Raw genomic sequence first — 144,179 nt, 5'->3', positions numbered from 1 at the left:
CTGACCTTCCCACGTACGGCCGGGGAGGAAGCCACAAAAAACAATAACTTATTAAGATGTTTTCCTTGAAATGAAATAATTTGCTTACAAATACACCATTTATAAACCGGAGAGGTAGAAAGAAAAGGAAGGTTACTAAACACATGGAGGACAGTTGAGCTAATCTGCATTAAAATCATTGTTACAAGACGTACATGTACATCTGTTAAAAAGGAGTAAACGCAGCACGATCAGCGAGAAACCGATGTATTTAAAAGAGAAATAGAGAATCAATTATGTGGGTTATTCGTTACGCAGCGTCAGGATAAATTTGTCCTAAATTGTCTAGATATGCGTAAGACCCTGAGCCAAACTGTGTCTCTGCTAGATTACTCAGAGAGTGTTCTTCGTTGTGAATGCCGTTTTATTTATATTTTTAATTAAGTCTCTCGGTTCAGTGTTTTCCCTTGGCTCATTAAAAGGTTATCCAAGCACTTTATCATTTTTGTAATTTAAAGCAGGTTTGAATACAGAACACCGATGGGCTTATTCCGACTTTAATCGTCTACTGGCATAGGCCATGTCCATGTATAGTGATTTAAAAATGGGTAAACCATTTTGCACCGTTTTCTAACCTACAAAGCAATCCTAATCATCGAATTTGAAACAATAGCCTTATAAAGGTGTGGCTTTGACATTAAATTTCTTTCTTGCAATTTGCAGAGGTTAAAAATGATTAACACTGAAATATAAATACGATGGGTCTAAATAGCTACAAAGTGGAGGGGGGGGGGGGTTCAGAAAGCACAAGGAAAGGAAGAAAGAAGCAGCTTCGCAAAGGCCACTTTCACAAAAGTTTGCATGTCAGATCTCTCGTAGTTATTTTCGAAAATGACCTCGTTTGGGTCTAAACGTTATAAAGTGTCTTGTCCTGCTGGAATGTACCAGCTGTTAGCCTATATCCAGCTAATTACCACTTCATCTGCTGCGGCTGCTAATGAATTAATCGATCCCTGTCACATTTACTGCTGATACAAAGAGGATGTCCTCACGCTCACGTTATCTAACGGAAAACCTCCCCGTCCTTGATGCCAGCTCAAGATTCTTTCTTCCTTCAAATATCACACAGCAGCATTTAGCACCCGTATCAAGAGCAAGTCAGTTTTGTGTGTGAAAATCATTTTGCGGGGAGACAAGAGACAGTTCCGAATTTTGAACTGGTGCTGGTTTTTATATCGACCAGACGTGTAAGACAGACGACCATGACTTTTTGTTAAAGCCAGTTCCACAGTCACATGATCACTTAGGTACACTGACGTTCTTCAGAACAGATCCGTCATTTTTCCAGGTTCACAACAATTATTACCGAGAATAGTCAGGTACAAATGTCTGTTTTGACACGTTGGCACATTGTAACGTTATGCAGACACACACAATTGTCCAAACTTTTCCAAAGCTTAACGCGATTTGTTGATTCACAGAAATTCCCTCAGATAGGCCTATAAATTTGACTGATCGCTGAATTCGCAATAAACAATAATTAATCTAGTATCAAATTAGAGATATTTGCTTACTTGTTTCGTTGATTTCTTTGATTTCTAAACAAGTATTCCATTAGTAATGTGCCGGTTATGCATATATGACTTCGAAATTTGCAAATTGGCTATTTTAAGAAATAAATAGGCTTTTCTTCGAGACAATTAGAGCTTTGGTTCCATGGTTTATACATCACTGACCTATCGATCAAGTTATTAAAGATTAAGCCACACACTGATGATGAAGATGGAGTACGTGTTGTTGGGATCAAAATAATTCAGCAAAGTAATTGTGATACTCATCTCCTTTCGAAAAATGGATTTATTGATTTGTTGGCTGTACAACGTGGAGAACTATTCGACATCTCACATCTTTCGGAGACTGATATAGCCCGCATCTCGCGCGGGTATCTGTGATAGAATTCGTCTAATGTTACTGGAAATAAAATCCCTGCGATGACGCAGTTAGGACAGCCATTACTAAACACAGCCCGATAACTAACTTTAAAGATTCTTGGATTCCACTGGTCAATACACGGTCACATGATATTCGTGATGTAGAACGATCACAAGCTCAAACATAGCAACGCCACGCGCACGCGCACAAGAATACACTTCCCGTAACTAAGCGAAATTAGATTATCAATCATGACGTTTACCGGCGACCAGTTAAGACTGAGAAGTTCAACCACCTATCAAATAAACACATAAATCAATCCTCTTTTGCTTTTCTGGCAACGTGATTCTCCGTACAAATGACTCGTGGTAAAGATATACACGGAAACTTATTCCTGGGGCGATATCCTTCAGGGGTGTTACATTTTCCTTTCAGGATTGGCGGTATCCAAAAAAAAAAAATCAAACTTCCAGTGAAATGGAGAAACAAAAAATTTGTTATTCAAAAAATAAAAACTCTTTGTAAAAGGATTGTAAAAAGAAAAACTGTTTAATCGATATTAATTCTAGGAGATCTTGAAAAAACTTCCCACTGAAAACATGCACCAGCTATCGAGGGTTGAATATGAAGACAAACCCATGTCAAAACAAGGAAATGAGGATAGATTTATATTTTCCCACATAATCTAGAAAGATAAATCACATCTTTATCTCGCGTGAATTCAAAAAGCGTTGTGAAAAAGCAAGAATTATTAAATATGTAAAACAGGGGCTACGAAGACGTCGTCAAGGCTTTCGTATATTTGATCACATTCCACGGTCTTTGTTCATTGGTATAAAGTGAGAATTTTAACATAAACAACCCTTTTTGTTGGCACTATTCCCTCTTCCTTTAATGATTTACCAAGCATTGTCACTATCATTGTCACTTACAATTGCCCGAAGGCTGCTTCCGAATCGTGGTCGATGTAAATGTAATTACGCCTTTGCTTTGTTTCAAATGATATTGCATTTCTTTTGCATTATTCGAGTTAAATTTATTTGCACATGATTTCTTACATATTCCTTTCGGACTTTGCGTCGCCTAGATATCGGAGTGTCCGGAATAAAGCGTTGACTTTTGTGGAGTTACTCCCCTAAAATGTCAATTATAACAAATGCAATTGGTACATTTATAACCCCGTTATTGTCAGCGCGCCCACCCCTTGTCCAAAGGTTTATTTATTTATTTATTTATTTGATTGCCGTTTTACGCCGTACTCAAGAATATTTCACTTATACGACGGCGGTCAGCATTATGGTGGGAGGAAACCGGGCAGAGCCCGGGAGAAACCCACGACCATGCGCAGATTGCTGCCACACCTTCCCACGTACGGCCGGAGAGGAAGCCAGCATGAGCTGGACTTGAACTCACAGCGACCGCATTGGTGAGAGGCTCCTGGGTCATTACGCTGCGCTAGTGCGCTAACCAACTGAGCCACGGAGGCCCCTCCAAAGGTTTATGTAATCACCAATGCTTTATTGGACAGAATAATCCAACATCAGGGCCGCCTGACACGCCAGCGATTTGAACCGGCGCCAAGAGCCTCTGTATATTAACACAGGCTATGGCTTAAGTGGATATAAATTCGGCGAGCTTTATACCAATAAACAAAGTTCCCCGTCTATACACACCATATCTGCTAATGGATATGCACAGAAATGAGATGATATGCTTACCTATAGAAGATCATACGGTACGAGTTTATTACAGTTCACAATTATAACAGATTACAATGCTCATCTCGTCAAGATATTGGTTAGAAAGTAAAGAAAGAAATCTCCGTTGCTAATCAAAACCTGTGGATTGGAAGGTTGAATAGAGAATGGAGCATGAATTTGTAGCTATTATTTCGTTGTAAACTGTGGAATTAAGTTTGCATTGTTCATTCAGTTTAATTTTATAACATATTATTATTATATATGTTGTTATAGGTCGCTGTAAAACTATTCGTAATGTCAAAGGCCTCAGTTCTCAGAACAAGTCATGTTCAATATACCCCTGTTTCCTTTTTATCAGGGCCAATGGTGTTCGCTCAAGTAGTCTCACATGACATTTTCTGGAGACGACTTACAAACACGATTTGTAATATATACATCACTCGTGGACAGTTTGTAGTATTACTTCCGAAAGGCCGGTGGTTTTACTTTCCAGGAAATATATTTATCTTCAGTGTGCTGGTAGGAACAACAAATTATATATGATACAAATGTGTGTGTAAACACACCAGTTAAATGGAGTGACCACCACGCTTTGTGTTTTTTCTCTGGAGACAAAGCAAAAAGGATACATGTAGAAGCGAACTAATCCAAATGGTTACCGCATTTGTGAGAATATATATACATGTACGTGGTATACTGGGCTGGAGGTTTAATAATACTCTGTGCAAACCTATGAGAAATGCTGACGCCAGGGCCAGCCGCCACAAATTCATCAATTCAGGAAGATTGCTATAATATTACATATACATTATATAGTGATGTGTAAAGTGCAGATAAATCAATAAGCTCGTTGATGGATTTGGTAATGCAGTAACCGTGCCTCTCCCTAGGCAAAAATGGGTTTTCAGATTTCACGACCAGACAAAACTGCTTAAAACCTTCTATTCCATCCACGTGGGTATGCATTGGAGCACGAATTCGAAAAATGGAGGGTCAGTTGTTCACGGCATTTTTTTTAGATTAACCATGCTTTCATATCGAGCCATTGAAGAAATGGGGAATTTTTTTTTAAATATTAGCCCGACGTTAACACAAGCAAAAGTTAAGATTTTAATGTGAAAATCCCCTCGTAATTGACTGTTGTCATCGGATAAGTTTTGCCACAAGGACTCGTTAAAATATGCTGTTATGATCGCAGCCTAAATTTCATTGTATCTCATGTGACACCTTGAAACACTCTGCCATGTTTTTCCACTGTTTCTGATGTCGGGTTTAGCAGATTTAGTGCCAAGTAATAGCACTATACATTTCCAAACTGCGATTATAAATGACAATTAATGGCTGGAGGGGTTTAATGGCAAAGCTACATACTTAAAAAGTAATAGCACCATACATTTCTAAACTGCGATTATAAATGACAATTAATGGCTGGAGGGTTTAATGGCAAAGCTACATACTTAAAAAGTAATAGCACCATACATTTCTAAACTGCGATTATAAATGATAATTAATGGCTTGAGGGGTTTGATGGCAAAACCTTGAAGTTTCCGCACCAGTGTTATGAATACAGGACTAAAGGGGATAGTGCCATCCAGAACTGGATAGTTAACAGTACCGAAATTAAAACCCTCATATAGTCGACTCGAGAGGAATACGTTGTCGTTTTTATAAAAACGCCAATTCAGATAGGATATGCCATCAGGAGAATCAGTGGTCAAATTTAGTTCCAGTGAATTGGGATTGAAGTTGTTGTAATGTTATTGTATGTGAAATGTGATGACAACACAGCATTTGGAATAATTCTAGGGCAGTGACGTCTAATATATTGCCATTAACATCATTGTATGTTTTAACCTAAATCTGCTTAGGTCATGGTGCCAGGGAGCGTGTAATTTGCTACTGTTTAAGCACTTATATGAACAGGTAGAATAAAAGCTTAACTGAGGCTAATTGACAAGAGGACGTATTTTACCGCTTAGGTGTGACAGCTATTTGACAGTTATTACAATGCCGTTGCTACTTTGGTTTTCCACTCTCTGCTGTATGTCTTTGGTTATAATTGGTGTTTTGTGTTATACGTCGCTTTTGGAACTGGCCTCGTGATTAATGACATGTATGGTCATTTTGGTTGAGAGCTTACATACAAACGTCTGTTTAGACACGTAGACTCTTTACTTAGGAACCTTTATTAATAATGATTTATTATATTTTTCACAGTGTACAAGTTGCTTGTTCAAACATGTTCACATGACTTGAAGACGGAGGCCAAAATCACAACCAAACAGTATTCCTGATATGAATCAAGGTAAGTCGAGTTTCAGTTTCCAAACTGAAAAAACAGGTCATCGTTTACGTCTAACAAAATCATAGACCTCGCCAAATCTTAATGCAGTCCTTGACGGGTTAGCGATGAATCTTGAAGAGAAAACTGACTTTTGACTCAAACTGGTGTTTGAGGTGATATAGCGGCTGTCTGGTACATCACGTCTAATCTAGATGTGTTTCTAGCCACGTGACTTCTGGGGTATGTGATAGGCTTTTTCGAGGGAGTGTGTACCCTTGTGAGTATGAGTATATATATTCACTGACACCTAGGCTTATTACAAGCGTATCAAAATATTTACATATACATCTTATTAACCATGCAATAAATAACGGCTACAGCATTTAGTAAAAACAGAACACTGTAATACTTGGCAAATGGTAACATATATCACTAGTGAAATCCGGTCACTTGTCAATTTATCCCAACATTTGGAGTGTATAGGATACTGGTAAGAGCCGGAAATAATTGATAAATCTTTCGTTAAGTTTTTCTAACCTGTAAAAGGAATCCTGACTACTTAAGTGGAAATGACATTTCTTTTTAGAAATAATTCCCCTTGATATGAACTTTCAGCCTTGCACGTAGACTATCTCTTTGCCGCAGAGGTTAAAAAAGAGCTAAGACTAAACATAAATACAGTGTTCCTCAAATTCAAGTACATATTCGGCGTATATTTCAGTGAACGTATATAGAGGGTTGTCGGAAAGCACAAAAAATCACTAACATATCTCGTCCTGTCGAAATGCGTCCATCTTAAGCCTACATATATATCCAACTAATTATCACCTCATCAATGATGTTCTTAACCAATTAATCGATCCCTGGTACACTTAATGCTGATCTACATGGCGTGTCCTCACGCTTGATGTCAGCTCAAGAGTCCGTCCTAACTTAGACATCACACGGTTGCATTTAGCTCCCGTCTCAGACAAATCTGTGTGTGAAAATCGTTTCCAACTAGACGAAGACTGTAGTCCGTTCTGCACCTTGGACAGGTGCTTGTTTTGCATCGATCAGACGTGCAGGACGTCTTGAACTTCTGAAGGACGTTGTCGGTGCAAAGCTAGCTTAGCGGGGTCAGTCAATCAATTCTTCACATCACGGGTTATTTAACGGCGCGACAATCTTTGGCGGGCTTCACTTGAGATGTCGCCTCAGAACTCTAGTACAACCATGGCACTAGGGCCTGTATAGGTTTAAACTATTTAAGCATTCACACGAACAGTTAGAATAAGGCGTTAAAAATTGAGTTAATCAAACAAGTGTCCGGATTTCATCGGCTAGGTGTAAGAATTGGCCAACTATCACACTGCGTCGCTAGGCTGGGTTTATCCTCTATGCTGTAGTTTTTTATTTATTTAGTTGATTAGTGTTTTACGCTGTACTCAAGAACATTTCACTTATACGACGGCGGCAAACATTATGGTGGGAGGAAACCGGACAGAGCCCGAAAGAAAACCACGACCATCCGAAGGTTGCTGTCAGACCACCCCACTTACGCTGTAGTCTTTTAATATCATACTGGTAGGCGGTTAAGCACAAAACATTGTCCAAATCTTAATGGAATTTGTTGATTCACGGAAAATCTGACAAGTTACTATTTTTAATTCGTAGGGATTTTTTTGCTTCTTTAAAGAACAATATCATACCCATATACAATAAATGCTTTCTTCTATGTTAAGAACTCAATTTCCATAAAGTTAAAGGGGTATATTTGACAAATCACATATATGTGTGAAAACTTTTGTGCTATTAAAGCGGGATTCCCTTCATTACCAGCTAGCTTATTGACAATCATAATAACATTTACACCTTCGTACTTGGATTTAGATAAATCTGAACAGCGTAAACTACATTTATCCGCCCTGGCGGAAAACTCAGTTCCTGCTTTTTTGGTGTTAAGTCCAAGTTTTTGTCCGCTAAACTGAAGATTATAAAATGAAACGGATAAAATTGCTGATGGCTTCAAAGTATTCCGTGTTCGCTTTTAAAACACTACTTTTATCTCCTGTGTCCCTTCTTCATGGAATAGGGACTACTTTTTAATAGCGATTGCACTGCCGAGTTCCTATTCATCTTGTGGTCATTGTTCGACTTCAGAGAATAAGGTCTGGGTGGTGACTCCGATGCTTGCGGTAAACTTAACACAACACGAACATTTAAAGATGAGCCTAGTACCGAAAATTGCCTCCGTCGTTGCAGACTGACCTATGACGAAAACCTACTTTTGCGTAATTGTGCAAGCCTATCCAAAAGTATACGAGGAACCTGTGCCGCATGGATTTAAGTCAGTGTTAAGAAGCGAGACTATGGGTGAGTATAGGCATGTTTATAAAATCAAGGCAGTCGATAACAAAAGCAATATCACGCGTACCTATTTTATTAATAAACTTAGCATTAGAAGACTTTAAATGTGTACATATTTCTAACAAATATTAGGTGATACTTAATACAGAAGAAGTCACCAATCTTCAGAATAAGTCATCATTTAGAATGAACCCCTGATAGGTAAATTGACAAGAGGTCGTATTTCAACAGCTGCGTGTGACCATTTGCCAGCTATCACACTGTCGTTGCAGTTCTGGTTTTAGTCTGTGCTTTCGTCATTTATTCAATGGTGTCGCCAAGACAAAATGTATAATACATACACTGTTTGATAACCATTTGGTGAATTGAGAGAAAATGCCTTTATAATACATACACTATGTAACAGCCATATGGTGAACTGAGAGAAAAGCCTTTATAATACATATGCTGTGTAATAGCTATTTGGTGAATTGAGAGAAAAGGCCTTTATAATACATATATTATGTAATAGCTATTTGGTGAATTGAGAGAAAGGGCCTTTATAATACATATATTATGTAATAGCTATATGGTGAATCGAGGGGAAAAGCCTCTGTAAGACATATACTATGTAATAACCAAATAGTGAATTGAGAGAAAAGGCATTTGTAATATATATATATACTATGTAAGAGCCATATGGTGAATTGAGAGAAAAGGCCTTTTTATACATATACTTTGTAATAGCCATAAGGTGAACTGGGAGAAAAAGCCTCTATAAGACATATACTATGTAATAACAATATAGTGAATGGAGAGAAAATGCCTTTATAATACATATACGATGTAATAGCCATTTGGTGAATTGAGAGAAAAGGCGTTAGGATGGACCGCACATTAGCTTTCTGACTGGCCTGTTTCCTGCTAAACCAAGACGATTTTAGGGACGAGTGGACAAGATCGTACCCACCGTAACACGTTTTCCAGTGACTAGCAAGAGTTTTCTCTTATTAAAGAACAGATCTCATATATTTCGTTTCAACACGAACGACAGGCCAGCCATGTCAGACTTGGTAAACGTTTTCTTAATCGTTAATTGCTTTTTTGGGGCCTGATATTTATCTTCGCTGTGCCATTTACTCCAAACTTCGCAGTGGTGGAACAACCGATATATACTCGCCAAGAACCTGGCAAACTTCCCAGTTAAAACCCACACAAACAATCGACAGCTGAATTTGAAGACGAGACACTGTCAGACCAAGAACGTGGGAAACAATCGAACAGCCCTTTACTGAATTCCCCAACCAGGTTTCTATTTCGAATTTGGTATAGAATCTCAAATGAATTTTTTACCTGACATTGATTCAAAGACTGCACAAAAAGCGTTGACAATCAAGACATAGCCAGCGCAAGAGAAAAAACTCTCGTTTATTTCACAATCCTACACAAAGGCGACAAAGAACGTTGTGCGATATTTGGTAATTTTGTCCTATCTCACTGTCTTTTGATCATTGAGTTTAAAAAAAAAGATGTTACAGAAGGAAACCTATTTTTTAAGCTTTTTTCCCCGACTCCTTAAGTACTTTTATACTACTGTTGCCCGAAGGCCTTATTCCAAACACTGTCGTAGTAACCTGCGGAAATTTATTTATTTGATTGGTGTTTTAGGCCGTACTCAAGAATATGTCACTTATACGAAGGCGGCAGGATTACGGTGGGAGGAACCGGGCAAAGCTCGGGGGAAGCCCACGATCAACCGTAGGTTGTTGACAGACCTTCCCAGGTAGGGCCGGAGAGGAAGCCAGCATGGGCTGGACTTGAACTCACAGCGACCCCATTGGTGAAAGACTCCTGGGTCATTATGTTGCGCTAGCGCGCTAACCAACTGAGCCACGGAGGCCCCACCTGCGGATATACATTTAAAGTTATCTTTTTGTACTTATTCTGTATTTCTTATTTATTATTCGAAAATTTAATCCCTTTGATAAAGAAAGTCTTTTCTTATGGTGATTTCCTCGATTATTCTTATGGAATATTGTTTATTTATTTATTTATTTGATTCAAGACTATTTCACTTATACGACGGCGGCCAGCATTTCTGTGGGAGGAAACCGGACAGAGCCCCGGGGGACACCACGAAGAGAATATTGTGTATATTGTATCACATATCTGAACACACTATGTGATAAATTCCGGTAATCACATGTTCATTGTACTCAAAAGCAATTATGAGTCTTCGATGTAATGGAGAGAAGGCATTGTTGTTGTCGTTGTTTTCCAGATGCACGGCTATCTTGCTCTAATAATTATTCATTTCTCCTTACTCCTTAATTTGGGTTTAGCGTTTGGCATCGGCTGGTGGTGATGTTATCATTATCATGTTAGATAGAGCTGGAAACATTTTTCATGTGAAATTAAATTCCATTTAAAATATATTAATCTGAAAAATACCAAGTGTATACCACTAGTGACTTCGGAGCAAATTTCTATTGTAAGTCTAGTTTCACTTTATAAGTAGTGATACGGAGTATACAGCATTCAGCATAGAAACTGAAACCAGAGCAGCGACGACAGTGTGGTAGCCAGCAAATGGTCATACCAGTGAAGTACGGCCTCTTGCCAATTTACCTCAGGGTTTTATTCTAACTGTTCATGTAAATGCTTAAATAGTATCAAATTACACGCCCCCTGTCACCATGGCTTAAGCAAAATATATTTTTTCCAATCAACAAGTTACGTTTATGAATACAAAGTACGATGGGCATATCTAACTTTAAAGGAGTGATAGATAAGGTACGTGATAGATTCCTATAATGTGATATTGCATTATTACAGATACATATTTTATTATGGACAACTGATAGTCTACATGGCACACGGTTTGAATATTGATTTAACCCAGTCGCCTAGAACGTACCTTGCTTCTTTTTAGCATGTCTTATATCATTGAAAACTGTGGACTGAATCTCTTTATACGATTCCGTGCTATTTTCGTGCTTTACGTACTGTCTTAGTTCTTTGGGAGTTTGTGTTAAACGTCGTTTGGTCATTGGCCTAGGGATTATTGACTGGGAACGTCCATCTTGTTGACGGCGGGTATTCGAATGTCTGTTTTGACGCATAGATGCAAAGAAGTTCGTATATTTTGGACAGAAAGATTGTTTTTCAGAATTAGGAGGACGAGAGTTAAGTTCACAGAGGTGCAATTCATTTTTGTTTAACCCTGTCCTCAATTAAGAATTTCTATATTACACGATGGCGACCATTTGTATTTGAAACAGATACCTGTAGTAAATAAAACCACCGACGTTCGGTGAATAACTTGCAGTATGTCATATTAGTGGCAGGCACGTGGTCTTCAGCGAATTTGGTGTAAGTTTACGCTACAGGAATCGATAACGTCAACCACTTAATGTCATTAAAGCTCCAATAACAGTGAGAGCCGCGAAAGCGAGAAAAACGTGTACCAAGCAGACTCCACGAATGGTTTCCAGCTTCTTCTCCAGTACAGAGGAGTTTGCCGCATAATAATATCAGCAACACGGCGATGCTGATATATTAGGATACAAAGCCCTTTTGAAGAAAACATGGACAGTTGAGAAGGCAGTTAACGAGCATATAATTGCCTAGTTACCCTATATGTCTAGGTTAAATGTATAGGCTTAAATTTCTTTTTCTGAAATAGGTTGATATTATTTAAACACTGGTATCGAGAAACTGTTGATGGTAACTTAAAGTGGCTCAACCATCACGAAAAACGGTTATCTGAATTACATTTTATGACGCCATATATTCGAGCAATGGCGATCTTTTTAAATCTTAAAAGTATTTTATTCTGTTTTCAGTCTTTATGTATCTACAATCGCTTTATTATAGTATGAAATTTTAGACGGATATATCCGTACATTATTTCTTCAGAAAAAGGACATTTAGTTCTTTTGCACGAAATCCAATATTGCTGCCAAACGAAGTGGACTAGAAGAACAAACTTTAAAACCGTTAACGGTAACATCTGTGAAAATTAGCTGCCTCTCTGGTTTGCAGTTTTTTAGGAAAGACGATAAAAAGCACCATCCGAAAAGAATCTTTTAATCGAAAGCAATAGATTTCCAGCATTCAACTTGGGAGCCTAACAAGTAATCATTTTAAGGAGCCGAGAGAGTTACTTGGTATCTCCGACAGAAAGATATTCGCTCCAGACCTATGTGTGAGTTGGAGAATATGCGTGAAATGAATCTTCAATGGCTGCCGTGGTTAAAAGATCTATTACTAACACCGAAATTTATTTATTTATTTGACTGGTGTTACGCCGTACTCAAGAATATTCCACTTAAACGACTGCGGCCAGCAGTGTGGTGGGAGGAAATTGGGCAGAGCACTGGGGACAGACCTTCCCACGTATACTAACACAGAAAAACATTACAGATATTACTATAGGCTGGCATGTGTTCGTCTGCCTCCAAACCTTTTGGCGAATGCCCCTTCAAAGTACAAACTACACACGCTTTAAAATGGCTCGAGCGACGTCCTATTCCGTCTAACGCTAAGGGGTCTTTGTAATCACCCATACTTTATTGGACAGAATAATCTCACACCCGGCGTCTGTGATCAGAACCGCTTGGCACGGCTGGGATTTGCACCGGCGCCAAGAGCCTCTGTTCATGAACACAAGCTGTGGCTTACGTGGATATCAATTCGAAGAGCGTTATACCGTTGAACAATGCCAGCCATCTGAACAAACCAAATCGGGAGCAGAGTTCCGGACAGAAATGACATATACGTCAAATGGTACGCAAACTCAACAATATACAAATCCGCTTTTCATATAAATGAGTCCTGTGTGTCTTTCTCTTCGGTTGATAATGCCATGTGCCAGTAAACTCCCTCCCCCATGGTATGAGAGCAACATTTTTAATTTAGTACAAACACCAGCCATTCCAAATTCCGAGTCAAGTCATACTTGAAGGCAAAGAAAACACTTAAATGAAGTATATGTCAGATAAAAGACTCAGACTTAAATCTATGCGTCGAAGCAGACATTCGTACACCAGCCGTCAACCAACAAGGGCGTTCCGGGTCAATAATCGCAAGGTCAATTCCCAAAATGACGTTTAACCCAAATTACCAAAGAGCCAAGAAAGAATATAAAGTACGATAAAAGGACGCAATCATACAAAGGGAAACGGTCAACGGTTTTCAGTGATGCAGGAAAGACGCAAGGTATGTTCAAGGCGACTGAGTGAAATCAGTATTCAAATCGTATACCAGCCGTCAACCAACAAGGACGTTCCGGGTCAATAATCGCAAGGCCATTTCCCAAAACGACGTTTAGCACATATTACCAACGAGCTAAGAAAGTATATAAAGTACGACAAAAGGACGGAGTCATACAAAGAGAAGCGGTCAACAGTTTTAAATGATGTAGGAAACACGCAAGGTATGTTCTAGGCGACTGAGTGAAATCAGTATCAAATCGTGTGCCATGCTTAAACATCGCCCAGAAGAATAGTTCGATTTCTTGGCTGTAGAACTTTTCCAACATAATAAAAAATACTTTCCAAACATCGGATTCTACGGTGGTCTGGTGGGACCCAGATTGTATTAATGACGTCACATCCATATTCCTTGCTTTAAATTGTTCGTTTCAGGGTAGAATCCAACATTTTAAATGCAATTTACTAGATTGAAGAAATTCTCATACAATAACTGCTGGAGAGTGTTTAATGGTCTTTTATCTGATATGTACTTCCTCTTAGTGTTTTCCTTGCATTTAAGATTTTAACGTCGGTAACCTTTGTACTAACTAGCAATCAGCCACCAGGACTAGCTATAGCAAGTACTTGGTCGGTCCGGTGTCAGTAGACCTGAAATGTGACGTGGTGAGGCGTCGTGTCTGGTGCCTTCGAATTGGCGTTCCAGTGAAGACTATGATTACGTCGGGATTGGATCTAGGTTGCTCCAAATGACGGAAATAATATGAGAGCGACATTCAGTCCAAATCGAAAACACCAATCGATCTTATGTCAACATTTTGAAGGAAGGGTAACATGTTCATGATTGCCTATCTGTTTCTCTTGATCAGTCTTTCATTTACTAGTATTTATCTATTTCATTTGAGTTTAACGTTATGCTGAAAATTTTTCATTTATACGTCGGTAGTCAGAACTCAAAACCATTCAGATATCCCAATACACAACAGCACAAATAAGACCTTAATTTCTGGGTCTGAAAACTAATGTTTGCTACTTGTATATCCCAGCCACAATTGAGGGTTGTTTATGATACACGATGTAATAATGCCCCCTCACAAAAACCTTATCTCAACCTGGGGACCAGGGGACATCACCACACCTCCTACGGCACCTGACAAATGTCATAACTAGAGTCGGATTTGAACCCGCGACCTCATGTTTCCAGATCTCTGTCAGAGAGGAAGTGCACCCTACATCACTGAATATGACATTTCTTTGTGGAATTCTTTAGGCTGCAGTTGGCAAATGAAATTTTTGGGCCGTGGAGTATTTATGCTATATTTTGAATGAGCTAACCACAGGTAAGTTACTTGGGATCTTTTCTGTCTTTGGTGTCTGTCTTTAAACAAATATTTGTGTGTATTAATATCATCGTCGATAACCATCACTCACTCCGTTCGTGGTACATCCTGATCCCTGGTATTAAAACTCAATAATGTGGACGTTACCGCTATATTAAGCCTATGCTGGCATAAATAGGCCGTTCGCCTTCAATACCACTGGGCTAAATAAAGACGTCTTGTCTTGTATGTCTTTGGAAATTGCACGTCTTAAAGGTTGTATAAAAATAACATATCCTCAATCTTGCTGGATATTTCTCTACCCGACTTCTAAAACACTGTACTTCAACAGGATCGCCAGTACATTTTTAGCTACAAATACTTGGACTCAGGTCTATCACTTTGCTTTTTTTTGTGTCAAGTCTAATCCGATTGACATAAGATCTACACCTATATTTTAGCAAAGTAAACTTGAAAACATATCTTCAGGGTTCGACAGAACATTGATATTTTCTGTGTGCAAAATCTATGTTCGCCATAAGCATGCATGAGTATTAGTAACATACATGCTCGTATAACTGTCTACCTTGACAGGTTGAGATATTCTAATAGCAGATGGTAACAGATTTCATAACATATGCCATTTAATTAAATACTTCAGCCACCAACTTCAAGCTAAGAACGAGTTGAGACCCGCACATCGAGTGTCCTATAACTTGTGTATCTATATATGCTTGGGGTTTTACATCGCACTTAACAATTTTTCAGTCATATTACGACGAGGAGTCATTATGTGTGTGTACATATACTGTGACTTCTTGTGGCAGGGCGAGTCCATGCCGCCACAGTGTGCCACCAATGAAGTATCACGTCGAAGACACCAGACATGACACCCCCACCCAGTCACGTTATACTGGCATTGGGCCAACCAGTCATGTTTCCTTGCTCTAACCTCTCAGTGATGAGCGCCGAACGAGGTAGCACTTTTAAAGTTTTTGGTTTAACTCGACTCGGGTTTGATTCCGACTTCGAAACTGACGCTCTAACAATTCAGTTGTGTGTCTTATAGCAAGAACCTTGACCACTCACCGACGACCAGCATAGTTTTATTGTAGAGCTGTGTGCATGTACTTTTACTGCTATACTGGCTCATGAGAGCTGATCTTTCAACAGACCATTGGTTATCGACGGAGACCAGGGCTCTATTTGAAGAGTGAAATGGTCAGTTATACAGGATATCTGATCGCAGACTTGACATATCGAATTACGTTTTGTTGTGATCAGCTCGGATTACCAGTGTCCTTCGGTTGGAAAAAAAAACTGTTTGCCTGGACCGAGCTCATACAGCAGTAAAATTGATCAGTTCCGTGTGATATCGCATCTGGGATGGTCTGTCCATTTCCCGAACAAACAGAAACTCGATAAGTCTCCCCGTGGTAACCGGCATCTCCTAAATCTCATGATGTCTCCATTCAAGGCTTCTTCAAGCCGTTTATTTAAAAAAAAAAAGAAAGAAAAACCCGGGCCTACGTGGTCGAGCTGGTTAGCGTGCCAGCGCGGCCCAGTGAAAGTAAAAGTTGAAAAGCGTCTATCTTGATTTGGAAAGTCCTCATATGAATAAAAACGATTTTGTTTCTACAGAGTGCATAAATATTATATAAAAGACTTTCAACACAGGGATTAAAACTAGAGCCCTGACTACAGTGTGCCTGTAAAATCAGTCAAAGTAGTTACCAAAATTACCTTTAGTCAATGAGACGTAACAACTAAAGTTCTACACATCGGTATGTTGAAAGTCCATATTCTTGCACAGAAAATGAAGTTAGAACAGTTTTTTGTATATTGGTGGTAGAGCTTGTGGTAGTACGTGTTGCTAAGGAAAGGCAATTTTGGTAGAGAGTATGACCTATTTTACAGACAGCTAATTATAGGCGACTGGCAAACAGAAATTGATTATAACTATTTGTGTAAATGCTTAAAGGCCTTTTATCTGTTGTATACTGTATTTATTGACGTGTAAACCGAATAGGCCTATTAGAGTTATCTTCCCTGAATTCTAGGATTTAACCCAGACCTGAACATGCTGTTATCTTCTGAACCAACTGCGCTGTGAAAACTTCAGTAAAAGCCCACGGAAACATACGAGAAATTGATCTGTTTCACGATATGAAATCTTGGTCTGTTACACACACACTGATTTCTATCACGATTTGCAAAAATGTTAACATTTATAGCATTATAATTGTAAATTCATAAACCAGCGCGGCGCAATGACCGGGAGCCTCTCACCAGTGCGGTCGCTGTGAGTTCAAGTCCAGCTCATGCTGGCTTCCTCTCCGGCCGAATGTGGAAAGGTCTGCCAGCGACCTGCCGAAGGACATGGGTTATTCCCACCATATTGCTGGCTGCCGTCGTGTAAGTGAAATATTCTTGAGTGCGGCGTAAAGCACCAATTAAATAAATGAATAAATAAATTCAGAAAATCCAAGCGAAAACATGTATATATATGATCGATTAGACGAAAATGCTTTTATTTTGGGGGGCATGTGGTATATTTTGTGAACCTGTTCTGTCTATTCACACTCTCATGTGAACTCGTCAGCAGGGCCCATACATCATTTATGTATGCATTATTCGTGCAGTATGAACCACAATACCGTATCATATACAGTGACAGCTTATACGTACTCTCCAATGCTTTCATACGTTGTTTTTTTTCTTTTTTTCATTGTCTCCAGAAATTCGTGGATTGAATACTATAAATATTTCAATTCTTAATTAATGCAGAATTTTATTGAGGCCTTTAAAAAATATCATCGCATATGCATATTTACGTGCTTTAGCCATAGAATATTTTGTGCTCCTGTATATACGTAGAAATGTGTTAAATGACATATAGAGCCCTTCCAGAGCCTGCATGTAGATATGGACACATCTATGTATTCACTCCTACGGAACATAGACTGTATTATAGGTCACTGACAGCTTACAATGCTGTTATTACTGAGCTTTAAGTCGAGAATTAAATATCAAAGTCAAATGCTGGTCGTTATTCATCTGTACATGTGAGGTAAATGCTAAATGGTTATTTAGCATAGTATGTATGCTTGGGGTTTAACGTTTTTAGCATAGCGAACAACTTCAAACTAGGGGTCACTAATAGATATGTTTGGTATGTCACTCACTCAGGCTTTCGCTCCTGGACGGTCATACCTATAGCGGTCCTAAGTAAAGCCGTGACTCAAATAGATTGGGCCTAGTTTTCCAAAGGGATGAAATCGTGGGTTCGAATCCAGCTCTCATTGTGATCAGATTTTGTTGTTTTCAACATAGCGGAATTAGGAGTTTCCGAAACTTTACCATGTTTCCACATTCAAACCAGACTCCGTGGGCTTAGCATAGATGTATTGACGCGCAAAACAAAGTATACGTGGTAAATTCGATCATACTTTTTTCTGCGTGGAGAACATATTTCGTGATGAATGACATGGGAGAATTTTACTGTGTTTTCTTTGTAACTTAGATGAAGTAAGACTGTTACATCTAACTTTTGAGAATGGTGATAGTTCAGATTTAGTTTGTGACATATCAATTTATAGAGCGACTACTAGGTCAAACGTTTGTCCTTTGTCCGGAAAGTTCCAGCGAAACTCCTAGACGGGCCGAGGCTGCATGTTGTTATATAAACCTGTTGTACATTATCATATCAAAATTTGCGCGAAATTTATCCATTTATTTATTTCATTGGGTCATTGGGTGTTTTAGGTCCAGTGAACAGAATAGGTTCACATCGTTTAAAATATATTGTAATTATTTGACAATGTTGTTATGTTATGTTATGTTATTGTTGCTATGGTTAAATAGTTAAAAGATAATTTCAACAAACATGAATATTGTATAAAGACTATGTTTTCAGTGATTTTTGAATTTTAACTAATTTTTTTTTGAGCGAATTTTAACAGAATTTGCTATTTCGTGTGATTTTGAATGTTAACATTCTCACTTCGCTGAAGACAACTGTTTACTGGCTAAAACATGTTCTGCCAAAGTGGTGTTTAACACTAACCAAGATAATTAAAGACGTACAGCAAAGAGGCCAGAAGAACGACAGTGTGATATCTTGACAAATGGTCACACGTCACCGGTGAAATACGGACTATTGTTAATTTACCTCAGGGTTTCACTCTAACTGTTCATGTAAATGCATAAATAGTAGCAATTTATACGCCCTCCTAGCACCATGGCTTAAGCAGAATAAGGTTTAAAAATATGCAGTGATGTTAACTGCGATTTATTATTCGTTACTGGTGTAGAATTACTAAAAACGTTGTGTCGCCATCACATTTAACATAAAATCACATTAAAACAATGCAAAGGGACCAGACCTCAAGGATGCTTAGTACACCAGCAGAATCCTGGTTTATGTAGGAATACAATATAATTAAGGACGTACAGACTCTGACAACGACAACAGTGTGACAGCTGGCAAATGGTCACACGTAAGCGGTTAAATGCGACCTCTTGTCAATTTACCTCAGTCAAGGTTTCATTCTAATTCTTCATGTCAATGCATAAATAGTACCAATTTCCTTGCCCCCTCCAATTTATTAGACGTCACTGGCCTAATGTAACATTTGCAGCTGTCGGAATCTTTCTACTTGATTAATGCAATTAACTAACAACTAATGTTATTTCTCCTGGGGTTATTGGAGGATATCGATTTGAATGGCACAACAAATATGCTCCTATGTGAACTGTTAAAAGCTTAAATAAGCCTGATTAAAATAAGTGCTTTTCATTTTTATCTTGATAAAATAGTAGTGTCGAACAATGAAAGGCTTATAACACACTATCGAAACATTAACTGTGATGTACAGATTTAGGCCTTTGCCATTCGGAACCAATAAAAGTACATACTATTTCTTTGATTCTCAGCAACTACCAATTTCTGTTTTTGCCTATAAAGAGAGGGAAGGCTATGTGACAGGGAAGACTATGTGATAGGGAAAACTATGTGATATGGAAGGTTTTATGTCATAGGGAAGGCTAGGTAATAGGGCATGTTATGTAATAGGGAAAGGTATGTGATAGGGAAGGTTATGTGACAGGGAAGCTATGTGAAAGGAAAGGCTATGTGATAGCGAAGCCATGCGATAGGAAAGGCTATGTGACAGGAAATGTTATGTGATAGGGAAGGCTATGTGATAGCCCAGGCTATGTGATAGGAACAACTATGTGATAGGAAATTTTATGCGACAGGGAAGGCCATGTGATAGGGAGGGCTATGTGACAGTGCAGGCTATGTGATAAGGAAGTTATGTGATAGGAAAGACTATGTGATAGGAAATTTTATGTGACAGGGAATGCTATGTGATAGGGAGGCTAATGACTGGGAATGTCATGTGACAGGAAATGTTATGTGATAGGAATGTCATTTGATAGGGCAGATTATGCGATAGAGAAGGCTATGTGACAGGGAATGATACCGGATATGGAATGTTATATGATAGGAAAGGCCATGTGAGAGGGAATGTTATGTGGTAGAGAAATATATGTGATAAGGAATGCTATCTGATAGGGAAGACTGTGACAGAGAAGGATATGCGCAACGCGGTTTCCTTTTAAGAAACAATGGCATAGATTTGCATGCCAAAGAGGTAACAATAGGGGAGTTCTGAGCTCGATCTCTTTTATTGCTGGGGATACCGTGGACGAGGGGGTAAGCACGCCAGCGCGGTACAATGACACTGGAGCCTCCCACCAATGCTTAGCTGTGAGTTCAAATCCAGCTCATGCTGGCTTTATCTCCGGTCGCACGTGGAACGGTCTTGCAGCAATCTGCGGATGGTCGTGGGTTTCCCCCGGCCTCTGCCGGATTGCCCCCCCCCCCCCACCATAATGCTAGCCGTGAACTATTCTTGAGTTCATCAATCAAATAAATAAACAAATAAATCGTGATCGTAAATCGTAAATCGTAAAACGTGATCTGTCGGAAATGTTCGGCAGCTATTTTTGATCTACATTTACTATAACATCGTCGTCTGAAAAAAACTTTCACAAAAAGTTATTTAGTATAGATCAATGATCACAAAATTAAGGAGCTGAGCGTTTATGAACTTCTGAAGTTTTTAAAGGAAAGAATAGCCATCTGTACCTCTGGAACACGGCAAGTCAGATATGATCAGTAAATTAATGTCAACAAGAGTGGATCAATATTTTTCCCAACTAACATGATATGGTAGGACTGTTTTTTACCTTGAACGACAAAGGAGTTTCAACTCGAAACTCTCCTATCGGTCTTCAATGAATCAGCAAACACCAGTCTCACGAGCACGGTTTAGCGACTATTGTCACCAACGGCTACAAGAGCATCGAATGCGATTTCGCTTTAGGGTCACAATTGTAGGTCAACGGGTCTCAGTACAAAGGGTCAGCTCGAAGTATACACCATTCTCAATGGCCACAAACATGTGGGGAAAGACGATAATCCGCTGAAGAAGCATAACTCTGTTGATATTTACATTCAAGCAATGTAATTAAAATGGGGGCTTCCGTGGACAAGGGATCATTTCGATGGCCTACCGGTTGAACATCCGCCCAGAAGTCGGGAGACCCCGGGATTAAACACGGGTCGGGTCACACCGAAGATTTTTATAATGGTACTTGCTGCTGCCTTGCTTCGCGCTCAGCAGTGAGAGATTAGAGCAAGGAAACATGACTGGTTGGCCCGGTGTCAGTACAATGTGACTGGGTGGGGTGTCATGTCTGCTGTCTTCTGCATGATAGTTCAGTGGCGGAAGCATTTGGCGGCATGGACTCACGCTGCCAGAAGAAAACACATTATGTGTGCACACAACTATGACTCCTCGACGTCACCTGACTGAAAAAAATTGTTAAGTACGCCATTAGACTCCAAGTATACATGTACATACATATATTTCGTGGACTCCAAACCACATTGTTTACTTATTGATTAATTCTGGATGACAGTGTTGGGTAATTGGTTAATTCTTGATCTGGTTGTTGGGTAATGGGTTAATTCCTAATCACGGTGTTCCGTAATTGGTTAATTTCTAACTGTGTTTGGTAATAATTTATTTATTAACCAGTGTTAATTGGTTAATTCCTAGCCACAGTGCTCGGTAATTGGTTAATTCCTCAACACAGTGTTCAGTAATTGGTTAATTTCTAACCACTATGTTCGGTAATTATTTATTTATTAACCAGTGTTTAGTAATTGGTTAATTTCTAACCACAGTGTTCAGCAATTGGTTAATTCCTAACCACAGTGTTCAGTTATTGGTTAATTCTTAATTACATTCTTGAGTAGTTGGCCGATTCATAACCACAATTTTGAATCATTGGTTAATTTCTAACCACAGTGTTCGCTAAATGGTTAATTTCTAACCAGTGTTCGCTAATTGGTTAATTTCTAACCACAGTGTTCGCTAATTATTTATTTCTTAACCACAGTGTTAACTAATTGTTTAATTCCTAACCACGGTGGTCAGTAGTTGGTTAATTCCTAATTACATTTTGGGGTAATTGGCTGATGTATAACCACAATTTTGGGTAATTGGTTAATTTTCAAAGATCAAATTCGTAGTCCATGAATGAGTTCCAGGTCAAATAACAATTAAACATGGTATCTCAGTCGCGCTTTGACTATTCGTTAAGGCAGCCATGCTCATTACATCTGCATGATGACCCTACCCCAGGTTAAGCGGCATGAGATACAGTTCGAAAATGAAGAGCGTTACAGACCTTAACCGAACAGATAGTGATTCAAAAGTAACGGGCGATTACGTCTTTCAATATTATTTCATATTACGTCGTTAATATGCAAGGATCTCATACTACAAGAGGCGCCATCTGTGATGTTACACATGACAGGCTGGTCTGTATAAAAACTGTCTACAAGATAAACGGTTACACTCGGCAACCAGCGCCATCTATGTTGTTGAATACCATGTATGCGATGGATATGTACACAAGGATAGCAGCACCGTCCATGTGGTTGATCACAATGCAGATCGCCAGAGATCCTGAACGCTCTGTCCATACCTGCCAATAGAAGTGTTATACTCATTGTAAAATTTGAGAAACATAGAATGAAGACGTTTGATGGAGTATCCTTGACAAACTAGTTTGTGAACTAACAACTTGTGACGCAGATGGTCATCACGATTTACGCAAGATCTGACAAATGCTACAAGGCGGGATATGTATATGCCATATGCAGTACCCTTTGGTATATTGCTATCCAAAATTTACAATATCAATATTGAAATCATCCCTTTTGTCGTAAAGGCGGCGTGAAAGGAGACCTTGTTCGTCTTTGTACAGATATAGATCCAAATAAGATGTACCATCAGGACTATCTGTTGTCTGCTCTAAATCCAATGAAGGCGGATAGATTTCCTTCACCGCTTCAGCAATATAGGGGTTTTTTAACGCAAGTAGATCATCAACATGCCGCTTGGTAAATGAAAAGGAAATGAAGATATAGATCCAAATAAGATGTACCATCAGGACGCAAGTAGATCATCAATATGCCGTTTGGTAAATGAAAAGGATCGATCTTTAAAGATATTACTTTTAAGTAATTTCTGTATATAGTCGTATTCATATGAAAACATGTATAGGTCTGCCAAAAGAAGCGCACAATTGGTACCCCTTGGAATACCTATGCACTGTTGGTAAATGATATCCCCGAATTTCACATAGATGTTATTAATGAGAAAGTCAAGTTATTCAATAAATAATGTAACATCCTATGAGTGGTAAGCTTTATAAGTAGTAGAACCAAAGAAGGCCTTATTGTTTCTGACGTTAATGTAACGGTGACGTGTTTTAGTAAATACAGAGACAATTAACGACCATATTCTTGCAACATGATCTTTGTGAGGAATTGTAGCATAGAGAGTAGAGAAATCCAATGTGGATACGTCTTTGTACGATATATGCATATGAACATCAAGTTCTTCTGTAAGACGTTTGGAGTTGTTAAGAATCCACATGCATTTGACACCTGTATTTTTTATTATGGCACAACAATACTCATTCCAAAATGATTTTACTTCTTGTAACGCTCTCGTAAGTAGGGTTGACAAGAGTTTGGTGATACAACCTCTGGAACCCGCAATAAATCGAGCCTTGTACGGGGATTTTTTAGGAATCCAGTAAGGTTGTGGTATATCTGTATGACGGCTAGGTATATTTAGGCGCCTTTTGTTTAAGAAAGGTTTTGTGTTCATTAAATAGTTCCTGCGGAGTAAATGTAGGAGCAGAATATGTTGATGTTGTTGTAGATGTACATAGCTCTTGAACAAGAATTTGATAATAATAATTCTTGCAATTAAAGATGACATTATCAGGAGCCTTGTCTGCGACAGTGATTACAAATTTACTATGAAGGTCAGCGAGTGTTTCTTGCACAGTGGTATCCTTCAGAACCTTTTTGACAATCTCAAGTCACTCGTTAAATACCGAAGAATCCACTTTCTCCCGTTTTGACCATTTTTAACATATTCCTCAAGCGCCGAGATGATATTTTTTATGTTAGATCTAATGCTGACATTTCTTTTTTCTATATACTTAGGACCTCTCACAAAGAGATTCCTTAGATCATGATTCTTAATAATATTAAGGTCACCAGTCATTTGTCGTAGGTAAAAGCTGAGGATTCACAATCACAGTTATAGCCGCTAGAAGTATACGTCGCCAAATCGAACCCCCTGATGGCCTGGGAATAATTGAAAATTTTGGAAGCGATAGGCTTTGTATACTCATAGGATATGCAAGGGGGCTCATGGATATTAAAATAATTAGGCATAGCACTACGAACATCAGCTTCGTTAAAAATGCGTGGTAGTTTACCACGTATCTTGGTCCCAAAATGGTCCCAGTTATGGTCGGAGGCAGAGAAATTCTTGAGCACGGACTAACGATGCCCGTTCACCCGTAGATGTACTGATACACTATACATTTCTGCACTGTTGAATATTTTGTATATCTAATTAGGAACTATAAGATTTTTTCAGTTTTGGATAGAACTGGAAACTGTGTGCCTAGTGTTAATGTCCAAATCTACAGTGAACAAAAAGACTAGGATTCTCACCGACGACAGCTTAAAAAATTATGGCAATGGTAGTTACGTTTTTGGGCATGTTACAGAGAAAAGTACAAGAATCCTATGGAATGGCATGGTATGGCACGAAGACTGAGGCCGAGAAATTTATTACATCAATAGCAAGAAAAAGCATTGCGCTAATATGACCTATAGAACAGAACCAGTGCTATTGAAAGAGGTTTGTTATACCAGTACAGTACTTGGTGATGAAACAGAATTAAACAGTGATAAATATTAGGTAACGAGCATGAGTACCTCCTACGCACTGTTTCCATGGCGACTTAATGCTATAGCTCCCGGATCCCATCTGATTTATTTTGAGAAAATGGCGGGCTTGATAACATTATTATCATTATTAGAGACTACACTTTCTGGATATAGCATATATGATGTATTTTTAGTGAGACAATCATGTAGCTATGTGACTAGATTTGGCCAATGAAAATTATGGAATGTATTTTTGGGAGGGTGTGATCTGTAAAACTACTACTTAATTTACCAGGATTTATCTTCATGTTTTTGTTTAGCTAAAGTTGTAGATATTCATTTTAATTTGATTCAAAGACGGTATATAAGCTTTCATAGAACTTTTCTTTTTAGATTCATACCGGCTTATATACACAGAATACATAAAAGTCGAAAATTTTATTAAAAGCCTGTACGTATATATGCTTGTGTCCACGTAGCAAATATATGTATCCCAGCATTTGCGGTTTGACAAATCCCTACTGTGGAAACGTAAAGGAGCCGTGTGTAAACTACCACAAACCTCGTATCTCAATCCATGGCCGCATTCTCTGGCGTTGCTATGGTCAGCGGTAATGTTGTATTGACCGCAGATGGTATTTATTAAGGTTTGCACCTGATAAGTTGATCCTTAGATAAGATGCTACGACCATACCCGAATATGTGCTAACGGGCTTAAGCAGCGCGGTCCTAGAATACGCACAGCGAAACTGGTCAACCAAGTTTAACTACAGTGTGAAGGCCTATAGGTCTGAGGTAAGGCAACATTCGGCCGTTTTACACACTCGCTCCAATAACCGATTTTTTCTCAAGCCCGCATACATACCGCCTTGCCACAGCTCTCCAGCCTGCTACCATATACATGATATAAACCTGGCTCGTATCGGGCGGCCGCCTATCGAAAAGTGAAACCAGATCCGACAGCGAACTTACCCAGCCCTGGAAGATCCGCGGGGATTGCCGTCGGCTCACGAACTCCTCCGCCGAAACTGTTCTGACGTCACGCTAGGCGAAAAACGGAGACGGGACTTACCAACAGTGTAGCTCAGGCGCTGCATAGTTAGGTGAGTCCACACGAGAAGACAACTTTGTCTAATGGAGTTCAAGCCAGCTAAATAGTCGCTGGACCCCCGGGTAAAAACTTCACGGGGATTTGTATAAGAAGTGGGATACAGCGTGAGATTAGCAGTGCCTCGGGCTTCGACCCAAGACACGCTTTCTTCCTAACTTTTTTTTCTTTTTCATTTTCTTCTCTGAGATTGAATGGGATAGCAAAGCTGGTGAGCTGTTTTACTGAATAGACCGACCTACGTCTATGTGTTAACTTGCATAGGTCGATATACTACTGCTATCTAGACCATAATATCTGTAATTGCAGCTCAGCAAACTTTCATAGGGGGATTTTGTGACGGATTCGTCTACAAGGACTTTGTGATTCAACGTTCACGGCAGTCTTTATTTAGTGTCTTGACGGAGCTTATCCATACGGAGGCTATTATACGGGGGGGCTTGAGAGCGCTGTCTGTAAGGCGCGCTCTGCTCTACAGGGCTGTGTTTACACGGGGAGCATGGGATGTACCTTCGACTGGCCGGCTGCAGAAAGCGTTCATCTTTCCCTGTGTAGTCAGCGTTGTAGTAGTACAGAGATGTCGACCAGGCTGTGTTGTTAAAGCTTTTAGCGCCGGTGTACGCAATGGAGCCGGGTACGGCCGAAGAAGGGCTGGCTGCCACCCCAGCTGAGGAGACCGCGTCACCTCAACGCACCCAGGGGACCATGTGGAAGCTTGCCCACCCGTACCAATTCGAGTCTATCGAGTTGGAGCGGCTGTACAAAAGATACGTGTACAAACTCCAACAGACATCTATAGCTTACCTACTGCTATTGTTTATCTTGCTGACCCTGAGTCTGGCAATCCTTCACTTCGTCCACCAGCCCCGCCCTACCGTCCGGGGACTGTACCAGGCCGGGCAGTGCATCGTCCTCATCGCTATCTTCATCTACATCTTCACACCGCTGATGCACGAATCACACTTTTCTATTTTGTGTTATATCTTATTGGTGTTCCTACTACTATTCAGTGCAATCGCTTTCCCCGTCAGTTTTGGTGAGCCCGGGGGTCAGGATTTATTCAGCCCCGCCGACGGGGTATGGGAGATAATGTTTGTGATATTTATGATATATTCGATGATGCCTTTACGGACATACGTGGCCCTTATGTTTGGCTTGCTCATACCTGTGTGTCACCTGGCCATATCACCTGTAATTGCTAACACATTTCCGGAGTTACTTTGGCGACAGGTAAGTCACGGGCTAATTGCTTTCATCAAATGTTTTAATATATCAACAACACACACTACACCTATAGACAGGAGGGGTCAGAAGATATAGTTATGAACGTTTATACGTCCATGTTTAACGCGTCCATCTTTCTGTATAATCTATGCGTCGAAACACACATTTATGCACCAGCTGTCAACCAGAATGGACGTTACAGGTAAATAATGGGCAGGCCAATTTCCAAAACGACGGTTAACAAGGCTGAAAATACTAAGAAAGCATATAAAATGTGACATTAGGACGGAATCAGGCAAAAATAAATAATCATCAGTTTTCAGTGATTTTGGAAAGATGCAAAGAATGTTCTAAGCGATTGAGTGAAATCAGTATGCAAATTGTGTCGTTCGTATATAAGTTGTCCATAATTGATATGTCCCAATTGAACACGATGAATATACTGCCTCTAGCCCCGGATTAGCGTTTTAATGATATTTAATATATACATACCTAGTTGCGGACAGAATAGTGCGCAAATTACACCCAGTTTGATTGTGGTCACTTCGCCTACGGCTTCCGGTGGCAATACAGCGTGATATGAACTTAAATTGCGCTGATTCATGGGGTGGCTGTATTAACAGATGGTTCTACTCACATTACTACTACACGTCTTATAAATTGCAGTTAACATCACTGCTTTATTTTTATTATTATTACCTACTTCTGCCTAAGCCATGTTGGTAGGGGGCGTCTAAATTGCTATTATTTATTATTTAGAATAAAACCCTAACTGAGGTGAATTGAATAGAGGCCGTTTTTCACCGCTTACGTGTGACCCATTTGCCAGACATCACACTGTCGTCGCTGCTCTGGTTTTACTCTCTATGCTGTACGTCTTTAATTATATTACACTTAAACAGGCATGGGTATATTTATTTCTTAATTATGACTCAATAATTCACCAAAAAAAAAAAAAAAACATGTTGCTCTACTCTGCAACACTTTAGAAATCGTCCATATCGGTGGTCCCACACTCTCTACTTTTTGATTCCTCAATTAAATCCGGGATGTGCAGCGCCGCGAGAATTTGATAGTCTTTGAGGTTGCGGAAGTTGTTTTTTTTTCAAAGTGAGCACTTATTTGAGGAGACATACGTTGTGAAGTGTTAGTGGAGGTCGTCTTCTCAATCTAAACCCACGCGACCTGACAGATGTAGAACCTATATGTAGAACATACAAGTGTTGACGGCGCAATGTGTCTTCCGTATCAATCGGTTCCGAAAATTTAACGGTGATTTACTAAATTACAGCAAATTTCCGCTCATATGGTGCAATATGCATAGTTCTATGAAAGATAGGACGAACTCTTTCAACTAATGCCTGAAGACAATGTATACGTTATGATTTTGTTCTGTTGCACTGTTTGAATTTTGATGTTGGACTGCTCTTGTTTTGAACAGCAACTTGTCTTATTTTCTGGCTACGTTTTCAATTATATTTTTATTATTTTATAAGGGGCCTCCGTGGCTCAGTCGGTTAGCGCGCTAGTGCAGCGTAATGACCCAGAAACCTCTCACCAATGTGGTCGCTGTGAGTTAAAGTCCAGCTCATGCTGGCTTCCTCTCCGGCCGTAAGTGGGAAGGTCTGCCAGCAACCTGCGGATGGTCGTGGGTTTTCACCGGGGCTCTGCCCGGTTTCCTCCCACCATAATGCTGGCCGCCGTCGTATAAGTGAAATATTCTTGAGTACGGCGTAAAACACCAATCAAATAAATGAAATAAATAAATTATTTTATAATTAATTGAATCATGAACCCATCTCAGTCTTATGTTATTCCTTTACTACATGTGTCATTATGTAACAATACTTTTCAGTTTGCTGTACCGTCAAGTAAGACCAAGTACTACTGCTCTGCTCATAAGCGTAAACTTGAACACTATTAGGGTGACTCCGGAAAACACTCGGCAGTTCCACGTCCGCTCTAAATACACAACCCCCCAACCCCACCCTTACTCCGACCCCAGTGCTGGTCTGCTTGTGGACTAGTAAGCTGTAGCGTGGAAAGCCCTTTTTTCCAAGTCAAACTGCCAAGCTGTTAACTGATGTTGTTGAAAGATATTACCAGACAAGTCATTTTACCATGCCAAGCGTGTGTTTCCAGTGGTTAAGAGATATTACATAGAAAAGCAATTTGCTATTACAATCTGACCTGCGTATGTACGAGTGTTATAAAACGGCATTTAGCTATATTGCTCGTCTTCAAGGTACCCGGGTAAAATCGTGTTATTGGAAACATTTTTGTCATCCCGTGAAGCTACTCTACATGTGCACCAGTAAAACTGAGGTAATGGAAATGTATTCCACGAAGAGGCAAAGCGCCCATATGTGATTGCAGATATATCATTCACAACGTGATTTCGAGTATGCCAAATTCATGTCCTTTTACATGGATGATATATGGACATTATGACTTGAGGCAAACGCAGAGGGCTTATCCGCGATGAACTTTGGAATTTTACTTTGCGTGTTTTTGTATTGAACAAAAACGAGGTGTTGTGAAGGGTACTGTGTAAATATGTATGTCGGAGTATCGCAAACATCATTATACCACAGAAGGTTTTCTTCCACGTTCATGTCATTTTTTGGCCGAAATTGGAAACGTGGGAAGTAAGTTTTATGGAGTATATACGGACGCTATGGTGAAGATAATCATATAAGTACAGGCCTATTAATACACATGACTGATTGTGCTGCAGCTTGATACCACTTACCCGAGTACAATGGTGGAATATAACAGGGCATTCAAGCTCGGCATCATGTTTTAAAGGATTGTCTCATTTTGCATAATCATATTATCGTGTACCGTGATCAGTTCGAGATAGACTTAACTCCACTACCGCTTATGCGTGACCAGACACCAATGATTCAATAATAACGTTGTTGTTAGTCATTCATATTTGACTGTTTGGCGGTGTGTATTTACTGAGAAAAAAAAACCCAGACATGGAAAAATTGTGTGTAGTATACATAGGCCTATGTGTGTGTATGCATATGCTTATTATAGTACATACATGTACCTACTGGTACTAATGGCTGAGCTATAGCACAAATCATTCGTTAGAATGGGGCTGCCATTAAACCAATATATATATATATATATATATATATATATATATATATATATATATATATATATATATATATATATATATAATAACGTTGTTGTTGTTGTTGCTCGGTTCGTTACAGGTTTTTGTTACAAGCCGGCAGACTATAGTGTCAGCTTGCTAAGTGCATACAAAAAGTATTTTATTGGTATTCTCCCTGGAGATTTTATCTATGTAGTCACCAGTCACGTGAGGGAATGTTTTGAACGTATTTGGTTTGAATGTATTTATTTGTTTATATCATTGATGTTTTATGCCGTACTCAAGAATATTTCACTTATACGACGGCCATCAGCATTATTGTGGGAGAGAACCCGCAACTCAGTTCGTCACACATTTTATCACAGGCATACATACTACAATGTCATCACACAAGGCGTGTGTTATTGGTATTTTGTTTAGAGATTTTATATATGTAGTGATCATGCGGTCACGTGAGTAGACGTCCGATTTGAATTGAAGAGCATGGGAACGTTGAATTCACCAGCCCATTTATAAAGGGGCTTCCCCTAAGATGATCACTTGACATTGTTTACTTAACATCGTGGCGATTATTTGTCTTCCTTTGAAAGGCGGAATGAGGCCCTAAGTAGCACTCAAACAATGTATGTGCTCACAAGATGTTATCAGTGCGCATTTAGAAAATGTACCCCTACAACAAGAATATGTCAAGAGAAAGGTCTGTGAATTTGTGGCGTATCAAGTCAAGACAAATCTACATGTATAGTTTGTTGCATTGAAAGTTACCACCAACCAAAAAAAATCTCTCCAACGTGGCAACTAAATCTATGCATTCGTATATCTGCCGTCAACTAAGATGGACGTTCCACGTCAATAATCGCAAGGTCAGTTGAGAAATCATGCAAAGATAAGCAGAACGAAATCACATCAAACATCTTCCATAGTTGTCTAAGTGCTTTGCAGATGATTTAGTGGTGTTAAAGAAGTTCTCTGTGAGAAGTAATGTCACACGTCAGTTGTGTCCGATCTTCCACGGTTTTATATTTTCACAAACCACAAGTTCTCAGGTGCCTGTCGTAATCACATTACGTGACCTGTGCGCCACGATCTTATACGCTGACATCACCGCTAATCGTGATGATATATTTACCAAATAATTCTGAAATCTCTCGTCCCTTTAGGATGCAAAATCTCCGTGAACCACATGTAAGATTTATGAGATAGTAAGAATGCCATCAGCAAATAATAATGATGAAAAATAATAATGATTATAATGCAGTCAGCAAATAATGTAATAATGACTAATAATAATGATGATAATGCAGTCAGCAAACCGTCCGGCAGCTTCTCTCCTTTATTATTCCCCTCCTTCCCCATGCACTGTTATTACCATCCCGTGCCGGTTTGTTGTGCCAGTCGATAACTGTATTAACTATACAATAACTATATCAAGTTATTATCTCGTTTATGTAGATTGTCTTCAAGCTATCGCTTTTATTGGATTACTTTTATGTTAATCAGTTAGTATTTAACATATGTCTATAGGGTAAACAGCAGACAGATGTCACGCTCTGATACCCCTCAGTTCCCCGCCCCAGGGGGTCTTCCGGTTCTTCTCCCTTATTCCAGACCCTGGTAGGTTGTACTACAGGTATTAAACATTCATGTCAAGAAAAAACTTGACATCACAAACCCATTCATGAGTCTTTATATATAGTCTGCAGGCATGTTGTTTTCCACCTTGTTAGATGATGACTCTAGTAGTATAATATCATCACAGCGTGTGCTCCTCTCTATAATCATGCTCGGGGACAATACAGAGTAGATTTTTTTTATTTATCAGTGTATTTGTTGATCTAGAATAGCGTCTGTTTTTTCTTTGTTGTTTTGTGTCTCCCTCATGTGATGTAGCATTGTGATTTGCAGCGTCGCGTAAGTGATTGTGTAAATAGCCATTTGTAAGCTGTGACAATACTCGAGGCTTTTTTTATCATGTTGTCTTGGTCGAAACCGGGAAGTCGATCTGTCCGTGAGTCAATCAGTCAATGACCTTGTCAGGTGGGCTAGTGAGTCTGTCCATTTCTCGATCTGCTCAGCTAGTCAGTCGATCAATCCACCTTGCCAGTCAAAAATCCATCACTCTGAGTGTCAGTCAGTCTGCACGAGAGTCAGTTAGTTAGTCAGAGTCATTGAGTGCGTCATTCCGTTAGTCTGTAAATAAGTCAATCATTCAATCAGTCCGCCAGTCTATCAGTCACTCAGCCTACCAGTCTGTCAGTCACTCAGTCAGTGAACCCTCCACTCTGTAAATTTCTTCAAGTTTGTTGTACCTGGACCTCTGTTAATCATGAATCCTGACTTGGCCACGTGACACACTTTGTAATGATGAAACACAAAGGCTTAATGAGATGTACCTATTTTCATACAGTATCATGCAACCATTCATTCTGTGAGGGAATCTTGTCGTTCAGTAGCTAATGGCGACAAGTGTGAGTCGAGACGGCATTTGAGAAACCAGTCAACTTCTGTTTACTTGTGGAATGTGAAGTATTTGAACAATGTAAGCACTATTTCTATACGAAGTTCGTGTATACATGTCTATACACTCTTCAGTACCATAGGGAAGTCAACAACGAGGTATATTATACTTCAGAGTTGTTGGATCTAAGTATTGACGGTGTCCTCTTTTTTTTTTATCCCGCTGTAGACAAGAAGTAGGATTCATCGCGAACAAAATGAAGCTAATTGATGTCTTCAGGCAAAGTTGTAAAACAAATAGCCTCAGGCTATGCCATTCGGGTACATTCTGTGCGTTGTCAGGGAAACTCGTGTTTTATCGTGTAGCCGCACGAGATTATCATCATATGTAGACAGCTGGATTTGAAACCCACTGCGATGTGCGCATGCCGTCAGTAATTTCTCCGCTGACTGAGAAGTTCTCCAACAGCAGAAAAAACTATTTGGACAAGTTTATAACTGGGATAACCTGTCTTTCTCTCTTACTTTCGTACACAACGTGTGATGGTTAATGAACAGGGAGCGCTTAAAACTCCACGGTGCAACTGATGTAGAATAGAGAGGACGTGATGAGTCAAGAAAAGCTGCACATAGAGTTGGTTGGGTTAACAAGGGCTTGATACAAAAGGATATTTTATTACATGCACGACTCATGAGGTGCCGAGTATGTCAAATACGTGAGAAAGGTGAACGACATTAAAACTCATGCATTTAAACATGCATTACACTTCTAAAATATATAGATGCAGGATGTCGTAAAACCGAACTTTTATCTGATAATGTTAAGTCTAACGCTTATGGCAGTGGTGGAGGTGAGATAGCGTTTATGGTGTTAGAATAACACTTTTTACAGTGTTGGAAATTTCACACTTTAACACAAAGTGTTTACAATGTAACATTATCTTATGTCAAATTAACATTTTTATTGATGTTGTGTAACATTATGTTATTCTTTGCCAGGACTCAACACGCGGCGTAACTTTGTTTATTTATTTATTTGATTGGCGTTTCCCACGTACGGCTGCGGAGGAATCCAGTATGGGCTGGACTTGAACTCAAAGCGACCTCATTGGTGAGGGGCTTCTGGGTCATTACGTTGCTCTGGTAGGCCAACTACTTAGGCAACCGAGACTTCGGTGTAACTTTTGAGGTGCTGATAGCCACATTCTACGGTATTTAACATGTTGTATCATTTCAAGACTTTAAAAATGTTGATATCTTAAAATTTACGTTTTAAGAGTGTGTATTACGATTGCATTTGAGCGGAGAACGGTACTGATGGGCTACATGGCAGCATTCATGCATTTATGTATGTATAGTCTCTTAGGTTGGCGTACCTAGCCATGGATCTATGCGTGGAAACAGACATTCGTATACCAACAGTCAATCAAAATGGACGTTCCCGGTCCAGCAGTCAACCAAAATGACATTCTCGGTCCAGCAGTCAACCAAAATGGACGTTCTCGGTCCAGCAGTCAACCAAAATGGACATTCTCAGTCCAGCAGTCAACCAAAATGGACATTCTCGGTCCAGCAGTCAACCAAAATGGACTTTCTCGGTCCAGCAGTCAACCAAAATGGACATTCTCAGTCCAGCAGTCAACCAAAATGGACATTCTCTGTCCAGCAGTCAACCAAGATGGACGTTCTCGGTCCAGCAGTCAACCAAAATGGACATTCTCAGTCCAGCAATCAACCAAGATGGACGTTCCCGGTCCAGCAGTCAACCAAAATGGACATTCTCGGTCCAGCAGTCAACCAAAATGGACGTTCTCGGTCAGTATTCGCAAGGTAAATTTCCCAAATGACGTTTAACACAAACCACATGTAACAAAGAACTAAGAAAGTTCATGTACATGAAGTACGAGATTTTGGCGGCATCATGCAAAGAGAAGCAGTCAAGAATTATCCGCGATGCTGAAAAGACGCAAGGCATGTTTAAGGCGAATGAGTGAAATCAGTTCTTAAATCGTGTACTATGCTGGTATATAAATTGTTCATGATAAAATTTGTGTATTAGTTACGCTTTACTGGCTGCTGTACATACATCCAGCGCGGCGTTCTAATTCAAGACGATGGATATACTGCCTTAAGGCTGACTCGAAATGAGCAGGTGAAAACCTGAGAAAAGAAGTTGTGATCCGGCAGTTTAGCATGTTGCACGCATCTGGGAACAGTATCACTAAGCTACAGCATCTAAAGGGAAAAAAATGCAAGAACGTCTGTACTGCGCTGTTATTCACTGCACGTGCAAGGGAACAGGGTGGCATCTTTTCACAGGCCCATTAACTAGTTTTATACATAAAGGCAAAAAGTGCCTGCGTTTTCTAGCAGAAAAATAAATATTACATATCCTGCTTAATAGACAGAGCTTGTTCGAGGCGAAGTGTTTCCGTTTATTTAAAGAAAAAAAGACAAAACATCAAAATTGTTAGATGGCACCAGACAAATTTTTACAGGAAAACGATAATTTTAGAAACAGGATGACAGACAGCCTGTAGAACTGTACAATAAACGTGTGATCAGCGTTATTTCATGAAGTAAATGTACGTTGTAAAACGTAATCAAGCGTATGTCTATTTATTGTCCAGAATGAATAAATGAATAGACCTTGACACGGCCATATTGTAACCGTATCGTGGCTTGCCCATAGAATTCGATGATACAATGATATCACCGCCTTTTCTTAGAAGGTGGTGACCGCTTCAGCCAACTTAAAGTTGGGAGACATGGGGTAAAATTTTAAAATGATTCTCGTTGCTGCCTCAGTTGTTGATCAGCATAACGAGACTGGGTGGAGTATCATGGTGTCTCGCCAGGGACTCGCCCTGCCACAAGAAAACACAGTGTATGAATGCACATGTATTACCCATAGACACACATACCTACGTTCTTAGAAGGGTGCAGCACTTAGATGTACACCAGGTCCATTTTTTTGTGAGATACCAAGTTAATAGATAGTCAGTTCGAAATGGTACCATGCCCCTTTGTGATGAGTAATATTTTTTGATAACTTTGCCGCCTGCCCCTTTCAATTCTAGCTTACAGAGTGTGAAGGGTCGGTACATCGCAAAGCGTGTCTGCTGTTACGTATGCCTGGTGAGCATGGTTCTATCATAGCAAAGCATATACATTGGTTGCTAGGGTACGGCTACGAGAACACAGTCTGACATAAGACTACATGTTCATTTTGTCTGCATCTGGAAATCAGAACGATTGTCGTTACTGCGATGAAGGCTGACGAAAAATACATTTAGTGCTTAGTTTCATGTGGTTGTTGCTTAATGCTATGCTGATTAATTATATGATGGGAGTGCCGCGAGTAAACCATCGACCGTTGGCTAGTTACTGGCGGACGTTTCCACATGTGACGTGTGAAATACTGTGTGCACATCCAGTTTCTAACAGAAGTCTTGTACGAACTTAAGACTGCGCAAGCGGCCACACGAGCCTCGTCGACCATTTATTGTCAGCAAGTCCCCACAAGCAGTGAGAGAGGACATCTACACATTCCGCGTCCAAGGGGACGGATTTGAACCTCGTGGGTCCTAGCGATTGAAAACCAACTGCTTTTACGCGCTAGACCATGTCTCGACTTCAACAGATTTATAAAGTTGAATGAAAATGGAATAAAAGTCTGATTTCATAATTAGCAATTCAACGGTTAAATGTCTTGCATCCCCGTATATCTGCACTGCATTAGGAACTGTCGAGACAGCAAAACCACATTGTAAAACCACTTCGGGAAACCGGGAAGTGTGTGTTGTGGACACAGTTTTCCTGATTGTGTATAGCCTTAAGGCTTAATATATCGTCTAGGGGGATGTGAGGGTATGTGTTTTTTGCATGGGTTCATGTACCCAGTTATATGCGGGTACATGGAAATACCACGGAAATACCAGCGGTGACTTCGTGCCATAACGTCTGTCTATGGAATTAGGAACTGGACATCGACCGACGTTCGGGCCTGCAAGGGATTATGTGCACAGCACAGAATGTATTTCAGTATAAAGTCTTACATGTACAGGCGATATTATACTGTTTTGTAATATCAGGATAGCGTGGTACGTCGGCGAGAGGCACAGAGGAATGTTAAATTAGTCTTCGCCAGCATGATTGGGGCGATTTGTCCGTCGATGGTGTGTTATGGTATTCTGTAACCAGGCATTCGCAGGGTAAAAACCATTAAAGGTACATATTGTGGGTTTACACAATCTGTATAATTCGTTAAAACAAAAAGGAAAAGTACAAATCCCCTTTAATCCCTTGTGAGTGCCAACAGTAAACCGCCGACCTTTGGAGAGTCGAGGGCGAAATTTAGCACCTGTGATGTACACATTTGAAGTTTGCACATCGACCCATTCACCCGTCCTCTAATTGGATGAGCAACTGTTGCAGGCAGTCGGAGGGAATCTGAATTGCTGCTCATACGGTACAACGGACATCGTATAGCACGTATCTTTTATCATCATGGCCCCACAAAAGCTGACAAGTGTGGGCTGGATCTACGGACCCTCTATTTCCGTGTAAACCATTGCTTGTGTTAAACATTATTGTATAACATGCTACTTCTGCTCGGCCTCTGAGCAAAAAGTGGCATGGAAGCTATTACTTTTTTACGTCTTTATCCCCAAGAAGGTACCATGTGCCTGCATTTACACCAAACGGTGTTACGCCTGCTGTGTGTAACGGATTATCGAATGCTCGCCTACGCAGTGATATACACACACGTGCTTAATTAATTGTTGACATTCCAGGTGCTAATTACCTGTCGTAATGCCTTGGTGGTTGATGGCGAAAATCGATGCTGGGGTTCGTTATTAACGCCATATACAGCGGAAACATTTGATTAAGAGAGAACGCCCGGTCTGGAAGGCCGCCATGATCGATTGATTATGCTGTGATCACAGGGGACATTAGGGACGTGTTGATCAAACTCTAACTATTTGTTCGACGAGGATGCAGAATGATTTCTAGCAAGAGCTCCGTTTGCTATTCCCTTAAAAGAAATGATTGACACCATGTGCTGTTTGTATTGTACTTTTCACTTGACATAATGGATAATGTACGTGGAACGCTTGAAGGGTCACTTCAGCAAACAAGTCGCTGTAAATTCCCTGGTACAATTATTACAGCGATATATTCAGCTGTAATTAATTGGAATGGTAAACAGTTTGATGGAATTGATCTTCCGCATGTTATCATCTGCGTGTGATACTTTTTTATATCCTAATTGTGTTGAATATAGCATATTTTTAGTCGCACTGTTTGACATAGTTAGGCTTACTGACATTATATATAAAAAGACATCATTTGTTCGCGTTGACGTGGATTATTTTGCGTAGACCTAGATGTGTTTTGCGTAGAGGTGGATTTGTTTTCCATGGTACTTACTCTGTTTGGCGTAGACCTAGATGTGTTTTTCGCCACGCTGGATTTGTTCTGCATAGGCCAAGGTTATTTTTATACACTGCCGGACGGGTTAGAGACCTAGGTGTTTTAGGCCCAGACTTTTTGTATAGGTGTTGATTTGTTTTCTTTAGGCCTAGATTTCTTCTGCATTCGGATAGTTTTGCCCTGTCAAAAACAATGGTATCAATCAATAATTTGGTTCATAGCTGAAATACCGTACGCTACAAGGTATGATGCATGGAGGTGCAGGCATTCATACATCTAATGCAGATAAAACTAATTTCCCGCGAAGGGTGTTTTTGAAAACAAATTAGCCACCACTGTATGATAATGGGCATCTGAACACATACACTGGAGTTCTTACATACTAAATCAAGCAATTCGTCCCTTGGCCAATGAGATCGCGTCTTCGAGTCTATTTGTTGTTGATTCGAGTGAGACATTAAATCATGATTTTTTTCAGGTTTTTCGGTGTTTTTTCCTGGCTGTAGAACTGTTCCTTTACCCATTAAGCTGAGTGCTGTATAGACTTTTGGGCCCTACGTTTGTGATAAGAATTGATTTTTAACGGCCTTCATTTACGTGTGATTTTAATCTAATTCCCTCTTTCTGCGCTTTGACTTTCATTACACATGGTCTTTTACTCTTGTTGCGTAATCACTCTTTTTGTACATTTGTTCTCATTGCGCTTTCACTCTGCCTTGCAAACGTTTAAAATGATAAGACTATATACTTTAATCGTTTCCCGCCCTGCCCAGCACTATAACGCGATTCCTGATTGGACAGATTCTCAAGGTGTTTACCTGGAAGACACCGGTATAAATAACAATGTATTCATTAATATCGATCTTTAACGACTTAAGGTCGAATAACGGAAGGGATCGCGCGGGTAGTGTACATGTCGAAACCTTCATCCTCATGGATACCGAAACCTTCATCCTCATGGATACCGAAACCTCTATCCTCATAATATATTCAGTACTGCCCACGCCTACCCAGAGTGGGCACAGGGGTGGCGGAGGACTCCCTGTGGCAAACGGGAAGTGTTCTTTTCATTAATCAATACACCCGTGATCCACTTCGTCTCAAGTGCAGGCTATATTACGTGACTTCTCGGGCATCCAAACGTAATCCACTCTCTTCAAGAGTTTTTCTGGGCGTTCATTTTTTCGCCGTAGCCAATTCTGGATTCATTCCATTTGATGTTCCACACGAAACTAGCATCTTCTGTGATTACTGCCTACTTCCTATTTGGGTTATTGATTTACAATCGTGATTGTGTTGCACCACTTCTGGTCACCGGTGAAGCATATGAGGCGTAAAGGTTACTGGTACTTATGTTGTAAAGCAGTCAACAGCTGGCTTGTGTTGCGTTGGGTAACCTCAACGCCATTGAGTCTGTACTGTGAGTTTTCAACATTCGTGAATGACTTACATGCAGCTCGGAACCATTGCCAACAACGGCCACGCACTGTGGTGGCAGAGAGTCTATACAGAATTGTCCGCATCTTAAACTGAAGGTCCGAGGTTCAGTCCAGTATTTGGGCATGGTGCTATAACAAGTCAAATAAATAAAACAAACCTATGTGATACTGAACCAGTGATCATTGGATGGTGCCAACACGAACGCCGTATCTCTGCAGCATGCAAGTGATTCGCGCAGCGAAGGAGTACTGTTTGAAACTAAAGGAGGGGAATCACCTCTATGCCATTTTAGGAGCTAATATCCCGATATGACAGTAAATATCTGAAGGCAGTGCGTAATACCAGATAATCCCTTAACCCCATAAGCCTACCGTTATCCCGTGTGGTACCTTATTCTCCACAAAGACCCTTCCAGCTTGATTATGTATAAAAAGCTTACATATACATAGCCCACATCACCATAAAGCTTACCGCGCTGAATAGCTTGGCCGTCATGATGTAAACCTACTCCGAAGTTTGATTTGGTTGAATGATTGACTTGGTTGGTTGGTTGGTTGATTGATTGATTGATTGACTGACTGATTGATTTGTTTATTTGATTGTCGCTCAACAATAAACTCCAAATAAAAAATAGTTCACGTATACGATGACGGTGAGTTTTATTGTTAGAGGAAATAAGGGTGCATGGGATAAACCACCGACATTTGACAAGTTACTGACCAACTTTGTCATGTGGACGCCGCCCACATATGAACACTTTATTAGTGGAAGACAAGTAAACTGCGTAAAAGGCACGACAAGCGTCGTCGATCGTTGCTTGTCATTAAGGCCCCACAGGCAGTGAGAGCAGGCGAATCTTTAAATTCTATGTCCAAGGCCGTACGCCGGTATCAAAACAGAATGGGCTAAAATGTTTATTTTCAATTAACGAGCCCCTTTTTTTTAGCTAGTGGCAAATCATCGATGACTGTTAAACGATTCTCTCTAAACGATTTTACACGACACAACAGACCGGTCGGGTTTGCCTATGTGAAGCTTCCAAGAAGCTGAAGTTGAATTTGTGTGTGAAAGCGATGGGCTATTTGTGCAGTTGATTTATTGCATCAGGCCTTTACCACTATGCCCGGAGAGGCCCATAGTAGATAGGTTGGCGCAGAACGTTTTGTTTAAGTTGCGTTAAATGTTATGGTTTTATGTGTGTCCGTGCTCTGTAATAGTAGACTGTTCAAATGCACCTATCTGTTGAAGGTTGTGTCAGCGAAGATCCAGCCGTTACAAGTAGCGTATATTCATCGTGTTGAAGTAGATCGCCTCGTTGGATATATGAACAGTTGCAATCATACCTCAACTGAGATACATATTTTATTATTGAGAACTTATCTACAAGCGTGGTGCACTTTTTAAGTACTGATTTCACTCTTTCGCCTAGAACATATAATTATACCTTCGGCATTTCCAACATCACTGAAAACAGTTGGCTGCTTCTCTTTGCACAATTCCGCCCTAATTTCGTATTTTATGTATTTTCTTTGTTCTTTGACGGTTTGTGTCAAACATGGTTTTGAAAGTCGGCTTTGCGATTATTGACTTGAAACGTCCGTTTTGGTTGAAGGCTGGTATACGAATGTCTGTGTCGATGCATAGGTTTATTGTTTCATTGATTGATGGGTTTAATGCTACTTTCAGTATTATTAAGATAATATCAAGCCAGTATCTCCTTGCAACAGGCTGTCCCATTGTTGTCATAGTATAGTGCTGCTTCAGTAGATTACCATTCCGATTTTAAAGTTCCAGGTCTAAGACGACTAGAGTTTGATCTTGGTCCGTTGCTGGTGATGCCAATGCTCTCACTGCTCGGTCACTCGAAAGTCTGTGAAATATTGCACCAATATTTCCTGATAAATAGACCGTGATGAGTGTTACTTAATTAGCTATTTTTATTACCAAATACGCATGTATTCTGTCGTTAAAGTGTGCATTTGGCTGCATTACGTCAACTCATGACCCCTGACCCCTCTTTATTAATTTAAAAAATGATCATTCAAAAAGGCTTCGAGTTTGCTCAAATATTTTTGTGCACTAGATACGTCCGCTACTTTGATTGAATATCGATCTGTTAATATTATCAATTGTGCTTAGACGGTTTAAGGAGAAATACCCTCCGGGTGATATCCAAAATGAATCGAGCTCGAAGTCGAAATGAGATCGATTTTTCTGCAATATATTGAAGAAAAATGATACCTTTTTCCCTGTGGATGATCGATAATTTTATGTGAAAGAGGCCATGGCTTCTCAAGCCTTTTAAGCACTCCCTCCGTTGGATTGTCATTTGACCGTAACAACCAAGAAGTTCGAGGGTATCTGACACAAGATCCCTTCCGGTTATATTTTGGTATTTGAAGCCGGATTTCATCGGTTACATGTAACCATTTGCCAACTACCACACTGTTGAAACCGCTGCTGTTAACTCTAACTGAGGTAAATTGACAAGAGATCGTATTTCACCGGTTAGGTGTAACCATTTGCCAGCTAGCACGTTGTCGTCGGTGCTCCGGTTTTTCTCTCTGTGCTGTACATCTTAATTATATTACCCTGTATACTGTAGTCGCTTGTATTGGATACCTGTAAAAACCAGAATTCTAGTGGTGGATTGAAAGTTCCAAAGGATTAGTCTCTTGGCATTGATTTCACAGCATTTTGAGTAATTCCAAACCAATGACATCTGATAATTTGCAGTTAACACCATTGCATTTTTACCTAATTTTGCTTAAGCCAACGGGCGGCCTAAAGTGTTACTTTCTAAGAATATAAGTGAACAGTTAGAATAAAACCCTGAGGTAAAATGATAAGTGGCCAAGTAGTTCTTAGTATCATGTACAACGGTTGAGGAGATTTCTGTGTTCATTCCGTGCACAGAGGGGATCTGTGTTTAGAGTTCATCTCACTCGTTCCCATGGAGGAAGTCTCCGTTTGTCAGTGCGCCCTACATGAACTTCCCCTCAAGATTTAAGACTTGTTGACATCCAGATGACTATTAACCATTCACCGTCGCCTTTGTTTTCACCACCCGAGTCACATATCTCTTCAACGCCTGCATGCATTTCACAGCCGATGTAAATTTTTTCCAGCGTATTTTCCGACACGACGGTAGATTCTTGAACCAGAACCCATTGCTCTCTTAGTGTTCTTGAAGTGCAGTGTGTGCAACCAAAAATGCCTGGCCATTTTCAACCGAGAACTTCAGCGACATTTATTCTTCTGCTGAGAGTGAAGCCTCTCTGCATATGAAGTGCTGCACTTGATGCCTGCCCGCTCGCCATGTCAAGTGTTGGGATAACGCACCCAATGCTCGAAGGTGAACCTAGCATTTTTATACGGACAGAACTAATGTATTACTGCTGTGTAAACATCTCCGTTTTACAAATTCTTTTGCTAAAACGAGTCATGGCGTTTTGTATCGATTAATAAATATAATAAGCAATTGTTATCGTTCTCCAAGCGATTAAGAGCCTGCAGAAAAAATCTGTTGGTCAAAAGTGTTTGTGACCTTTGACCCAAAAGAAAAAATGGCGTGTCAGTGATCGCTAAGTGGCTCTGATATTTCCAAGGCCACTAAGTCTGGGCTAGAAATCTTCACCAGAAACATTGATACTCAGAAAACATTTGGTTCCGAGATTATCCCAGGATTTGACAGTTTCCTATGAAGTTAAAGAAAATACAGAAATACTAGTTTAAGATGGTAGGGTTGAGCCTTGCGTGACCTTTAGTCTTAGTTCGGGTTATTTTTGGATCCATAGTTTAGTAACCGCCTTAGCGGTGTTGGGAAGTCTGTGTATACATCCATGTGAATCGTTGATGGTAGCCATATGTTCCTTGTATTTAAGGTGCGCAGGTTCTCTCAAAGAGCCAACCGTGTTCCAGTGGAACAGCTCAGTACACCGATTACATTTACTATCGCTGCTGTAGCCGAAGACACAGGTCTGGTTATCTTATACCAAGACAAGCTACACATCTAAAACGCTCCAGGGTGTTCTCTCGAAGCTTCGGGTCCCTGTTATGTCCCAGCTTGTACCGACCTACGTTCCCATCACATAAACCTTGTATATGTGTTTTCTTTTTATCTTGGGGCCTGGCTGACTCACATGTTTAAAGCGGTGCCTCGCTGCGACTGTCAGGGCCTTTATCAGAGAGGTCGTGTGTTCGAACCCAGCTCTCGCTGTTTCGACAACGGTTTTTAGTGTAGGGGATTGTCAGGTTTACTCTGAACACTACGGTTTAATCAACCAATAACTCATATAAGTAAAATAAACGCCTTGAGTACGGTTGTTAAAGGGCAACCATTCTACAGGATGTATTACGAAAGTTACACAGATTGGTTACACTGACATTGTATTCTAGTATAAAAGCCTATATTTTGAGTTTCATTCCCTCCCTCATGACAGTGTGTTTTGCGCTATTCAGTAAGTACTTTAAATCGGAATGTGTTTCGAAAATATAACAGATGGTTAGAAACTTTATATCGTCTTTCGATTCTTAGTGTCCGGCGGAAAGCCTCGTCACAGAACAGTTAAACAATTCAAAAGTACAATAAACCAACAACTTATTACGACAGTGAATCCTGATTGGCGCTTGGCTGAATAACATGCGCATTGACACTTTTCCTGCTCTCCAATGAAGACAGCTTCACGTTCGCAAACGAATAAACCAGTCATAATTTAGAACATCGGAAGGATTTCTACGACTGTGAGGTAACGCGAGACACTGTGTCCTGCGAGACTATATTCAAGGCGGTAACAGACAGTTCGATAAATTGGATTTGTAAAGTAGACATCAGATTGAGGTATAGCTATAGGCTGGTTCAGGTTTAGTGTCCATATTAATCGGGTTTTACATGCGCATGACAACATAAACTCGAAAGCTCTTAAACGTCTACGGTTTTGATTCTCACAGGTTACAGAATCATATAAATTCCTTTTTGTACAATGTGGAACGCGCGAAATCTACGTTGAAAGTAAGAAAAGCAAAACACCTAAATGTATTTCCTCATATATACGATGTGTTCAAGTTTCAACCGACCAACAAATTACGTGCTATTTGAATTTAAAAATATGAAGTTGATGACGTCAACTTTAACATAGACGCCGTATATTTATAAATGTAAGGGTCGCATTTACAAGACAGTGTGATCGGAGATGGGATAATTCTGTCAGCAGCCCCATTACGGTCTTGAAGCAGCACAGACAGTTAACTGCAACATCTGTCTTCCGCTATGCTGTGGGCACGGTGTATGCCCAGTGGTCAGTCCAGGGCTGAAAATAAAAGGGGAAGAGGCATCGTGTATGAACTATTAAGAATTCCTGCCTAGTGTGTATAATAAAAAGCCCCTCGGGCTGGTTTAATCAGTGCATACCGACCCATACATCTTACTGAATTCGTCCCTATACTGTCTGATGGATTAATCGCAAATATCTTTTTTGTAACATATAATAATATATTCTATACATACTAATTATTTCCTGCAGTGTTATATAAAAAGTCGATCTAATTTGGATCAGACACGACCGTGTTACTGGGCTTAAATTTGCATGATTGCCACCTGGGGACATATACATCTGCAATCTGATGGATCTCAGGTATATCATTGAAAGCAATGTTGTATGGACAGTTTTAATTGTGTATGTCTCCAGGTGAAAGAGTTCCTAGTAATCAACCAATTTATTTCCGCACTGAGTATGGTTGATATAGTACATTTTTGAATTCCACCGCACGCCAAGAAGTTTTAATTCGTTATTTCAGTAGAATTCAACTGAGTAGGCCAGAACTCCTGTAGGTATCAACCGACATTTTATTTCTTTGATAAACTGAGTGATCCGTTTGGACAACACGAAATTAGAAAATTTAAAGAGAAAAACAAAAGCATATTTTCAGAGAAATACTATAATTTTGTTGGTATGTTTATAAGTCTTATGTTATTAGTATAATAGTATGCAATGGATAAGTATTGATCTGTTCTGAGACATCTATATTTCCATTTATTTCTTTACTTATTGGTGTTTTACGCAGTACTCGAAAATATTTCTCTTATACTATGGCGGACAGCTTTATTCTGGGAGGCAACCGGACAGAGCGTGGTGGAATTCCACGACCATCTACAGGTTGCTGCTAGGCAGACTTTCCCACATGAGCTGGCATAGCTTACATAATAATTTACATGCTGATTACGTGTCCTGGTGATGAAATAATTATGACCGATGTTGAATTAATGCATATCGGGTAGCAGATTATACAATAACCAGTCTTCTTTTCTGAGCATCCAGCAGCGAGTTAGATCAGCCCCCGCTTTGAGATGTTTTAATTACATGTAAATTTTATTGAGGTTTACGATTCAGGCCAAGTCAGAATTTATTTCATTGACTCGCTCTGAGGTAAACCACGTCCTCAACAGGTACCTGGTATTTCTCTTCTCCGCCATAATGCTGGCCGCTGTGGTATAAACGAAATGTTTTTGAGCACGGCGTAAAACACCAATCAAATAAACACCAATCAAACAAACACCAATCAAACAAATAAATAAATAAGATAATTCTCCCCACTTATTGCGGACACTGGATTTGAATCTCTTTGAGATCATTGCTGAAAGGCTATATTGTCGCCTTTGATGAAAAACTGTCATTAGACCTCTCGGCAAATGAATGAATATCCATTGTATGCGTATAACAGGTGAAATCTGGCCTCTTTTCAGTTTATCTCAGAGTATTAATCTAACTGATCAAGAAATGCTTATAATTGGTTACAACTGATACGACCTCATATCACCGTATAGCACAGACATATTTTGGTAAAAAAAAATGACTTGATGTTTATAGTCATTCTCGTGGTGTGGAATTACTGAATATGTCACACTTGACACGGAATAGCATGAAAAGAATGCAAAGGCACCACATTCTGAATGGAACATTGGACTACCTTATTTTACGGAAAGAAAACACAAAATTTTACTTCACCGTATTATGTTTATTTTCTGTCATTTGAAAACTCTGTCATCGTTAAACTGAAGCGACTCCTTTTCCCGAGAATACTACGCTTAAGTTTTTCTTTGGTTGCTTGGTTCTTGGCGCTCAAATAGTGTCGTATGCTCTGCCCGACCCCCCCAACTCTGACACCTCCACGCGCTAACGCCGGAATGTTGCGGGGTGCTTTCTCCCGCCATGTCTTCCGGAAGTAGGGTCGGTCGGAACCTGGTAATGCCAAACTCTGCTGTTTACAGTCCCAACTGACTGATTGCACCATCTGGGAGCCAGACCTGACTGTTCCTTGAGAAACTGCGTCGCTGGGATATAAATAAAACGTGTCATGAACAGCGGGGGTGCATTTATTGAGCCCCGGCCAGATCATATGATAGATGACATGCGCGGCACATTGATGCACCGGATACGACCATATCATTGCATTCACCCACAATTGCATGGCTCGCTGCTATATTTAGTGCTTTGACCTATAAGGTCTTGTGTTCGAATCCAGTATCGCTATTTCGTCTTCGAATTGATGTGGTGAGGTAGTTTAACTCCAGGTTTCTTAATCCCTTAACCTAGCCACTGAAGTCCTAGTGAAAACTAAATTTTCTGACACTCTAATGAAATGCAAAATACATTTTCTCTGACACAGCGTCAAGTTAATACACATTCTCTAACGCAATGTGATATAGATATATAATACGTATTCTCCGACATGGCGTTACACAAATACACAATTTACCTTCCTCTTATACTTCCATTAGGACGTTCAGCCCAGGTTTGTGTTTGGTATAAGATAACGGCTCGTACCTTTATTTTCTGTCCGCGGAATCTCCATGAGAGAGTGAGAAAAAAGAATGCGTCATTTAGAGTCAGTTTACCTAATATGGTATGTCTTTAGCTATGGAATGACATGTGCGCAAGGGCCGCCGTAATACTAAAACGTGTACCCCTACTTTGATATGAAATATGTAGCGTAAGAGCAGAATATAATGAAAGACATACAGCATATATTTAATATAACTGTTACGTAATAATTTGGGGCTAAGCACAAAATTGAAAACTTGGCGTAAACTTGAATCCGGTATTAGTCTCAAGACAGTTTTAGAACAACCGGGTCCTGATGTTATTGACTCGTGAGAACCTAGTGTTAGATCAATACGTTAGCTCACAGCCAACAAACATTGTATTCATATCTGGGAGGTCATCAGATGAAAGAGCACAGCGTCTTTCATCAACGTAGTAAAACGGGCAAGACGTGCACTTATCAATTAGAAGTATATATTGGACAATTCGAGGGACATGGCTCCTTGATGGTTGCCTAATAAAGTCATAAATAAAACAGTAATTCGTGGGACGAGAATGTTTGATATAAATCAATGCCTAGAGCAGAATCAATCATCTTTGTACCAAATGAAGTTCCTGTCCAGCCCCAATTTTAAGACCATATCACCGTCTAGCAGCATCTGGTAAAGGGCCGCGGCACTCGACCGTCTCAAGCCGTCAGCGCGGCTGTGTTGTTATAGCTCCTGGTAAGGACGTTATCAAAGCTTGCATGTGTTATTTTAGACAGGGCACATGCATATACGGGCGTGCCAATAGCAAAGAGACTCGTTCTGAGTTAGTTCAGAATAGTAGTAACGAGAGACTGTAGCAGATATAAAGGCCGGGCCAGAATACCAAATTACTATTCCCAGATGTTTTTGTTTGCAGTGGGTGCAATATAATAAAGGGACATTTGCTTGGAAGCATTGGATATTTTGGAACCTGGGTGAATGCAGAATGGCACATTTTATTCTTTCATAGAATGTCCGTGAATACAAGCGTGTGTTACTTATTGAACCTAGTTCATTGGCGCATTGAACAGAAGCGCTTTCCTAGAACATTCCTAGCGTCTTCCCATCATCATTGAAAACTACTGAGTGCTTCCCTTTGAATGATCTCCTCCTAATTTTTTACTTCATAAACTTTTGAAGTTTTTAGATGATTTGTGTAGTTTTGCGAATTTTCCTTGCTATTATTGAACCGAAGCGTCCATTTTGGTTCACGGATGGTGTACAGATGTCTTGTGTTAATGCATACATTCTTGTCGTCTTACCTTAGCATTGAATCCATAAATAATATGAAGTCTCAAATGATAAAAATCTATTAGATACCGTTTTTTCACTTGTCCAAAAAGAAATAGATTAAATGCAGTGCCAAAGGTAACAAGAACATTTAACGCGGTTGATGATTTGATGTGCCAGACATACACGAAGATGAAACCGGAAATATTTAGGGCTCCCAATAGTCCGAAGTAGCAGTAAGCTGGGCTTGCAATAAGCATGGTTTGTAACAATCTGAGTTTGTAATTATACATGAGCTTGCAATGACCATGGCTGGCAACAGTGTGAGTTTGCAATTTTACATGGGCTCGCAATAATCGGCGTTCGCATTAACCTAAGCTCCTTTCACAGTCCAGTGAACCTGAATATTTGGCGGAACTTTTTCGATATATGTAAAATACTTCTGAAAAAATTTCGTCGATTTGATATTGGATGTCTTTGCAATATCAAGTAATGGGAAGTCCGTAAGCCAGCTTGTTTTAAAAAGACCAGTCTCCATGGTATTGGTATTTTTTTTTCTTTTTTTGCACGCGCAATGTGACCATCGGTACTGCTCTTGGGAGCCAACAGTGGAACGTTATTCATTTATATATATTGACCTGTGAATGTATGTATGTATACTCGGGGTTTAACGTCGTACATAACAATTTTTCAGTCATATGACGACGAGGAATCATTAGGTGTGTGTACATATAATGTGCCTTCTTGTAGGAAGACATGACAGGACACCTCACTCAGTCACATTATACTGACACTGGGCCAACCAGTCCTGTTTCCTTGCTGTAACTTCTCAAGTACCATTTTTGAAGTCTTTGGTATGACCCCACCCGGGTTTGATCCTTGGTCTCCTGACTTCGAGATTTAGGATCTAACCATTAGACCACCGACGTAGCCCTAAGTTTGAGAATTAAATTACTGACGAACTTTCCCCAGTTATGCACACCGTGTTAGTGGAAGATTAGTTGCCCTAAATGAACGTTATGCTGCGCAAATAGTTCGACGAGCTTCGTCGATCGTTTAATGTCACCAAGGATGCACAAGCAGGCAAATCTACAGGTTCCTTGTCCAAGGCGGGATTTGAACCCTCAGGCCTTCTAGAACGAGCAATAAACCCGTAGCCTCTATATTAGACATGCTAGTGAACTGATGGACTCACCTCATCCTAGGCATAATGTTTAATGACATAAATAAACTGCGGTGAACATTAAAGACACTCCTAATGTGTGTACATGAAACAGCTAGAATTAGCAAAACTCGATCCGATATGATGTGTTTCGTGCTATGTGACGGTCAAAGTAACTTACAGGACGTTAACCCCAACTAACTTCCGGAAATTGGATGTGGTGGTGTCATTTTGCTTCTAGCTACAAGGTCGTGATGTTGTGAAGACCTTCCGACTATACGTCCGGTAAAGCTTTTTGATCACATTTTTTGTCAGTAGATTTTGTATATAGAGCTTACCCTGACCTTGAAGGGGAGTTTCAAGACGATAATCGCAAGACTCATTTCCAAAATCTAAAACACCCCAAATCAATATGTAATAAATATAACAAAAAAATGACATATTGTAAATAAAGCCTGACATTTATAAAAGCGAATTGACAACATTGCAATATTTTTTTACCTAATTCTGTTTAAGCCATTGTGTTAGGAGGGCACATGTATTTATTTATTTCATTGGCATTTTACGCCGTTCTCACTGAAGAATGTCGCTGGAGTTTTTTTTTGTATCTGGTTCAAATTTCAAAGTCGTATCCCTTCCACAATTACTAGGTCGAATACAAATGTAGGTATCGCCGTCCTTTCTAGTCATTCTTGTCTTCCTATCTCTTTTCCCACCCACACCAAGCCCCCCCCCCACCCCCCCAGAATGGAACAGCATGTCCTAATGAGGGCGGATCGATTCGTTTGGATTAAAAGTAAGCAACTATTGCTACTTCGGTTCCGAGTTGCAAAAAATGGCTCCCCCTGGCCTTGTAGTGTGCACTGTTTAATTTTATTTTGGAATCGACGAATGAGTTAACCGCTCTCTTGGGGCATAGTTACATGAGAAGGTTTGTCATTAACCTTGACGTATCTACATCCTTCAGGTGAGAATCACCTCTTCATGTCTTAGCCTAGAACAGCTACACTGGATTATCACTTTAAAATATAGTATTCAAAAAGTAAAGGTGATATTCCATATAAATGAACAGAGTTATTGAAGGAAAAGACAACACTAGACCAAATGTATATACGCGGGGCAAAGCATCACATATAAGGTTTAAAATAATAATTTCAGACGTACAGCGTAGAGAGTAAAACCAGAACATCGACGACAGTGTGATAGCTGCTATATGGTCACAGAGTAAGGGTAAATAGCATACCTTTTCGTTATTGTGACGTTGCATAACCGAGATATCTCAGTTCGAAGTAAGCAAAATCGCGCACACTAAGAAAATCGAAAGTGCCGCCATGTTATCAATTTCAACCAAACAGGTGCGAATTATTTCTATAACTCGGACGTCACGCGTATTCGCGGACGTCACGCGAACACTGTTTTGCTTTTTAGCCATATGAGCGAGTACCAGCGACGTGACATCGTCTTTCTCCTTTCCCTTACGATAGTTTATCCTATGGCCTTGTATAAATTCCAGATTAAAGGTTGATTTATAGAGTTGGCATGAACGTGCGATCAAAGTAACTGTAGCCGTGTAGGTCTGTTTACCCGCATCTTCCGAAATATTTAAATATAACTTGTGTGTTATCCTTTCTTTATTCATATATAGCTTTAATTAAATATACTTTGTCAATAGTGTTTACGAATCTGATGAAGGAAACGACATACGGACAACATTTAGTCGTGATTAAATGAGTCAGATGTATGGAAACCGACTAAGTTTAAGTGCAAGTTTGGAAATGCCTCCTAAACTACTATAACTGTGGTGTTGCCCTCTTCATATTTATTCCTTCACATATTAAAAGAAAATATCAGTACCATCCGGAATATCACCTGAATATCACCCTTCGCTCTTCGACATCCTTGGAAAAGCGTTGATTTCTAATCTGATACGACACTTGATTATTTAAACCGCACAAAAATCATAGCCATCAGCAAATGATGTTTTGTATTTGCATAATCGTACTGAGTGTATTTGCCGTGATATTTGATAGCACACAAACTCCATATAGGCTGCAGTTTCGCAATTAAAATTCTAGCTTCGATAGAGGTGTGGGCATACTGTTCAGACTACAGTTTGTCATAATTTTTTTGTTATTGTATTATCTGTAATGGAGGAGACGACTGTTCGTAATCCTGCACTTTAACATTTCCACCAAGCTCACGGAAAATGATGGCCTTTTAGGCCTACTGTATGGCCTAGTTAGAATCTTTCCTTCCGTTTCAAAGTCACGATGGATATTTAACCTATCACGAATACCAATTATTGCGAATAACAAACAAGCCTTTCGTCTTACCGGGGGATAACAATTTTGCTAGTTAGTAAGCATGTGCATAGGTTATGTAAATATGCATAGCAGGTATTTCGTCCACGAACGATCCATTGGCCTGCCGCAGTGACCCCTGGCGGGAAGGAGCTGAACAGTAAGGAAGGACAATAACTCTCTTGCAGGCTGAGATGGATAATGTAGAGTAAATAGTAATGGTGGAAAGCAGTTTTCCAGTCTCCCATTCTGGAACGTCTTCTGGTATCTGTTTAAGCTATAGACTTTTTGGTCGAGAATTTTATCTGTTTTTAAACTATGAAATGACAGTCGTTTTGTTTTCTGTGCCAATTAGTGCTCATTTGCAATTATTACACTGTCGTCACTGCTCCAGTTTTAGTTCCGGCACTATAGTCTTTTATCTTGTGTTGTCGTCATCTTATGTTGTATCTTACATACAGTGAACTTAAAAAAAAAATGTAGCTTAGAGGGAGATGGCAGAGAGATTTTATTCCATACGGATGATTTCTTTCATTACTGGTGGCTCTTGTCACGTTGCCAGTAACTAGTAACATATGCCAAGTCGAATCACTCCTTGATAGGAAAGTTTATTGGTACAGTGCTTCTCAAGTATCTGAATCTTACGTCTTAAGGTTAATAAACCACATCGGTGCAGAACAAGAAAATAGTCTTGTCTTGTTTTTGTAGAGTGAATGACTACGACTTAACGCCTCTTCGCCAATATTGCCACAATATCGTGAGTAGTGTTTTGCTGGAGTTCCTTTTCATGAGTGGCAATTCGTTTACCTGCACTATAAACGTTGTTGAGGGTCCCTCGCCGGCTAATTTTGGGAAATGCTTCGTTCTGGTAACAACCAATCTACTCTTTGTCAATGGGGCCATGTTTTTGCTGATTAGGCTGTGGGTTTATGTCAAGAATTTTGAAAGAGACGTGGTCAAAGGAGTTTGAAGAAAATACAAAACATGATCGCCATCATGAAAGTGAAACTTTTCATGCAAATTATGCTACATAATGGCAAACTTTTTATCAAACACCTCTCTCTACGTATATTCATTTATGTATCATATATTACTTTAGTTAGTGGTGTTTAGGCAATATTCTGATTGCTTTGCGCCTCGTGGATTCATAATCCATTTCTCCTTTGATCTAAGGCAAATATTTTGACGTTAAGACACAGCCCGCTTGGTCGACCCGCATGAGGTTTGGTCATATTTAGAGGGAGCACTATACATAAGACTGACTTGAGAACAACTGTATTTCGTTAGACGTGATTATGAACTAAAATACTTTGGTTAGTACTGACTGCTCGATTGGTCTGGTTTTCCATGGGTTTTACATCCATCAGTTTGAATAAAATCGCCAAGTTTGATATATGAACAGTTGCAGTCGAAAACTTATATACATACATGGTACACCATTTGCATATTGATTTCACTCAGTCGCTCAGAACATTCCTTGCATCTTTCTTACATCAATGAAAACTGATGACTGCTTCTCTGCCTGATTTGGCCCTAATTTCATATTATATATACTTTCTTTGTTCTTTTGGGGTACTAGCTTTGCGATTGTAGACCTGGAACATCCATTTTGGTTCATGTCTGGTATACAGATGTCTGTCCCTCGCATAAATTCTCTAAACTCTAACCTGATAAAGATCTGAACCGAAGGAATTATGAGGTTGAAAGTATAATCTATATGAAATCCTTGTATTTCTTATCAACAGGTAAGAACTTCACAATCATCCTCGTATATATGATTTCTGTAGTCTTGATTCTTCATACGCAGTTTTAACCTGCATCTCTCTGCGCTGAATTTTCTCTTGTAACTCGTAGGAAGTGATTTCCAGTTATTCGGAAAGCATATCGCTGAAATAATGAGCAATAAAATTGCTGTCTGCAATGATAGGGAAATTTTAGAATTAAGATATAAGGCCTTTGACGTAACAAAGGATCTCATTTAATATAACGGAAACAAAATCTATGCAGTTTGCGAATGTTTTTTTTTTTTTTTGGACCGAGGTTTTAATCCTGGACATCTTGTCAAATGGCTGACGGCTGTATATGGAATGAAAACACCAGCCTTATGCCCAGATCCTAGTTGTTGGGTATGAGATCACATATCAATACGAGTTAGTGTTGACTGTCGACAGCCCCACTAATACAGTCCATAGATAAGAACGTCTCTGTCGTGGCCTGTGTTGCCTGATGGAATGCCTTGGAGCAGTCTTGAGGCAGACAGTAATGAGGATCGATTGTAACATGGGAATTACTAATAAGGTATTACGTCTTATGACAAAATTACTTTTCGTCGTAAATCAACTGCTGAAAATCTCAGCAGGTCAAACCATAGGAGAGTTTTTATTTCGCCTGCCAGTATGATGGGTGCAGGTATTGCCTTATGGAAAAGAATTCAGAGCGTTTGATGGACGCGAAGGGTGCCATACATGAGAAACTGTGGAGGTATATAGGATGAGAATTCATTGCAAAAGAATTCTCAAATTGAGAATGTAGCGCTTCAGAGAGTGTGGTGGAGTTTTGATTAGTTTACATGCAGGGATCTTTCCTGTGAGATTCTCTCCACTGTCCAAAGCCTGAAAATAAAGTGCCCTAAGCAAAACCATTGATAAGCTATGTATTGTTTGCACGGTGCTGAATGTTCGTTGATGAAATCAATATCTGCAAGGGTTAATTGCTTTGTGATACGTTGTCAGATCATACAGTTATATTAATTAAAAACGGTATTGTTTAGACAGCAGATATGTATGTGTGTGTAAACGCCATATACATTTGATTTTATTCACTGCTGGTTCAGACCATAACGTTTACACATGACGAATACGCTGATCTGTCCCTTTTATCTATTTCGATAACAGTACGTGCACAGTTGCCATTCCAGTCCTATCCCTGTATAAGCAAGTCAAGGCCTTCATACACCAAGTGTTAGATGTCCCAAAGAGCCATTATTTTGTGGTTGTGCGAAATATTCCAGAAGAGATTCAACTTCTAACTTATTTTAGACTCCTGGAATTCAAATTGGGTTTGTGTTTACAGAAATTAACTGTCGTGGATTAGGTATTGCGTAAAATTTTAGTAACGTAGGCCTAAATGTTGTCTCTTCTTCAATTCAATGGAGCCCTAAGCTACATGTATGAGTAGGCTAACACTACGTTCCAGTGTATGCTCACACTAGTTTATGGTGGAGGGCCAAATTTGTGTAGGGACTTAGGTATACCGATAACATTTCTTTTGGTGTAGATTTCCACTGTGTAGCCAACACTAATGCTTTTACTGTGGTCTTATTCTTGGATAGTCACAATATAAGATTGCTCGCCCACACTGTTCTTGTAAACCTTTGTGACAATAAGCGATCGACCGCACCTGCTGGGCCATTTCCGGAGCCTAAGCTTAGCTCAAGACCAATGGCCTTATACTTGTCTTCCGCCATTTTCCGCATGTTTGTACATGATTAATGCGAAAAACTCCTCGGTAACTTGCCAGAGGTCTGTGGTTTAACCCGGGCACTCCAACAAGACTGCCATTATACAAGTGAAATATTTTAGGGTACTGTATTTCATCTAAAGTTTCGTGGGTCAAATTGCACTTTCAGAAGCAGGTAAAGTCCTTAGATTGATACTTTTGATGCCAGATCTTAGGTGTTTTGATGCGAAATTAATCAAACTTCACATTAAGCTGTAAGTGGGCCTACAACGTGAGTAAATGAATCAGACTCAAGCAAAATATGTCACTTGAGAAATGCTGAACTTCAGGTGAAACACAGAAAGTTGTTAAACTACAGTCAGTCAAGTCTTGCCCTAGCTTAACTTACGTTCTCAAACGGTTCGGTGCATTAAAGTCGGTGGAAAGTTTACCTGTGTGGTGAACAACCAAAGCGTAATTGTTAGCATTACTAACAATAATACTTTGGTTAATGCTGGGACGCTGACTAGGTAATGCTGCCTCACAAACATTATAGATTGGTGCATCCTTCACTAAAAAATTCTTAACTGAAAAACTGCATTCAAATGAAATATGCAAGAATTTTATCTGTTTTTGATAGAAATTTTTGACCAGGCTGGTCATGAACTCCCCTAAATCATACCATTGTTGCACATGACTTCATTCCAGCAACAATTAACAAGAATCAAATAAACCGCGGTCATACAAGATTGAATTTGAGATACCCCAGTTATTCAATCTTTTCAACCGCCACCGGGTGCGACCAATATTTGAAACATTTTGGGAGAAATACTGGGTGTAGAGAAATAATTTGTTCACTTTCATTTAGCTTGCATCCTTAGTGACGCAAGGAAATAATTTTTAGCATCATTTTCATAATAACTGTATGCATAAATTCCCTTGGAAAAAAGTTCTTTACAGGTGGAAAAGGTTCAAGATTTACAGTATGTTATGTCAGGAGCAGTGCAAGGTATTCGTAATGGTGTGACGTACTACCACGGGAAAAAGTTTTGTGGATACATCTTTTTTTGAGTTGACGGTTAAAAATTTAATGGATTAATAAATAAGACAAAATCAATGCTCCGGTGTCACACTATAGTGGCACTGGCCGAGGGTGTTTCCAGTATTAAGTATGCCCAGGGTGGCTTTACGCCACGGATTTATCTCGGCAATTAAATCGGATCAAACCGAGTTGCTTCTGTCTCGGATACGCTCTCGAGAAATCTCAAGCCTGGATACAAGACTGTGTTGTAATCCAACGGCTTCGGCCTGCTCTGCTGTTCAACAATTTACTGCACATTTATTGGATGGCGCCAGTGACCGGGCTACCATACATCAACAACATGGTTGAGAACAGGGAATTTGTAGGCAAAGAATCCGTAATAGATTGCACCCATCTGTTCAGACGTTATATCCATCAAGTCTGCTGCGTAGGGATCAGTCCTGTCTGGTTTGTAGTGTTACAACATTAACACCCGAAATAAACCAGTCAGTCTCACAGGTTATTGGAATTGTCTGTCAATGGACTCGATCCAGGCGGATTGACTTGGGTTATCCCAGCTCAAAACCAGCCCTCAGGGACCACCCAGCACCAAATAAGAACCATGGATTTCTTCGCGAGTGACTTTGTAGGTCAAAGTCGTGTTAAGATAGTGGAGAAGATCGGAGTTACAAGCATAACGACCATACGGTTTACTGTTAGCACCAAAAAATCCTCAAGATGGCGTGGATGCCCCACCGCTTGATAGATCGACAATGCAACAAAATATGTCTCGGTAGCAGCACAACTTTCAATAACTGTCTCATGGCTAAAATCATCTTTCAGGAGCCAGCAACCAAACATGCAAACAGTACATGCGTCAGAGTCAGTGTCTTTTTTGTAGAAATTGCAGGAACTTCGACGACACGCCCAGGCCACGTTGGGGTCTTCTTTGGCCAGTTTTACACATTCTTACCACCTGGATATAAATAGTTGTGCCTTTGTTCCGCTTATGATATGACTGTTCACAACAGGTAGCTGTTTGACAGACTTATGATATGACTGTTCACAACAGGCAGCTACTGCGACTGATACATTGTGATAATGGTACCACGTGTTGTTGGCGGCGTTAGCACGTGTGCGGTTGTTGGCCGATACCTCCTGTGCTGTTGTCGGTCGTGAGGAAATGGTAAAAGTATATCTCGTAATAATACCATTATTAACAACAAAATTTAAGTAAAGTCTCCCAAACAATTTGACAATCGCTCTTTAGATGATCTCATTGGTTTCAATCAGATTGTTCCACGAGTTTATCTTTTCCTGGACGACGCCGATGGTGGTTAGCGCAAGTCGGCTCGCTGCCGATGTAACATTTGTGTTAATCGTGACGTATATTATACGGTCTTTATTATTCACGTATAACTAGCTGATATGAAATAAGAATTACCGAAGGATTACAGAAAAGATGTTTTTGTAACGTACAACTTTGACATGTTGAGGATAGCACATTCGGAAGGGTCGAGTTTTAGGTTAGCAAATGGAACAGTATAGATCTGTAGGCCTGTTTCTGAAAGCTAAGCTGAGAAGAATGCAGCAGGTCTCAGATCTAGGGACAGGCATGTCCGATATCGTACATAAACACGGCTAAGGAACCCTGTGGTCGGGAAATGGCCCACTTCCGCCGTCATTTACCTGTCAGGCGTAAGAGTCCTATATACCTGGTAACCTGAGAAAAGCGAGAGCTGAGGAGAGGATGGGCTAGACATAAGTGACTCGCTCCACTTTGTCTTGTGGTTGACTCCGCAATGAAGCGATGTAGCGTGACAGCAGAAAATGATGCGTTGTTCTATTCAATTTTGGCCGTTCTGTGCAGCTCGCAAGAATCTCGCATAGGTAGTTAATCACTCACTGTCGGTACCGTAGACCATGTCATGAATTTAAATATGGGGGAGTAGTAACTTTGGACTATGTGAAAAATATTTCACAACATGGCGGTCAGGTTTATGAATGAAAAATAAAACCTGAGTGAGGAGAATAAACCACCGCCCTTCGCCTGGTACCTGATTAACCTCCTGACTTAAAGCCGCAAGTGAATCTGAAAAGATTAGAATTCCACGACGAAAAGAAACCAATCATTATCAGATATTGTCTTCCCTGCTCCTGCCGTCCCAAAGACTTTAAATATGGTACGTGTTGCTGCGTCGTTTTTGCGCCCTGCACTAAGAGGTTACAACAAGGAAACAGGCTTGGTTGGCCTGGTGTCAGTAAAATGTGACTGGGTGGAGTGTCATGTCTGGTACCTTTGGCACGATGCTTCAGTGGCGACAGCACTTTGGCAGCATGGACTCGCCTTACCACAAGAAAACTCTGTATATGTACATACACTCAGTGATTCCTCGTCCTCATATGACTACAAAATTGCTCAGTACGTCGCAAAACCCCAAGCATAACCTACATACGTACATAGTGTCTTCCGCAAGACAGAAAACTATTTTATTAATATTTATTTATTTATTTATTTATTTATTTGACTGGTATTTTACGCCGTACTCACGAATATTTCACTTAAACGATGTTGGCCAGCATTAATGGTGGGAGGAAACCAGGCAGAGCTCGGGGGAAAATATTTCATTAATAAGTTTGGAAAACATGTTGATAACTACTAAGTCAAAAAGTTGGGGATAAATGTTAGTAACCGATAGGAAGATTTATGTATTTATTTGATTAGTTTTTACGCCGTACTCAAGAATATTTCGCTAATACGACGGCAGCCAGCATTATGATGGGAGGAAACCGGACACCGATAGGAAGAGGCCTAAAATTCTAGTAATTTTTTTTTCGCATGAACTCGCCAGCATATGAACAACTCACATAATTCATGAATAATTCCAGCGTCTGAAACTATAATACATATTGCCTAAAGACAGTGTGGCTGATCCAAAACTGTATTAAGTTGTGATTGCGGATGTGTAGTATACTAGGGCATTCCTCAATAAATTGTAGACAATTGCTAGATTGTTTTTATTGATGAGAATAACTGAACGAAATCCGGTCATCGTCAGCCTGTGTAGTTTTGACATATAAATATAGAGAATACTGGGCATTCGTCTTAAGATAAGCCGTAGTAATAGATTAGTAGTATCTCCTATTCTATGTCCACATATCTGATAGGCCGGCGCTATATATAGGCCTAATTATGGTTTTATCTAATTATTGAACAACGGGACATCCGATTTCCGTTATAATTCGTCTTAAACATTCAGTATTATGCTACGCAGACAGATCTGTTGATATTTTAATATGGAGCAAAGAATGTGTTAATTTTCTCAGTGAGATAGAAACAGGTGGGTTGTAAATTAATTAAAAAGTTTTTTCGTACTTCTTACGTCACACGGAGTTGTTATCAAACTTCCTAATGCCTTTTCTATTATTTTTTTTTACCTTTTTCCTTTGCCTTCGTCGGAATTACGTCCGTAATCTTGTCAGATCTCGCGCAGATGTAACTTCCGTTATAGTCAGACGTACCCCATTACGCATGGTCATGTTGCGTAATCTTCTTTGTGTCATTTCCGGCGTGGTTAAACACTCTTTGTGTTCCTGATGAAAAACATTTATCATACTTGCCTGGAAGGATCCAGATGATAAGACAGTATATGGAGTAATAAAGAGGTAATACAGGATAGGAAATGAAGTACGTGTGTTGGCCAGCTTTGCCATTTGATGGACCGGATAATTCAGTTAGACACCGGTCAAAGACATTTACATAATGCTGCCTCATTAAACGCACCGAGTTTCACTCACAAGACGTGGTTTCAACGCTATTCAGGGAGAGTGAATTTTCTGGAATCCACAGCACTTATTGTTACCGAGACCTCACTGGCAAGAAATGGTCGACGTATATCTCTGGTGTAATCTTGCGTGAAGTCCATGCACTGGAGAACATTTCCCTCGTATCAATATAACACGCGCAGCAAGTGGAAAATTTCGCCAGTATAACTCGTTGGTTCACTTTAACCTTTCCGGTTTCCTTCATTCATAAAATACTAACGGTCAGCGTTTGAGTCAAAAATTGTTGTACAATAGCGTTTAACATTGATCAAATGACTGGATAAAGTTAACGATGTATCCTTCAACCGGAGACAGCTATGCACTAACAATGATACCGCTAACATCGAGTCATCGCATTCACCTTCTTTTCTCTTAGTACACGTGTACGGCAGAGCTTTGGAATGGGAAGCTACTCGTTTCCTGTTGAGGCTTTAGCGTGACTAGAGACAGATTCAGTGTAATGTACATTAGGTAATAGAACATAGAACATTTACTAGCAGAGAGCAAGGGCATAGGTTTCTTAATGCAAGGAAGTCACCTGATTTTTACTTATATTATAAAGAGACTTTTGTGTTAAGCTGTCGTTATTTTGGAACATTGCTGGATTGGTTTCACGGTGGGGACGAAAATTGTGACGACACGGACAGTCTGTTGACGACTTTTTGACGTAATTGTCGCAGCGACCTAAACCATAATTATTTATCCAGTCAACTGAGCAACATATAGAGCAATATTCAGGCGAGGACTTTCGACCCATTAGAAATGAACAAATTTCTCTGAATTAATAGGAAATAATTGCCTTAATAGCAATATTTTGCTTATTTTTTGTTTTTACCTACATACATTTGATGTGGATAAGCGGTATTTTGTGTCATGTTTGCAATGTTTGCGAGAGAAGTGTCCCTTTTTATATGTGATAACTGCCTAAGGTCATTAGTAAAGGTCATTCAGTGTATACCGATTTATTTCAAAACACACGGTTTATAACCTTTGACCTCATGTCTGTTGTTCGCCACGATATGGCTGAAATATTGCCGATGTGTCGTTAAACCATAATCATCCATTCATGTCTGTTGTAGTTAACAAACAATGGTACCACTCTTGTTTATAAAACCCACTGATTTCAGTTTGCTCCGACAATTGGGTATTTAACCCGTTTTTTGTCAAAAAAGAGGAAACGATTCTGTTGGACAGTTTTAAACAAAAATCCATTCGTTATGCAGTATAAAGTGACATGTTGCTCGCCGTCAAACCTTTTAAATACCGACATTGTCTTAATCAATGACCATTGATCATTAACTCGATCTTATTGTTATTGATATTGATTAACTGTAAGTGAACATCGACCATTGTCTTTAAAATTTCTACACTAAACTATGGGGATAAAATAATAGAACATTGTTCTCGAAAGAATTTGTTTATCAGCATCATTATTATTGGCATTGTTTCAAATCTCACCTAAACTATTAGGTTAATGAGAACACTATCGTACTGTGTATATGTCCAGTTTGTCCGGCCTGGAGCATTTATAATTGATTTTCTAATTCTTAGAAAGAGAATGTCTAGCATTCCCTCTCCCACTGTCCGTAGAGGCCTTCGTGACAACAAGCGATCGATTATGTTCGCTTGGCAATTTTGCACAGGCTTTAGCTTGCGTTGAAAATCTCTTTGTCTCTTAGAAATTACGATGTGCATCTCTATGCGTCACTAAGTTCGTCATTAACCCACGACAGTGGACAGGTTGCTGACACACCTTTCCATGTAGACTGGGCCCTGCAGTCTACGATCCCTCGTCGCTGTACGCGTAATACTTGCCCACCACATACTGGAATTGATGCAGTATTTTCAGTATTATCAAATTTTGTAATGCATAATGATGACAGTAGCCCCGAGGCTTTTGAATTAAATGAGCGTGGGAATGAGCTGCAGTGATTGGGGTTTTGTAAGGTACGCATATTTCGATCACGCTTAGCTTGAACTACTTAGTATAGCAAGCTATAGCAATGCCAATAAGTGGTGCCTCTCTGGAAAAAATGAAATCATAAATAACTTGGCTTTAATTTTCTCTTTAACTTAGGTGTATTGTAATGAAGATTGAAGTTATTGTCTTACGTAGGTGTACATAGCAAATTAGTCACAAAATACGTATATTTACACTTACTGATATTTTAAATAATGCAAACGAATAATATTTAAATGTATATCATCTGTATTGATTTAGTGAAAATCAGTGTTACTGTTTCGCGGTTTTGTGCTCATTCTTAACACCAGATACAATGATCAGACAAATAACTGGTACTATATGCATGAGTAATTTAGTTTCACATACATTTTCTCATTTTCAACTGAATGCTTCTATGATTAAATTGTGTCCAAAGTTTTGGTACCTGTGGTTAGGCAGCATAGATTTTGCACCCTCAATGAATACAATATATCGTAGACATGCCTTATCGCACAGGACCACTCCTTCCAGATTCAGCTAGAAATTACAAACCGATGGCGTTGTATTTTTTGGCCTTTTTCATCTTCCAGAAACCCTTTGAAATCGGTAAATTAAGAACTTGAAGCCACAAAAGTGCGAGGGGTTTTCACTAAAACACATATTTGACGTATTAAACTGTCTCCAGATGGCGGCATGTCTTCTGTGTCTCGATTGTGTTCATCAGATTATGCAGTCCTCGTCTCCTCCCATGAAAAGGGGCCTCTAGCTGGCCTATGCTGTTCACAATACTCGTATCCCACGTCCCCGAAGTCCTCCTCTCACTTTTTGTGACAACTTTACTTTTCGTTCCATTCTCGGAAATCGCAATTGTGACGTCATGATGCCACTGATAGAGAGACTATTTGGCTTGTCATACTTGCAACAGTATTGATAATGGATGATCAAGTGCCCGTTCTGTTGATGAACAGTCTGGGAGCGTCTATTAAGAACACTGGCTTTCGCCAGTTAGAAGGTTGTGGGTTCGAACCGACCTTCAGCTGTATGTTATACTTTGGTGAGCTTTATTCATGATCAGTACTTAGTTTAGTGTAATTTTAGTGCATAAAGTAAGAACCAAACGTCTAAGTAAATAAAGGGCATACGGATTGCTATAAACATGAAAACAAAATCCTTCTCTGTTTATGTTCAGGTTGATTGAATGCACCATAACCCATTGACTGTTATCTTTTCGTTTTGTCCCGAGATTAGTAAATTTTAAGTCAATGACTCAATCAATCAATGAATCAATTAATGAATTACCTTTACAGGAAACACACAGTATGTCTCCGCGAAACATTAAAATAATTCCAATAACTGTGATAACTTTTTAGCGCAGTGTAAATACGAACCAAACCTGTCAGTCATTAGATCACTCTTCCAATCAGGTAACAAATCTAAGAGCCAATCATTCAAAACACACATTCACGCCGATGATAGCATACACTGATAAAGTGAAGCCCTTCCTCGTGCTTATAACTGGGTCATAATGGCTGCTCTAAATTTTCCCACGCTTAACAATGCAGGTCAGAGGTCACGGGGTCTCGCCCTGGCGGGTGACACTGCATTCTTTTGCGGAAAGTTTTAGTATTTAACAATACACGATATGCGGTGTCAGAACCAAGCATTATCCAAGTGTAAAGCTAGGTGCGTATTAAATGTATCCCCCTAAGAAGTAGTGCTTCTATGTCATACGGTAGGCACAAACAGAAATAACTCTATAAATGATGATGTCAGGCATTTCCAATAATTATTTGATTGATGTTTTACGCCAGACTTAAGAAAATTTCACTTATACGACCTTTCAGACCTATTTCACGTACAGCAGGAGAGAAAAACAGCATGGACTTGAACTCACAGCGACCGCAGTGGTTAGGGGGCCCTGGGCTAGCGCGCTAACCAACTTAGTCACGGAGGCACCGTCCAGTTGTTATACGTTTTGTTGCTATTTTGATCAACATGCAAGTAAATCTATTTCAAGATTCTTGGTGCCTCAGGATTTGTTTGTATATAGTAAATCAATAGCCTGAATAAGTTTCTTAATAACCTAACTTATATTAAAAATATAAAATTATATATCCCGGGCTCTATCCGGTTTCCTCCCATCATACTGCTGGCCGCCGTCGTATAAGTGAAATATTCTTGAGTACGGCGTAAAACACCAATCAAATAAATAAATACAAAATTACAAGATAAAATGAGAGGCAAATGTACTTTGTGAAGTTTAGCACTGTGTTGTCTAATGCAAGCTTAGTTCCCCAAATAATCTTGGTTGAAACTGTTCAGATGTAAACCATTGCAAATTTTTACAAGGTGATAGTGTAAACTGCTATAACAGAGAACCCCGAGTTGTTTAGTTAAGGCATATTTGCAAGTTGCGAGTGAACTTTACATTATGAATTTCAAAAGTAATATAACTTTTGCATTTTATCTGGCATTGACATTTATGGACGTCCAAAATATCGATGTGTGAAGCTTACGGCGTTACATGTCACTGACAAAAGACGATTTTGGCAGTCTATAGAACATAACGGACTTCTTTAGCGTTCCTTCATGACTTTATCGGGTAACGTTCGTGTTACGATGGAACGTGCCATATTGGTTTGACCGCCGGCCAGGATATCATCGTGTTACGATCGTGTTACAGTTGAACATACTAGATTGTTTTGACCGGTCGCAGTGACTTCGTCGTGTTACGACCATGTTACAGTAGAAGATACTAGATTGTTTTGACCGGTCGCATATACTTCATCGTATTGCATTGTAATGGATTAAAAACAACGCATTGTTTCGAACGATCGCGATGATTTCATCGCCCTCCAACAGCGTCACCGGAGAACATTTCGCATTGTTCCCTTTTTTGACCGGAGAGGAAGATTTTATCTTGTAACACTGTCATTATGGAGTTGCTTTGGGTGTTGATTTTGTAAATTAACGTTAGTGTTATAACAGTAGATTTATACCAAAAACTAATCAACGAATGATCATAGCTTGACGTTGACTTTCGGTGTTTCGTAAATGTTTGTACCTGGTCATATTTAGTTGGCGTTTGTAATAGAACGAAGACTGGATAATATAATGATCACGTGACAAATTAAATTTCATCACACATCTTTGTACTGCAGTAATGAACTGGTTGCAGCGCAGACGCCAGTTCCCTGCAAAACCGTCTGTTGTCACAGCTTTCTGGTTAATACCTAATTTACCTTGAGCAGATCTCTTCAAATTGATTTCCAGCCGAGAGAATCCCGTCTTTTCTGCCTTGTCCTGAGGTGTTTCAGTCGGCAGCCTACTCTGATCGGAGAAGTCGACTGACCGCTATAATGCGATCAGGGACCGTTTTACAGGAGGGCCCGGCCCCGGATATGTGTAGGGCCGTCAGGCGGTTAGTTACTCCTATTACGGCACCGTTGGGACCCTAAGGCCAAATCACCACCAAGGCCTCTCTCGCGATATCTGGGTCAACTTCCTGGAGACCAGCTTCCCCGCAGAGCCGACTTTGTGTGTGCAAAAGGGCGTTGTTACGTGTACGTCTTTATTATCAGATGTAACACACCCCTGTGTGAAGACTTCAATTATGTCCTCGAGAAAACTTATTCAAAGCAGCATTTATATATGAAATGGATACTTATAGGATCATTGTCCAGATTTAACCACTGGTCCAAATTAAAAAGATTATAACCTGTTTAGACAGTATGTTACCGGGTGGGCTTCTGAAAAGTGTAATAAGGACTTTAAATCCACCAAAAAACAATAGATTTACAGCCCTGGCCTATCTCAGCTGGCTCAGCGGGCGACGTCATAGATGGCCAACCCAAGTCTAGCTGGCCTAAATAACCTGAAAATGTGATATCAAAACGATGTCATTTTCCAGAATTTTAGCTACAAAGAAGAAAATATACTTCCTTATCAATTGGACGACGTTAGCGTTCCGATTTATGACACTGACATCTCTGGGCAAGACTTCAGATTCCGAGTTTTTAGATTTTGAATTTGATCTTAATTTGTCCAGGCATTTCCAACCGCACTGACAATACGGACTGCTAAGCTATAGCTTTATCCTGTGTTACACTGTGCATTTCGTGTGTTTATCTCAAGATTTAATATTATTTACCATTCTTTCTCTCTGTCCACTTTACAATAAATATCATTCTATTCGCCAAGTGATTGTAAACCCATACATATATGTGATGACAACTACGAATAGCCCATGCTTATAGGGGTGTATAGTCGTGTACAATATGAATAAATGTACGATGTGCATCTTGGCGTTAGTGTACAGAGACTTACTATCTATCTGTTTTCAGTTCAGTTGAAATTATTTCATAACTACTGTGTACCGTACCATTTTGAAGTTCCAGCTGTATTCCTCTCGTAGCTTTCAGCTGTGTTATGGCGAGAGCAGATACGACAGTTTGTGGTGAGTACGAAATCTTGTGTTGTAAACCTCACACCTTTCTCGGTGCCAAATCGTTGGGAAACTTGGAAGAACTAACTCATGGGTTCTTGGACGACCTGTTTGTACAACCCTGTGCAGAAGAGCAAACCATTTTGGGGAGAAATTTAATGTGCTTGTTATCACCCTTGGTAACTTTTTTAATACTGAACTAAACGGCGAAGGTCTGACAGTTCGTAAAGTTCGAACTTGTATGACATAATTAGGCGGCGACTACCGACTGTTGTCGGAAAAAAACACATAAACCAGGTTCATTATCTAGTGATTCTAAGTGCCATATTACTCAAAATGTAATTAATTAATGTACCCTTTTTCAATATTTTTTATACTCAATTTAACAATATTATCAGGGGTATCCAGTTATGAATGAATGGTAATCTGGGCACTAATCTTTAAGAGAGTGTACTTATCCCGTTAAAAGTACGGGACGATTCGCTTAGAGTGGAAAATTTTGGTAAATAATATTATTAATATTAATTATAACTGTTAAGGTGCAATTTGTGGATGTCCTAGTGCCGTGTCTTTTCTAGTCTGTATATCTTCCGACATACTGATACTTTTAAATATCCAAACATGATGTTCGTATCCCAAAACCGGTTGAGTGCTGCATTTATCTACAACATTGTTTTGTCCATGTAGTTGGAATTGATTTTGTGGGGGAAACGCCTAGGTACAAAAGACAACAACAACAGTGAAATTCTCTTCCCATATGTACTTCAGTTAGGACGTGCCATTCAACGGTTCATACAAACGGTTACATGGTCGCATCTCACACAACCCATATTGTAGAAGAAAAATCCAGTGATGTTAAATAGGAATTTATTTAAAGTCACCTTTTTAGAATGACTCTAGGTGCTGTGTTGCATTGTATCATATTTTATACACAAAAACTTGAAAACAGCGTAAAGGCATCAAGCCTAGTGGATGTAAATCATCGACCTCTGGCCAGTTAATGATGAACTTTCCCACAAGTTACCGGTGAACTTTCCCACAAGTTACCGGCGAACTTTCCCACAAGTTACCGGCGAACTTTCCCACAAGTTACCGGCGAACTTTCCCACAAGTTACCGGCGAACTTTCCCACATGACGTACAGATATACATATTGCTTGAAGACAAGTGACCGTAATACTCTTAAAACGGCCACAAGAGCGTCGCAACCAAGGCCCACACACGCACACTGTCAAAATTTTAGGGTCAGCTCGACCCAATTTTTCAGGGTCGCAGGCAACCTGACCCTGAAATATAGGATCGGAAAATAAGGGTCGAATTGTTTGACGCTAACAATGGACATTGTTCTTAACAAGACAGATTTTTAGGGTTGAAACAGTGACCCTATATATTTGGGACCCTCATTTTAGGGTTGCAAACACAGGCAAGTTTTTTCATTTGACTCTAAAATTTACATCAGAAGGTCAGGGACCTAGATAGCACGGTTCGTAGAGCGTCCGCTCCGGAAACGGTAGATCCAGGATCAATCCTGCAGTAGAAATTCGTCCTGCACTCTAAGGATGCCTTTGTCGTCATATGACTGAAAAATTGTTAAGTACGACGTTAAACCCCTCGCACACTCCCTCTACTTAATGGTGCCGATACCCTTATTCATGGGGTAGGTCAACCCTAATTTGTAGGATCGCGTGACCCTAAATTATATGGTTTGATAAGTTGGTCATGCCTATACCCTGAATATCAGGGTCACATCTGACCCTAGTTTTTCTGGTAGTTTTGGCCCTTTTCTCTTAACAGTGCAGTGAAAAGCGTAGAAAACTACAAATTCCCTGTTTAAGGACGGTTTTTAACGCGTGCCTCTTGCGTTTTAACGATGGAAAACCGAGCCTTTCTAACCACTAGCCTACGGTCTAGGAAATTCAGGTAAGCCTGGAATCTTTCTTCCCCCGAACAGTTATCTTTGTTCTCCATGTTCCTCTGCCGCTTCCAGAGTATGGTCCTTCGTTATAGATTCAACCGTCGTTTTGTTCTGTGTCACGATTTATGCCACTTTAGGATCCAGTACAATCTCTAACACAAACAGGCAAGAACCGTGCGCCTTCAGTCACATATAAGGATTCACTTGATATACAAAGGCTTTATCCTTTATTGCAGCTTCATATGTATTCTCTAGAGCTTTCATTGTTCTACGTTTCAAATCCGTGTCCCTATACATCGCGTGAGGGGTTTGGCTCCAAGGATGTCCGCTCACAAACTTGTTCCCTTTAGTCCGAATCACGATTCTTGGGGCCCAAAGACGATCTGACCTCGGTGATCCTCACGTTCACTTGCACAGGTGGACGAATCACACCTAGGCCAATACGATTATGGGCCGGCGGTAAAAATAACAGTCCTTCCTTCAGCGGTCGATGCGCCAGCTTGATAGTATTGGTTACTATTGGCTAACTCCATATGGAATTCGGAAGATAAGCAATAAAAAGTTATCCTCGATGTTTGAACAACCATGAGAGAGTTCGTTGGGCCCTGGCACTCGTTCAACCACCATGTGCTACGATGCCGATATGCTGAGTTCGACAATCCAGCTCTCTGTCCCTTCTTCAGTCTTCGTGTATACGTTACGTCCCACGTTAACTGCACATTTTCCACCCTATTAGACAGCTTCGCAGGGAAATGGTAGACTGGAAATGGCTATGGTGCTTAGGTCAGCAACCAGCTAGGTCTCTGTGGTTTATTGCAGTTCTGTGGGCTCCTGTAAATCTCGTTATGAAACGCAACATCGGGCAAAATGAAGAAGTGCGCATGTTCAAAAGATAACATTGACAGATTGCGAGTCCAGTCTCGATCTTGTACAATTCGCCTTGTTGCATTTGTTCTATATGACGATTTCAACCAATGTCACAATTTACTAGTATTACTGTAACAACTGCATCGAGTGTCAAGGTTATTCCATCAAAGTTTCTCAAGTTTTACAGTGAGTATGATTCTCTTGGCAGTAGGGCTAAGTATGGACAGAGCGTCCCGAATCTCTGCTTCATAACAATGTCTAATTTTGCATAACCTCGGACAAAGGGGCGTATATTCTTTATATTGAGTTACCTCGCCACAATGGATGGATGAACAGTTGCAATGAAAGCAAAACTGAGATAAATATTTTGATTTTTAACAATTTACATGCCAGTGTGGTGGACGGTTTGGATACCGACTTGATTCTTTAGCCTTGACAACTTATTGCGTCTTTTCAACATCATTGAAAAGTGCTGTCTGCTTCTCTGCCCGTGTTAATTTAGCACTTCACATACTTTCTTTATGTTGAACATTGTTTTGGAATTGATCTTGACATTATTGATTTTGCACAAAACGATCGTGGTAACATTATGTTTTTAATATGTGTGGCCGATGTATTCACAAACCACTTACATGTAACCTACGATCGCCTTGTGCAATCGGACTGTAGAACATCCGTCTTGATTGATGGCCGGTATACGAGTGTCTGTAGGGGCCTTGAGGCCCTGGAATAGCAACTTATGTCGTGCCTTTTCTGCAGTCTTAAAGAATAAAACAGCAGTTCCCAAAGGCATATATGAGAAATAGCCAAGAAAGCTAGTAACATAAAGCGTCGCTCCAAGTCGATTATTGCAAGGCCCATTGCCAAAACAACCTAGACCACCAGTTCCCAAAGACATATGTAAGAAATAATATATAAACAGCAAATAAAGCCGGTGTCATGAACGAGAAAACCAGTCAACAGTTATCAACGGTACACGGAAGAAAGTCGATTTTCAAGGCATCACATCCATATCTACCTCTGCGGGTGGTGCTTGCCTTCTCCGTTTCACTAGCGACGGGGCGCCTCTTCGATTTAAGTCGGCTAAAAAGTGAGACTTTCATTAATTAAGATGGTTTTTGACAACAGCGGGTCCCCGGCCAATACAAACCACGTCGGTTGTCTATTTATTCCCATTTTTGGCGACAGTAGACTGACTGATCGACAGAACGTAGAGCTTGTTGCTGTTCGCTCATGCATCTTGTATGGAAGACAGTGATGTATCGGTCAATCATCCACAACGCCTGATCAATAATTTGTGGAGTTTGTTCTTATCCATTAAGGTGACAAAATATCTAATACTGGAAATGTCGGGCATTGATTTCAGAATTCTCCTCAGTTTTACTCCAGAGTGCATTAAATACACCGGCGTTTCCTCAGTGAAAGTTGGAGAGGTACATGTAAGTTTGATGCATCACCGCGTTAGCTTTTTGCGTACAGGTTACATCAACAGTTTCTTTGTAGCCCTACTCTCGGCACCTTTGATGAACAAGTTCTACAAGTTTTAGTTTTCCAACTGTTTCATAAACTCTACACGAGAACTTAAGACGTAACTCAACTTTACTCAACTCAGCTGGTTGCAAACCGAGTTGGACCCAGTCGCTGATGGCCATACGGCTTTGGGCTGAACCGACAACACACGTAACGACTGAGATTATGGTCCTGTTGGATCGTGTCGTTATTTAGCATGCGCAGGACCCGATGCAACAGTTGTGTAGAGTCTCGTCTTCAGCTCTCGTATATGTCGCGCTTAACAGACAACAACCGCAAAATTATCCACAAAGATGAATATAATTTATTGAATCACCGACAAAAATTCAGTGAACTAAATATTTCCAAGGAATAAACGTCATTGATTATGGATAGTATTGATTATTGTATATAACCGCCAATGTTAAAATGTACTGAATAGCCTTCCCGTGACGGCATAATGACGTAAAGTTGAATCTCGAAATTCTCGTATTGCACTGCCGTACGTCGTACAGCCTATGTTCTGCCAAATTTAGCAAATGTTCTTCTAAGCAGAAAAAAACTTTAAGTTTCAGACCGCCACATGCGGGATGGAGTGTTTTCTATACTAAAAACGCTGTATACGGTACAGTTAAGTAACATGTGATAGCTACAGCTTGCCGTGCAGTGCATGAGACCGATGAACTGGCCACACTGTAGCAGGAAGCGTATTCTGTGGCAACAGCTTGTCGGTCCTAGCTTTCTGACATCCATTGCATAATACTGTTTCATGGTTGAAGCTAATTATTGTGCCAAATTGTTCCGTATCCTGCTAGCCGCTCTGTTAACCGTCAGTCCATGTATCTGTGTTAAAGTACTTTGCTGGACAGTTATTGCCCCGTTGAGCTTGGAATCTCCCGGGAAACCGTTTGGTCGCTGACGTTGTAATAATGCTCTTGCCTTTAGGTGACAAGGTAAATCAATAAATAGCTGGTTTCAGACAATTTACGTCTCCGCACAACAGACTTTTTTTACTCCGTTTCTTTGGAATCCGAATACTCCAAGCAAGACGTGATAGCGGAGTTCTTTGCATCGATTTAAAAAAATCAAGACCTTTCGTTTTTTTCTCTTTCACACATAGCAATAACAGAATCTCCAACAATCCTGGCAATGGTCCCAGGTTTTCTCCAACATCATCAGGTCTGTTAAGGGCAATTATCAGCTGCTTTTGATCGTTTACTGTGAATTGTTCTGTGTATTTACCGCATGAGTTGGGTCAAGTTTCTGGCAACACAATCAAAAAAACACCCACTAATACATTAGTCGGACAGGGAATTTGGAGATTCCACCGCTCCTGTTGCTTATGAGGCCTTGGTGACAGTAAGCGATCCACGACGCCAGTTTTGGTCTTCACGCTATCTAAAATTCATTGAAAACCTCTTGTCTTCCAGTAGTATGGTGAGCATATCTGTAGGTTATATGTGGGAAAGTTAGTCAGTAAATTGCTTAAGTAGTTTTCTCCGCTCATTCCGACTTCCTCCACCCATAAAATTGATTCCAATCGTATCACTGAAACATTCTTGAGTATTGCGTTGATCACATAAATCAATCAATAAATCCTGATTATATACTCTTTAATTCAGCTCCAGCTTTTGGGATATTTGTACACAAATACTTTGTTGACATTTTCAAAACGGAATGATCAAGTAAATAGCAAGGTGTCTTACTGAGTATAAAGCATATATTGGTATAACTGTTGTTTAGCATCACAATTGGCGGTTGGTTTTATAGGTGGAGAAAACATTTTCCCGCATACAGGCATTCGCTCGCAGAGCCAGCTCAGATGCTGCCATCAGCGCTTTGTCATCATGATTCCGATAACAGTCGAAGCGGCGGCCTGTAGAGCAAGGCATTATAACTATAATATAAAAGACTACAGCCTGGTTGATTGATTTATTTATTTCATAGGTGTTTTTACGCCGTACTGAAGAATAATTCACTTATACGACGGAAGCCATTCCTGGCACATAATATCCCATATAATGGACGTGGACAAGCTTGGTCTAGTATAAGACTTCTGGTTTGATTCCCCACATAATTAACAATACTTTGTTATTCCAAACTTTTGATGTGAACATACATGCGAAATCGCAACCTTGGTAATACATAACGTCCAAATTTCGTTAGTGTCACGTAGCTCTTTTAACTCAGTAACGTCCAGTCCAGAATGGTCCTTTATCAAACATCGTTATTACTACTAATATATGGGCGGCCGCCATCTGGACACGCCATCATTGATGCATTATAACTGTACTGGGTCTGTGCTTAACACAGGGATATGTCATTTACTGTCCAACCGCTTCTGAGCATGAAAGCCTTCAGAACCTATTTGGATTCTCCAATGAAATCAGAACGTCAAAACGCTGATGATATTTGACTAGAACATCAATACTCGCATAGAAAAGAAATCTTTGTTGGGTGAAAAGCAAATATTTGTGATCCTGGTTGACGAGGCATCATCATTCTGGTTGCTGTATGCATTTACCGCTATATGGATTGATAATAGCATTGTATTTGTAGAGTTTATGCTAGGGTTGTTGGTGGGAAGAATTTATGTGTGCATAAGTACTTGTTCATCGTTTCGTGAAATGAATATTATTTCGTTGTGTCATTCTTATAAATCATAACGAGTACCACATTTGATAAAGGTTGTTAACCTAATATATTTATAAAACTTATATTTCTAGCAATATTGCGAATGCCATATAGTCCTGGAAAAAAGTTTGGAATATTGGTGAATTTCACACCATCTCCACGAAGAGCGTGGTTCGCTGCGTTCAGGTCAATAATCTGTCGATTGGTTTCACTTGGACTAGTCTCTATGATGCATTATCAATAGTTTCCTCAAACCAAAACATTTCTAAATGTTATAGGAGACGAGTTTTTCACGATATTCTGAAAGCGCCCCAAACAAGTGCAGAAATTCAGTGAAACCCATGTATTTTATTACGAGCTGTAACTTTTATTCGATTGGAAATATGTCTACAATACTTGGTGAGTTAAATATGCAAAACACTAACAATACAGAAAATTAATTTAGTACTTGGTGTGCCCACCCCTCGCATTGTACAATGCGCGCACACGTCTCGGCATACTGGCAACTAAGGAAGTCAAAGTTTCTTCCGGTGTATCTCTCCAGCAAGTGAGCACAGCACGAGTTAGTTCAGCCACGTTCGTTGGGGCTTCATCCAGGTTATTCAACCCACGGGAAACTTCCGCCCACAAGTTCTCAATTGGGTTCATATCCGGTGAAATGGCTGGCCACTGCATGTGCTCAACACCCTCCTGTTCCAGAAAATTCCGTATCAGTTCGGTCCGGTGCGGCGTGGCGTTGTCGTCCTGATACACAAAGTTTGCCCTGAATTGTTGCCGAGCAAATGGGAGCATTATCGTTTCCAGAATCCATTGATATTGGTGCTGGTTCATGTGTCCATCCAAGACGTGCTGGTCGCATTTACCAGTGCTATGAAAAGCACCCCAGACGGTGACCCCACCGCCCCCGCCTTGGACTCTGGGCATGATGCAATCTTCGTTCAGAGCCTCGTGAGCCTGACGACGCACCATCACACGGCCATCCTCCCGGTAGACGACAAAACGAGACTCATCACTGAATATCACGTGTCGCCAGTGTCCCACCTGCCAGTTCAGGTGTTCCCGCGCCCAGGATAAGCGTGCCTGGCGGTGTCGACGCTGTAGCAAAGGCTTCCTCTTAGGCCTCCTTACCAAATACCCAGCAGTCAACAGCCTGGATCGCACTAAGCGGCTTGACACAGGAGTATTGGTAAATCTCATCCTTTCAGCGCGTATCTGGTTGGAACTCTTCGTACGGCCATTGCGGCAAAGTCTCACCGATACCGGTCCTCTCTCTCGGTGGTCTTTCGTGGCCGACCAGACCTCGGTCTAGGCGTCGGCACACCCGTCTGTCGGTGTCGCTTAAAGATTTTGGAGACGGCTCCCTGAGTGACACCAAGAGCTGCTGCAATGTCCTTCTGTTTTGCTCCAGCCAGGCTCATACCAACGATACGGTTGCAGACTGCAGCACTCAGTTGACGTCTCATGATCACAGCAGTATTGTTGGAAACACTCTGGAGCACTGGCATGCCTTAACCGAGCTTTTATAAGAGTTACAAGGTTAAATTATAATCATGTCTGCGTACATGACTTTTTCACTGAGAAATGGATGGTCATGCTTTGTCCCAACTGTAATTTTGCTCAGGTGACACAAGCAGTAATGGTGTGTATGAGCTGAAAGGGGACATAATCCACTACATTTTCCACCCAAACAAGAATGTGTGCATTCCATGTAAGGCGCACAAAAGTATGTTTCTGGTAAATGCTATCATCAGTGAAAACAATATTCCAAACTTTTTTCCAGGACTGTATAACGTTATAATGCTATTACTCAAATCTGTGTGCATGGTATCTATATTACCAAAAAAGGCTTCGTGGTAGCTTTATGCCCTAAACTGATTTTCGCTCCTTCCCTTTTAGTCAGAGATGAAAAGCTTCATAGTACTCATGTACTGTCCGTTTTATGTTAGAGAAGCTTTCGTGTATAACAGTTACGGCCAAAAAAATAAGTTGGACTAAATTAACGCCCATAATATATGTTAAACAAAATTAACGCCCATAATACAGGTTAGTATTACATGAGGGCTCGTACATTGATTTACTTGTCTGTGACATAGCAATCCATGATAGCTTGTACATTGCTTTGCTTGTTTGTGACACAGCTTCTCACAACTCTAGTAGAATGCCCTGAGGGCTTGTGTGCCAGCCGTTTCCCCTTGGACAGAGCAATACACACATTCCCAATTTGTAGTCCTGCGGCAAGTGGTATGGTCATATGACAAGTGTACTTTATAGATCAGGATAACCAAACCTTTGTCCAGCTTGGTTTGGACGACAACTCAGGGCTGTGCTTAGCTGCTGGGGTCAAGTTGTCGATGTTGCTTCCGTTTTCTAGTGACCTTCGGCTATTTGCCATCTAATCAGAGCGGAGAAGTCTTCCTTAAAACGGGCCTGTTGGAATTAAGCTGTTTCTTGGTTAACGAGGATCACATGAATAGAAAGTTAATTTCCTTATTGTACACATATGATAGACTCAGATGACAGATCTCTCAGACATTCTGACCTTGTCAAACGAAAATGCTAACAAGAATGGTAATCTTTCAACTAATCGCAAGTGAGCTTTGCTCTCAAATATTTGTAAACATATTTTCCTCAAGTGAATGGGAAATAAAGTACCTGTTTTAGGACTCGAGTCTCGTGCATGTACATGTTACGGTCGCTGTTAAATGCATAACGTTGACATATCCATGTATACGATGCGAAGCCTCTGTCTGAATATTTTTGTATTGTGTACTTTATTGGTCATGTGACAAAAAAGTGATGTTACGTCTGTTTGTTATTCACCTGTAATTATGACATCAGGTTGATATCAAGATTCTCTTTACTAAACAATTCGAAGAGCGGGAATTGGTTCAGTGGCAATGCATGGTTTTGGACAGGAAATTTCGAGATTCCTCCATTCAGATTGTTTGCGGGGCCCTTGTGTCAGTAAACAGTTCTTTGAAGGCTACTTTTTCTTCCACCAATAAGGTGTGAATATTTGCATATATCTGTGAGTTCAAGCCCAGCTCATGCTGGCTTCCTCTCCGGCCGTACGTGGGAAGGTCTACCAGCAACCTGCAGACGGTCGTGGGTTTCCCCCGGGCTGTGCCCGGTTTCCTCCCACCATAACGCTGGCCGCCGTCGTATAAGTGAAATATTCTTGAGTACGGCGTAAAACACTAATGAAATAAATAAATAAATAAATCTTATTACGTCATCAGTAAAATTGACGGTCATCATATAAAAGAAAAACTATTGATCATTGTTGACTACGGCATTAAACAACAAACAAATAATTAATTAAAATGAAGAGTTTATATACACTTTTTCTAGGACGGGACATTTTGTGTTATTTCAGCTGGTAGCCAATGGAATCATGTTCCTTAGTGTCAACGTGGTGGGCGTGTTTATCCATAGCCTGACGGAAAGAGCTCAGAGGAAAACGTTTTTGGACACCAGGGATTGCATAGCTGCCAGGCTTGAAATGGAGGACGAGAATGAAAAGCTAGTAAGTACACAAGTTTATTCTTCTACAAAATCAATGTTTTATGGTTATCGTATGACCATGGAAATAGAGAGTTCAAACTCAGTTCACACCCGTTGGATTTTAGTGTTACGTCATTACATCATCTCTCAGGTACAATGTAAAATCCGTTGAGTTTGTACGAGACAGTATTCCCACACCTGCAAATTTCCGTCAACTTCATTAAACTATATATACGGATTTGAGGGATCGCATTTCGAGAGGTCAGATGCTACTAATATCTGGTAACGCCAAGAAGAACCAGCGAATTTCCCGAAAACCTTTCGAGGTATAACTATTCAACTCCGAGCTCTGATAGACAGGACTGAAGCAAATTTAACTGGCGCGCGTATATATACGTTTATAAGCTTCTGTTATAAATATAATGATTTAACCTAACTGTCCAAAGCGGTCCGCTTCAGGAGCGGTAGATCCAGGATCAATCCTGGGTCGAGTCACACTTAAGACCTTAAAAGAGGAAGTACTAACTTCCTCGCTTGGCGTTCAGCATGAAGTGGATAGTGCAACGACTGATGGAGCCATATCAGCATAATGGCTCGGGCGGGGCAAATTACTTTCCTTCGGTAAAGTAAAGTCTTAGTGAAGCAGCACTTGAGAAAAGAACGGTGGAAATCCGTCCTGCAGCAATTGCATGCACTCTAAGAATTCGTTCGTCGTCGTATGTCTGAAAAATTGTTTAGTACGACGTTAAACTTCAAGCACTCACTCACTCTCCAAAGCGGATCCTGTCCGATAGCGGGTCTACATGTCGCTTGAACGGCTCAGTTACCACCGATGCCATCACACTATCCCATGAGCCCTGGAGTATTTTAGGACATTAAATGAGTTTAAAATCGATTATTCTTGATTATTATTTCTGTTTTTGAGAAGGTTACATGGCTGTGTAGGAAAACGACATCGTACAAATTGCATCACCCTTGCCGTAGAACTCTGGGGAGGTTGGATTTGAAGCGAGTCAGCTTTAACTCTGTTTTCGGCATTGACAGAATGGATAGAGGTTTAAAGGGAGAGTTTAATTTTCGCACTCTTTTTTACCACTGCAGGTAAAAACGTCTTATTGGTTCATGTAATCAAAAATCCTAGAAATCAAAAAATTTCACAAAACGTTATTTGGAGTAGACGAACTGTAGAGAAGTTTGAGGCGCTCAACGTTTGTGAACTTAAGATGCTTCTCAAGGAAAGCGGTGTCATTTGTGTATCCGGAATATAGCAATAAAAGCTGACTAATATTGTTGACAAGTCACGCGATATAGAAGAACCATTTTTACCTTTAGGGACAAAAGATTTCGAATTCGAAACTTCCCCATTGGAATCGCAATCCTGGTTTTCGATAAATTTACCTGCACAGCATTACATATTCATGTTACCTATTCATATTACATATTCATGTCACACATTCATATTACATATTCATATGAGCAGTAAATTCATTTATTTGAATGCTGTTTAATGTCATTTTCAAGCATTTGTCACTTATACGATGGCGGTCAACTTCTGTGGGTGGAAGAAACATGAACTACCGTGAAAAACCTTCGACCATTGGCAAGTTACCTCTGTATAGCTAATCGTCGAGAATACAAGCAGTTTGTGATGGAAATTACTCTGCTCTTAGCAGAGTGGCCTGAAGCTGACGTTAGTGAATTAAGTACAGTTATTTCGCGTAAGCCTCGGACCAGTAATCACCCTGGACCGATAGCCATACGTCAGATTAGCGTAACCATGCAAGGATCTTCAGTAAGCCACAGACTGGCATACATCTCTCGGACTTGGCCGAGATCTTTGTCTACAATAGCACCGTAATCGCCTTGTCACCAGTTCCCTCTTGTAACCCGACAGCTTAAGCTCCCACTGACTGGACAAACGTCTAGGTGACTTTGAAAGAGTCAGTCTTGAATACCCGCCATATATAAGACTAATACAGCCGCAGATACGCCAACTTTGGTCAACTGAATTGTATTGATCAGTCTTGACCATGGAATTGGTTATCTTTCTTGGCCTTTATTGACCATCAAAAGAATTTGATCATTTATTCAATTATATATTTATTTATGTAGTTTTTATTTCATTTATGTGTATGTAAGGCACTTGTGGTTGGTGCACATCTTTTGGTCCATTCAAAATTCTGTCTGTTACTTTCTGAAGACAGTTGGTATACATGGATAAAATGCTGTGTGATTGTCAAAGAGCTGGATTTGAACAAATAACCTCGTTGGTTAAGGGCCTGACAAATACTGCAAGCCAGCGCTGTAAGCCTCAGAGACAGTGGGGTCCTGTAAAGGAATATTATTCGGCAGTTATTTAATTATTGCAATTATCGTACGAACAGAAATCTGTAACCTTTTTGTAAAATAGCTTACCTAGGCACATGTATTACTTCTCTACGTGATGCTTAGTGTGGAGGCAAGGTGTTGTATGCAAAACGGACCGTTAAGCTTTAATTTGCCGTAGAAATTACTACAAATGCTACAAAGTACGCACGTGTTTAAAAATGGACTCAACAGCTAATGGAATTACGTTGCAGGGGTATAATGACGTGTATATAACGCTATGTGCGCTTTGTGAAGTGGGCTTCGTGGACGTAAGTCAGGTATTGCTGTGACTTTTACATTGAGGGTCACGGAATTAGTCCCCTGGATCCATTTGCCTGGCACAGGCCTTCTTGTAGCCTTTGTCTGAACATTTCGGCTACCCTGATGTATTTCAAATACCCTGATGAACATAAGACGAGGGTTCCATTGCTGGTGATATTGTCTCAAAACCAAAGGTGTAAAACTATGGTGAATTTTATGATTCTTGCTATGGACGATAAGGGTTTATGGGATCACCCGATTAGAACTGATCAGATCGATGACATGGTGCTGTGTATAAGTGTGGCTGAATAGAGTACGGTCGAATCTTCACGACAGAAAAGCGAGTGGTGACGGAATGATTGAAATGCTTGTCTTTCAATAGCTATGACTCGCGAGGTGCACGTTCAAACCCGGGCACAAAATTTGTAGATTCGCTCGCTCTGCCTGCTCATGAAGCCTTGGTAACAGTCACCAATTCGAGTGAGTGAGTGCTTCGAGTTTAACGTCGTACTTAACAATTCTTCAGTCATATGACGACCAAGAAATCCTTAGAATGCATGTAATGTGCCTCCTTGTCGCAGGACGGATTTCCACCGCTCTTTTATCTAGTGCTGTTTCACTGAGAGGACTTACCGAAGGCAAGTAAGCCGTCCCGCCCGAGCCATTATACTGATACGGGTCTACCAGTCGTTGCACTATCCTCGTCATGCTAACCAATTCGATGGAGGCCGCATGCTTTCCACCACTTTGGTGTGCATATTGGTATGTCAGATTTGGGTAAGTACGTTGGTCTCTTTTCAAGGGTCTGTGGTTTAACCTGTGCTCTCCCATTGCCTTCACCCATAAAACTGACTGTCATGAAACAAGCGAAAAATTCATTTTAATTAACAGTCAACTCAAATCAATTATGACGGTATCTGGTCACTCCTGTGATGTAAGATGTTAATCGTCTCCGTGGATCTCCAGATGAGGGTGGAAATCCTAGCCCTTGATCTGCGAGCGAAGCCAGAAAACAACTAAAAATATGAGGGAAAAGAAAGAGCACGGATGGAACAACTTTTTACTAACTAGCAAAGTTCGACTGACAGCAGTTAGATTTTGAGGATAATTGAAGAAAAACACGACATCGGATTTGACATATTTGTCAGATATCGTGGAATGTTTTATACCATGTTTCTGAGCAATTTTATTCCTACCGTTTCTCGTACTATTCAAAAAGGATTCCAAAAGGAAAAAAACTTACGTCGGCTACTTAAAATTGAGCGGATGTGGGTTTTCATTTCACAGAACTAAATTGCTCATTTGCTCCAGCAGTGTCGTGAAATTTATTTCAAATGGAAGCCAAACGTTTGCGGGACTATAATCCCAACGTGAAGAGAATGCGAAGATGTATGGCCAGCTACACTTTGGATGCGCACTTGATTAGAAAGATTTTACCCCAAAAAATGAAATTTAAGTGATACATTCTCACGGACAAAAATAAAGTTTTATGGGCGGTTTGAAACCTTGGATTATCCCGTGGCGTTATTTCCGGGTCATACGCTCTTGTGGATATTTCTAAGACATTCAGCTGACTCAAATTTCCGTCTTGAACGATGCTGGCTCACCCAATAATTACCTTGGTGGACGGCGACGAGGCATGACGTATTGCCTATTTGCACGTCGTTCCCAGCCGTCCAAGACCCCAATTGTAGATGGCTGAAAATAAGCGGCAATTGAACATCTCGGTAATAAGACCTCATATTACCGGATGTGTTCACAGACATTCTGGAGATTAGCCTATCAGTGGGTTGTCAACATAGGGGGAATTAGCCGCTATCTTTCCCGGTATCTTTCTGACAGCCATGGGACGTCCCTGGACTAGCACATCCTTAATTGTTCACCATGTTTACGATGTCGTTATTGCCGCGTCTTTTTAGGATCCACGATTCCTTTATTTGCTTCTTTAGAGGATAGTTTATCCAAGACTCTTTCCCCTTTATATTTCATAACATCACATTTAACTGCAAAAAGCGAGCTGAGATCGAATAACATGTATAATGACGCCGCGGAAAGCCGCTAAGAGATCGATTCTGTGTTTAATATGCACTTATATGTGGACTTTTTTATATTTCATTTGCACGACACTTCAGTTCATGTGTGCTACGAAATCCATTGATGTTCAGCGCGAGACAGAAAAAGTTAACTAGACCAGAAAGAGTTGCTGGTGCTGTGGTTATGGTCCAGGATATAGAAGAGATTACCCCTGCACTTGTATGATCACATCCAACGCATTATACGGCATGGCCCTTACGCGTTATACGGCATGCATGTGCTTTGATATTGAAACTTGTATATGCCCCCTGAAAGCTTGCTGTTTGTGTACCTGTTATGATACAACCGTTTTCATTGGTGTGAAAGGACTAATCAGCGAGCATATCTTATTCGCCGCGCTGTGACAAATGTCAGAATGGAGTTGTTCGGCTAGAAGGGGGTCATTTAATTTGAATGGAGGGTTTACCTGCTCTACAAGTCTTAAGTCAAGGGGTAAGTACCACCTGTAGTGCGTTTCACTCATTTGCTTGACGAGAACCTAGTCTATCTCCTTATGAAGAGCGCTAAGCCAGTATACCGAAAATGACAGTTTTAAATTCTCAGCCGTGACCAAAAATGGAATTGAACACGGGTCTCTGTAACCTCTAGGTCACTCTAACCTCTCGACCAAAGCAGTGTGATATTTATGAAAGTGCGATTTGCCTAGAAAGATAATTACACTGCCAATTAATTCTGTATGGCAGTCTGATGAAGTTGTACACAGCATTCAGTATGGTAACCCGCCTCGTTAGTTTATGGAACATCAAACCCTAGATTTCATTTGAACCTAGCTCCCTATTCGCACAAATTCTACATAGTAAACACCGGGTTGATAGTCCGAATAACTATATAGCCCGCATTCAAGAAAAGATTCATCCACAGGCGCTCAGATTTGCATAATTAACACTGTCCTTTCCATTTCTTCTAACGGTCACTTTAATCTTAATATGAACTGTCAAAGTAAACGTGCTTAAAACCTATACAGTTCTGCTAACGATAAGTTATGGAAGTGCCAGGCTTTCATAATTAGGGCATTCTTTGTCCGCTTTTGACAGGCCATGTGTTGTATATGTGCAGCTAAACGCGGAAGGATATCATTAGAAATGATGAATTGTACTTGGTTATTATTAAATCTCCATTTGTATTACCCAAGACACCCGAACACAAAATGGTAACAGGACTGTATTTGGAGTTGTCTTTAGATCTTATCGCCACTTTAGATATATGGACAGTTGCAATCAAAGAGCAGCTGAGATATGTGTTTTATTATCTACATCTTATATCATGGTACACGGTTCGAACACTGACTTCACTCAGTCGTTTGGAACATACCTTGCGTATTCCTTACACCATTGAAAGCAGTTGACCCCTTCTCTTTGTATGATTCCGTCCTGTTTTCGTACTTCATATACTTTCTTAGTTCTTTGGTAGTTTGTGTTAAATGTCGTTTTGGGAATTGATCTTGCGATTATTGATCCAGAACGTCCATCTTAGTTGACGGCTGGTGTACGAAATGTTTCGAGGCATAGATTTAGTATCAAGCCCAGATGTTACACATTAGCTCAATCCATCCAATTAAAATTTGATGTCTAGATATGATTGCTGTGAGGTACGCGGTCTAGCGTGGGTGGTTGGGGTAGGGGTGGTCGATTGTTAGTATTTATCCAGCTGTAGTTTCCGCTCGTCAGTAGTGCTCAACGAATGTACTGTTTGATGGATGTTTCAAGACTTAATCATGGCCTACAATATCGCAGTGTCCACTTAAATATTACTATTGTCTAACAATCACCCGAAAAGCTTTAGCCTGCATCTGGCTAAAACATGCCCCAAAGTCGAACAAGCAAAAAGAATAATCACAGAAACGAAAATTAAAATAGTTTTATTCATTTATTTCTGTGATTATGACAGTTACCAACGATAACGTGTTTGCATGGAATCAAAGTATAAATTGTTTTATAGGAAATAATTACATTGGTTTTTGTAATTATTAAAATCGAATATGATTATTTTGAAATAACTGACAATTTAATTGTATATTAATTATATAAATATTTCTCCAAAGGGAGAGATAATATTATACAAAAGTGGATGCAAATATCACTGCCCGGTAACTCCTACCTCATGACTGATACATATCACGTCAAAATTTGAATACATGTCGTTGCATTCTGTTTGTCGGACACAGATAATTTTAAAATAAAAAAAAGCAAAGCTGTATTTGATATGTCCATACCCTTTTTCAGAACGAGAGCGCCTAAAAGACAAGTACAAATGCGGCCTGGTCAAACGATTGAACCATACTTGAATTTTTTTCACCTCACCGATGTGATAGCGTTAAATCCGGGTAAAATTGTCATCCAAATGCGCTTCCATCAGTTGTAGGTATGATGCTCGACATTAGAACGCTTCGTGCATTTCATATCCTATCCCTGTGAGGAGTTTGACAACATCTTGCCGCCATATGTCTCTTTGGTCCGAAGTTCGACTGCCCCATCAAGACAAGTTTATTTCTGGTTAAGGACCTACATATGCCGTAATTTTTTAGCCAAATAAATAGCTCAGAAACACGGAGTCTGTGTAAATTCCGTTTGGTTTTATCAGCGCTCCCACCACCTTTGTTATTGGTTTGACTTAACCTATATCCCTGTACTTCTGTTGTAACACCGCGAATCCATTGTATATTCCCTAGATGAACAGTAACATATATACCGTTGTACCCCAGCCATCCCTAGGGGCAATGCATGTAGCTGACGGTAAAGTACCCTGTGAAAACAACATCCTCTAATCTTAAGGCAAGATTACCCGTAAGCCAGCTGGCAACAGTCGTCCCTGTATATGAGGTCTTAGTCTTACTTTAAATTTAGACTGTATTCCCGAGTTCTTAGTCTTTAGCGGCGATTGGTTTCGCCAAAGTGTACACAACCAAGAGTTGAAGAGAGGCTGAAACACGTCTTGCGGCGTTTATGACGAAGATTCCTCAGGTTCTGACCAAGTCTGTAACCTTGTGAAAACAATTAGCCCAGTGTCTCGATGATACTGCTGAGTCAATATATTTTAATATGTTAAAATTAACTACTTCTTATTTAAGTTTGCGACATCTTAGCGAGATTAATTTCTTTATACTGTTTATTTGGTTTTTGCGCTGCAGTCTAAAATATTTTATTCCTATGAAAGGTGCCGGTATATGGGTTAAAAATATGAACCGGATTCAAAGTTAACCAGATTCAAAATGAACCGGATTCAAACGTGGGTCACGGGTTTGCCATCTCTGATGAGATTGTTTAGCAAGCTATAGTTTCTCGAGAAATGAAGGCATGTTCGCCTTGAAAGCATCTAAAGGTCCTGGCTGACCATGCACTGGACCACATTGATTATGTCTCACTGTTCGTGGAGGTTTGGTAACAATAAACAGCTCACAGCTTTCTTGTTGCAATTTACACCGTCTAACGTTCGATAACTACTTAATTTCAACCAGTCTGGCACGCCAGAGGTGGGAAAGTTCGTTCATAGCTTGCCAAAGGTTAGTAGTTTTCCCCGGGAATTACGTTCCCCTCCATTCAAAAACTGCCGCCATCGTATAAGTAAAGAATTCTTGAGCGCGAGGTTAAAAACAACTACATAAATAAATAAATAAATAAATAAATAAATAAAAAATAAAAACTATGAGATGACAAATGCAATACCGGTATATAAAGACACATGCCCTTTTTGGTCTAGTTTAAAATCACCAGTCAATAAACAAAGTTAATTTTCTCGAAAATCATTCCTCATTTCTACTAATACAATCGTTAAAGTAAGTTCCAGTTCGGGAAAAACTTAAGTTCATGTATTTATTTATGTATTTATTTATTTATTTATTTATATATTTGATTGGCGTTTTACGCCGCACTCGGAAAATAAATGCTATTGATAATCTGGAGGCCATGTACGTCATGGAGTATTCTTCTGCACTATGTGATAGCTTTTTTGTCACAAAGCCTTCGGTTTCAGGATATACCCCTTCGCTGTAGCCTTCAATACACCCACGGCATTGAACTTGGCGACTAATTTCAATATTTACACAGTTTTGCTTCGTAAACCCTTTGATTCAATTCCTCTCTCGCTCTTGTGAGCACAGCTTCCCGTGCTGACCAAATTAATCGTTCCGTCAGTGCACTTAAAAAAGCATTAAGCCCCATTCAGAAATGATTAATAGTATGTCTCTCTGCTGTCTGATGCAATCTCATTTGTTTTCCATTCATTATCGCATGACGTATAGCTTATTATAGAGAACGGGTAAGAGAACCAGCATGAAACAGATAAAACACAGAAAGACGAGCATAGCGCTGTAAACAGCGGATTACCGTAATATTGATGAATCACAGGCTGTTGTGGTACATGGCGTCCTACATTTGCTGCGATTTACAGCACTGGTACATATCTGATATACTGAAATTCTTCAACCTTTTCGTATGTTTGCATTCGTCTGAAGGCATTCTTCTTTGTAGACTGTTTATAAATGTTTACTTTTTGCGGAGCCCTGAAACTGGCCAACACAACCAATGTAGATATATTTCTCAGAAATGTGCATAAATTGCGCTGAAAGTTGTTCTCACACAGGCGAAAAGGTCGAGGAATTAGGGTACGGTGTTTTACAGTATATGAACCGCCTCGTGTTGTATAATTTATTAACCTCTCCCTGTGTGTCTCTCTTTCTCTCCTCAGTCCTTGGGATTTATTCTATCAATTAAAATTCCCCTGGTGGGAAAGCGTAATTGTCCCATCACCTTCGCATGTTAAATCTCAGCACATGTGTATTAGCTGTAGATCTGGTCTGAGACAATATGTCTTACATGTTTCTTAATGAAAATATTTTATATTCGCAAAATGGTAAATGAAATAGCATTGAGTTTCCACAGCTGACTATTTCATTGGATATTTCCGATTTCCTTGGGATTGATTTTATAACACAGGCTTAAATGCAGCATGGGTGTTTTATGATTTAGCAGTCTTATCAAAAATCCATTTTCAATAACCAGTCGATAATTCCAGAAGAATAACGCTAGGGTTGCTGTTGAAAAAAACATTGTGGAAAAAGATCTTCAACGAAAGGAAAAATAGGCCGCATTTGACTTCACGGAAATCTCGCGAGAGTCACGGGATTTACCCAGTAGTGGTAACAGAATGCGGAAAGACCTGTCTCTTTTTGTGGAGTTTCTCTGTTTGACTCAACACTTTTGACGTGATGTAAGAATATAAATCATTTGATTTCCGTCAGTAGGTGCCTACAAAGTGGGAACAAGCGAATTTGTAGGTAGGAAGAATAGCATGATAGACAGTAAACAAATGGTCCATGCAAAAGTAAACTGTAAAAGAATAGGCCTTCCCGTAATTTGTTACCGCTACCCTGACAATCCTCTCGTGGAAGTAAAACCAGTTTATAAATCATGGTTGATATGCGACCTTGTGAAATTTAAGTATTTGTTGCATAAACCCATACTTAAGGATTTTTCACTTACACGAAAGCGGCCAGTTCCATGAGTGGAATAAACCGGAATGCTGGGGTAAACAATCAAACGGCGTTGGGAAGGCACTAACGACCTTTCCCACGCGTAATGTACAGGTATGTACACCCTATTTGTGAAAAACACATGACCTTCCTCCAACCTTAGACTACGCAAACGGCTACTCGAGCATTGTTAAGCAGTTATTGTCACAGACGCCCGACAAAAAGTGACTACGGAGGTGTCTGCAAATTCCCATTTTTAGGCCGGATTTTAACCCGCATCTCGTGTGTCCTAGCGATTGAAAGCTAAACCTTTAGACAACAACAGATTCATTGAAATAGTGAAAAGTTTATAAACCATCGCTACGACTGTCAACTGATCAGCCATTTCGGGGTACACCGAATTCGGACTATAATATTTTAACGTGTGTATCATTGCAGGTGTATATAACAAAAAGACAACTACTTATAGTATCCGTCTTAACAACGGAAACTTCACTCATTGATTTATCCTTTTCTGTTTCTTCTCCACCATTTGGAGTCACTGGAGTCTAGGATTCCTCTGGTTGTTTATAAGGTTAATGATTAAATGTTAGTGATTAAATCTTCTAATCTTCTGATTAGCTGTCGGTAATATTTGCGTGTACATCTGGTTTCGCCTGTGTAATGACCTCTTACAGGTTTAGAGTAAGGTAGGCATGAACCGCTTCGGCGGCCGAAGGGAAGCAGCACTCGCCTCAAAATCGGGAGGACTGACCAGGATCAAACCTGGTCGGGTCATACCGAAGACTTTAAAATGGTACTTGTTGCTGTACTCAGCACCTAGGGGTTAGAGCAAAGGAACAGGCCTGGTTGGTCAGGATTCATTATAATGTGACAAGGTGAGGTGTTTAGTCTGGTGTCTTCGGCATGATACATCAATGACGACAGCACTTTGGCGGCACGGAACTGGCCACAAGAAGACACAGAATATGTACACACACCTAATTACTCCTGGTCATATGACTGAAAAATCGACGAATGGCCTGAAAAACGGAATCGAAAAAAACGACGAACATCAGTAAAACTTCGAAGCTTGACGTTTGGAGCCAAAGCGACGCACAAAGGTGTGATTAGGCTTAGCCTAACAACTGATATCCTTGCGCGGAACTATAATCAGCATTCATCAATAAAATTGTTTCAGGTGTAGGTCAGAATCATGATGTACATATTTTACATAAAAATAATGTATCTATACCAAGTATTATTGGACACAAAAGTTGAGACAGAGTGTTTGTGTTTTCTAAAATTAATTCCTACCTCATCACCGTGAACCCTGTGACCTCGGCGTTGTTTACGATTTGTATGCAAAATGTGCTCGATGAGACAGGCATACAAAGCGGGTGAAGGGATTCGCGCATGCGCTGTGAGGAGTATGTTGTTATTCCCAATTTACCTCTTCACCTTTGTGGATTCATTGCATCATTGTTTGTGTTCATATATTTTAGATTATGTAGAGTGAATTACCAAAATCCTATAGTATGCATTTAAATACCAATCATTTTTTTTATTTCCTGATTGTTGCATAGGAAAATAATAATGTAATATTACATACGTAATAATGATATCACCATGCTAACTTCATCATTGTCTGGTTGTTGAAGTGATGTACAGCGGAGATTGCGCTGTAAGGCGTATAGAATAAAAATAGTCTGAGGTGCGGACATGAGCCAAAATATAGAATACATTGCATTACGCAACACAATCTGGGTCTTCACTGGCTTAGTTGTAGCAGGCGTAACGCTCCTTTCAAACAACCCTCCTTTTGCCCAAATCTGATGTTGTCATATTGGAACAAGCTCCAGATACTTCGGCTGCACCTTGACGTCAGGAAGGTTTTGAATGTATCTGGCTTGGTGCGGTGGATTCCATCGGACACTCTACGTTTTTGTTTACCCATAATCTTGATGGCCGCTGAATATATAACGTATATTTCAGTAACCCTACAACATAAATAGCTTATGAAATTAAATAGGCTTATTAAATAAACGTTGTTTTTAATTTTTAACAGGAACGGCTTTTGCTGAGTGTTTTACCCCAGCACGTTGCCTTAGAAATGAAAGATGACATTACACAGCCGCACGAGGGGTTGTTCCACAAAATCTACATTCAACGACATGACTGCGTGAGGTGAGTGTATATTACATCAACAAACAACAACTGGCACGGCTAAGAAGCAACACCGCCACAAACAATGTACTCTTCTGTGATGTATGCGCTTTTAACCATTATTAGGGCTGTGCCCATTACAATAAATAATTGGCCTACCATATGATCCTTGCTGTATGTTTCCAAGTAGTAGGATCATGTGAACTAGAACACACAGTTAAACTCCTTTTCCGTGTGACCATATCCGTGTACAAAAGACTCTCTAACATTATGAGAGGCATTCAATGTTTGACGCACAAAGCTACGACACAAAGAACTCGGCCTTACCTTTGGTAGTTTTGGGAGCGAAGTACATCTCTTTTGTCATCATAGTGACTGTATTGTAGACAGCATCCCACTCCCGTTTCCTGACTGACACAGTTCTACGTAATTTTAAGTCTGCCTTGTCTTATTATTTTTTGTTTATCATTTACGACTAACCATTGCTATATATTTATTTGATTGCTGTTTTACGCCGTATGCTGTTGGTACATGTATAGAAGATGGGGCCCTCGTGGCTCAGTTGGTTAGCGCAACCCAGGAGCCCCTCAACAATGCGGTCGCTGTGAGTTCAAGTCCAGCTCATGCTGGCTTCCTCTCCGACCGTACGTAGAAGGTATTGCAGCAACCTGCGGATGGTCGAGGGTTTCCCCGGGGTCTGCCCGGTTTCCTCCCACAATAAAGGTGGCCGCCGTCGTATAAGTGATGTATTCTTGAGTACGGCGTGAAACACCAATCAAATAAAGAAAACAAGATGGGTATACTTACAATACTGAAAGAGTGTTCCAAGTACCCTAATGGCTGTTTGCCTAAATTGCGATCAAGAACCTCCCCACCCCCACCCCTTCATATCCTCATCAACCCACCAAACTATAAGTGGTCATGATCCCGCGGGTCTCAGGTTCAGCAGGCATTTGAGTCCATTTGTTCCTTACTGCCTGCTTGGTTGCTCTTTGCTACTGTCAACGGTGATTAGTGCACGAAGGTATAAAGAGATTACAATTGATACCTCTATGATTAGTGCCAGTCAGATATTAGTGCGATTTTCAAAGCTCTGATATCTCTTGTTTTGACCTTTCCACGTGTCAATCGCATGCCCAGCTTTATACCTGCTGACGAGCGCTCATGGGCAGAATATAGAGTTTCAAAATATACATCGTGGTCTAAGGTACACAGAAGTAGCTCTTCCTGCCAGTCTTAATCAGTGAGCTACATATGTTTCTTGCCACAGGTGTGTTAGTCAGGGCTAATGGCTGTGCCTGCTGGAATTACATTCGGTGGGTGTGGGCAGCGCTATAGATCAACGAGATCTCTGTTCTTCATTCTCTTGGAGTACATTTGTATTTTGTTTCTGAAGGATCACGGTACTTCCACGCTTTCTGTCAGCATTGGACACAGTAGTGTCTTCAGCTGAAGCTGTTTTAATAATAAACGCCATACTTAAGCGTGGCAGTGAGTCTTATAACTAATTCCCGGGGCTGAACAACCGACGCGTGGTATTTTAACGAAATCCCCACGTGTGACGAACAAATGAATTCTTCACGATCACTGAGTGCACAGGAATCAAAAACTCAATGGCCAAGGCCCGAGTCGAACCCGTATCTCGTATGTCGCGCACCCCATAACTTTTGAACATACTGTTCCCCGTAACTAAAGCAATGGCATACATAGGCTTTTTTCATCTTTTGAAAGTGTGAGATTTGTGTTTCTGGGCGAATCCTGTACCTTGTGCCTCCCAAACTGGTGTACTAAAGACACATTCGAAAAACGTGCACGGAGTAAACGTCATTTCCTAGTTGTTTGTGAGTTGAACAGACATCAAAAGCTGCTCCAAAACAGGCCTAACAGGAAGTAATGGGATGGGTGGATTCATACAGTTCAAGGTAACGAAACACATGTGCTTCTTGGCCGTCCATTATCATCAACATAACTTCGCTACTATCACACATGTTTTTCTCCCTCCAAACGCAGAAGAGGTGCCATCGTAATTACTTCCGGAATTCCACCGTTATCGTCTGGGCGGGCAGATTTTCTGGGCTATAGCCTACTTTATCATCCCAGATTTTGTAGTGCAGTATATAGCAGACTTCATAGCTTACTTGTACATGTATATGTGACTGACTGGTGAACGCTTCCCAAGCTTTCTATCTAACACATTCAGCTACACCAACATGTAACTATTTTTGACATGTAGTTGTTTTAAAAGGCAGGCTACCCTACATAGTTTGGAATAACGGTTGGGCGGAAGACCAAGAAATACTTCACACAGTTCTTGTCTACATGTACTTTACTTTTCTCCTAAATATGGCCAGCACCATTCATGCACAGTGTCTAAAGTATCAATAAATATAAGCGTCATGTCCGACATTCGTACACCATTCGTAGTCCGTAAAGGGCGTTCCAAGTCGATAATCGCAAGATCCATTTCCAAAACAACGTTTAACACTAGCTCCCAAAGACAAATGTATGTAAGAAATTATACAAATAGGAAAGTTTTATTATTTAAACATTATTATGAAACATGACATCCCCAAAATAGCAATGATGACTTGCACCGGAAGTGTACTAGTTCTTGACTACGTGCTCACTGGTGACACAAAATGAACTTGTGCACACTAATTGATCAAAATCGGACAATTTACTGTTTTTACGGAATTCAAATAGTAGCAGTTAAAAATCAACTTTCTGTACCGATTCGACTGATTTTCGAACATCGTCAGAGGTTACACAAAATAAACCTGCCCACAAAATCATAATGTGAAAATATTAGAACAGCTGTTGTACTAAGCCAACAGAGGTGATTGTCGGATAGAGAAGCAGATATACAGAGACAGATACATCCAAACTAATGTGCCCCGCTTCGAACATTCGTCGGATAATAATAACTGACATTATTCGACTAACCTCGGTTTAGAATTCCGCAATTCTTCAGTGGCTCACTTAAGTTTGACCACTCTAGTGAAAAGCGACCACTTCCTACAGATTTGTAACTCTTAATCCATTCTGCGTTCTTGCGCAATGTTAGGTTAGGTGTACCAGCGTGTTGCGTGGGTATACGGCATGGTATTTCGTCGATAAGATTAATATTTCCGTGACCCCGAATTGCGATTGTAAATATTCATTTTCGAGACGAAATATTCGACAGTGGTACTTTGTAAACGAGCGTTATTGTATAAGCCGTCGCGTGCGCCCGTGACTCCATCACTCCTTAGGTATACACGGAACAAAATGTCAAACGCTTCAGGTTGTTTTCCTCGCCTGTTCGGTGGTAGCCTATTCAAGGCGGGCTGACCAATCAGAAGCCTAGGGTTTTCTCTGAACCCTGAAGAACTAAGAGTTATGTCAGTTTTAACGGCTTGGCAATTCGTTTCCCATAGGCCTATACTTTGGATCACAGCAGTTCCGCTGGGGTTATAATAACCATGTATATATGCATGAAGTTATTTTGTTGTCAAAATCGTTCGACCAAAAAGCTGTGAGATAATTCGAACACGAATGGTGATTATGTCATTACTGTCGGCTTCCTGTCACTCACCCATTACATGCGTGTGTATTTACCTTGTCTTCCGCTGTTAGTTTCGGGGCAAATTCCAGTCCCTGTGATGAACAGTACGTTAAAACCCAACGCTCTTAACCGTTTATTACGATTCTATCTCCAGCTATGAGAGCTGGGATCTGTCTACATTCCCTCATCCTCCATTCCCATTATGATGCGAACTAATCATTTGCCTCATCATTAACGGGAGTTTCCTGGAGAATTCCAATTAGCAATCAAATAATCATCCCAATCGATCAGTCAATCATTCATTGACGAACCAGTTGGCGCTTACGAATCAATCAGGCCTGTCGCTAAACACTGTGTTTATCATTCTAATCGAATCAGGATGGAAAACACATCCGCTCACAGCTGTCCACCCAAATGGGCGTTCCAGGTGAATAACCTAAAGATCAATTCCCGAAACAACTCTTATCGAAAACCGTCAAGGAACTCAGAAAGTATATAAATTACAAAAATAAGACGGATTCATGCAAAGAGAAGCTATCAACAGTTTTGAATGATGATGGAAAGACGCAAGGAATGCTCTAGGGGAATGAATGAAGTTAGTGTTCATAGCATGTACCATGCGAGTTTACAAGTTGTCAATAATAAAAACGTGTTTTGGTTGTTCATATATTCATGGTGGCGATCTAATTCAGCACTACTAATATACAGCCCTATAAATCATTTAACTGATGCGGCCATACAGTCATACAACCACTCGCCCAGTCTATAATAATTTGTCTTCACAATGATTAAAATACACGGTGCATGCGTCGAGCTCTAAGAAAAAAAGCATGACGATGTTCGATTCAACTTCCGCTATAGTATACCTCTAGGAGAAGAATTAGGACATACTATCCAGATGTATCTTCAGTGGGTTTTGCGTTGTTATATTTTTGGAATAGCTATATATATGCTGTGTACGCCCTAGTCTAATTTTCCAGAATGATGCCCACGCCTTTAGTGTTTTATTATACCGCGGTTATAGAGGACAAAAGGTTGTCTGAAATATGATGATGTTATTTCATGTTTATACCCCCATTAAAGCAGAGATAGAATATTAGTACATTAATCTTTTCCAGATGGAACTATTCTTTCAAGTATCGGTAATCAACCAATATTAATACAACATACATATTATATAGAGTGAAATTTTTTACTTCTTCATTTTATTCTTTTACTTTTATTTTATTTCTGTCCTATTTTGTGTGATTGCTGGGTTAAAATATGTCGTCATTCGTCAGTATCCCTAGGTTTATGGAATCATTTTGAGAGATGTGCTTCGATTCTAGTCCAAGCGGAATGAACTACCGGTACTGTCTTCTTGCGATGCTTTTAGTGAAACGATTCAGGTGTGTTTACAAATGGTCATTGCAAAGGTAGCAAACGAACAATAAACCTTGGGCTTGAATTACTTTTAATTAGAAGGGACAGTTTTCCCATTCATTTCAGTTTGAGTTCATTTCGTCCAACATATTCATTGCTTTATTAACTTGAGTGTTGTTTTTTTGGTCGTCAAGGTGATTTCTTCAAGGTAGTTATGGGTTTGCAAATGAAAAGACATCTGGTAAAGAAAGGTGGATTTGTAATACTATCCTGCTGTTTAATAGTGTGTCGCCTCCTCTGAGATCTACTTAAATCCAGTTCATGCTGGTTTCCTCTCTGGTCGTACGTGGTAAGGTCATGCAGCAACCTGCGGATGGCCATGTAATTCTCCCGAGCTCTGCCCGGTTTCCTCCCACCATAATGTTGGCCTCCGCCATACAAGCGAAATATTCTTGAGTATGGCGTAAAACACCAAATCAAATAAATAAATAAATAAACCTTTATTGCAATAACCTCCATCCTCTGTTTTGTTTCAGCATCCTCTTCGCAGACATTGTTGGATTCACCGCTTTAGCCTCCCAGTGTACAGCTCAGGAACTTGTCCGCATTCTCAACGAACTGTTTGGACGCTTTGACCATTTAGCAAAGGTACGGAATTTATTATTTCCCTCCTCAGATCTTCGAATTGATCTAGCTGATTGAGATGATTAAAGCGCTGACCCGCTCAGGAAGTTGACCACTGAGGTAGCGCATTTAAATCCAACCCTTCCTGTTTTTGCCGTGGATTTAAGTCAAACAGGTTTGTCAAATACCTGACGACAGTAGGTGGTTTTGCTCCGGTTTCCCCTTCCCACAAACGTGACCTTCATCAAGTAAAAACTTGTTTGAGCACAACGTTAACCACCAACTAATTAGTCATTTAGCTATCGGTTTGAGGTGTCCTCTAGCCAGTAGAATGATATACTGTCGCAATAGGCAAAGAGCTCACTTTGGTAAAGATACATCAGAAATTACATCGTCATCTGATTCCAAACCAACCTCGAATTAAGGCTAGCTATGCCTAAATTTGTGCTCTCTTTTCCACAGAATAACAATTGTCTTCGGATAAAGATTCTCGGGGACTGTTACTACTGCGTCAGCGGTCTTCCGGAACAGAGGAACGATCATGCCAAGTGTTGTGTGGAGATGGGGCTGGACATGATCGATGCAATTGCGTGAGTGTGAAGAAAATTATAGGTTAGGGTGTAATTAAAAGGAAAACATTTCAATCCCAACGATACCCTGTAGTTTTGACTACTGGTAATATGTGTATGTGCTTGTGTTTAGACCGGGAGAGAATTGTTGGTCTGATGACGAAAGCGCTGGTTTGCTATAATAGGTCATTGGCTAATGTACTCGCAAGGTTAAAACCAGCTATCGTTTTCTTGGCAGCGGTTTCAAGTCAGGAGGTTGGTTGATTTATTTATTTATTTATTTGATTGGTGTTTTACGCCGTACTGAAGAATATTTCACTTATACGACGGCGGCCAGCATTATGGTGGGAGGAATCAGGAGGTTGGTATGGTGCCTGACCTAATGTCTGTGGTTCATTTCGCTCACTTTGGCTTCGTCGAACCATGAATCATAGTAGTGACATATCTAGGGCACGACGTTAAACACCAGTCAAATAAATAAATGATTCGATTCGAATGAATTGCTTCCATAAGTTTTTCTTAAACTGGTTGCATTATTGCTTGAAACCTTTGGGGAACATTCGACTAAACTGTTGCCATAGGTACAGACGATCGATCGTTAATTATCCAACCATAAATCATACCTCCGTCGTATAAATGAAATATATTCTTAAGAACGGTCCTAAACCCCAAAATTTAAATACATAAAAAGTGTTGATAAGTCAATAGGCTTTGTGGATGGCGTCTTTGGGTTGATTTATTGGGTTTACTAAGCCTACTTCTATAATTGAACATTTTGATTTACGAGTTTCCAGCATTTTAAATACAAATGCTGGATACTACGGTAATACTTATGTATAGGAGAAAACGATTAACTAAACACTTTCACTAACAACATACTTTTCTGTGGGTAATAAGCTAATTTCCTAGTTCTCAGGAAAATAGACCGAAATCGATACATATTGACCTCATCCATGACCTCCCCGGTGGTAATCTGAATCTAGTATATATTGGCACCTGACTGTTCCTGCTGGGAACGGGTCAATCTGACATCGACTACATCTTGTACATCCGTCTGGGTGGACGTGATCGGAACTAGTACCTGTCATGATCGGACCACGCGTTCCTGGCGCTGAGCCAAAAATCTTGTTCGAGTGGAGCGCAGCTTGAGAGGCGAGCCATGTCTTTTCTAACACAACCTGAGCCAAGTATAACACAAGCGATTTTATTGTTCAGCCCCCAGAGGAAGATGGAAGTGCGGAGCGTTTAAATTTGTCGTGAATTCAAATATATATCCTCACCCGTTTAAATAAGTAACTGCCAAGATGACTTCTGCGTGTATTGCGTGGAGTGTTCGTTTATCGTGACTCTTACCTTACTCTTGCAGAAAATAATCCACTGGAGATTTCGGCACAAAATTGGTGAAACTTCAGTATCAAGATAGCCTTAAATATTGAATTTCAGCAAATATTTATAAGTTCCCAGAAGGCTGGACGGAGCGACCTAAACATGATTTGCGTGTTTGGGATATTTTTATGTTTTGGATGAATTATGAATGCTAAGCACTTTTAATTGCTGCGTTAAAAGTGTTCAACTGGGCTATCTGAAAGAAGATAGAAGGCAGATATGTGGAATTCTGTCATCGAACATGGAATGAAAGTTATCGATTTCAACCTGGATGAACAACAACAGTGAAAATAACACGCGCTGAAGGATCAAGTCTTCGCACAACCGTTAGGTTTTTATAAACGGTTTTGCTTGAGATAATAAAGTCCCAAATCCCATATGTCTTTTCAAATGTAACTTCTGCATGCCATTTTGTTGGGAGAATACGCTATAAAACGTGTTACATTTTTAGCTTGTTACTTACTAGATGGGTTTTTTTAGACCAACAAAGAGTGTAAATGTACCATTTGCAAATATGTAGGAAATCATGCCCCCGGTGGTGCTGGCGTGTGGTGTCTTTTTTTCATGCTGGAAAAACTTATTTGAATCTAACGTACAAATACTATCCCAGAAATCAGTGAAAAATTTAACTGTGATTCATACTTTTTGTGTTATCGGAAGACAAAAGTAATGTCCAAAGCAAATTTCCAGGGAGAATTCCCATTGTAATAAGAATATGATTATGCGAAGCAAAATTATTTATGTTTGGACTTGTAAACTATTCCGAAGTGCAATGTTGGTTCACGCAATCATATTTTTATGAATTAAAAAAAGGGATGAAATATCTGCTGGGGCCCTTTCTGCTAAATATATTGACCAAATATTATATTTCATAAAAATAACATTCCATTACATGTGTTTTCAATTGGTTTGGTCACATGGCTTACAACTCAGCTGGCAAGGAGATCTAGAGTTCGATTCCTATCAGTATTGACTGTTTTTATATTTGCCAAGTTATGTTTTAGGTAAGTTTGAACATATAGTTAATACACACGGATTATGTATTGTAGGCCTGTAGGTTTTATATCATATACACATTGTTCTTCTAATTAATGCTCAATACAGCCAAAGCTATTTGTATGGCGTCCACTTTTTACTGTTCTATTCCACGTGGCACATGTTACTTTTGTCATCTTATCGTAAAGTTACACAAGCACCTACATATGTTTATCAGTTCTGGTCAAGTCATATGATTACGATGCTATTCGTAAGGCAAAACTTGCTTCAGTAATCAACTTCTTTCGTAGATCGGATTGAAGAAGACATTGACACCTGAGTATATACAAAAGAAAAGACTCTATAGGACCATAGTTTAATGGAAAAGAATATTTTATCTGCCCGAGCCCATTGGCTACACCTGTTATGTAATAAGTTTAAACCCACACCGGGGAAGTCATAGTGTTGTTCCATAGAAGAGCCGTAACTTTCAGCAAGCTCAAAATCGACCTACGCGACAGGGGGACGATTTCACGCTAAAAGCAGGAAGCAGAAATGCAATGCATTGCCTTCCTGTCAGATTTTTGGATTTCATTTAGAAGTGGTTTGAGTAATAGCGTTATTGTTGGCCGTAATTATATATGGTCGACATGTATTGCTGGCGACAAGGTGCCAAACCTGGTCCGTGGTTTGAAATCCAGAAAAGTTGTAGAACAAGAATCTGTGGTTATGCCTATAAAGGGTTAATCCCAAATAACGTTGATGTTGTTACTTGTTACCTTCACAGATTTTATGCATTTCTTTTCTTTGATAATCCATTGGCAAAGACGCTAAAAGAAGTTCTTAATTTGAGGCAAAATTCATCTTTGCAAATCCATCTCACCAAACCATTATACCATACTGTATATACAGCACAATGTCGTTTCACTTCTTACGTATTTTGCCATCACGTGATGACTTAATTTCGAGGGCAAAGCTATCGACGATTGTGATCTGTCAAAGAATCGAGGTTTCCCCAGCGATATTTGCTGGAGGAAAGCTCTAATCAAATCTAAGAGTTCCTTTGTGTGCTGTATTCTTTCAAAGGTAGCAGCAACTAATTTTCTTTAGCCATCTAGTCCGTGTATGCACGTAACCCGACTCGAGCCGAGGCTTAGTTCTGCTTGATGGTTCGCAAACAACGGTAAATTGGCAGCAGTGGAGAAATCACTCGTCTTTTGCAGCTACAATGACGGTAGTTTGGTCGTGAGCATTTACCATCTATAATTAACCCGGGATCGATCTGCAGATATGTCGAGATGCCGTAGTAACCTTCTTCCTCTACCATCAGTCGTTCCCAAAAACAATCACAGGCCACTTCACAATTCAGCGCCGTAATCGAAACCGTTTGACCCAATTAATACGAACGTGACGAATCCGATGATTTTAACGTTTGGTAAACGTACAAGCTTAACCTGTGTCCCTTTTTGAATCATATGCAGATTCTTGGATGTAGCAATTTAAAAACAGTGCGATTATGGATTATTTCTGGGAAAGGTGGAGAAGGTACTGGGTATAGATTGCACACTGTTTTCTTTACTGGCCACATCGTTCATGACCATACATCTGGTATTCACCCATTCCTATTTATGCATGATTATTTACGGACTTCTGATCGGGAATCTCTCTTACTTCCATGGGATAAGCTTAAAGCGTTCTTCGGCATTACGCACTATATAGGGATCAAAATAATTAATAGATTTACAGCAAAAAGAGCAAAACCAGATCAACGACGACAGTGTGATGGCTTGCAAATGGCCACACGTAACCGGTGAAATACGGCTCCTTGTCGCTTTACGTCAGGGTTTTATTTTGACTGTTCATCTAAATGCTTAAAAAATAGAAAAGTAGCCTGTACGTTCGAAGGTCTGTCAGCAACCTGCAGATGGTCGTGGGTTTCTCCCGGGCTCTGCCCGGGTTCCTCCCACCATAACGCTGGACGCCGTCATATAAGTGAAGTATTCTTGGGTACGGCGTAAAACACCAATCAAACAAACAAATAAATTAAACAGTAGCAAATTACATGCCCCCCTACCACCCTGACTTAAGCAGAGTTAGGTAAAAAAAAATGCAAAGATGTTAATTGTAGTTTATTAGACGTCACAAGTTTAGAGTTGCTCAAAATACAAACAAACCTGTGGCATCATACGTATAGTGTGGGACAAATTCCTATGTGTTACAACTCAAATCTGCACTGAAAGGTTAGAGCGAGAAAACAGAGTTGGTTGGCCTGGTGTGAGTATAATGTGGCTGGATGGGGTGTCGTGCCTGGTGTTTTCGGCATGATACTTCAGTGACGGCAACACTTTGGCGGCATGGACTCGCCCTGCCACAAGAAGACACAGTATATGTACAGACATCCTAATGACTCTTCGACGTCATCTGACTGAAAATTAACTACGGCGTAAAACCCCAAACATACATACACTTTGAAATCTCGTGGAATCTGCTGGTTTCATAAAAATGTGTCGTAACTGACCCTTTATACGTTGGCACTAATTATTTCTGATATAAACACAATACGTATGGACAACAAACTCGTTTTGTTATTGCTCGTGATTTTTCGACGTAACTTCTGACTTTGTTTTTTAAACCAGTGGTAACAAGCTCCAGCAGGTATCGATTTGAAATCTGTATTTTAAACTCTGGTTTAACAGCGATGATAGAGGCCATATTGTTTATTCCATGGTGTATTAGTTTTATCATGTTAAAACAGCAGGGGCCGATTCTGCAAAGCCAGTTTTGACTCCAGTATTTTAGGACGTATGCGTTCAAAGTAGATAAAAATTGAAACCTCTGGGGCCATCAATTGTATATTTCATTAAGGTTTTAAATTTTGACTTATCTCAAAAATCGTTTGGCGGAATCAGCCACTGTTACTATATGACTTCGTTAAAGAAAATAAATATCTACCGTGTTCTATTTCAGAACGGTGTGTGACGCGACTGACGTCCAGCTGAACATGAGAGTAGGGCTCCACACGGGGCGGGTCCTCTGCGGCGTCCTGGGCCTGAAGAAATGGCAGTATGACGTGTTCAGCAATGACGTTAAGCTGGCCAATCATATGGAGGCTGGAGGAGTGCCAGGGTAATGCCTCGCCTTTAACTTCCACTTACTTTATTTTCGCTCAGGTGGCAAGACGTTGTATATGTGGTTCAATCTGAAACAAAAGATTACATCGCGCAGAATAAAACTGGAGCAGCATCGAAAGTGTGATACTTAGCCATACGTAATCTGTGAAATCAGGCCTCTTATGAGTTTATCATAGTTTACTTTACACCTACTGCTCGTGTAAATGTTTTAAGCGTAGTAAAATACACACCCCAAAAGCAGTATAAAAAGAACTGCATAAGTGGCACAGAATAACGAAGCTTTTGACAGGTATCTCATTATCAAACTACATCCACTCAAAACTGGCTAACACGGATATATTGATCTATAAATAAATACCAATATTTACGCCTAGATTTTTGATGGAGATTTAAATCGTGCAAATATTACCGCAAGACAAAATAAATGAATTTTACTATTAGTGTTTACCCCGCGTTTTCTAAAGAAAGTACATTCAAACAAGTGACGCTTCTTGTCACGTATATAATTAGAGAACGTAATTAACACTTCCGTCGATCATGGAGAAACTGGTTTGGTGATAATTGGCCCGTCTTTCGTCTTTCATGGACGGCTATTGGTTTAAGAATGAATGTATCGACGCCTAGGTTTAGTATTGCGTACCATACGAGCGTGACTAAAGTTTTTAATAGTATCGGATTGGAAAATCTGTTATATAATCTTACAGTTTGTGTCTTCGTGGACAAATGGTGACTTTCGCAACGTTGAAAGCCCACTGATATCACGTCTCCAGAGGCTTGTAAATACGCTGTAAAGATACAGCATCACTAATAAGACAAATTTCAAGAACAGCGTCATTTCCTACAACAATAAAACCTAACCACAATTCCGTCTTCACACAGCTGCCCCTTCGTAGCTAATGATAAGACAGAATCTGGCATTCGAATTCAAACTTCGTTCTGTTTGTGAACCGGTATCTTGAAATGAGTAGGACATATTACTTATGGCTACCGCACTTCGTTACATATTGTTGATGTCGTTTGTGTATAGCTAATTGGTATGAATTCTGGAGAATACTGTCGATGCATCGTAATGTGTATCATAAAAGGCTGAACAGAAAGAAAGAGTTGCGTTATTCCAATATCAACCCAAAGGCTTCCACTTCATGAGTTATAAAACTGATTCACTTTTTGTTCACATTTCCAGAGCCAAAAACCTAAGGAAAACCAGTCACGTCGCTTTAAAATTTATAGAGTTGTTCACTGTTTGTGATATATTGGGTTTTTGCACGTAAACACTGCATTTGAAAAAAATTTGCTCCATTCAAGAGCTTGGGTTAGGACTATTCCGTGTCTTTTGATCATCATTTTGCCGGGTATTCACTCTGTATGCACATCTTCAAATTCCGAAACTTCCCTAATGAGGGTCGTGCATTTTTAAAACTTCAGTGTTACCTATTTTGTTTCCTGAGATACGTTTGATTCGGTATGTTGTGATAGTGTCTGTTAACGTTAACATTACGATAACGCCGTGACTTAGACTTGTTTATGGGTTGTAACATTTGACTTGTCTTTTCGATCACAAAGTCGCACGAGACGAGGGTTCAACTCCATTCTCGGATGGAATAGTTGAGATTTGTTCCCAGAGCCTTGGTGGAAATATACTCTTTCGTTTGGTCTTGCATTAAGTTCCCTGGAGACCACTTTGCTTTCCATCAATACAATACGGTCAAGCCTGGGAAAGTTTGCCAGTAATTCGCCATAGGTCGGTGGTTTACTCCGACTGTTTCAATTTCCTTTACTCATTAAGCTGTTCCCCATCTTATAATTCGTGACGTTGGCGCTAAACATCAATCAGTGAAATCTTTCGAATGCACTTGCCTAAGGTACATTCTGTAACGGAAGCCATGTTCTCAGTGGAATGTCGCTTCGGGACCGGTAGTCCTTGATCGAGTCACACCTAAGACTTTAAAAGAGGAAGTTGTAACTTCCTCGCTTGGCGTTCAGCATGAAGGGGATAGTGCAACGACTGGTTGACCCGTATCAGTATAATGGCTCGAGCGGGGCGGCTTACTTGCCTTCGGTAAGTCGTCTCAGTGAAGCAGCACTAAATAAAAGAGCGGTGGAAATCCGTCCTGCAACAAGGAGGCACATTACACATACATGCACCCTAATGATTCCTTCGTCGTCATATGACTGAAAAATTGTTGAGTACGACGTCAAACCCCAAGCACTCACTCACTCACTCAGTGGAATGTATCTTGGTTTCTACAGTCGTGTACACGTGACTCGTGCCACCCTAGACAGTCTACAGGGAGAATATGAGGTAGAGCCAGGCTATGGAGGGGACAGAAACCAGTACTTGAAGGAACACAACATTGAAACTTTCCTTATCAAGGCGAAACGTCCCAGAAAGGTAAAGTTTTGTCTTTCCCACAGCAACTTCCCATTTCTCTGCATGGAGTCAAAATATGAAATTACATTTGGGATCCTATGTAGAAGATTATATTTGTAATAATTTACGAGTATGATGTTTAATACGATAACTGTGTATCATGATTTGAACTTCTTTGATCGCTCACTCCAGAACATATTGGAGATTCAAATTTTGAATAACAATTTTTTAAATAATAAGCCAAAAAGACCCGCAATCGGTTACGGGAAGTGCTTGTAACTATCAGGGCGACGTTTTTCACTGTAAAGCAATTTCTATGACCACGCAGTTTTAATGGAACTAATGTGCAAGGACTTGGAAATGAACACGTATAAACGCTTTTTACCATGCATTTTAGATAAAACAGTGACTTAGGCCAACATACAATAACCGATGATGTGCTACAAAAGCCTCAGGCAGTGAAAAACGATTCCAAAGGCCCTATGTCTGTGATACGTTATGTTTGAAATCCAGACAAAGTGAAACTGCGCATATCCGGGCACTTCACTCGCAAGAAGAAGCTGTAGGCAGACGACGAGGTGAAAGATAGCATGAGACGTTATAGGAGAACCCTTGGACGATGTTCTGCGGCTGAATATAATATGTTATAGACAATCCAACAAACTGAAGAACGTGTAAACTGTGAAGTTCGGATTTATGAGGCCGAGAAGATGAAATTTGTGTTGCTTTTCATATTATTTAGAGAATATTTTCGCTTCCCTTCCTTCCTCACATTGGACTTCACGGGCAGCTCAATTAAACTCTGGTTCGACCTTTCCTGTTCTTGCAAGAAAGATTAAATATGTTATTCGGTCATTCCAAGTGTCAGTCCTTGATGTTTTAAGCGAATAAACAATGGTTCCACGGGTGAATTTAAGTAAGTCTTGATTTGTTTTAATCAATCATGCCAACATTTGACGAACAAAACGCTTTAATCAACAGGCTATCAATCAACCTGTCGCAGTATCCACTATATACTTTACACTTGTCCCTTTTTGTTCCCGCCTTTTGCTTTCAGCAGCCCCTGACGCTGATGAATAAGGACTACATGGCTCTCAGGCCCAAAAAACTCTCCTTCAAAAACGTCTCCAATTGCGTGATGCGCTTGATCCAATCCGTCAAGTTTAACGCGGAAATTCCCTTCTCCAGCGTCTTGACGCCTTCACAAGAGGACAAACCTTCCAAATTGGTGAGTTGTCGTTGTTGTACTCCTAAGTGGTTACGATTAATGGCTCAGTTACCGATACCGTCGACGCTAAACCGATTTATGTGAAATATGTGTTGATGTGTCATAACTGAATTTGTGACAGACACAACATATTGACATCTGGTCATAATAATAAGAAGAGATTCCACCCGACCATATATTTGGGTTTATGATTTAGGCTGATGTCTTTTTGTGGTCGCTCTCTATAAAGCGTTCTGACCTATACACAGGTTTCAAATCATGCATAACCCTACACCATTAAGCTTTCTAAGAAATGTAGCCTATGTTGACAGGTATTTGCAATTATTTTGGTGCAAAAAGAAAATGTTTGTTGAATTCTGATGTGCTTTTGCAAAATCTGCATTCCAGCTGAACTAATTTGATTAGATTGTGCCTCGTGAATGAAGAATATGGCGTGAATGAAGCTTTTTTCGAGGGCTTCTTTGAAATTTCTCGGTGTGTGATGAACGTCTAAACCTTTGGCTTTATGTAGACACGCTTTTCCTTGCTTTTTCCCCTGCACTTTGGTAATGGAAATGTCAGGAAAAATAATCAGTTATCGAAAGTTTTACCAACGACAGATTTGTTCACAGCGCTTCTGTATTAATGAAAGTAACTGTACAGTGGGTTTTCTTCAGTTTAAAATCCCCAAAAAATATTTAAAGAAACCTTCCAAAACAGTGTGATAATGGAATTTCTGCCGGGCTTTAGAAAGAGTTTTTCTCCAGTCTTGGATTCAGTAGTAATACATGAAGTCTCATGTAATGCAGTTACCAAGAAATCTTCAGCTGATGCCATTGTCGTTTATTTATGTTTTGCAGTAAATGTATTTTTAAATTCCTTCTGACGAAAGGATCTTGTAGCACTCGACAGAATCTTCCCAGCACTCCTGTTATTTTACTTCCAGAGGCCGGGAGTTTGTATAATGTAATGTAATATCGAACAATACCAATATTTACAGGAGGCTGTGCTTTCTCAGGGTCCATACGTCCTTTCGCCCTCTCTAAGTCTGGTAAGGCCTGCATTCCCACCGCAGAATAGCACGCTGTCCGTACTAATAATAGATACATGTACACTAACCACTGGAATTCTGTTCCTTACCACCTGTGTAAATACCCTGTACCAAATCTAAACGCCTGACTCTACTACATTCTCAATAACATGATATGGCTGCTATCGTCTTCCATACATCTGCAAGATTCCTTCAGATCGGCCTGTGGAGATCGGACTGTTTGGCGCTCTGCTGGATGCATATAAAGAGTGGCGATCAACTGACTATTGTATATATACGACGCCTATGTGTATACATACACACATACATACATATATATATATATATATATATATATATATATATATATATATATATATATATATATATATATATAGTTAAAATGATGATTAGACATCAAACATTGAAAAATAAGTATCTGATAGAAGTGGACAGGATTTCCCTTTCTCAATGCAGCCATATGGACAGTACTGCCTCACTGAAACATCACGTCAGACACCAGTGGCTGAAATAACCTTTTATACCAAAGTGGAGTTGGAAAAAACAATAGTTCGATTCAGTCTACATTCTGGTATAAGCCAGACTCAAATTCACAAAAGCTAATTCTTTACGTCTGTACACTTTGCCAAAATTGATAAATACCAGAAACACTTTTGTTCTCGTAACCACATTAAGTATAACACAGTTATAACTAGCTTCTCTGTTTAACCGGTCCTAATGTCTGTTAACTGGGGGTAATTAGGTATAACGAGGTAACACAAATCATGTTTCCATCACAAACAACCACATAACTCTTGACACGCCGTCACCTGCGGCAGGCAGGATATTGAAATCCTGAATTATGTAAAACTTGCTCGACATCAATTAACATGCAAGACCAAAACGTACATATCCTTGTATTCCATGAGCTTTGAAAGTTTGTTCGCTGTATTTCATCCTCACGACATTCTTCACACTCAAGACTACTGGCGTTCCCCCAAGTATGGTGTACATATCTTTAAGTCCGTGATTTAACCTAAACACTACCACCCCACCCACCCCAACCCCCACCCTCACACCATCTATACAACAGACAACCGTTGTATCTATTCGTCGAAACAGACATTCGTATACCAGCCGTAAACCAACAAGGACGTTCCGGGTCAATAATCGCAAGGCCGTTTCCCAAAACGACGTTTAACACAAACTACCAAAAACCTGAGAAAGTATATAGAAATAGAACGTAATCGCACAAAGAGAGGCAGTCAACTGTTTTCATTAATGTAGGAAAGACGCAAGGTATGTTCTAGGCGACTGAGTATGTCTGAAACATTCTTGAGTATAGAGTTAAGCAACAATCAATCAGTCAGTCAGTCAGTAGATGTGATTTAATCCATAACCATCATTTCACACGCTGAAGCTACTGTTTCCCACAGTGAATTGTGTTATGACTTACACTATGTTCCCACGTTATATCAGTGTCAGCAGAACCTAGCTCCCCAGTGTTGAGTTATTGCTGCAGTGGGCTATAGCTATACCAAAGTTATTAACCCGACAAATTGGGAACAGTTCCACTATTGTCCATCAGTCGGCGATGACCGGGTATAAAAATCGGACGTTATAATCTTTCCTTTCATGTCTTCGCGAAGAAATGATAGTGTGCGTCCAGCCCAGTTAATTTGCTGACCGCCCGAGGAAATGGTTGAAGAAACACTGTGATAATAACATTAGTTGTGGAGAGACGAGAACACAGTGTGGGAGCGCCCCCATGGCTGATGCACTGGCGGTGATCACTTGGTGATGGGAGAGGCGTTCGGGATCCGTTATGAGTTTGGGTGGGGTTGGGGGTCGGGATGAGGGGCAGTTTTAATAGTACTGCATGGTTAGGCCTAATGCACTCGTGTTCTGACACTAGTTCGCAAAATTTATAGTTATCTCTGATCATTGCAAAAAAAGAATAAAGACACAAGCTACGACGCAAGCGCATTTAATAAAGGCATCCCATGGGTCACCATTTTTAACACTATCAACGATATGACTGGTATTATTTTGTTATTGTTTTTGTTGTTGGGAATTTGCATTTTTTTCCATTTGATATGCGCATGCGTCGCACTTATGACCGTTATTTTTTTTCTTGTTATCTTGCTGAATGGTCATATTGTCTGTATAATCTTTTATTCCATGAATATTTTAATCCATTCCTGTTTTGTTTTGTACGGAGGGCATCACAAGTCACGTCATCTGACACGCCATGTAGTATCATGATGATTGATTAAAGTTTGTATTGATTTGGACAGTTCTACCAACTCTCGCTAAAAACATAGACGGGGTATTGTTAAAGAATTGCACTTAACCATTTAGCCGAATTTCACCCGTCATGGCAGCACTTTTCGTGAAAGCTTCAATTCTGAGAATCGAATCGAAAAGGGAAGACATTAATTACGTGTCCCAGTTACACAAATCACGGAAAAGTGCTACCCTATCGAGGAGACAAACAGCTTTTCCAGAGTAACATGAACTAAGCGAATATTTGAGGAAGGCGGGATTTTGTTATGCCGCCCGTAAACAACAGATGTTTCAGATTGTCAGATTAGATATCAGGTTAGGCTGACTTTATCTGCTGGTTAACCCCGTGTCTTTGTGACACCTACTCACGATCTCAAAGATTTTTGAACGAAAAGGTAAAGGTGATAATCTATCTTCATGAAAAGTCTCAATTGTCAAATATTTAGATATGAAAAGTTGCGTACATGGGTTTCCAAAATTAACAGTTTTGCATAAACGTTTACTTTAATATGAAAAGTTTGCACAGATATTTTTTCATAATTATCAGAAACCAGAAGATCTTATCGAAAATATGAAAAGTTTGCATAGACATTTTTCTTAAATATGACAAATTTGCATACCGGTATTTCTCTTAATAAATGCGAACTTTGCATACATATTTGTAATATGAAAAGTTATATATACTTCAAATGTAACTCAGTTTGGGCGTCCAGCATCCGTAACCTTTCTTGGTCAGTACAAAAAGTTTTGTCCAGTGCAATATTAATGAAGAAACTGATAAGAGGTGACCGATGCATTCGACGCCATCACACATCCACCCGTGTTCACTGAAAATCGGAGTGCACGGAAGCACAGGGTTGGAAGTGGAGGGGAGGCGACTATGAGAGAGGGTTAAGTGTTTAAGATGGGGAGGGTTGTGGAATGCGGAGGGGTTGGAGACCACCATGGTAGAGCACAGATATGCGAATAAAACCAACACACGTCCACTTCTCCGCTTGGTAATTCAGCTGATAAAGAGTGTTAGCATTTGGCAAGGAGTTTCGTCTGGATCATTACACTGACTTGACTTTTACAGGTTTTGTTACAGCTCTTATTCTCCTAAACGAACGGATAAGTGTCAGTAATTTTCGAAAAAGAACTTAGTCAAAATACTCGAAATTCGTGTCCATATATGATAAAGGAAATCTGTGAAGTCAGTCAATTAGACAACACATGGTCAATAAGTTAGCAACAGCCAGTTATCGATTAGTGTGTCATGAACGTGAGATGCCTGTTTGATTCAGTCACTTCAAATGATGCAATAATCAATCTGTAAAATTATTTATTTACTTATTTGAATGGTGTTTTAATACCCTACTCAAGATTATTTCACTTATACGACGGTGGCTAGTATGATGGTGAGCGAACAAACCCGGCAGAGTCCGGAGAAAACCCACGACCATCCGCAGGTTGTGGCCAGATCGTAAAATTGTTAAAGCATACGTCTCTCATCATGCATGTAAGCAATTGATGTATTTTTACTGCGTTTTAATTGGACTCGTGTGTTACGTCACATTCTGGAATTTTGCACAAATATCGGATCCCGTTTAACCGCTTGGTCATCGAAGGCGGGTCACTAAGGCGGTACACAAAATCATATGTATTAAGCTACACAAACGCATTTCAAACGCTGTCATATGACAATCAAACAAGATAGCTAACAATAACCGGTTGAATCAGGTTTACGTGTCTCTTGTTGTAAAACTGACTACATTAATATTTTATGAACATTGCATGAAACTTTACCCAAACACCAATATTTGTACATTAATAAATACGTATATCTGCTCACGTCTAACACTTGTAATTGGTTAATCAAAATTGATATCTGTATCGCCCACGTGCGTATCGTTGTTGTAACAGGCCTTGTATCAACCAGGTATAGTCAACCCCATTAACATCGCAACATTCATTATAGAATATTATTTTACAAATTATTTCTAGAAACCAGTCATGTATATGGAAATGTTATTATATTCTAACATTGCTAACCAGTGAATCGTTTTATGTTCTCATATGTACGTTTTCCTCTCCGTTCATAAATGGGAAGGTCTTTCAGCAACCTGCGGATGATCGTGGGTTTCCTTCGGACTCTGACCGGTTTCTTCCCAGCATAATGCTGGCCGCTGTCGTATAAGTGAAATATTCTTGAGTACGGCGTAAAACACCAAACCTAAAAAAAATCATATGTATGTTAAACGGATACTCTGCCCTCATTCTGTCGAAGTACAGTTTAAAAAAAAAAAGATAAAAACGAAATTTAGTTTTAATCAAAATTGGATAGCCGATTAGCAAAGCGCTTCAATTTGGTGTCCTTCTGACTACAGCCTTTTGTTTATAGATGATGTCAGTTGAGGTAAATTAAGATTTTCCAGCAACTTTAGGCATGAATGGATCTCACGGTTTCATGCGACTATTTAATTTGATGACAAGACAGCATTGTGAGTAATTCTAGACCAGTGACTTCTAATAAACTACAATGAACAACATTGCATTTTTTTTTACCTAATTCTATTTAAGACATGGCACCATGGAGATGTGTAAGTTGCTACTGTTATGCATTTACATAAAGTTAAAATAAAACCCTGGGGGAAACTGACAAGTGACTTGATTCACCGGTTTCCTGTGACCATTTCCAATTTGTAAAACCGTCCTGGCTGCTCTACTTTATTCTCCAAGCTGCAATCATTTTCAATTTGGCAATTGTGGTATTGAATGCAAAGAGTACATGTAAACAGGAACAAATGAATGAAATAGTTTTTAAGCATACTTAAAAACGTCACCTTTTTTTTCGAAATTGACATTGAGAGCAATATACTAAATTAAATTGTAAATTTATTTTTCAGACGAAAATCGTGTCAGACAAATTCCGGAAGCCGTTCCGAGACAGGTAAGTGTATCTCCTTAGGTTTTACTCTCTATGGTGTAATCTTATATATTACATATAAATATGCGCCTCCCCCCCCCACCCCCATCCGATTCTGCCCGGTTTCCTCCCACCTGGCCGCCGTGGTATAAGTGAAGTATTCTTCACTACGACGTAAAACACCACGGAAATAAACAAAATAAATATTGTAGAATCATTCTGGAGTCGTAAACATTTCTTTAAAACAAGAAGAAACAAAATAGCAAGATGTATAATCAGTAACAGCGGCTATGTTTAGTTTTGTTGACTTGTGGTGAAGATTTGCGTTTTGACCCCGAGAAAGGCAAGAATATCCAGAGCCAGGTCATGGCCGCCAGAGACGGAATAATTTTGGTTTTACGCATCTTTCGCAGTACTACTGCGAAACTAATGTCTACCGTCATATCGTGCCAGTGGTCATGATAGACGTGAAATGTTCGCCGGTACAAATCGTCAAATATTCAACCAAATTATCCAAATTACAATTCAGGCAGTAAACCGATAAAACGCCATGCAAATTCAAATTCCAAAACAGTTCCAGCTATGTCAGAAAGACATACCCGTGTCAAATCCTGTACGAGTGTCTGCAAAAACACAGTTTAAGGTCCATTACACATAACATCCTGCTCTAAAGCATGAAAGAGATCAATAAAATAAAACAGTTAAACGTTACGTGCATATTTATATTTCCAGGCATACGTATAAAGTACAAGACCCGCCGAAAGACCGCGTGAACAAGTTCCTAGCTCAGGCTATCACTGCGCGCAGTGTTGAGCGCGAGAGGAGTAATCACGTGACGTTTCTAACGTTGCGATTCCGTAGCGGAGACACAGAGAAAGAGGTGAGGGTGTTGGACTTTTTATGTCAATTTCTATTTGCGCTTTGTTTGTTTCATCAGCCTTGTGATGTCAAGTACAGCATACATGTTTTACACCGTGGACTGTATTTCAACTTAACATCGTCGCTAGCGTTGTTGTAACAGAGCTTTTCATATCGACTTCTGTGTGCTTCAAAGATACATAAAAATGGAAAGCAAATTTCATGGTTTAAAAAAAGGTGGTGCAAAGCCACCTTTATGTCTCAAGAAAAACGCTGAGAAGATTTTCTGTACTTTTCTAACGTATGACACAGCCTAATCTGCATATTAAGAAATAAGAGCCAAACGTTTGCTGTATACCTGAAATACTGCCGACTCGGCGTTAAACCGTCCGCCATGTATAAACTTTTTGTTTCGTGTCCAGTTTATGACGGCTGTAAATTTCGGACGCATGTCCATTCTCCACACAGTACAATTTTCAGTACACCTTCAAGACACTGCCACATTATCGGCGAATGCCCCTAGTTGGCGAATAGCGTAATAGTTATTTCGGAATATGGAGGGAAATAGACTTTAAGGCTAAAACTGATTACATGGCGGCGCTTTTGATGACTTTAATCTGTGTGATTTTCTATACCTTGAAATATAATACCGGTATTTCGGTTATGCATGATCGGTTATGCATGATCACAAAACTAGAAAGATGTGCTTTTTAAACTTTATGCGAGATACTTTTAATATCGATGCATGTAAACATTTGGTCTAGTGATGTGATTTCTTTTAACCATGTATTTTTCTTTTTCTCTACTGTATAGTACCAGTCCATCGAGGACATCGCCTTCACCAGCAGTATTATTACCGCCCTCTTCCTCCTCCTTTCTATGGCTGGTATGCAGTCGGTCATCTTACCCAGGTAAATCTACCTTATAGGAGAAGAAAACTATAAAGAATGACACCATAGGCGGAAAAGAGCACATTCTCTTTCTGGTGGTGCTTGCTGCATAATTTTGCGATTTTTCCTCGCCATACACGTAAAGCCTGAAAACGGCAAAGCTGGCATATATCATCGCTTAGTCCATCGCGTCCTCCATCTTTAACACTCTGTAATTTATGCTGGGGGTGTGTTCCCTCTCAGCTAATGAGAGTCATTAAAACTTAAGTTTTAGTTTCAGACGATGTATTATATGATTGTATACTTGGGTTTGTAAGACCACATTCTACCCTAACCTTTGCTGAAACACCTGTAAATATATAGCAGTAGCTGAGTGGGTGCGTCACTCATAGTCATTTGCTACTTAGGTAACCCTGTCATCCTTGTACTCATTGTCCGCCATGTTTCAGAACTCTTCTCCTACTGATGCTGTTCCTCGTCGCTTTCTCATGGCTCGCCATCATTCTCATGTTAATCCTCAGCGTTAAACTCAAGGTATGTAAATCTCGTTTTACAAACTGTCACAACGTTGCATCTCGCTCAATTACCATTGTATGTCTTCATATTACATGTGTTTTTTCCTTTGTCCTTAGGACAGGTACAATTTAAAGCATAAAGCGTACCCACGGGTAAAACCTGATAAAACCAAAAACAGTGCTGAAAGCAACGTAAACCAAACCCTGAACAAACGGCCAATGTATTGTTATAATACGCAGTAGATCTGCGATCACTCGCTCAAAGCGAGTTGATTATCACTACCATTGCAACACGTGTTAAAAACATGTGTTACCTTTACAGTTACAATCAACTTCGCGTCCATCGCCTTCTGCAAAAGGCCCGTGTTATATAACAGAAAACCTATCGAGTAATTTGGCAAAATGTGAAATACTAGACAAAGATGATATATTGCAACCTATGGTTTCCTCCCACCATAATCCTGAACGCCGTCGTAGATGTGAAATATTCTTGAGTAAAACACCAATCAAATAAAGAAATAAGTAATATGTTGATGAATCATATAATATCTTACGAATTTAATCTTCTGGGTGGTAAACTGCACTTTCGATCGTGCTATTAGCCGTACCACATATTGTGTGTGCAAAACTGACCGTTCAAATTAAATGAAACTTCACGTATGGCTTCATGGACGTCTGGGTCTTCAAAGCAGATTGGCTGGACTTACCGTTAGTCTACCTCCTCAGGTCAGAGTTACCGGCCCCGATAGCACAGTTGGTAGAGCGTCAGCTTCGGGAGCGGTAGATTCAGGATCAATCCTGGGTCGATACCTAAGACCTCAAAAGAGGAAGTTGTAACTCCCTCGGTTAGCATTCAGCATGAAAGGGATAGTGCAACGACTGGTTGACCCGTATCAGTATAATGGCTCGGGCAGGGCAGCTTACTTGCCTTAGGTTAAACCCCTACGACGTTAAACCTCAAGCACTCACTCACTCAGGTCAGAGTTCAGGATTTACTTGTTTACTCTTCTAAGCATAATGTTTGCACATTCTTTAAACCACAATGGCTTGGCGCTCAACACTGAGATATTTTAGCAAGGAAACAAGACTGATTGGCTTTGTGTCAGTATAATGTGATTGCTTGGAGTGTCATGTCTGGTGTCTTCGGCAAAAATATTTTAATGGCGGCAGCACTTTGGCTGAAAGGAAGCGCCTTGCCACAAGGAGACACAGTATACTTACACACACCTTATGAGTGAGTCTTATGAGTCCGTTTAAAGAATTAAAAATTAATGAGCACGACGTAAACACCCAGGCATACATACCTACTACACATTCCCACCATCATGCTGGCCGCTGTTGTGTAAGGGAATTATTCATGAGTACGGTCAAATAAATAAATAAATAAATAATGCCTCCACACCTTCTAGGCTATACTGTATCCAATGCTTGGAGACAAATTCGATGAGCTCCAGAACCGATGGCCCTTGGTTACCTCCCTTGATGTTTTTTTTTTCTGTTTTGTTTGACAGTGTACAGAATTCGACTTGCGCAAATCATCTGTTCTCAGATTATTTGTGATGATCACCACTATAGTTCTTACTTATGCAATGGCTCAAGTCAATGTGGTAAGTTAAGCAAATTATTTTTGGTTAAATTTGCATGTGCTGATAATAAAATCATTCATGAAATGTCATGAAATTTTTGTTTGTCTGTATTGACATCTAACACTCAAACATGTGTTAAATAAATGTGATGTACACATGCTTGTGTTACAAGATAATAAAACATAAACTTGTGTAGGACAAAAATGAGGTAATTTATGCATAGCATGCGCCGTTGTGTTGGTACAACAAAAACTTGCGTATTATATTGTGTTCAATTCTTTCAACACAAAACAATGTTGTTCAAATATGATAAAGACTTTTGTTGTAAAGAACACATGGGTACCACGCGGGTGTAGCAAATATAATACCGTTCTCAAGTGTACGTATTCCTGTACCGAAACGTTGTGTGCATCTAAATTGTCTACTGTATTACAACTTACCAGCTTCTACATAAGTAGGCGTCGAAACAGACATTCGTATCCGAGCCGCCAATCAAATTGGACATGCCGGATCAATAATGGCAATATTCTCAAACCGATGTGTAATAGACGTTTAAGAAAGTATATAAAGTACGAAATCAAGACCCAATCATGCAGAGAAGCACTCAGCAAATGTCAGTGATGATGGAAATGCCGTTAAAAGATTGGTTTCACGATGTTTCGATGGTTTGGTCAGAGGTCGAGCCGCCAGTCGAGTTCGACATTCCGGGTCAATAATGGCAAGGGATATTCCCCAAAAGACGTTTAATGGACCGTTAACAAAGTATTTAAAGTACGAAATTAAGATCTTATCATGCAAAGAGGAGAAGTCAGCAGTTGTCAGTGATGCTGGGAGTGGTCTTCAAAGAAATCATGATGGTTCCCGTCGATGTCTTTGTGTTTTGGCCAAGGTTTTTAGTTAAAAGTTTGTAAAAGATCTTCTGAAGCGCTTTGGTTTACCCCGTCTCATCCGATTTCCCAAACCAATATCTTCACTTGTATTATTGGAGTGACCAGAGCATAAGTAGGGTAGTAATTAAATTACAATCAAATCAAGAAATAAATAAATAATTTGAAGGAGATGTAGGTACTTTCACGAACGATTATTTTTAAGTTTCCAGTTATTTTAGTGTCACTAACAGGTTGTTTTTAGAAATGTGTCTTGTGGATCGACGTGGAACGCCCCCTCATTGTTTATACAAATGCGTATACGAAAGTCGTATTTGAGGCTTACAGATTCACTAATACAAAGTTATTTTCTTGTTTCAGTTTTGTTGTAGTGGCGGCATCTGGGTGGAGATAAGCGCTGGCCTGTACCCTGACGCTAGCCACCTGACCTGTGTCCTGCCCCAGTACATCTACCTGAGCGCCATCATGGCGTTTCTGTGCGTCACCATCTTTCTGCGGCTCTCCGCACTCATCAAGGTCACCTTGTCGCTCATCATGGCCGCCATCTACATTATCCTCATGGAATACACACACAAAGCCTTGTTCGACGACTTCGACCGGAGCATTAAGTAGGAATAATAACAGATTCGTTTATGTATTTTTGTATTTATTTATTTATTTATTTATTTATTTATTTCATTGTTGTTTAACTCCATATACTGAAGAATTGTTCATTTAATTATACCATTGCGGTCAATTTTTTGAGTGGAGGATATGCGCCCATGTTAAAGTGCTACTGATATTATTTTTGCAACAACAAAAGAACATTTTTTTGATGAAAATTTATTCCAGCAGATTATACATATACAAGAGATTTTGTTTTTCGATCACCTCCAGTACTCTTCTCACTATAGTAACTGCTTACACTAAAGATAGCTTTAATTCTTTATTAGAGGCCTCTGTGGTCGCCGTGGATTCAAGTCCAGTTCATGCTGGCTTCCTCTCCGGCCGTGCATGAGAAGGTCTGGCTGCAACCTGCACATGGTCGTGGGTTTTCTCCGGTCTCTACCCGGTTTCTTCCCACCATAATGCTGGCCGCCGTCGTATAAGTGAAATATTCGTGTGTGCGGCGTAAAACACCAATCAAATAAATAAATAAATACTTCTTCGTGTTCTATGTTTTTAAAACAGAATATCATTTTTAAAAACGTTTTAACACAGATAGTTTGTCTTATGTTTCTCTTTTACATTACAGGAATATTCTGACTGATTCAGCCGCGTTTGCGCGATGCGGTGTATGGTATTGACTGCAATTAAAACCTTTGACAAGTCTAATTCATACGCCACGTTCCAACACTGCGGACAGTCAAATGCTACAAATCGCGAGAATGATCGCAAGATATTTCTGCTTTTATTCGACTAATCGAACTGAAGGGTCGACTGGACAATTGCACTGTGACCCTAGAAACGCGGCTTTAGAATATTGATTATGGAAGAGGTTGAAACTTTTAAAAAAAAATGAAGATATTGACATTGACCTATTAACATAAACATTTTTTGTGGTTTCCAGGCCGGCTATTCCGAACCACGTCATGGGCATTGTGGTTCTTGTGATTTTCACTTTGGCCTTATTTATCCATGGTCGTCAGCAGGAGTGGACATACAGACTTGACTTTCTCTGGAAATCACAGGTATGTAAGCCAGCCTACCCAGATAGACAAGTTCTGATTAAGATTAGATTGCAATGTGTATTCCTTGTTAGTTCCAATAGTCTATTTAGTTAGACTTCCGTTCGAGTAAGGCAGGTGCGAGAGTTACGGTGTAAAACAGTCCCAAATAGGTGGGATTTACGGTAAGGAATTAACATTCACCGCCCGTTTAAACTTCCTAGCATAAGTCAACGTCAACCCAGTGGCCTGTGTAATTAACTAACCTTTTCCCAGGGTCCAAACTAACATATTTGGGGATGTTTCCCACTGTAACTCTCGTAACAAATATGGATAGCAGACAGAGAGAACAGTGAAAACGCATTCGGAAAATCTGCATGAAAACACCTCAAAAGATTCGTGAAACGTGACATTATTAATTCTATATTTAGTTCCTGGCAAGCTGAAACAAAGTTAGATTGTCGTTCAAAGTAGAAGTGTCTTTAACAAGATGGAATTTCAGAAAGCATTCATGGGGAACATTTGAAGCTGTGTACCCTTTTCTTCTTTTCTTCAGCACATCGCCATTATTGTATTGTTGTACTCACAAAGCAAAGATGTAGTGCGCAAGCTTTGCGACAATGTGTATCTGTACACGGCTTGGGGCTGGCTTGTGTAGGCCGGAAATGTTGTACGATCACGCCAAATCTTGATATTCTCCTGAGTAAAGGGACGCAACCTACTATAGTTACGCAAGAAAAGCCGCCTTAGTGACTTCTCTGATTTACACAATTTTCAAGCATCCAATACTGTACTTCAGCGCCATGCAGATCCAGAGCCCGTCAGGGTAAAACGTTGATCTCATCACTGTTTTTGCATATAAATGTATAATTATAAATCATCTTCTATCCATTTCTTTGCTCATGCTTTTGAGACGGTTTTTTGGAGAATAAACCTATAGCTTTGGTTCTGTGTGGAATAAAGGAATTTTCCTGACTAGAAATCGATCAGGCTACCTCATTAGCCAATTTTGACAGCTAAAGGAATTTTCAAAAGAAAAAGAAATAAATTAAATTAATTCCAAGAAGGCTTTTCTTAGCGAGCTGTGAAGTTGGGACAGTATTTAGCTAATAACAGTTGTTTTTTTTTTAAATTTCAATTTCCCTCGAGGAAAATAAGACTGAAATCGTTTTGAGGACTAGAGGGTATTGCGACAGCGCAAACCTCACCAATAGAAGATTTATGAATGTGGCTCTCCAGCCTTCTTCAGATCTAAACAAATCATATAACTTATAAAACAGCAGATCCCTCAGCCTACTTGAATAATAATGTCCGCTATTGCTGTACATGATCGCTTCTCTTGGTATTGAAAACGATTCATCATGTTGAATGGAAACTTGGTACAAAGCTTCACTATATTCAGTTACAGACGACGTTAGGGTTTCGGACCCCTATATCTAATTTGAACACACGTATGGTCGTTTTCGATTTTAACTGGTTTCGGGACTTAAGTGGAAAACAATTCATCATATCTAACTGAATCTTGAATCTTGGTACTTGACCATTACAAGTTATAGCCCAAGTTCGAATTTCAGACCCCTACGTCCAGTTTTCACACATGTATGACAGTTTTCAACGGACCCTTTTGTTCTTAGCAATTCGCAAGAATTGAACTGAAACTTGGTGTATGACTTTTATCATATCGAGTTACAGTTCAAGTTTGAGTGTTAGGCTGTGTTATCCTTTCTCATCTATGCTTCTACCTTTTTAAGCATATACACGAACAGTTGGAATAAAACCCTGGCTGAAGTAAACTGACAAGAGGCTTGATTTCACCGGTAATACGTGTGACCATATACCAACTATCACATTGTCGTCACTGCTGTGGTTTTACTCTGTGCTGTAGTCATATCTGTTCTGTTGACAGGCTGCCGAGGAGACGTTGGAGATGAGAGAATTGCAGAACAACAATAAGCAGATCCTGTGCAACCTCCTGCCTGCTCATGTCGCCTCTCATTTCATAGATAACCAGAACAAAAGTCATATGGTTTGTACCCTATCGTTTCTAACATGTAGTGTTTATGTTTGTATTTTATGGTACGAAATGAGTCCACTTTCGCAAAACTTCGGAACTTTTCGTAACTACTCTCGTAACTACTCTCGTAAAACATTTCGGTTCATGGCGCTATAGCGCAGTGTATAAAGAATCGAAAAATATCCGAGAGAGTATAAACATCCGACAAACCAGAAATATCCGAGGGACCAGAAATATCAGGGACCAGAAATGTTATACAAACAGAAAATGCCGCAAATGTTACAAATGTCACACAAAGCACAAATGATCACACATGTCAGACAAAAAAAAATGTCAAACAAACCTTGAATATCATAAAGACCACAAATGTCGCACGGGCCACATATGTCACACAAACCACAAATGTTAAATGGGCCACAAATGGAAATCGGACCACAAATGTCACACGGAGCACAAATGTCACACTGACCACAAATGCCAAACAAATATTCCAAAGTTGTCACACCATGTGCATGCATGTCTTGGGGCCCAAATTCTCACCACCCCAACATATGTCAACATATTCTCCAAGTTTCCCGACGAATTTCACTGATATGTGTTCTGTATTCAAACTGCACATCTCTGATCGTTATAACAATTGCGGAACGCCATTTTATCTGTCCTACAGGAATTGTACAGTCAACAGTATCACCGTGTTGGGGTCTTTTTCGCTTCCATTCCAAACTTCTCCGACTTCTACACAGAGTTGGACGGCAACAACCAGGGCGTGGAGTGTCTCAGGGTTCTGAATGAGATTATTGCGGATTTTGACGAGGTGAGCGAGGAGCTTATCAACAGATTCTTACCGCCTAATATTGGCCTAATATTCAGACTGTACGCCTCGAAATCGGCAGACCTGGGATTAAACCAGGTTCGGGTCATACAAAAGAGTGCAAAAATTGTGCTTGTTGCTGTCTCGCTTAGCGCTCAGCATTGAGAGGTTCGAGCAAGGAAACTGGTTGGCTGGTGTCAATTGGCTGGATTGTCATGTATGGTGTCTTCGGCATGATGCTTCAGTGACGACAGCACTTTGGCGGCATGAACACCTAATGAGTTCTCGTCGTTCAAGTCCGACGAAAAACCCAAACCATACATACATTTTCTCTGGGAAGTATGCTAAACCTTGACCAATGAGATGGCTTGTTCAATTCCCGCTCAGGCTGGTTAGGTTGAGGCTTTAAATGAGAAAATTTTTCGGGTACTTGGCGAAGATCGGTGGTTTCCTCTGGGAGACTGTTGATATTACGGCCTTCAGCAATAAATGCATAAATAAATAGAAATAACAACATGGGTAGATATACTGGCCTATCTAGCTTTATCAGTTAACACGTTCACTCTACATGTGAATGTTTGAATTATGATTTTGCTTTTCGTTTCTAATTTAAGTCTTTACAGTGAACTCCTTGTGAGTTAAAATAAACTTGCTTTATCGCATTCATATTGATATATTATCGTGTTCTCTTGAATTTCTGTTGTATTTTTTTGTTTAGTTATTAAATGAGCCTCGTTTTCGAGCGGTGGACAAGATAAAGACAACGGGGAATACATACATGGGAGCGGTGGGTTTGATGCCTGATCTCCTGATACAGGTGGGTCTGAGTAGAATGAATGAATGAATGAATGAATGAATGAATCTGAATGAATGAATGAATCTGAATGAATGAATTTGAATGACTGAAGGAATGAATGAATTAATGTGAATGAATGAAGGAATGTAAATGAATGCAAGAAAGAACGAACGAACGAATGAAGGAATAAGTGAATGAATGGATCAATGAATGAATAATCAGAGAATCAAGGAAAGAATGAATGAATGATTATGGCTTAGCGACACATCAACCATATTTCAACCATATCGTGGCGAGGAATCAAGGAAAGAATCAAAGATCCTGCTTATGACATGTACACATTTCGCCTTTTATAACTTGCTAGATTGTGTGTTATGTGACGATTTCAGCCAATTATGTATTACTGCAAAAAGTGGTGTGTCAAGGTTATTCCATCAAACGTCTTCACTCTAATATTCTTAAGGTACACCATGAGTATACTTCTCAGTACTTGTCACATTCTGCTTCGTAACCGCATGCGTCTAATTCCGCTTAACCCATGGCTAGTGACTATATTCGTCATGCTTAATTATATCACCACGATGGATGTATGAACAGTCGCAATCAAAGCGCAACTTGGATACATATTATAAAACGTTTGTTACAACTTTTGACAACGTGTTTCAGGACAACGAAGAGTCCATCACTTACCATTTGTCAGTGCTGGTCGAGTTCATTTTCGCAATGAAGGATAAACTGCGTGTAATCAACGAGAACTCGTACAACACTTTCATGATGCGAGTTGGTGAGTTAAACAATTGACTATAACCGAGCTAGTACACACGAGATGGGAGTTCAAACCCGGCCATGGACAGAAATTTCTAAATTACTCCCCTCTCATTTTTCGTTATTTTTATTTTTATTATTATTTTTTTATTATTTTTTTTTTTTGGTTACAATAAGAGTACACCATATCCAGTACACCATAACTGAGGTAATTTGACGGTATTTCACCGGTTACGTGTGGCCATTTGCCAATTATCATACTGTTGTCGCTGCTCTGGTTGCACCACCTATGCTGTAACCCTTTATTATTATTATTGACTCAGGAATTTCGCTCTCATTGAAGGTATGAACACAGGTCCGGTGGTGGCTGGGGTAATCGGGGCACGAAAGCCTCAGTACGACATCTGGGGGAACACCGTCAACGTGGCCAGCAGGATGGAGACAACGGGGCGTCCGGACCACATTCAGGTAGATACACAGAGTGTAGCTAAACCACAGAGTATGAACATGATTTGTGCCGGTTTGATGTAGCACGGACCATTTTTTAAAGGATGTCAGTTTTGAAGTGAAAAGCACTTTCTGAAATAAAATTAACCAATTTTGAAATCTGTTCCACTTTGAAAAAAATGACCAGTTTTGAAACAATTCTGCTGACTACTTTTGAAATAAATGTTGGCCATTGTTAAATAAGGTAACCAATTCAAAAAAAGGATTCACCAGTTATGAAAAGGGATGTGTTTGTGTCAAAATCTGTAATTTTTTTATTTCAAAAGTGGTCAGCATGATCATGTGAAAACGTCTTTTTTTTCCTAATTTTGTTTCAAAGACTGAACTTGTTTCACAACTGATCGATATTTCTCAATGATAGTTTAAAGTTGTCACGTCTTTCAAAAATGGTTTTTACACCGGCGTTTTGAGATTCTTGGTTTTGGACCACTCGTTAGATATGCATGTATGCAATTCGCATGCCGTAGCATTCGCGTAACAAGTATGAATAGATAAGGGAGGTAATTCTCGTTGACATTTGTTAAAACAACCCAAAACTTGTATCATGCTTCTGTTAAGTCCTGTGTCAGCAAAATGAGCTTATGGTGTTGTTGTTAATCTGATAACAGAATATCAGTCCAATTTTTATCTTTAGATATTCTTGTTTGGTTCCGATAATTTTATATGTACACTTCTGCCTTCAGGTAACCGAAGAGTTTCGATCGGCACTACGAGATCGATACGAATTCAAGTGTCGGGGAAGAATCGTGGTGAAAGGCAAAGGTGAAATGGTCACGTACTACCTGATGAGCCGGAAAGCCGGAACGTATTTTCCGGATAATCCGTCTCTTTGCAGCCTGAGTCCGGAAAGTCCTGGTATTCCTCGACCGCCTTCCCGAGAATCGCGATGTAGCGCACGGGAAAGCATGCCGCTGGTCAGGCAGTCGAGCACCGGTAGCGGCGGCCGCGAGATGGCGCGCCAAGGCTCTGTGACGTCACACGGCAAAGGCCAATCAAATTACGGCGCCATTCCGTTGGAGCGTAAGAATAGCGTGGAATCTTTCAAAGGGGCTGGCACGCCACCGGGCAGCCTGAACAGACGCAGGCCCGGAAGTACGGACAGTCCCAGAGAAAGCCGGAACCCTCTCCGTAAAATCAGCAACTCCTCCTTGACAAACTGCCTGTCCGGGGACGTTACGTATTCTCGTGTTGACTCTCCGGAATTGCCAGCTGTGCACTATATGAATGTCAATGTCCAAGGCAATAGCCTGCCTAGACACGAAAAGAACATTCAGTCAGCCATGTTTGACAGCCTCAAATCCACTAACTTGAATGAGACGCCCAAACCAGCTCCAAAACCGTCTCCTCGTTCTTCTGGAATACCAATAGCCAATCAAATTCCGCCGTCGGGCAAAGTTAAGAAGACTCTCTTAAACGACCCTCAGCCGCGTAGTAGTTCCTCTGTCAATAGCAGTCCTCAGATCCCAATCGCTCGCCCTACACCGCTTGTGTTTGCCGGCGTGGCTCCGATCATAAAATCACCGACTAGACCGCTATTTAATTGTCCCAGGATACAGGAAAATGGTGAGTCCAAACTCAACAACTACACTAGCAGCTCCGTTAACAAAGACATCCCTTGTAAGGAGTTTATAGCCATGAATAATATGCTAAAGGAACTGGGCCAATCTCTTAGCCCTAGTGACCCAAGCCGGAGACCACTTCTCAAATCCTCCGCCATACCACCCCCGCCTCGCTCGAAGGGAAACCGGCCTCAAGATGACCTTCTAGTTACAGGGGTGTACAAGGAACCCATTGACAAAACAGTCGCAGGAATAACCAATAAAAAGACTGGATCCATCAGTAACAAACCCGTCAATTTGATAGATTTTGAAAATTCAGGAAGACCGCCGCTACTATCGAATCTTCCGCGATCTCCATCCGCCGGGTCGCGGAGTAGCAATTCTTCTCGCTCAACCCTGACGCCTACGTCGGCACTTCTCGCTAGCATTGACGGCAAAACAATGTCTATTCTCGGCCCGCCGTCATCGGATAAAGACTTCCGTAAGCCGGGGTGTCTTCAAATGACTAGAAACATTCCTTTGTCATCGGAGAAATCTAGACAGAGGAACGGTTCCTGCTCACCACCCAAGAAATTCCCCAGCAAAATCCCGCGTGCTATTGCCAGTCCTGACGGAAAGAAGTTCTCCTTCACTGGGAATAGACTACCTAGTCCCGCCAAACTTTCTGATGACGATGTGGGGTCGAACAGCTCCTACCAGACAAGTGATAACTCATATGCCCTCGAACCCATCCCTCTTAAACACGCGGGCTACAACAGGCAGTTGTCCTGTCCAGACCCGCCGGATTCGAAAAGGAGCTCGCAAAGGGAAGAGCGCTTGCGGAGATTTGGCTTGCATTCCAAGTCGTCGGATACCCTGAGCAGTTCGGGTCGTAAATCGCCTGCTACTCCGCGTTTCCCTGTCCCCGATGACAGCGACGCCTTTAGTGATTTCTTTCAGGAACTGATGGCCGCGGCGTCTTCTCCTCGAACACGGCAAGACGCATCCATGTCGACCAAGCCGCCCTCTAGCGGCGTTAGAAAGGGAACCAACTCCAAGAATTGTAACGGTGCCCGACCAAAACAAACCTCTCTCAATCAGAATGGGACATCATTCCAAAACAGCGACGTCGTCAAGGCATTAGTGAGCCCCAAAGACAATCGGAGTATTAAGAAGGATATTATAAAACCAAAAACGTCATTTGCGTGGCAGCCAAAGTTTGGAGAATCAAATCGCGAGAAAACGCCAGAAGAGGCGGCATCTCAACCGGGACAGCGTCCTAATGGCGGACCAAATCCATACCAGGTGAAGCGACGACAGAACTTCGGCCTTCCTCCGCGACATTGCCGTAGCCTGGACTACATCCCCAGTGACAGAGAGGACGGTGCGTCTTCCGCGGCGTCTTCCGCCAACGTCAGCCCCAAACTGAAGCACGCGCTTCTCTTCCCGTACGCAATCGGGAACGGCCGCAAACCAGTGGCCATGGACAGTATCAGTGTGTCGTCTGTCGCCAGCAGCAGTGAAATGTCGAGGAGTGATCCTGCTATTAACTTTGACTCTGGTTCGGCGGCGTATGAATCTGAGTATGATAATTACCGCCCTGGCATGGCCAGTGACGAGGATTACTTTGTTCATGATAACATCAGCGATGTGGACCTCGACCTGTTCGATGATATCAATATAGACAACGTTACTGTTAGTGATACGTACAGCCTTGATATGCCTTTACGCAAACTTCATAAGAAAATCACAGATGTGTAGTCGCCAATTGGTCAGAAGCGGAAGTGTTCATCGATTGCGGTGGACATTACGGCCTACGCATTGGTGGTGAATGACCCCGGAAGAGGCGAAAATCACTGTGGACATTTGCAACATGGCCGACAACTGAACCATCGTAACTTTTACGCTACTTTGGTTCGTTTGCATAAGATGAACGTATTTGGTGCTAATTTAATTGTGTGGGATTGTGGCCAAAGGCAAATTACCCTGTGTATACACTGTGCACAATATCGCTTTAATTGCTTGATGATGGTATTACAAAATGTTTGAATTGTGTTTCTGATATCTTTCAATGGTTTTGCATAGAAAGAAATGTGCTGATTTCTGATGCGGGTACATTTAATGACTGTGAGTATTATGGGCTATGCGAGACAAATATGGTGTATTTCATGAAAATTACGACGTATCTTATCCACTGTCGAGACTTTTCAAAAGTTTTACGCGGTATCGCCAGTGCCTAACGCTCTTTGCAAAAATGTGACAAAACTGGAACTCGGTACCCTGAAATATACCTGCAAAGTTAGTGTGAAAAACAATTGTTTGATAGACTAATCGTCATACTGTCATTAGTTATCTATTTGCACAAACCAGAAATACTCCATTTATGGGAATGTATTCTACCGAGAGCAAGATGTTGTTTTAGTGCTTAGCTCTGTTTTGTTGTAGTCAAACCATGTAGTTATAAGTGTCTTTTGTTCTTAAGTTACGATCATTATGTAGCTTTAGCTGGTTTTTTTCTTTCTTATTTTGAGAGTTGCGGTTATATGTATCACTGTTTGCATTTATTTTCAAAATTTTGTCATAGGACCGTAGTAGTTATGTAATAAAGGTTTAGAGAAGAGATTCAATTTCCGGGAATTATACACGATGACGCAGGAATCTAAGTTTCTATGATGTTCTCTGTGTGGATAAAGTAGTTTGCCCAATTGTCGATTCTAATTTGATGGCCCTGATTCGTGATTAGCACGGAAAAGTTTCTTTGAACAAAACTACGAATTTTTAACAATAAAATAATCGTTTCAAAATAACTTACACTTGCCTTCTGCGGAGTGTGGATATATTTATACAGTTTACACTTGGGCGTAGGGCGCGTTTCAGAGGCGTATTTTATTGGACAGGTATAATTTTGTTGTTGTCAGACACTATGGCCTCTTCTTAAATACGGACTCAAAAAGTCAGTCTTGCTGATTGACTGCAATTCACTAGGTCTGCTTACCTTGATCAGATCAGCATATTTTGCGTTAATCAAAATCCTAAATATCTATCTGTCTGAAGTAAAGCATAAATAAAGCAAAAGCTTAATGATACTGCAGTGCCTCACCGCTATGCGTGACACGAATACAGCAGGTCCAGGTGAACTTAACCAATCGCTCCCATGCAAGTTTACGCCAGCGTCCAAGTAAAGCATACAGTGATATTAATGCTATGCGTTACTGACACCGTAGAGAGCAACTGCTACTCAATTTTCGGAACAGATGAATGTCCCCATGGTGTATTTTTCGCTGAATAACTCTAACTACTTCTTCCAGAAACGTTGCCCCCCACCCCCACGCCATTCTTATATAGAATAGAGCCTTAAATGACGATTTACGTCAAGGATTCATGTGTTGAAACCGAAACACAAAATCACAGTGTTTGCATTTGTAAAGTTCTGATCTGTCATCGACACCGGCTTGACTCGCATATGATTTCAACAGGTGTCATATGTATAGCGCGTAGACTGTACGCTGCCATGATGAGAACACACATTGAATTCAGCATTCGGAAACACATCTGTCACATAACCAGCACATACAGAGAGAAACGTGATTTTTCCCGAAGGAAGAATTTCGAAACTTTCTCCACGCGTCTATAATTTTTTAAGGAATATAAAACATATTAAAATAAAGGCTGCATCGAAAGAAGGGCCATTAAAACTGTGTCAGATATTGGGGTGTTTATTTGTCCGTCACCTTTTTTTTTATTTGTGATCATTCTGATATAAAAACATTATGACGTCACCTAGGCTCATAATAGCCCAATCTATTGTGTGTAGCCTACAAACGTTGCAACGTCTATCATAGGTCCCTTCCCACAACGCTGGATATTTCCTCTCCGTAGTTAGAACCTCTTCAATGTTCTTGCCTGACATTTTGTCAATCAGCAATCCTTATCAGAGGGCATTGCTCTTTTGTTGGACCACAATCGGTCATTTGTAGACCGCATACCAGGCCAAAGTTTGAACCCGCAGCCATATTTCCATTCTTGAATCTTTGCAGTGTATTCTCCATGATGGAGACTTTTCGCCAGACTCCGGAAACTTGGCAGATAAAAATCATTCGCTGTACAGGACAAAAGAAAAATCCAGATCGTGGAGATTAGTCCGCTCCGCGCCCCGTTTATGCGCGCAAAGTTTAAAGATAGTGAGTATGGCTGCCTGTTTCAACTTTTGCCGGGTCGTGGACTTGAAACGCTCGATATGAACGTAACAAGAAGCGAAGGTGGGCCAACAAAAGAGCGATCGCCTCGCCTGATCATTGTCTATTGAGAAAATGTCAGGTAGAAAACGTTACGGAGGTTTTGGCTGATGGTAGGAAATTACGCAGTTGTTCTCCATGAACCTCTTTCAGACCATATATCGTCTTTTGAGTAACTTCCTTATATTAAGTAAAAACGATTAACAAAATAATTATCCAGATTAGGGACAGTTTCATCTTCCGGTGTTGGCTATATCAGTTTTAACAAGTTCTACATGCTGCTATTTCGCTAAGGGTCGCTCATTGCGGGACTTCCCTAGGATCTACTCCAAAAAAGCAAAAGTGTATCGTTTTGTACACATGTATGTGTTTGTGTAGCGATGGGTAAACAAAATGTGTATCGCAGGTACACATTAAAGGTGTAGGCACATAACGATGATGTATGCAAGGTACACATTAATGGTCCTCATCAAATGTGTTACTACTGATGTGTGCCTGTGGTGCACATGTTGTGTATTATTATACACGATTGTTTTCAGAGAGTGAGAGCTAAGCAATCAGAATCTACAGGTATCTAGATCTGAATATGGCGACGAGCTTGGTCAAAAATCAGAATTTTAAATCTGCAATAAAACTTATTGTTCGGGGCTTTCCAATAGTAGCAATTTGGTTATATTCCCTTAAGATGTCAAAGTGCCAAAGTTTAGTGAAACGAACAACTATTTCACGTATTAGTACTCTATACATACGAAAAATGTGAATAAGGGCCAGTTCCACTTGTTTTGATCAGAAATCGAAATTTTTGCATCTCAAATTGGGAACATATTATGAGTGTGATGTCTGTCACAATCTGAACTTCTTAGGCCGTATTAACTATGCAGTCTACGGAATTTGACAATTTTGACAACAGTGATTACTTCCCTTGTGGCACTGGTTACAGCTGATTATATTAAAGGGGCATTCCCTCATTTGATATGATATTAACGGGGAATTCCCATTGTTTCGCTACAGCCAAAGATCTTCTGTTGCAAAAATTCCCAAATTCGAGTTTGACAACCAAAAGCGATTCTCTTATTGGTTAGGAATTCCTCGATCGGCCTCATTTTCGTATTGAGATTGAAAACACGATGTCGAATCACTCTTACCCTACGCTCATTTAGCGCATAGGACAAGAAGGCAAAACCGTGATCGAGGGACCTCATAGTGAGAACAGGTGCGCTCTTGGATTTCTAAAATTGACAACACGGCACTTTCGATTTTCTCATTCTGCATGTACGGTTTTGTTTAATTTGATCTGCAATATTGTTATGTAAACATGACAAAACTAAAAAGATTTTAACTTTTTAAAAACTTTGGGTGGGATACTTTATCGATGCATTTATACATTTATCATTTGGTCAAATGTTGTCTTTTTTCCTCTTAATCCTATCATCAACTGGATATATACTTTCAGTTTGAGAGCTCGAAACCACCGTTATAAGACCAAGTGTATCGGATAAGTTTTATTTTGGGTGTGATTTTTTTTGTACCAAGATATGTTTGACTATGTCTTATTAATTATACTCCATAAAGCGTTCACAACCTGCACTTGTGGTTATATGAATACACGGTTTAAAATGTGAAATATTTAAATATGCACTGATTGTAATTAAAGTTTTGGATAATTTTTAATCCGATGAATTTTATCCTTTCTCTTTTTATTGTCATATGTGCACGTACATTTTGTGTAAAATGTTACCTCAACGATGGCTGATAAGGGCCACAGTATGCCCCTCGCAACTTCGCCCCTTCGCATCGCAACGGGACGAAGTTGCGATGCGAAGGGGCGAAATTGCGATGCGTAGAGGCGAAGAGACGATAATCCGAAGTTGCGACAGAACCGAACGGGCGAAGCTGCGATGCATCACGACTTCGCCCCTTTGTTGCATCACCCTTGGCATTACTAGAGGCATACTATGGCAATTATCAGCCATCATATACCACAGCCTGAGAGGGGCCTCCGTTGCCAAGGGGTTAGCACGCTAACACGGTGCATTTACCCAAGAGCCTCTCGCCAATGCGGTCGATGTGAGTTCAAGTTCAGCTCAGGCTGGCTTCCTTTCCGGCCGTACATGAGAAGGTCAGGCACCAACCTGGGGATGGGTTTCCCCGAGGCTCTGCCCAGTTCCCTCCCACCATAATACAGGCCGTCGCCGTATAAGTGAAATATTTGTGAGTATATACGGCAATAAAACACCAATCAAATAAATAAATACCTATAAATAGCTCTTCAAAAGCCCGACAAGTCATTTGATTCATTGATTGATTTGATTGTTGTCTGAAGTCATACTCAAGAATTCTTCACTTTTATGATGGCGCTCATTTGTATTGATGAAGGTACAATCATCGACGTGTGAGGCACAGACGTGCACACCATACTGACGGAAGAAAAATGGTTTTTGAAGAATGATGGAGCATGCAATCGGTTCAGTGAGCGAGGTCGACCTCTAGCTATTTTAACCAAGGCCTGCTTAACAGTGAACTGACACCTGTCTTCGTGTGTCTTGGCGACCGAAAGGTAACTACACATTAACGACTCAACAACAGTCCGCTCCTTTCCTTTTAGTAAATCTAGTAATTAAACAAAAGAAAACAAATATACTACAAGAAATGGCAGTAAACGTTCAAAATTCTGCGTAAAATCGGGGAGAAATGACTTGCCATACTAGACATTTATTTAGTTATTTAGTTATTTGTGCTTTTATTTATTTATTTGATTGGCGTTTTGCCCCATACTCAATAATATTTCACTTATACAAGGGTGGCCAGCTCTGCCCGCTTTCCTCCCATATTAATACTGACCGGCGTCTTATAAGTGAAATAAATAAAGTGAAATTAACACTTCGGTTTTAATTGTGTTCTGCATTATATATTTCAAAAATGTTGTAATCTAACATGATACAATATTTTATGATCATATTTTACAACATTTACCATGTATCATTTTAACATTCAGAAAATGACACTTTATCATTTGCTTTTTAAAGGGATTCGTACTCGTTTCTGAAAGGCTGGTCCATAGATTGGCAAGACTAGGCCATGCCCAGCCCAAGCTGAATTTTGGGTATGATAGTTTTACTCAAACGTGACCAAAGATGCACAGTTTAACCCAGGAAACCTGTGTTGGCCGTCAGCCAATAAGCGCCGACCCCTTTAAAAGGATTACCGAATCGATTCTGATTGGCTGGTTTGTTGAATAGGGAAGTCCAGACTATGCCTTGCACAGGCTGAATTTTAGGTATGACGGATTTATAAAAGAGTGACCAAAGCTGCATAGTTTAACCCAAAAAAAACATATCTCCACCGTCAGCCAATCAGCATCGATTCTGCATCCCTTTAAGAAAGAACACATATTTGATACTTTCACACTGCACGCAGGTGGAAGAACATCCACTTCGGGGGTGGTAGATCCAAGGTCAATCCTGGGTCAGGTCACACCTAAGACCTTAAAAGAGGGAGTTATAGCTTCCTCGCCTGGCGTTCAGCATTATGGGTCGGGTGGGGTAACTTACTTCCCTTCGGTTTATTGTCTCAGTGAAGCAGCACTAGATCGGTGCGGTGGAAATCTGTCCTTCAACAAGGAGGCACATTACACGTACATGCAATCTTACAGCTCCTTCGCCGTAATATGACCTAAAAATTGTTAAGTACAACGTTAAAACCCAAGCACTCACTTGCCCACTTCACACTGCACGCCGAATTGTTGATGATTGTGGCTTCTCTTGTTAGAGGTCACGCCATTATACTCACAGAGATAAGTGCACACTCCCTACAGCGCATGCGTTGCTCTCTACGCAAATTATGTACAGAAATCTTGAACAAAGCCGAAGTCACGGGGTCACCGTGATGAGGCAATGAGTGGTGTCAGAAAACATAATAACTATGTCTCAACCTTTGCTTCTAACAAAATTTTATAGACGTATTCCCGTTATTTATAGTTGTTTATAGTAGCATTATATTCCAACCAACACATGAAACAAGTTTATTGATAAATGCTGATTAAATAGTTCCGCCCCAGGACACCAGTGGCTAGGCTAAGCCTGAGCATGTTTAGGTGTGACGTACAAAAGTTGAATTTGTCCACGGTTGGCATCGATGTTAAAATGAAAGACAGCACCTGACCAATGTTTATGTCCACTGAAAGATTATCATTCAAAGTGACTTAAATCGACATTAAATCGACATTTTTTTATTTTTTTTTCACCCAGTAAAAGTTTAATGAAACATCGCCTTGACATAGCTTCTGCACGTCTCCGTTATCGAGGACAAGGTGACGTAACGGTTACTCTAGCTCTTCAACGTTGAAGGTATTTTGCGCATAATAGTCTAAGCAGTAGCCCATGACAGATAAAGCTGTGGACTTCGGCGATAAAGGCCGAAACGATAAATATAGTTTTCTCGGACATTGGACATACTGGAAGAATATTTCTTCTGCTGCTTGAACTGTTAATATAGCAGACATACTGTACCACTTACAAGGAACTCCATCGACCGTAGCATCCGGAGGGGTTGTGCCGGTGATTTTGGACCTAATCAAATGTTACAACAGGATTGTTGTACATCTAGATTCACGCTCAATTCTGAAACACATGGAAATAAATATAAGTACCACCGAGGCTGATCTAGGCATTCGACTGTCGCTGGATTTTATGCTTCAATTTTGTAGCGGTGCTTTCTAAGACGAAAGCAGTGCTGACCTAGTTATCGCGTGCGTCATAGAAAGCACCTCGGCTTGAACACGGCGTTTCAATAATTTTGCTGTATTTTATAAAAGAAAAACAGGAAAAAAATATCTCTTGTATGCAAGAAAAACGAAGGAGCAACTTTAAATTCTTCAATTGTAATTAATTCAGATGAAAAATAAGTATATCATAACATTTTTACTTAAGTTTATGTGTTGTCCGATGAGATGCTGTCTTCTCATTCCCAAAAACCCTCAGCATCCCTAATGAACTTTGCGCTGACTCTGATATATTGAACGACCATAAATGTATTTAGAGAGAAGAAAGAGAAGTTTGGGCAGAGACAGTATGCTACTGTCTGACATAATTTGCGATACCACGGTTGAATATTACGCGGTTTGTAAATCCCTTAATTTTAGGTCTGTGTTGGTCCGTAAATGATACAGACCTGCCCCAAACACTTTGTGAAATGGCCACACGTAACTAAGTCGCTGTAAACGAACTCAAAATGATATCTTATGCAGTAGTTAAGTGTTATTATATATGACTTCATGGAATGAATGGGTAAAGGCTACGTCACAGCTTAGGTCGCGCAATCTGATAGCAAGGTGTTTGATTGGACAAAATTCTCAAGATGTCTGCGTCGACTCACACCAGCCATTTGTGCAGTATTGTCATTTCGTTTTACATGTTATTCGGTGAAACATCATTAAAATAATAAAGAATGATACTTTTTAGAAAGCCTGAATATCCTGCTTTCGATTGAAATATATTTTAGCCAGGTGTTGTCTTGTCCTTTAAGCGAGCTTAAAGAGTGGCACGTAGGCTACGCTATAAGGAGTATGAAAGATGTGTTGAGATGGGAATTCCCCGTTTTAGGCCTAACCGTGTACATGGTTATGTAACACTGTATCAAACAGTGTGGTATCATACAGTTGTATGTTTGATTATTAGCTATTATCAATTTTTATCTTAGTGTGTTAAGGCTATAACCGTACATCGTAATTGTGCTTATCATTTCCGTACAGCTGGTGTTCTTCCCGACGTGCTCTGCTCCTAAAGCTGTGTGCGCAGTTTACAGCGGAAGGTTATTTCATGACTGTATGTTTGCGTGGAAAAGGAAGCGTTATGTGGGCATTTTATGACGGAAGGTTGTGTGTACATATTACGACCTAAATTTGTGTGGGTATTTTATGACTGATGCTTTTCTGGGCATTTTATGACCGATGGCTGCCTGTGCATTTATGACCTAAAGTTGTGTGTGCATTTCATGACGAAAGGCTGTGTAGGTATTTTACGACAGAAGGTATTTTAGAGGTATTTTATGACGGTTTTGTGGATATTTTATGACCGAAGATCGAGTAGATATTTTATGGCAGCAGGTTGTGTGTGAATGTTGTGGGAATGCTGTGTACGGTACATAGTTTATGACGGGAATGTTGTGTACAGTACATATTTTATGACAAGAATGTTGTGTACGGTACATATTTTATGACTAAATGTTGTGTACGGCATATATTTTATGACGGAATGTTGTGTGCGTTACATATTTTATTACGGGAATGTTGTGTGCGGTACATATTTTATGACAAGAATGTTGTGTACAGTACATTTTTTATGACAAGAATGTTGTGTAGGGTACATATTTTATGACAGGAATGTTGGGTGCGGTACATATTTTATGAAAGGAATGTTGTGTGCGGTACATATTTTATGACGGGAATGCTGTGTACGGTACATATTTTATGACGGAATGTTAGGTGCGGTACATATTTTATGATGGGAATGTTGTGCACGGTACATATTTTATGATGGGAATGTTGTGCACGGTACATATTTTATGACGGGAATGTTGCGTACGATACATATTTTATGACGGGAATGTTGCGTGCGGTACATATTTTATGACAGAATGTTGGTTGCGGTACATATTTTTTTACGGAAATGTTGTATAGGGTAAATATTTTATTACGGGAATGTTGTGTGCGGTACATATTTTATGACGGGAATGTTGTGTACGATACATATTTTATGACGGGAATGTTGGGTGCGGTACATATTTTATGACGGAATATTGCGTGCGGTACATATTTTATGACTGGAATGTTGTGTACGGTACATATTTTCTCACGGAATGTTGTGTACGTATTTCATACCAGAAGCTTGTTTAAAAGTTATCCATTTAATAGCCACTTGTTAACACGTAATCAAAAACAACAACTCATACCCCATGCCATGTATACTGTTGGCTTCAGCTATATATACCCCTATCCGAATAAGGGTGTTCAAATCCAGCCAATGGTGTTTCGGCTGCTGTCTTAAATTAGGAGGTTTGTCAAGTACCGGGAGAAAGTCGGGGGAGAAAAACCTGACTGACCTCTAATAAGTACAAAATTCTTGAGTGTTAAACACCAATCAAATAAATACTAATAAATATATGATATATCGTTTTTGTCTGAATGACTGATTAGATACAGTATATTATTATAATGTTGTCGTCTAGCACTCCGAACTCTTGAACAGCGAGTGATTCTTGTTGAAAAAAAAACGTTAAACACGTCAAACAGACACACCAGAAGAGCTAAAGACACGCAGTGCGACAAATCAAATCTTCTAGTAGCTAAAATTAAAAAAAAAAGAAAAAGAAAAAACAGAACTGACCACCATACAATTCAGGACCCGATTTCAATATCTGCACATTGGTCTCCCGAAGAATAGCGAGGTAGAAACATTCTTGAGTCCAACATGATGGTTCTGGGGACTTTGCTTCTGTCTTTGATTCTTGTAACCCGCACGTGCCTTGCTGCGGAGTGCGCATGTTCAACGCTGAACGTACACATCCGCCAGGGTCCGGGAACAAGCCACGCCCAGCTGGGGATGCTCATACCTCCCCACTGCCTCACTTACACCGGACAACAGGTCACTGCCGAGGGATACACGTGGGCTAAAGTGGAGTACCAGAGTAAGGTATGTCTAGACTGCACATGTTTGGACTGATGTAACCCTAACACGGCTCGCATACAAAGCCAATACATGTACATTGATGTATCACCCAACGCCGCGCTTTCATGTCACTCCATCTCCAATGTCTACTATTGCAGTCTAATATCTCCCAATCTGACACACTAACATTACCCCACCTGGCATACTAAATACTAACCTGGCACTCTAATATCACTCCACGTGACCCAGTAATATCACCTCACCTGACTCATTAATATCACCCCACCTGACACCCTAACATGATCCCAAATCTCTCAGTAATATCACCTCACCTGGCTCAGCAATATTACCCCACCTGGCACACTAATATCACTCTACCTGTCTGAGTAATATCACCCACCTGTCACACTAGTATCACCCCACCTGACTCAGTACTACCACCCCACCTGGCACACTAATATTACCCCATCTGGCACCCTAATATCATCCCAACACTAATGTGACCCCAGCTGACCCTGTACTACTATACCCCAGCAATACCTGCTCTATGACATCAGTCCACTCTACAGTCTGATTATCAACTTAACCGGAGCTAAGAAATCACCACTTTCTGAAGAAAACTATATTCTTTATTGACAAGATTTCACGTTCCTGAAATATAAGCGTCATGTCCGACATTCGTATACCATTCGTAGTCCGTAAAGGGCGTTCCAAGTCAATAATCGCAAGATCCATTTCCAAAACAACGTTTAACACTAGTTCCCAAAGACAAAGGTATGTAAGAAATTATACACACAGGAAATAAAGCCTGTAACACACAAGAGAGAAGCGGTCATCAGTTTTCAATGATGCCGGGTAGGGTGTTGATATTCCAGGCATGAATTCCATATCATAGTTCAAATTCGTAGTCCATGAATGAGTTCCACGCTTTCACGTACATGAATTTCTGGACGCTTAAGGCATTTGGGGTCAGGCATTTAGGTAAGGGCTGTAGTTCACACCGGGCATTCATGTTTCCTCCATTCGCCCACAAACCTGAAACATTTCTGAGTAGGGCGTTAAACACAAATGACTTGAAATCAATCCATGAATTAAACAATTGACGTGTAAATGGGTAGCCTCTTGAGCTTTGAAATCAAATCGTTTCGACGTCATCAGGGATGAATTCATTTATTTATACACTGGCATAAATTTAACGAGGTACTTGTGAATTCTTTTCACTTATACCACAGAGGTCAGACTTGTAGGTGAAGCGCTTTAAGCGGCAGTCGATTAAACCAGAAAGAGTTGGATTCGAACCTCCACCCTCATTGGACAGAGTCCTATACTGGCTGTAGCGAGATCAGCACTGTAGGCTTGTTACCCATTTTGGATCCTCAATGCATTGAATTCTAGTCAGACAGCAAGTCGATGACAATGGGTCGATGGCAGAATTTTTTTTATAACGAGTATCCATATGTAACATTAGTCGTGAAATGTAAGTAAATTAAATATCTACTTCATGCAGCCTGTCTTTATTCCTATGCAAAGCCTGGCATGTACTCCATCAAAATACCTCTCGGGGCCTCCGTGACTCAGTTGGTTAGCGCGCTAGCGCAGCATAATGACCCAGCAGCCTGTCACCAATGCGGTCACTGTGAGCTCATACAGCTCACGCTGGCTTCCTCTCCGGCCGTACGTGGGAAGGTCTGGCTACACCCTGAGGGTGGTCGTGGGTTTCCACCGGGCTCTGCCCGATGTCCTCCATAGAGGTAAAATATAAAACATTACATACTACAGAAAGGGTCGTACGTGGGAAGGTCTTTCAGCAACCTGCGGATGGTCGTTTGCTTCCCCAGGGATCTGCCTGGTTTCTACCCACCATAATGCTGGCCGCTGTCGTATAAGTGAAATATTCATTAGTACGACGTAAAACACCAATGAAATAAATAAATAAAATAAATAATCGATCTGGATCACTATCATGTCAGACAATGGTATGAAACCGAACCTACTGAACTTTTTAAATTTGCCATTGACGATCCAGACTAAGACAGAAAACAAGCCTATATTTGTATCCCTCTATGGCACCCTACTTACATTGTTGGAAATTTCTAATAAGAGCAATTTCAAAAAAAATATTCACATGTTTTTTTTTTTTGGGGGGGGGGGGGTTGTTGTTTGATTGTAAGTTGCATGAACTATGATATTTAGAAAGAATACAGGTGATGTGCAGGAGAGTAATTTATGCATGCAGGCCTATTTCAGAAACAGAATGAGATATGTGCGTAATACTCCTTTGTTATATTAGAACATAAATAGATCACTCTTTTTGATGGCTTTCATGTCAGAAAGCCATTTCTGACATAGAGCAAGACTTAAAACCTCGTTATAATGTTTAATTTTTGGAAGCATAAATTTTGATACATTTGCCTTAAGATACATGTTACATTAAAAAGGTAAACAAAATTTAAATTCTTAGTCCCCAAAAACTGGACCAAAACCATATTTCAACATTTGTGGAATCAACCTGTGATTTATAGGCCTACAGGTAGACTGGGCTGAATCGAGGTGTCGGTTGTAATTTTTTTTGTGGTATAAGCTGTATCTAAATTTTATAAAAACAAGCCAACAATTGTAATTAAACTGAAACAAAATCAAAACTCTCAACCGTGATGATTTGGTCATATGAGTACCAGAGTGATGGAGTTTCGCGAAACTATTCCCATTTCTCTGCACAATAGTTGCCAATATCGGGTCTTGAAAAGCAAGCTACCTGTAATCAGGAAAACTGCAGAGGCACGTGCAGACGTCTGTATGTATTTGTGTGTCTATATATGCGTGTATTGATGTATGCATGGATGGATGCCTGCATCCATGCTTGGCTTTTACGTAACAAATCATTAGGTTATGTAAGTCAAGTATTTCTTGTGGCAGGGCAAGTCCACACCGCCACTGCTGTCGCCTCTGAAGTATCATGCCGAAGACATCAGACATGACACCCCACCCAGTCACATTATACTGACACCGAGACAAACAGCCCTGTCTTCTCTAAGCTCCCAGTGCTGAGAGCCAGGCGAGACAGCAACAGATACCATTTTAAAAGTATAAATTTAAAAGCCAGTGTATTTCTTTCAGAAAATCATCACGTCGGGTCCACAACCAGCGGATGTCCACATATCGTCAGTCGTCAAGAGTGGGGTGCCCGTGCCCCTCATGGATCCGCAGGGCGTTTGTCCCACACCCCCAAGTACATCTTTGTTCATCACTCAGCCACACATGGGTGTCACACTCAATCCAGCTGCGCCCAGGAAGTCCGGAGTTTCCAAAACTATCACATGGATAGCAAACGTAAGTCGGCTAACTCTTAACATATAGGCACCTTCGACAACTAAGAGTGAAACCTGGAATGTCCATTTGATTTTCTCATTTCTTGGTTTCAAAGAGGTAGAAATAGTTAAGGACTAGATAAAATTTTACATTTGAGGGAGGGAACAAACGCTTACAAAATTCGGTACTTGCCTTAGAAGGCGTGGTCTGTGCAAATGAAATAAATAAATAAAAATGTACCTAAATACAATGAAATATATCGGGTACTGTGTGATATGTTACAGATTTTGGTGCTATCGTATCGAATGCAATGTGATGTTAGCATACTTCAATAATATTGAGTACACGGTGTGATGCTTTACATATTACAGCGATATTGGGCACTGTGTGATATGTTACAGTGTGATGTTCTACAGACTACAGTGACACTGGCTGTGATGTGTTACGGATTATAATGATATCTAATACAAAGTGCTGGGACCTAGGCCATAGTAATGCCGAGTACTGTGTGATGTATTAAAGCATATAATGATATCGGGTACTGTGTGATGTACTAAAGCATATAATGATATTGGGTACGGTGTGATGTATTAAAGCATATAATGATATCGGGTACTGTGTGATGTATTAAACCCTATAATGATATCGGGTATTGTGTGATGTATTAAACCCTATAATGATATCGGGTACTGTGTGATGTATTAAACCCTATAATGATATCGGGTATTGTGTGATGTATTAAACCCTATAATGATATCGGGTATTGTGTGATGTATTAAACCCTATAATGATATTGGGTACGGTGTGATGTATTAAACCCTATAATGATATCGGGTATTGTGTGATGTATTAAACCCTATAATGATATCGGGTACTGTGTGATGTATTAAACCCTATAATGATATCGGGTACTGTGTGTTTTAAGCTTGTGTTGCAGATTACAGTAATGTCGAGTATAGTGTGATGTGTTAAAGTCTATGATGATATCGGGCAATGTGTGACATAAGCATGTGTTGCAGATTACAGTAATGTCGAGTATAGTGTGATGTGTTAAAGTCTATGATGATATCGGGCAATGTGTGACATAAGCATGTGTTGCAGATTACAGTAATGTCGAGTATAGTGTGATGTGTTAAAGTCTATGATGATATCGGGCAATGTGTGACATAAGCATGTGTTGCAGATTACAGTAATATGACAGCACCTGACTAATGTCCACTGAAAAACTACCATTCAAACTTAAACTGGCATTAACTAATTTGTTAGATTTTTTTTTCAACCCAGTAAAAGTTTAGTGAAAATTCGTCTTGACAGAGCTTCAGTACACCTCCATTATGGACAGCAAGGTGACGTCACGTTTACTCGTCGAAGGTGTTTTTGCGTATTATAGTCAAAGCAGGAGCCTTTGACAAATAAATGTTGTAGAATTCGGCAATGAAGATCCTAGTGATGAGTGGTTTTCTCGGAAACTGGACATACTGGAAGGATATTTCTTCACTGCTTGAACTGTTGAAGCAGTATGCCTGCTATATCATTCACAGTTTAAGTAGCCTGTGGATGCACGGCCGGGGTATTCCTGGTTCAGCTCCTAGCCTAGCTCCGGAGGGGTTGTGCTGGTGATTTTGACCCCTGTTAATAAATGTTTACAAAATAACAATAGGGTTGTTGTACAACTAGATTCTGAAATTTATTACTAAATTCTGAAACAAATGGGAATAAATCTAAGCACGACTGAGACTGATCTAGGCATTCGACTGTCGCTGAATTTCATGCTTTAGTTTTTGTGGTGGTGGCCTCTAAGATGAGAGCAGTGCTGACCTAGTTATCGCGGGCGTCAGAGAAAGTACCTCGGCTTGAACACGGCATTTCAATAGTTTTACAAAAGAAAACAGGAAAATATCATCCCTTGTATGTGATAAAGACAAAGGAGCAAAATTAAACTTTTTCAATTCTTATAAATTTAGAGAAAAAATATCATATTATCATTAATTAGTTTGTACATTCACTAATCTTACGTCTGTGGTGATCCGAGAATGATCCGTGAAGTGGCCCTTCGGCTACACGTAGCTAAAGCGTTGTAAACCATCTCAAAATGATATCTTATGCAGTAGTTCCGTGTTACCATAGAGTGAATGTGTAAAGGCTACGTCACAGCTTAGGCCGCGCAATCTGATAGCAATGTGCTCGACTGGTTAAAATTCTCAACATATCGGCCTCGATTCACATCAGCCATGTGTGCAGTATTGTCATTTTGTTTTACATGTTATTCGGTGAAATCTCATTAAAATCATAAAGTATGATACTTTTTAGAAAGCTTGAGAATCCCTTCTTTCGACTGAAATATGTTTAAGCCAGGTGCTGTCTTGTCCATGAAAGCCTATAATGATATCGGGTAGTGTGTGATATAAGCATGCATGTGCTGTAGATTACAGTAATATCGAGTACGGTATGATGTGTTAAAGTCTATAATGATATCAGGTACGGTATGGTATAGGCATGTGTTTAGATTACAGTGATATCGAGTACAGCTTTCTGATCGGGGAGGACGGCAATGTTTACGAGGGCCGAGGCTGGGATATGGTGGGAGCACATACTCTCGGTCACAACCACGACGGCCTAGGTGAGCCAGTTAGTCACTTCTCTGCTTCCCATCATCCGTACTCAGCGGTTCACTGGTCGATTACTTCGACAGGTTATATGTTTCATTGCATAACTAAATTAAACGTCAGATATCCCATTTATAAAGGAATGTACGGAAAAAGTAACAAACTTTCATCTTCAGTGATAAAATGTTCGGAACTTGCTACCATGAGACTCTTTGTATCTGGAGACTAAATTATGGTACATCGGTTATTATTTGAATCATTTGATAAATGGAAACTCCTACAACTATCTGTTGTCGGTAAGCATGCTTTCTCCTGTATATACTCTGTACACTAAATTGTGTAGAGTATTTCTCTTACGTTTATTTGATTCTTCTGGAACTGATGCGTTGGTGGTCAGTTTATGGGTGTTAGAAAGCGGACAACCAGGCCCTTTGGCAAGTTACTGGCAAATTGTCCATAGAGGTAAAATATAAAACATTACATACCACAGAAAGGGTCGTACGTGGGAAGGTCTTCCAGCAACCTGCGGATGGTCGTTGGCTTCCCCAGGGATCTGCCTGGTTTCTACCCACCGTAATGCTGGCCGCCGTCGTATAAGTGAAATATTCTTGAGTACGGCGTAAAACACCAATAAAAAAAAACAAAAACCGAAAAAAAAAAAAAAAAAAAACAGACAGGAAAGCCAAAGCAGCGACGACAGTCATGATGTAAGTGGAGACACTATGTCGCGTAACTCCGACCCGACGCTCACGCATATGGCAGAAAGGCAGAGACATGTTTCAGGTGACACCAACCGTTAGATCGATTTCTTAATTTGCACGATTTTGCCTATATTTAACTGCGATATTTTTGTCTTATGCAACGTCCCAAAAATTAGAAAGGGTGTGCATTTTATACTTTATGTGAAACACTTCATCCATGCATGTACATATTTGGCTTAGTCGTCTGTTCTTTCAGTGAGTTAACGCTCCTGGCCGATCGTAGAATATGCTAGATTTGGTCTAGTGTTGTCTGTTCTTTTTAACTTTCAGTGAATTAACGCCTTCAAGTTGTTGCTTGTAGTGCATCTATTATACTCTCAAAAGGCAATGTGTTAAATTTAACAGAAAGTCTGTTGTTTGAGTGATGTTAGAACGCATTTCCTTTTTTTTTACAACAGATTATTCTGATAAATATAGCACACATATTCTAAATCAAATGAACAAAAATACCGAAATAGACTGAAAGGATATTTGTTGAATATGACCCAGTATTAGATAATATTAACAGAATACATTCTAGCATTACGCAAACTTCACCTGTTGAAATTAATAGATCATTCTTTGAGTGCACCGTTGTTAAGTAGTAGGCGTATGTTTAATTTGTAAGCATTCTGACTATTTTTACTTTTTTGTGTTTCAACACTTCAGGGTTTTGTGTTATCGGAACCTTCACTCATCAACTGCCCAATGACGCGGCGATGAGTGCCCTCAAACGGCTGATTGGCTGCGCTGTCACCATGGGAAAGGTCACGTCAACCTACACCTTGAAGGGGCACCGTGACGTCAGGCCCACAGAGTGCCCAGGTCAAAAGTTGTATGACGTCATCAGGACATGGCCGCACTATGGCTGAATTCTACAGTTAGAAACATGGTAAATTATTTGATATACAGGGATGCTACATCCTGGGTATGAAGCCAATAAAAGCAACTTGAACATAAAAATTTCAACTTTGGTATTTACTGTAGTTGCTGGATCGAAGCCGACAGTAGACAAATTAAAAAAATTGTAATTGTGCCTGTACGTGTGACGAGTGACGCCATTGTCATTTGATCGGCCCCGATAGAACAGTTGGTAGAGCGTCCGCTTCGGGAGCGGTAGATCCAAGGGCAATCCTGGGTCGAGTCACACCTAAGACTTTAAAAGAGGAAGTTGTAACTTCCTCGCTTGGCGTTCAGCATGAAGGGGATAGTGCGACGACTGGTTGACCCGTATCAGCATAATGGCTCGGGCTAGCAGCTTACTTGCCTTCGGTGTGGCGTCTCAGTGAAGCAGGACTAGATAAAAGAGCGGTGGAAATCCGTCCTGCATCAAGGAGGCACATTACATGCACTCTAAGGATTCCCTGGTTGTCATGTAAAAAATTGTTAAGTATAACGTTAAACCCCAAGCACTTACTCACTCACTCACTCACTCACTCCCTCACTCACTCACTCACTCATTGTTATTTGTGCAGTTACGTCATACATATACTAAGCTGATCGAAAAAAAGCAAGAACCTGGTGTGACTTGTAAGACGAATACACTCAAAAAATTAATTG

General features: G+C 40.2%; 2 protein-coding genes across 2 annotated transcripts; both read left to right on the top strand.

Annotated features, from left to right (window-relative positions):
• Positions 1-26,344: 26,344 nt before the first annotated feature.
• Positions 26,345-127,470, top strand: LOC135477484 (adenylate cyclase type 1-like). The gene is made up of 21 exons (XM_064757602.1): positions 26,345-27,432; positions 77,401-77,550; positions 89,765-89,883; positions 95,305-95,416; positions 95,855-95,982; positions 101,290-101,448; positions 103,704-103,845; positions 104,882-105,052; positions 111,233-111,276; positions 111,985-112,132; positions 112,924-113,021; positions 113,450-113,534; positions 115,027-115,122; positions 116,349-116,596; positions 117,538-117,658; positions 119,541-119,660; positions 120,316-120,462; positions 121,178-121,276; positions 121,922-122,039; positions 122,364-122,488; positions 123,211-127,470. The coding sequence occupies exons 1-21, from the start codon at positions 26,827-26,829 to the stop codon at positions 125,824-125,826; spliced, it is 5,652 nt and encodes a 1,883-aa protein (XP_064613672.1). The 5' UTR covers positions 26,345-26,826; the 3' UTR covers positions 125,827-127,470.
• Positions 127,471-135,756: 8,286 nt separating this feature from the next.
• On the top strand, positions 135,757-143,491 carry LOC135477835 (peptidoglycan-recognition protein SC2-like). The gene is made up of 4 exons (XM_064758039.1): positions 135,757-135,983; positions 139,082-139,294; positions 141,780-141,893; positions 143,289-143,491. The coding sequence occupies exons 1-4, from the start codon at positions 135,767-135,769 to the stop codon at positions 143,489-143,491; spliced, it is 747 nt and encodes a 248-aa protein (XP_064614109.1). The 5' UTR covers positions 135,757-135,766.
• The last annotated feature ends 688 nt before the right edge of the window (positions 143,492-144,179 follow it).

Source organism: Liolophura sinensis, chromosome 11, assembly GCF_032854445.1.
Source record: "Liolophura sinensis isolate JHLJ2023 chromosome 11, CUHK_Ljap_v2, whole genome shotgun sequence".
NCBI classification, from domain to species: Eukaryota; Metazoa; Mollusca; class Polyplacophora; order Chitonida; family Chitonidae; genus Liolophura; species Liolophura sinensis.
The sequence above is the reverse complement of the archived record's forward strand: the minus strand, read 5'-3'. Positions and strand labels throughout refer to the sequence as shown.

Excerpts from the sequence above, each read along its gene's own strand:
- LOC135477484 (XM_064757602.1), top strand. The coding sequence starts at position 26,827 with ATGGAGCCGGGTACGGCCGAAGAAGGGCTGGCTGCCACCCCAGCTGAG. Across the intron at positions 77,551-89,764 it reads AGGACGAGAATGAAAAGCTA|GAACGGCTTTTGCTGAGTGT; the intron begins GTAAGTACACAA and ends AATTTTTAACAG. Across the intron at positions 113,022-113,449 it reads CAGTCGGTCATCTTACCCAG|AACTCTTCTCCTACTGATGC; the intron begins GTAAATCTACCT and ends GCCATGTTTCAG.
- LOC135477835 (XM_064758039.1), top strand. The coding sequence starts at position 135,767 with ATGATGGTTCTGGGGACTTTGCTTCTGTCTTTGATTCTTGTAACCCGC. Across the intron at positions 135,984-139,081 it reads GGCTAAAGTGGAGTACCAGA|AAAATCATCACGTCGGGTCC; the intron begins GTAAGGTATGTC and ends TATTTCTTTCAG. Across the intron at positions 139,295-141,779 it reads CTATCACATGGATAGCAAAC|ATTACAGTGATATCGAGTAC; the intron begins GTAAGTCGGCTA and ends GCATGTGTTTAG.